The 144,179-nt window shown below is 41.4% G+C and overlaps 2 protein-coding genes and 1 pseudogene across 6 annotated transcripts in view; 1 reads left to right on the forward strand and 2 right to left on the reverse strand.

The window, feature by feature from the left end:
- The window catches only part of LOC147609945 (uncharacterized), an 11,179-nt pseudogene extending 7,624 nt beyond the window's left edge, over positions 1 to 3,555 (reverse strand).
- A 55,438-nt stretch (positions 3,556 to 58,993) lies between these two features.
- LOC147609946 (mitochondrial adenine nucleotide transporter ADNT1-like) lies at positions 58,994 to 109,967 on the forward strand. Of its 5 annotated transcripts, XR_015264195.1 has the most exons (11): positions 58,994 to 59,246; positions 59,766 to 59,810; positions 59,893 to 60,186; positions 67,074 to 67,122; positions 96,376 to 96,539; positions 107,634 to 107,671; positions 108,209 to 108,321; positions 108,415 to 108,528; positions 108,687 to 109,031; positions 109,128 to 109,334; positions 109,379 to 109,967. XR_015264195.1 is itself a non-coding variant. In XM_086787194.1 (10 exons), exons 3-10 carry the CDS (start codon positions 59,921 to 59,923, stop codon positions 109,209 to 109,211), a joined length of 1,173 nt encoding a protein of 390 aa, XP_086643320.1. In that variant the 5' UTR covers positions 58,994 to 59,246; positions 59,692 to 59,810; positions 59,893 to 59,920; the 3' UTR covers positions 109,212 to 109,967. The 5 variants fall into 5 exon arrangements, 4 of the variants coding, with proteins under 4 accessions (XP_086643320.1, XP_086643316.1, XP_086643318.1 ...); XM_086787194.1 differs by having other exon boundaries at positions 59,692 to 59,810; positions 109,128 to 109,967; XM_086787190.1 differs by having other exon boundaries at positions 109,128 to 109,967.
- Positions 109,968 to 132,683: 22,716 nt separating this feature from the next.
- The window catches only part of LOC147609947 (heat shock factor-binding protein-like), a 24,960-nt gene continuing 13,464 nt past the window's right edge, over positions 132,684 to 144,179 (reverse strand). Inside the window, exons 3-5 of the mRNA XM_086787122.1 lie at positions 133,562 to 133,585; positions 133,407 to 133,449; positions 132,684 to 133,082 (exon numbers count right to left, since the gene is read on the reverse strand). Of these exons, the coding sequence (XP_086643248.1) occupies positions 132,967 to 133,082; positions 133,407 to 133,449; positions 133,562 to 133,585 (183 nt within the window). The 3' untranslated portion in view covers positions 132,684 to 132,966. The remainder of the gene's footprint in view (positions 133,083 to 133,406; positions 133,450 to 133,561; positions 133,586 to 144,179) is intronic.

The raw sequence follows: 144,179 nt of genomic DNA on the forward strand, positions 1-144,179 counted from the left end.
TCATGTAGCCAATGCAGATTTCTCGCTATATGTGAGACACAGTGATAGAGGGGTTGTGCTTGTTGTCATCTATGTAGATGACCTGATCATTATGGGGGACCATGATGCAGAGATCTTTGATGTAAAGATCTTGCTTAGACAGAAGTTTGAGATGAAGGATCTGGGGGAGCTCAGATATTTCTTGGGCATTGAGGTGATTAGGTCACCACATGGTATTGGATTACTGCAGAGATAGTATGGCTTGGACATGTTGTCCAAGTGTGGTATGACAGGCTGTAAGCCTATCTCAGTGCCATTGGATCAGAATGGCAAGTTGAGTGCAAATTCAGGAGAGATTTTGGAGGATCCTACTATGTATAGGTGCATAGTAGGAAGCTTGATCTACATGATCACCAGGCCATATTTGAGCTATTCTGTTGGGTTGGTGAGTGAGTTTATGCAGGTTCCTCGGAAGCCGCATTTGGATGCATTGAGACGCATACTAAGGTATGTGAGGTCTACTTAGCATTGTGGACTATTTTATGAAACTGGGACAGAGATATGTGTACATGGGTACACAGATGCTGATTGGGCTAGTAGTATCTCAGATAGAAGATCTACTAGTGGCTTCATGTTTTCTTTGGGGAGTGCTCCTGTGACTTGGAGCAGCAAAAAGCAGCCTACGGTTGCTCTATCTAGTACAGAGGCCAAGTACAAAGGTGCTACTATGGCAGCATCTGAGGTAGCTTGATTGAGAAAACTACTTGTTGCAGGTTTGGGTTTATTAGTGGATAGACAAGTTGTCATTTTCTGTGACAACATTAGCAGTATACAATTGGCCTATACAATTGGCCACCAGCAACCCAGTTTTTCATGCTCGTACGAAGCATATAGAGGTCCACTACCATTTTGTCAGCAGAGAGAAGGTTTTGGCAGGAGACGTTGACCTTGTTTATGTCAGCACACAGGATCAGGTCGCTGACATCTTCACCAAAGCATTGTGTACAAAGAAGCTCCGCAGATTTAGGGCTTTGCTTAGTGTACATGAGATGGAGTTGAGCTTGAGGGGGAGTGTTGAGATATCGAGCTCATCTAGTGAGGCGGTGGACACTGATGACCTGCCTGGGGGATAGGCCCCACACTTACACCACTGGCATGGTTGGTGAGATCATGGGTGATATAGAGCCAGTGGGATGACAGGCTATGTGATAGCCATTCTAGAGATTGGCATAGTTATAGCGCCAGCTCATTTAGTTGGGTTCATAGAGAACCCTAGTATGTATTTGGTTGAGTACCTTTTCATATTGTGTGTACTCTTATCTTTGTATATGGTGTGTTGAGTGTTGTGTGAAGAAGAAGAAGATTTTCAGCTTCACCTTGTGTGTTCTCTTTTAGGGTTTTGTGAGTGTGTGTGTGCTTGCAAGAGCTCAAGCTCTCTTCTCCCCTGCATCTTTTCAGTTTTTGCATCTTCAAATAGCTCACGTGGGCAACATTTTAGTTGCTATGCTCCACACTTCGTACATTCACCTATGAGACATTTTACTGCATGGTAGGTAGACACATCTTGCCTAGGGCACAAGACAGAATCTATAACCTTTGAAATGCTCTTCACAGCGTGTTTAGATACAAAACATTGACATGGTAGTGATGAATCCATGCACATCGTGCATGTACATTTGCACAACCCACCATGCATTCCGAAGGCCTGCTGACTACGTATATGATTGATAGCATCCTTTAAAAATAAAATTTTCACATGGTAGATACAACAACATGATAACCTCTCCTTGAGTTTTCGGACAAAGTATGCATCAAAAGCATGAAGCTGGATTGTGACATTGGGAAAAGCATCCTTGAAACGTTGGAAGGGCTCAATCTATAATCCAAAACATAGAAAGCATGTAAGCCACCTATAAACATATTAATAACTATTAAGCCACCTATATAGCGCTATTAACAACTATAAGGTAGCCATTACAAAGTTATTAGACAGCTATTAAATTGCTACTAGAATCTAATCTAATAGTTAGCTATCAATAAGCTAGTAGAGAGCTATTGGGTGGCAGACAATTATCAGTAAGCTATTAGGAGGCTGTCTCTATGCTATCAATAGCTACTATTAGGTAGCTATCAATAGATACTAGGTAGCTATCAATAGCTATTAGGTAGCTATAAAATAGCTAATAAATAACTATAAGGTAGATATTATATAGTTGACAGCTATTAAATTGCTATTATAATGCTATCAATGAGCTAGCAACAGCTATTGGGTGGTTATTAAACATTAAACAACTATGAGTAAGCTATCAGGAGGCTGTGTCGACTAGATTTTAGGTACCTAATAGCTGTCTATAGCTATTAGCAATGACCAACTACTAGTAGTCAGATATAAGATAGATAGCTATTAGATATAATTCTATTAGGTAGCTATGAACAACTACTATTAGTTAGCTATCAATAGATATTAGGTAGCTATCAACAGCTATTAAAACTAGAAGATAAATAGCTATTTGATAGATATTAGGTAGCTATCAACAGCTATTAAAACTAGAAGATAAATAGCTATTCGATATCATTCTATGAGACATAGAGCTATTAGTAAGCTATTACACTACTATTACACAACTAGTAGATATATAGAGCTGTTAGCTATTAGAGGCACATCTATTAATTAGTTACACAACATATAATAAATAGCTACTAGCTATATACAGGTATTGGATAGCTATCAGGTAGTATAAGTTAAGTGCACAACTATAATTAAACTAACGTTGCTATTAGATTCATATTTACTAAATAGATACTAGTTAAAATAGCTAGTTATTTATTAGATATCTAAAAGATATAAAGCTATTAGACAACTATTACGTATATGTTAGGTGGGCATGTATTAATCAAGTCTTAGTTAGCTACACACTCTAACTGTTAAGTAGCTATTGTCTATCTATTAACTAGCATAGCTAGTTACTTAGTAGATAGGCTTCAGATATATACAACTATGGGAAAGCTATTAGGTAAATATTAGATGCACATTTATTAAACAACTATTATGCATACCTGTGATACATCTAGTAGATGAATTGGGTGCTCAATGTAGTTCTTTCAACCAATTCTTTTTTGATATATGTCCTTTTTGTTAGAGGACACACAAGTCTCAGTTATCCAAAAAGTGACACCAGCTCCTTTACCTCATCAGGTATGCGACTTCTTGGTTGTTTCCTATGACATGTGGAGAAATATAACATGGAGTTGTCATTTTCAAGTTCTAGTCAAGATTTTGCCACATAAAAGTTCCTTCTATCAATGGATAGTAGTTTAGAGACATCAGTGACTTTGAGGCTAGCTGACTCCTCTGATTCTTTTGAGTTTAAGAGCATCATTATGGCATACCTTTTGAGGAATAATTCATCCCAGACCATGGCTTCTTCAAACTTTGGAGCGTGTTGCGAATATTTGCTACTATGAGCACTGTGTTTGAACATCGTACTGGTGCCTTGGAGCTATGTCTTGCAAATCTTTTAATGACAGATGAAGGATTAGTTGATTGAAGATGTCTTTCTTAGTGGCCATGTCCATTCCATTTGTTCACTGATGAAAATACCACACAATCTCTTTGGAAATTTCTGATATTCTTTTGCCATCAACTGTCTCTACATGGTCCCAGTTTCTTGCTTTCTCTCCTTTTCTTTTGTTTCTAGCTCTTTGTTTTCTTTTGCGTTTTGTTTCATATTCCCTAATTAACTTACGTTCCCGAGATGGGAGTGCATTAACCTGTAACATATAAACTTATGTTAAATCCCCACTTTTGATTTGCAGAGAGAGAGAGAGAGAGAGAGAGAGAGAGAGAGAGAGAGAGAGAGAGAGAGAGAGAGAGAGAGAGATCAGTGTTCAGACCTGCAAAGTTTCAACCTCTTCCAAATCTTGTAGTTCCACCATGTTTCTCTTTTGTGTATTCAGCTAGACAGAGAAAGAGAGTATTCAGCCATGTGTGTGTGTGTGTGTGTGTGTGTGAGAGAGAGAGAGAGAGAGAGAGAGAGAGAGAGAGAGAGATGGAGGTAGAGGGGGAGAAAGAGAGAGAGAAATGCAAGCTTTGTTTGTGTGTGGGCACACGAGCATGAGAGAGAGAGAGAGAGGGAGAGAAAGAGAAACAAAAAGAAACTCCAGCCTGTTATGTGGGAGAAGGGAATCATGAATTGTAAAATGTAAAAGTTTGAATAAACTCCAACCCGTGAGACGTGGGAGAAGGGAATCATGAAGGTTTGAATTGTAAAACCTAAAAGTTAGAATTGTGAGGTCTTTTTCGTAGAGTAAAATGGATTTCTTGAAATCTAGCTTTACACCTTTCAAAGAGCTAGTTTACTACCCAAATAGCATTGTCCGGGACACAATTTTTTTGTACACATATTCATTCTTCCACCCATGGCTAAGCTTCCCTCTTTCGCTAAGTAAGGTTCATGAGCCTCCAAAATGTGCTGCAAAGTAAGATCTACATCGTAAGTACTTTAATACTTTAAGAAAAAAAATACACTTTTAGATATAGTTTTATATAAATTTGAAAAAACTCTTACCTTGTAGTGGTTGGGTGATACTCCTATGACCCCAAGCTTCTACCATTAATTTGTAAAAGTTTCTAACAACACACTTGAAATTTAGTGCATCATCCCTTGTAAATGGCATCTTTTGCAAAAGAATTACCAACTAGTCAAGTGCAACCCATACATTCGCCTTTGCTATCCTAGCTCCATTACTCCTGTCTCACAAGAACAACTATATGCAACCTTTTCTATGCATTGCACTTCTTTGGCCGCTTCACCAATAAGTCTCCCTTTTCATTTCATGGTGGAGAAATAAACTCTCGCCTTTACACCACCAAATCATGGCTTGCAAGAAGGTAAGTTTCTACTTGCCCTTGATATCTTTTCATCCTTTTCAATTTCCACTTAACCTCTATATATCCAAATGTCTAGCAAAACCTCTTCTACTTTCTTACACGTCTCTTGAGCATCACTCTATTTGCATCCTAAAGGAAAAACACATGTACTTTTATACCAACTTTTACCATAGCATGTAAAGTGAATCCTTATTAAGGGTATCTTTAGAATAGGATCCCACTTTGGCTCCAAGTAGATTGTTTTTCCCTCATGTATTGGTCATGAGCTGGGGCGCTCTCCTTTCTTGTCTTTGGAATCCAATTTTTATTTCCATGCTTTGACTTTTTTCTAGATTTCATGCAATACATGCATAAAATTTCTACATTAAATCCACATGACACACCAAACAGCATTTTTAGAGCTGTCAAACATTGCATTCACACCAAATTTATCTACTTTTAGAACTTCCCCCCTTGTCTGACACTCAACCATATTTGGTATACTTGTGGAATTAAAGAAAATCTTTAATATTTCATGTTCTTCTTTTGGGGCTTCAAAAGCAGTAAGCCACCCTATCTCATTTTTTGATTGAACACTGAAATAATCTTAATGCTCCTTTGTGATGTCCAAACTCAGGCTCTATTTATCAAGGTCAAGGTAACCCTCTCTAACTTATGTCCTTTGATAATATCACACTCGTAAAGTTTAAATGCAAACTTTAGCATACATTCTTGAACTGTCATGTTATAGAACTTAACCATAGCACTTTTCACCTTACATATATCTAACACAAAATTGTTGAATTTCATTAGGTTAAATATAATCTTTAACTTACAATTATATGTATGGCGTAGATGCATAGGCTCATCAATGAGCTCCATAACCTTACCATTCATTGTCATGCTTATCCTACATAATATGGTTTTGGGAGAGGTAAATTTCTTTTTTTCTTCATAACCCTCATAAATCCCTTGTCTACTTGCTTATAAATAGCAGTATATGCTCCTGAGGTGATCCAAGCTTTATCACATATTCCTTGGACATCATTGTTGTGAATGTCTTACTCACTTCAAGCATCTTATCTCTTATTATGTCTTTTGACATTGCTTTAAACTTCTTATCTCTTGGACTGTGGATCTTACCATGTCCTTTGAGAGCACTCTAGTAAGTGAGCTATCCATGTCATCATTTTTTGCTACAAGGAGGTGTTGGATATTCTTACAAGATTCGTCACTCCCATTGTCCATCTCCATCTCATCATTTTCTACCAAGAAATTGGATATTTTTACAAGCCCTGATTCATCACTTCCATTGTCCATCTCATCATTTTCTACTAAGTAATTGAATATTCTTACAAGCCTTGATTCATCACTTCCATTGTCCCCTAACCTAAATTCATATTACAAAGTTAATAGTATTTCAAAACACTAAAAAAGCTAGATTATATAAATTGCTCAAATCTTGCACATTTAAGATAGTTAAAATATGTCAATAGCATCAAAAGTTAGATTTCACCCTAGACTTAGTTAGGCTACATAATAAATTGATGAATCTATTATAATATTAGTAAGATATGGTCCCAAAGAGTGAACAAAAGAGAGAGAGTCAAAATTTTAATATTTTTTTCTCTCTCTTATCTACATGGAAGAGAGAGAAAGCTCTTAGATGGCCCTTTTTTGGTGCAAGTTTTTCCTAATGTTTTTTGTATGGTAAAATTAATAATCAGATCTTCATATTTGGTGGGTAAATAGTTCCTCTTATCCCAGATTACATAGTGGATAGGATAGTTCATTTGTAGGGATCATCCAATAAATCCAGGACTAAACCCATGGCTACTACACTTGCACTAGTGTGAATGTGAAAGATGATACACTAATTAGGAGTGATTAGCATTGATGCATGTACTGATAGATTCTTGAGGGTGGCAAAGGCTCTCTCTTGGTTAGGGTCCCTCTCATGAGGCGAGTGAGGGACCAACATATATCAAGATACATGGAGGAGGATCAACATACATGGAGGAGGTGATGAGACTGAGGGGACCAACATATATCTACATGAGAAAAAACCTACATACGTTAATAGCCAAGGCACCCTAAGACTTCATACATGACCTTAGAACTAGCAAGGGGTGTCAAGAAAAGAATTACCACAATCTTCTCATGGTCATGGCCTTGGAACTAGCAAGGGGTGGCAAGGAAACAATAACCATAGTCTTCTCATGGTTATGAGAGAGACCATAAACCAAGATGATGTGTCCCAAAAGGGCACCATGTGACCAAAAAGTGACACTTGAAGGGATTGAGTCAAAGTTAAATGGTCTTATATTTAATAAAAACCAAGATGAGATGGTGAAGGTGAACCTATAGCGCCCACTCCTTTTTAGGGAGCGGGACTCAGACATCTAGCCGTGGGGCGGCCTTCCACAAACCAAGCTTCATGACACAGCTCCACTGGCCCATCTTGCGTGCATTTTCCTTGTGGGTCTCATCGATCACTTGCCTTCATGCCCAGCTTGGCTCCCACGGCCTAGGCTCGGGACTTGCCTTCCATCCATGATCCGCTAGCCCATCGGCACAGCGCATGGCTCGCCGGTCCACCGTTTCCACCGTTTTTGGTCCCGTTTCCATTTTTCGGCCCAATCGCCGTCAAGGTGGGGAGGGCATTCCCCCGGGCACTCGGCACCTAGGAACCCCCATGGCAACCCGGGAGGCCTAACGTGCCTACCCGCCGATGCGTGAGTGCATTCTAGAGTGCCTAGCATGGGTCCATGCTATGTCGCTCCCTTGCACCTCCTCATCCCATAAAGATGCAATTTCCTTGGCGCGGGCTAGCATACCCCCAAGGCACCAAGGGACTTTGATAGTATTCCCACCTCACATAGTGCCCTTCTCCCCATTGAGTTAGAGAAATCATCCAAGAAAATGTGTAAAAACTCATGATGATACTCCTTAAAGATGTTAATTAGCTATGTACTAGAAGGAGGCTAGAGTGCCCTTTTTGCCATCAAAGTTAGAGAAATCATCCAAAAAATGTATAAGAACTAATGATGATACTTCTCAAAGATGTTTATTGTTGAGATATCGAGCTCAACTAGTGTTGTGGGGTGGACATTTATGACCTGTATGGGTGATACCTTCCACACATATGCCACTAGCATGGTGGTTGGTGAGATTATGCGATATGCCGCTAGTGGTTTACAAGATGTGTGATAGCCAATTTGGTGTTTTAGATTCATGTTATAGTTATAGTGCTAGCTCATGTAGTCAGGTTCACACTATGGAGACAAACCTTTGTATATTATACTACGAGAGTACTTTCTCTCTTAGAGTATGTTATAGTGGTAGGAGAGTACTTTCTCTTATAATATTTACTCTTATCTCTTTATGTTATTATTATAGAGAAGAGAAGAGAATAGAAGAAAATTTGGCAATCCATCTCTCTTATGTGCTTGTTTACTCGTGTGTGTGTGTGTGTGTGTGTGTGTGTGTGTGTGTATGTGTGTTAAAAACAAGGAGCTCAAGGTCATCCTCTCCCCCACATTATTCTCATGGTATTAGAGAACTAGTTCATGCAAAGAGCTTGAGAGATAAGAAAAGGAAGTGGTACATGAGTAAGGGTAATTCCATTTCTTTCCCTCTTTGATTTTGGAGTAATACCTTTGCGTAGTTATGAGAGCTTTTGAGAGCTACACACACAAACATGGAAATCATTATCTCAGATTAAGGCATCCTCTTGGGTAAAGGAGGAAGAAGAGCCTTGCGTGTGTAGTTATCTTTGTTAACTATAAATTTGTGTGTTTTGGTGCGATTTCATGCCCCAATCTGGCTTTACAAGTTTTTTGCACCACAATACTCTATGAAAGTGTCAATTTGATTGTGGATGTCCAATTTTCGATTTGGTGCAAAGTTGTTCAAAAATTTGGTCACAAAACAGTCTCTGTGTAAAGAATTTGAGATTTATAGGTTATTGGTGGATGTATATTCATGTGATTGTTCCATATATAGTTGTAGTATAACAAGTGTAAAGTACTACTCTGTTGGAGATTTTAAGTTTGGTGTAAAGTTGTCCAGAAATTTGGTTACAGAACAATCTCTTTGTAAAGAATCTAAGATTTGTAGGTTATTGGTGTGGATGATGTATATTTATGTGACTGTTCCATATACAGTTGCAATATAACACGTGTACGGTACTACTCGATTGGAGATTGTAAATTTAAGGTAAGTATAAAAGTATTCAAGTAGTCACTATTTGGTAAGTTGCTATATGTAATCATGTCTGACAGTCCATACCAAATTGTGAGCGAGAAGTATTTGTAATCACTATTTGGTAAGTCGCTATAGGTAATCATGTCTGACAGTCTATACCAGATTGTGAGCGAGAATCTCGACAAGAATAACTTCCAATAATGGAAGTTCAAGATAACAAATTCTCTTATGGAAGAAGGATATTGGGAGATTATTACACATGATAAAAAGGAGCCAGAGATTGTTAAAGAAAATCTTACCCCACTAACAATTGCAGGCATACAAAGCATGACATGAAAGATCAAAAAATGTGTTGTATTAGTTCTCAGTCAATGTGACAAACTCTATAATTATGCATATATAGGATACACAAACACTGTACAAAGGCTAAGGAGGTTGGGACACCTTAATGAAGATGTACAATACAAGCACTTAAGCTCAAAAGATGTAGCTAAAATAGGAGCCAAATAATGTGATTAGAGAGAAGTTGAGTATAAATAATTACTCAATGAAGTTAAGGGCTTGTAGATGCCAGTAGATGATGATGATATGGTATCGATGACCTTGAATGGTCTTGGTAAGAAATACAATCAGTTTCAGACCTCTATGGGAGTTGGAGAGAACTTTCTAGATTTTTTAGGAGCTAATTACTCTTCTCATCCATGAGGAGTTAAATATTGGGGGAGGTTCATTCTCCAAAAATTCACATGATCAGGCCTTTTACTTAGATACAGGTAGAGGTAGAGGTAGCTCATCATCTAAAGGCCAAGGCCAAGGTGGTTTTGGAAACATAAATCATGGGTAGAAACAACAACATAAACCTAATGTATAAATAGGAGGAAGAAGCCACTCTAGAGACAAGGAGAGCTAGAGAGGCCAGGATGGTTAGCAAAGAAATCAAAACACTAATAGCATGGAGTGCTATTACTATGGAGAACCAAGGCACATTGCAAAGGACTACTATAAAAAGTAAAATGATATCAAAAGTGAAAAGTTATAGTAAGGCAACTATGAATTATCAAGTAAGCAGGGTGATGACCAAAGTGAGCAGTTATTTGTGATGCAGCACATCCATGATAGGAGATGTGTTAGGATTGAGAGATATCTTGTATGTGGATTCTAGCTCTAATCACATGACTAGTCATGGTGAGTGGTTCATAGAGATATGCAAAAAATAAAAAAACCAGGATTTCTAAAAACATGTGATGATATTGTGCACCTTATTATGCATGTTGGTAAAGTATCATTACTTATGTAGGATGGAAAAATGTACTTAGCAGATGCATTTCATGTTCCTAATATTATAAAAAACTTGACTTTTGTTGGACAAATGGTTGAGCAAATGAAGTTCAATCCTCAAAGATGCTTTGTGAATGACTTCAAAAATCAGTGCTGCTTGGTTGTAAAGGGTAATATAAACGGTAGGATGTTTACTTTAGATGTTAACATGCATGAGGTGAAGGTAGCCATGTGTGTGCATGAGGTGAAGGTAGCCATGTGTGTGCATGGGACATGTATCACTATAGATATTGACATATGGCACAATGTCATTGGTCATGTGAATATACACAGTGAGACGACTAATGTCTATGCATGGGACATGTATCACTATAGATATTGACATATGGCACAATGTCATTGGTCATGTGAATATACACAGTGAAACAACTAATGTCTATGCAAGCCCAAAATATTATTGCAAGTTTTTACCGAAGTTTAAGGTTGATGGTATGTTGAAATAATTTGAAGCATGCCGGCTTGGTAAGTACGCCAAACATGATTTTTCACATAAAAAACACATCAGTGCAAAGCCATTGGATGTTATACATTCTGATATACGGGGACCAACCAAGACTATATAGCAATTACAGGTTGCAGAAACTATATTAAATTCATTGATGATCACACTAGGAAATTATGGGTTTACTTCATGGAGGAGAAAAGTGAGGTGTTTGCTCACTTTTAGATATTTAAAGTCTTGATGGTGAGAAGGAAAAGGTATACAAATGCAATGCCTAAGATCGAATGGTGGGGGATAATATTTCTCCATAAGTTTAGTGATTGTTGGAGTGGAGATCAATGTAGCAACACATAGATGTAAAAAGCAAGGCAAGATAGATGGAAGAACAACACTCAATGTAGATTGATGAGAATGAGTGAAGAATAAGTGAAGTGATATGATAAGATCACTCACACACTTATAAGAGTGCATACATATGCTCGGGAAAAAAAACCTCCTAAAGAGGAAAAAAGTGGCCCGGTCCATTATTAGCCTACATCCACACATCATTACCATATAAATGCTATAAATCCCCCCTATAGTGATGATATAAACATGTACAAGGATCATGTGGCTGATCAATTCCCATATGGCAATAAGCCTAAAACTTTACGAAAAGCTTGGTTGTGAGAGAGTCTTCATGGATATATCTACCACATTATCATGTGTAGAGGCATAAGCCAGGTTAATCTCTCCTGCACTAAGCCAGGTTAATCTCTCCTGCACTGAGCCTCTTCCTAACATAATGATAATGTACCTCAATGTGCTTTGTGTGAGCATGAAACATTGGGTTTCTCACAATGGGGCTAATGCACTCACGCTCTATCAATAAAGATGGAGGTCTACCTAAGCCATATACACTTCATAATTGCTGAAAAAGCTACCCTATACTCTGCTTCATAGCTCAAAGTGGCCACTATCGAGACTGCTTCTTGTTGAGCCATGTTGTACATGGATCACCAAGGTGAAAGAAAAAGCCACTATAACACTCGCGTGTCATAATAAGAAGCCCAATCAGAATCACTAAAAGCACTTAGTTAAACATCACCTTCCTTAGCATGGAATAACCCAAGGGACTGAGTGCCTTGTAAGTATCTGAATACTCGCTTAGCAGCCTTCCAATGCTTCCTTCTGAGACTATGCATAAACCTACTCAACTAGAAGGATCCCAAATTGAATGTTTCGCCTTGTATTACATAAATAGATGGGGCACCCACCAACAGCCTATTAATAAAGTGACGTATCAAATGGTTCACTTGCATTCTAGTGACTAAGCCTAGCACTTGTCTCTACTGGTGTAGCAACATGCTTACCTATCTCCACTGGTGTAGCAACATGTTTACAATCTTCAAGACCAAACCAACACCGTGTAAATAGTCTTTGTATGTACTTTGACTGCAACATCACAATACCATTATCACGTTGAATTTTGACAGCAACATCACAGTACCATTATCACGTTGAATAAATTATATGCCTAAATAATCTTGCAACGAGCCCAAATATGTCATCTCAAATGGCATATGTGTTATGGGCTACCACACCTTCAAGAAGGAACTCAATGCATTCACCTTTGGAAAAGAGAAATAGAACACAACTGTCATAGGGCACTTACCAATGCTTCGAACTTGTGTCCCTTAAGGTCTCCAAGCTCACTTAAGAAGTTCCAATTCTCCAAGCTCCACCTCCACGCTGTCACCGTAGAGACGCTCACACCACCACACAAGCCAATCACTCTCTCTCACTCCTCCACACACAAGCATACAAGCATACAAGTATAGAGAAGGCACATGTGCTAGAGTACTCTCTCGCAAGACAAAAGCAAGAACTGTCATAGCACAAAGGGGGATTGTGTCCATTCATTATGAGAAAATTCCTTATATATAATTGGCCCTTATTCACACTTGGGCACCCAAAACTTACTTAACTAAGGCCTTGGGTGGCCAATATCTCATAATGTACAAATTTTATAGTGCCTTTGCATGACAATTATTAATATCCTCAAATGAAGGAGCATATTTGTTAATCCAAAATGGGATTAAGATCCCCCCTACCTGATGTGAGTACTGTCCTCAGAACTTGTCATCGAGGTCTAAAGACCTGGTTGCCAAACTCGTACGATAGAAGTTTTGATGTGATTGAAGCTTTTTGAGGGTTCTTCTGAATGCAGCGTGTGATCTCCAGAACCCAGTGTCAACCATATCTTCAAATGTGACATGCATGTATGTGGGTAGACACCTTAGGTGATGATAATACAACATCATGCCTCTATCACTAGGTCCTTGATTCATGTTGGATTGTAGCTGATCAGCATCATATCCATCATATCTTTCTTTAGGTTGATCTATGAGAACCACGATCAATTTTAGGAATTGGACATTGGCAACAATTGTTGGGTCCGGAATGCGGTGCCATGCATATATCCAAGTCAGCAATTGCTTCCTTTGCTCTCATATATTTGTAAATGTTGTTTGCAAGAATACAGGAAAGTTATAGCAGACATGTGAATCTCTTTGCTTTGCCTCTTGGAACTCCAATGGTGTCCACCTTCTTTTTAGTGGCATATACAAAGGGTCCACTCTCTGTGTTGGTGGTGCACACATATATTGATGACTATATTTTGGAATGGTAAGGTACTCTTTCCTCCATGCCGGCTGTATACCGAAATCTTCCCAGTTTGGGGTTGGCATCATCTGTGATAAGGGCTGTATATCCCCCTCGTGTATGGACTGGATTAGCCTTTCTCCACCTGTGGAAGCAGCACTGATCATGAATGTAACAATTCTCATTTCAAGTAGATCTGCCAAGTTTGCCAGCTTTGTATGTTGTGCCACATTTGACCATAAAGTGCCCTCTCCAGCCAAGGGCAATAACTCTTCTAATTCTGGCTTTGGTGCTCGGAGAGGGTATGGTACATATGGCTGCTTTGTTGGAGTAACATCCAAATAGGCTTCTTGCAAGATCCGCCGAGTAGGTTCAAAAGGTGTTATTTGCATTAACACTTTGAACATTAACTTTGGCTTGAGTAGAGGATTCCCTGCTCTGATTAAACCCTCGTACTCTACAGTAGACAAAGACTCAAGAATAGAATTATCAGTAAATGGCTCAAGAGTATCTTGGGGTAGAGTGTGACTAACCTCTTGAGTTGGCCGTGGTGGAGATGGATCGACGAGTGCTGGCTCGGGGGTGAGAGTGTTATTAGGAAAATCTAAAGGTTGAGCAAGAAGTCTAAAAAATATACAATCGGCCTGGGATTTGTCAGTATGTGGAGCACTTGGGTATGGATTAAGTAATTTACTTGCAACATTTGAATATACAGGGTAGGTTGGATTAGGTGATGAACTTGATGCTTCTTCTTGACTCTCTCCGAAACTAGGGGGTGTGTGGTTGGGTTTGTGGAGCTTCATAAATTCTTGTAGCTCAGTGATATCCTCTGGAGATATGTTAGGATACTCAATATGTATTTTAGCAAAATTGTAAAGTACGATGGTCAACATGGCTTCTAGATGTTTGTGGATATTCTGATATAGTTTAAGAATGCCAAAAGGATGATATAGTGTAGACTCACAAAGATTTAAATGTTGGTGAGTATTATATACTTCTAACCACCCATGGCTTATGATCCATTGGTAACTACAAGCTACAACCTCATAATTGGCCGACGTTTCAGGCATATCATCTAGAACAAACAAGTTTAATTTGTCGACACTGTTGTCTAGGATGTCTGAGTTTTGTAGCACCCGACACCAACTACAAGGGTTGAGCACAATGGGGTGCAATGGATATAGAAGAAAATATCCTTAGGATCAGTCAGTATTAGGTCCCCCCGAAAAATCCCCATGATTATAGTAGGGTCTGCATCACGTTTTGAATTTTATTTAATAAGTGTTAATTCTCCTAGGCTCATATTATTAGAGAGATTAATATCATATTGTAGTAAAGAGAGTCTTAGTGTAGACAAAAAGAGAGTCAAAGTTTTAGGAGGGGCCCGAGGAGTTACTGGCAACAAACCTATCTCTGAGGCTCGCTCAAGGAGTAGTCGGCAACTCGTCAGTTGGTTCCAATCTTTGGTTGCGGCCTTGGATTGCCAACCGACGTTCCAATTCCTATATGCGAGAATCCTTGGTGATGAGAAGATCTAATATACTCGTTTCTTGCACCATTCTTGTGGCATCCAATTCTTCAAATTGCCTTGTTGCTGCCTCCTGTGCTCGTTTGGCTGCAGCTTCCATTCCTTGGGCCTCTACAATCTTTTGACGCCTTTACTAGCTTGGAGCTACTGAGCTACTGTGTAATCTACATCATTGCCTCTTTTTGTGTATCCATCATGGTCTGCATTTCCAAGTTTTTAGTGCTGATGGTCTCATTGAGTGCTCATACTTTTTCTGCATTTCCTTTATTGCTTTGTTCTCTTTCTTGTTGGAGTTGGAGCACTCTTTGTTCAGCATCCTTAAGGGCTGTGGTGGCTGGTGAATTCAGGTTGCCTTGTAGTTCTTCTTCCTTATCTTGGGAGGTATGTTGGAGCTCCTGTAGCTGTTTAGCCTGGATGGTTGCTTGTTTCTTATTATGTGCCACTTCTCTTTGAATCTGCTCCTTTGCCTATTCCAGTTGCGGTTTTAAGTCTGTATTTTCCTTGATTCTTTGTACTAAGGTTTGACTAAGAACAAGATTATTGTTTTCAAGTGTTTGGTATCTTACTTCCTGCTCCTCCCGGTAGCCTTTAAGCTTTTTAGGATTACATCTCTGTGTGTTTCTTCTACTGCTGTTAGATGCTCTTGAAGTGTTTGAACTTGATTGGTTGCATCCTAGACCTGCTTCCATAGCATTGCATTTCTATCATGAAGCATATGAGTTGTTAGAAGATGGCATCGGCACACTCTTTGCTCTCGTTCCCAAAGAGAATCACTTGATTCCGCTGCTCCCTCCAGTCCAGAGTGTGGCAATTGTAAGAGACCTTCCAAGTCTTCCACAGTCTCATGAAAGAATTTGCCGTAATCCATGTTATGGGAGGAAGGATGTCTGGAATCCCCTCTGCATCATCCATACATTGCCTCTTGCTGGGGCTTGGTGTCTCTTCAGTTATTTGTCGTTTCCCTGTATCCAGTTACTCTTCTTCGAGGAGTCCTTCTTGGAGTGATGTGGCTTCTTCGTGGCCTTGGTGCTCTGCTTCTACTGGAAACTTTTCCTATTGAGTCTCTTTATGCAGCTCAGCAGAAGCAGGTGTATCTGACATTGTTGAATTTCTAAGAGGGGAAAGGTTTTTGAAAATCAGTTGTGCCGGACTTGGAGGGGGGGTTTGATGATGTGTCTGTGCTTTCGTCCCCTCTGGAGGTGCTGATAAGCTGAGACTTACTGCTTCATGTTGCCCCAATATTTCCTAGTAAGATGCTATTTCCTAGGCTAGTTTGGCCTCTATTCTTTGTGTTTCCTCTGTAACGTTAGGCATAATTTCTCTCATCTTCCTTTCAGTTTTCTTCTTTCTCCCTTTATTGAGATCCTTCATGATTTCCTTTGTGTCCATTAATATGGCTTGTCCTTCCTGCATTTCTTCAGAGGTAAGTGGTGGTGGTGCTATTTATATTGCCAGTTGCATCTGTTCTTCTGGTTCCGGATCTGGAGAGGCTATTGAGCTACGTGATTCAGCACCTTTGTCATCAAGTATGGGTTGCATACCTTTGACTGGTGTGCCTTTACATCCATTTCTCTATGGATGTAATATGCCCAGTTATCTTCTCTTTCTTTGTGTACTTTGGCTATCCTATTAAGGGGAACCCTGTTGTACCTATCTACTGGCTTTACTTACATTATGACTGGCATTGCTATATAAGCCTTTTCTATCACCTCATCCCTGATATTGTCATACTCAGCCCCGTTGGAGTTGTAAAAACTTTTCTTCAGCATGGCATCCAGGGGTATCTTTTCGTAATTATGAGAGTGTATCTTAAGTGGTGGTGGTAATTGTAGGGCCTCCCGTATCAAATCTTCTATGATTAAAACCTACTCTGTGGTTCCATTTTCTTTAGTTACCTTTCCCCTCTTAGTGGCCTTGTCATATGACATGAGGTACTCTGCACACAACTCTGTATCAATGGTTCAGGGGAGACATTCTGCCATCTGCCCTAGGCCAACTTTCTCTAGTTTTTCCTTGACTTCTGCATCCTCCAAAATATGCAAGCACTCAAGACTGTGGTATTGTAGAGCGATCTTTCCATACGTAGTGTGGACTTCCTTGCTTATGATGGAGCCATGGAATGCCTGTGCATACTAACCCAACTAGCTCAATTTTGGGCCCCTTGTGGGTCTTTTCCTTCTACTAACTGGTGATCCAATTGCACTGGCTTGTGTCACTGTCAGAGTCTCTTCGGCTTATGGGTTAGAGGTAGCTGAGGTCGACATATGTAACAATGAGAAGAAGGTCAGTTTAATGACTGGTGAGGGCATGTGACATGCCTTGTTGTTTTCTCTTCTTCTTCTTCTTCTTCTTCTTCTTCTTGAAGTGTCTGTAAGGTTATATTTGATGAGAAGTATGTTAGTGGTGTGAGAAAATAAGGAGGTGTAAATTTTTAATTGAGAAGGTGCACATCGTGATAGTGCAGGTTAATGTACCGTGAGTTGATAGGGTACAAAACTTGTGAGGTGGGTAAACAGTGTGAAAGTGCAGGATGTAAAGCCGTGAGATGTTTTCTGTGAGATGGGCTAACACTGTGAAAGTGCCTAAAACGATGAAATGGTATTTCCATGAGTTAGACTAAAACCATGAAATGGTATTTACGTGAAATGGTATTTCTATGAAATGGTCTAAAACTGTGAAAGTGCCTAAAACTGTGAAATGGTATTTCCATGAGACGGGCTAAAACCATGAAAGTGCCTAAAACCGTGAAATGGTATTTCCATGAGATGGGTTAAAACCGTGAAATGGTCTAAACTTGTGAAATGGTACTTCCGTGAAAGTGCAGGGTTCTATCCTGTGAAACATTCTTTCATGAAAGTGCAAGGTCTTATCCTGTGAAATATTTTTTTTCGTGAAAGTGTAGAGTTAAGTCCCGTGAAACATTTTTCCGTGAAAGTGTAGGGTTCTATCCCGCGTAACATTGTTTCATGAAAGTGCAGGGTTCTATCTCGTGAAACATTTTTTGCTTATAAGAGTAAATTGGTGAGTGTAGTTTATGAAGTGGTAGGTCACGGAAATAAAAGATTCGTATGCAGCAATTAGTTTTTATGAAAATATAGTACAGTGAGAGTGCAAAGTGAGAGTGCAAGGTGTGATTTATCCACGTGATTGCGAGGTTTGTGAGACGATGAGAATTGCAATTGTTTTAACTCCGTGTGAGAGTGCTTGATCTTTCCCTCCATCCAACTAAAGAGTGCTTCTACTGAATCCTGTTGATTGGGATTTATATCTGTGTCCATTTGTTGCACCTTTTCCTTCTTCTTCTCGATAACATTGCCCAACTCCTCTATTGTGGTGGGTACAAGTAACGGGTTTGTTATCTTTAATGTTGAAATATACAAGTGAAAAGGGTGTGTGTGGGAACAAGCTCTTGGATAGAGACTGTAAAAGAGGAGATGTAATTGTGAAAGAACCTGTGAAAAGGTTAGGAGAATCTACTGGGAGAGAATAATGGGTAGCATGAGGGAATTTAGGAGTGTGGAGATATTCTGGGAGATATTCAGGGAAAAGAGAAGAGGTGGAGAGAATCAGGCAAGAGGTGGAGAAATTCAGGGAATGAATCATGGAGAAATCAAGGGGATTTGATGCTTGATGTAAACACTATAAATTGAGGCATAGCCCTAATGAGAATTTGCTGGTTTTTGAGTATCCATGCCTACATTAATCTATGTGCTAATTATTCACTAATTACGTCTTAATCATTTCTTAATCACTTTCTTAATCATGTTGATTCTAGTGTATGATCCACCATAGCTCATCATTATGCTCAAATTTCAACATGGTATCAGAGCCATGCCTAGAATCAATCATATTTATGAGCCCATTAGTTAATTAATGAGGATTAGTAGATAATTAGCAAAAAAATCAATTTTTTAGTAAGCTTTCACTTCTCCCCTTCACCCCTAGCCAGTTGAGGACTCCATTCTCCTTGCACACATAACATTAGGCTAAGCCCTCTTAGGTACTCATAGTAGACTTATAGGGCTACACACATCTCAAATCTTGTGGGCTAATTCAACGCAGAACGCCGGCGGGAGCTCGATTTGCAGGCTACGTTTTTCTGAGGTGAACTGGTGATTTCTACTTCCACAGACCAAAGGTTTCTAATTCCTCTTAGCCCAAGGGGTAATCAAGCATGCTCTACAAGCTGGTGAAGTCAGAATTGAGTTTCATCAAGTCTACAGTGAGATCAAAGCTCTTCATCAAATCTGCAGGTGACTTTGGTAAAACAGAGATTAAGCTTTCATTATTTGGTCAAATCTTGTGTTTCTTGGCTTAATCCTCTACTAGACTCATTGCTATTGATGCCTTTGAAAGCATTTGAGCTCATTTGAAGTGGAAGGCACCAGATCTGGACTCCCCGCATACTCTGTTTTCTGCACACAAAACAGAGCATTAATTTGCTAATCAGTGATTAATCAGTGCTAATCACTATATTTTGGTGCAATTGAGGGTTCAAATTAACCATTAGGTATCTGATACAGATCCCTATAACTTCAGATTGCAAATCGGAGTTGGTTTGATATCCCAACCATCCCGTACAAATTGGTTACCCTTGATTTAATGTAATTTCTGGTAAAATTGTGCTGATAAAATTGTGAAAATCATCATTTTGCATTTAACCCTTGGTTAATGCCTATAAATCTCACTCAATTACAAGATTATTCACAGCCAGAGTTGCATTTGGAATGTGCATGAGAATGAATGCTATACGCATTATGTATTGGGCACATTACATCAGTGTAAAAATGGGAACAGACACTGCCCTTGTCCAGATTAAGGCAAGAGGTAAGACCTCCCGCATAAATTTGGGTTTGCATTGCATAATGATACAAAATAAACATAAAAAGCCCAAAGGAACTGTCAGCAAAACATTGAAACATGTTGCTCACATGGAGCAAAATGACCTGACGGACGAGCTCATGGCCCCAGCCATGGAAGCAGAAGAATATCTCTTCCCAAGAAGAGGATCCACACCGAGAAGAAGATCAGAAGGAACGACATCGGCAAACTTCATGGAGGCTCCAAGAGAAGTGGAGTCGGATCATCTTTTCTGAGAGAGAGAGAGAGAGAGAGCCCACAACCCAATGTAACCTGCCCCAACAAAGTAAAACCACCTCTGAGCCACCGATGATGTAGGCCAAGTGGTAGATGTATGTATGAGCACTTTAGTCAAGGTCGCGGGCACTTATAGTAACCTTGGACACATAGAGAGAGAGAGTGTCAAGGACTATGGAGTTTAGGGACTTGAGGCACTGGTCGCGGGCTATCAAGTAAGAGGGAAACTTGATACAGGGTCCAGGTGTGTTAGGATTATTCACTTGAGGGGAGGTGTTGAAATATACAAGTGAAAAGGGTGTGTGTGGGAACAAGCTCTTGGATAGAGACTGTAAAAGAGGAGATGTAATTGTGAAAGAACCTGTGAAAAGGTTAGGAGAATCTACTGGGAGAGAATAATGGGTAGCATGAGGGAATTTAGGAGTGTGGAGATATTCTGGGAGATATTCAGGGAAAAGAGAAGAGGTGGAGATAATCAGGCAAGAGGTGGAGAAATTCAGGGAATGAATCATGGAGAAATCAAGGGGATTTGATGCTTGATGTAAACACTATAAATTGAGGCATAGCCCTAATGAGAATTTGCTGGTTTTTGAGTATCCATGCCTACATTAATCTATGTGCTAATTATTCACTAATTACGTCTTAATCATTTCTTAATCACTTTCTTAATCATGTTGATTCTAGTGTATGATCCACCATAGCTCATCATTATGCTCAAATTTCAACATTTAATTCATCCTGTTGAATTGGCTTCTTTCTCCACACCAATGTTTGTGCATTCCTAGCATTTTTTTTAAGCCGAAATTTGGCTTTGGTTGCCCTTACTGTCCTTTTCTTTGTTTCTAAAGGTATTTGCAACAATGGGCCTTGGGTGGAATTTGGGCACCCATATTGTTGTATTTCCTTGGTAATTGTAAGATTCCTCCCCCAGCCCCCCAACTTTTGAGATGTACAGGTGTAAGAGCCTCCCCTTAAGTCTCTTGTAATCATCCCCCCCTCTCAAAAATGGAAAAAGATCTTGTTTTACCATGTTTTGGCCTTGAGAGAGAAAATGTCTAGAGAGAGGTAATTCAAAATTCAGATATTTTTGGATACAAAAATTCTCCTAATGTCTAAGATGAATTTTCTTGATACAGAAGTTCAAAATGAACTTTCCAATGTGCATTAGGAATTAATTGAATATGTGTATAAGGGACCTTAGCGTAAGGGTCTACATTTTCAAAAAAAATTGGATTACGAGCCAATTAAGGTTCCAATGGGCCAATAAGATTAATCCAAGTGTTGGGATGACATAAATGCAATGAGTAAAAGAAAATAGCCCAAAAATGAGTAAATGCTCACATTAGATGAAGAGTTGACTGAATACAAGGTTTATTAGTTAAAAACTAAGGTATATTAGTTTAAAAAAATGAGATATTTAGGTGAAATGATGCATTTTTGACACCTTAGTAAGCTGGGAATCCCACTTGAGCTAGGCGCCTTCATCATCATCATTGCTTGGGTTTTTTAATTCAAAAAAATGTGATATTAATATCTCTCCTCTCTCCTGAGCAAACTTCTGAGCAAACTGGATCAAAAAGGGAGCCAAACTGATCCAAATCTTGTCCAAATCGGGTCAAACTGAAGCTGGAAGGCTCTAGAACCCAGTTAGACTTGGTTAGTGGCCTCCCTCACCTATAAATAGACCCTCAATCCTTTGTATTTTCATCTTTGAGCTATACCATGCCAGTATTATCCTCAAAATTATTATATTTCTATTATCCCTTTATTTTGCCTCTTCTCTCTGGAGCTTGGAGCTTCTCTCTTCTCCAAAGTTTCTTGAAGATTGCTCTTCTCCTCTTGGTGGCCAAAGGATTGCTTGGGGGCTTCACTTCAAAGTAAAGAATCAAGCCAATTTTAGAAGTAATACTAATTTTTATGGTTTTTTTCAATTATCTCAATGATTTTCTTCTTCTCAACCCCTCCAAAGCTTGAGAAGCTTTCAAAGTAATGCTTCTTTCATCAAATCAAGCTTTCCAAAGATTCATAATGTCTAAATAGAATTATGTTAATCTTTATGCTTAATTATAATGTTTTTTTTAAGAAAATCTCTCTCGTGGATAAGATTAATCATCTTTATGGGTAGATCCTTAGTAAAAGGATGCTTTTCAATGATAATCTCTTGTTTCAATCTAAACTCTAGGCTTGATGAGCTAGAGAATGAGAATTGATATTTTCATGATTTTAAATTAGTAAAAATGATGGTTAATTCTTTTTAGATTGATTATGAGTAGGAAAATTTACTTTAACTCATTCTAAATGGGAAGAGGATTATTCTAACAATTTTGGAAACGAGGAATGGTTAATTTAGTTTAATATAAGAAAATAATCATAATTATGGTTATAATTATGCTAAGTATACATAGTTTATTTTTAAGGTTAAAAGAAGATTTTCTATCATATTTTCGTTACAAGTTTTCATTCAATTAGAAAATTAAAAATTATCAGTAATAGCAGCGAAGCTATGGCAAAATTTTCAGAAAAAAATACAAATCTTATTTTTATGCATAATACTAAAAGAGGAATTCCTACCATATTCTAGGTTTAGATATTTTATGCAAAAAGAATGATTTTTATCATATTCATGAAAAATACTTTTTAGTATTTATGCATAATTATTTAATTGAGAGAAAAGATAAATTTTTGATAAATTTATTTTTATGCATAAGAATTTTGATGTAAAAAGAGGAATTCCCATGATATTCGAGATCCACCAATTAAATGTTAAAAGAGGAATTTTTGGCATAATTCAAAATATAAGTATTTATCAAAAGTAAAATTTTGAGTATTATCATTTTCTTAAGAAAAATGGGTAGAATTGATTTTGTAAATCCCATGAATCTTTTATTCAAAAAGAAGAATATTGAATATATCCTATTTTGAGAAATTTGAGAAAGAATGTGAAAATATCCATTGAGAATACTTGGATAATTCTTAATCAAAAAAAGGGAATCTGGAATCCCTGAGAGGATCAAGGATCCAATAAGTAAACAAAAATTTAGATTTAGTCTTCATTAATAAAGCTTAAGGAATGAAAACACAATACGTAAATGCTCTTTCTGAGTTTTTACTATAAATCTTCGTTGCTGACCAGCTGGTCCCAACGGAGAGTCCAAAGTGGTATTGTTTTTGTGAAACTGGATTGAATGGAAATTTTGAGTTATGAAATCTGTGATCATATCTGTTTTGTTAATGGATTATTTTTTTATATTAAAGTTTTAAAGAGGAGTGTGTATCTATTTTCTAAAGCTAAAGTTAAGAAAGGCATTTCAATTATGGGTGGGTGAGTAATTGTTTGGTTCTACCGATTCCAGTGGTAGGGTGGTGGCTAACCCATGGGCCGAATGGGGTTAGGCTGGAATCAGTGGAGTTTTAATAATCAAACTAAAAAATCTTAGGATTACGCTAGGATTCGAGTAGCTAGTTAATTCCTTGATAAATTTCTCAATTGAGTGGATCAACGGCTGTGCCTGATCTTGATTAGGAAAAAAGCATTGAAATTACTCAGATGATCAAATTATATTAGTGATGGTTTCCTTCTATCTGGTTTATTCAGGTGAAGGATAGTTTAGAATTGATCTCGTTAGAAAAATTCGTTAAGAAAATTCAAAAAGGTGGAATCGTCCTCGCTTTTCGGGCATGGGAAATTTTCCCGGTTTCGGTTTTCGGAGTGACCACCAGCCTAGTCTCGTGCCCGGACAATCGTGGGCGAGGCCCCGAGTGAGAAACCCTGCCTTGCGCATGAGGGGGTTGCTTCCACGGCAGTCAGCCTACCGGGAGTTCGGTGCGCGGAGGGGGCAGAGGGATCTCACACTTCTTGGAAGGATAGATCTTAGTCCTAATCTCATTTTTCTTACCCAAAACTCTAGGCCTAACAAGCTAGAGATAAAGATTAAGCTTTTTTAAGATTTTTACTCTAATAAAAATGAGGATTAATTCATTTAAGCTTGTTTTATGTTAAGAAAATTCATATTTATTCATTTTTAAGTTGAAAGAGAGCTTGTGCTAACATTCTCATAATTATTTTCATATGGAAGTCATATTGGGTATAATGTTTTTTAATAAATGAGATGCTTAAATGTAATTATGCTTATAATTATGCTTAGGTTTATGCATAAACTAATCTTTATGCTAAAAGTGTAATTTTAAGCATTTTCATTTCATAGAAAATGTGGGGAAGCTTTGGGCATTCTCATGTTATAGAAAATACAGGGAAGTTATGGCATAATTTTAATCATTTAAAAATGAATTTTATGCATAATTAATTTCTATGCTAAAAGTGGAATTTTAAGCATTCTCATTTCATAGAAAATATGGGGATGTTATGGTAAAATCTTTATCATTAGAAAATGGAATTTATGCATAAATAATTTCTATATCAAAAGTGGAATTTTGAGTATTATCATTTCTTAGAAAATGTGAGGAAGCTATGGAAAAATTAATATCATTAGAGAATGAATTTATGCATAGTAAATTTTATGTTAAAAGTGGAGTTTTGAGCATTATTCATTTGCCTAAAAAATAAAGAAGGTTATGCACAAATTTTCTAGATTCATTCAATTTATGAGAATTCTAGAAATGATTAGGAATATAATTCATTTAGATAAAAATGGATTAGTAGGTGTGCATAAACATTTTATGCTAAAAGAGGGATTTCCATGATATTTTATTTTGGGAAAATAGAGAAAAGAAGGTGAAAATATTCATAGGGGTGCATTGAGAAAGAGGCATTATAAAGAAAGAGAAAATGTTTTTTTATTAGAAAGAGAAAAAATGGGTATAATTGATTTTGTAAATCTCATGAGGTCCTATGCATGTCTTTTGTTCAAAAAGAAGAATATTGAGCATATTTTAATTTGAGAAATTTGAGAAAAGAATGTGAAAATATTCATAGGAATGCATCGTGAAAGCATGGATAATTTTTAATTAGAAAGAGGAATCACGAACATATTTAACTTTCGAAAAATGAAGTATATGTCTAGATTCTCGAAAAATAGAATCTTGGGTACATTTTGAACGGGAAAAGGATTTCTTAGAGAAAAGACCAGAAAAATGCGTAGTTGGATGAACGTAAATAATTGTGACTGACTTATCCCTAGATTCCGTGGGAAAGGAATCTCAAATCCTTGAAAGGATCGAGGATCCAAAAGTGAACAGAAATTTAGACTTATTGGTTGCCCTCTTGACTAAGTCAAGAAGTGGCCGAGACTTAGAAGTTTTGTCAGTATGAAAAGTAGAGTAACTTTACACTTAACCTGGAGTGATGTAGATTGATGTGTGGTATGTGTGGACTGATGTGGAGTGATGGAGGAGTGATGTGTGGGTGATGTGTGGTTGATGTGGGATGATGTAGAATGGATGTAGAATGATGTAAATGGATGTGAATTGATGTGAATGGATGTGAATGGATGTGGAATGATGTGAATGGATGTGAATTGGTGTGGAATGATGTGAATTGGTGTGGAATGATGTGAATGGATGTGAATGGATGTGGAATGATGTGGAATGATGTGAATGGATGTGAATTGATGTGGAATGATGTGAATGGATGTGAATGGATGTGGAGTGATGTGAATGGATGTGAATGGATGTGGAATGATGTGAATGGATGTGAATTAATGTGGAATGATGTCGATGGATGTGGAATGATGTGAATGGATGTGGAATGCTGTGAATGGATTGTAGAAGAATGTGGAATGATGAGAAATGATGTGGAATGATGTGGAAAGATGGGAATTTTGTTGAAAACTGTATTTACATATACGAAACCTATTTTTGTAAGGATTGTTTTATGTGTCAAGAAGGATGGGGAAGCATTTTTGACTATCTTGTGGAAAGAGGTCGTGGGGGGACCTAAGTGAAAATCTTACAAACAGCTGACGGAGAGTCAAGGAAGGATGTCTCGCGTGGCAAGGTCGGCCAAGGTCTTGACCAACCTCGGTTCGATTAAAATGGTGAGCTTCCGGTATGGTGGACGAGGGACCAAGGAAGCGGTCAATGAGTGAAGTGCTAGGTGACCTACGAAGGTGCCTAGAGGGTGCTGACCATATGGTGCTCGGGCTCTGGGGGGTGACCCAAGATACCCACGCATGGGACGAGAAAGAAAAATGAGTTGGAGCTGTTTTCTAAACACGGGCATGGATCTAGTTGATTGGCCTTGGTGGTCTTCATCAACGGATGAGTTCATGGCTCTTTTACATGGATCTAGCTAATCTTCAACGGAGAGTCCATATGGATTTTATGTGATTATACTCCTAGATACTATGGGCTATGGACTATTGAAAAGGCCCTTGAGTGACCAGGTGGTGAGTGTTCTGGTTGCTGATGATGCCATAGGTACGTTGAGGAATGAATGACTGAAATTGGATTTTATGGTTGGAAAGTGGAAAAGTTGAAAATTGGATCTAGAAATGGAATACTGAGGATTAGGATGGAAACACTGTGGTTTTATTGCAATAGTGTTTTGGCAAATAGTTGAGTCTAAGAAAAGGCAATTTCATATTGGGTGCGTAAGTGGTGTGTCAAATAAATTTTTGCATGAGAGTTGGCTTGGGGGCCTGGGAACTCTTTTCTCTGGTACCTGGGACAAATTATAACCAAATTTTTATAATGGATCCTATCAATACAGTGGTCGAGCGATTGGCTAACCCATGGGATTGGATGGGGTTAGGTTGGATCGATGGATTCGTATAATAAAATTCAATTCTGTTCAAGTTACGATAGTTGAAGTAAGTCACATGATAATCCTTGTTCTATGGATTAGAATCAACGGCTGTGCCTCTTTGATGGGGAAAAAAGCGTTGGTCTCTATGAACCAAGTGCCAGTTCCTCCTTTGATTCGGCCATGTGACCCATGGGTTCGATCAGAATACATTGACTAGTTAAGGCCCTTGACTATGTTAGAAGATTTTTCCTAGAGGAATCGCCTATGCTTTCTTGATGAGGGAAGTTTTTTTCGGGTTCGGTTTTGGAAGAACCGAGGGATTAGTCTCTTGTCTAGACATTCGTGGGCGAGGCCCCGAGTGGGAAGCTCTGCTTAGCGCATGAGGTTGCTACTTCTGCTGCAAGCACCCCAGAGTTCGATGCGCAGAGAGGGCAGGGATCTCACAGCCGAGTATCAGAGCAAATTAGTTGAAGATGATAAACCAAGAAGCAAGAAATGTCAAAAATTTATGAGTTATTAGTAAAAGATTGTAATTGTATGTTATAACTCGTACGAATTGATATTCAAAATGGAAATTCATAAATTGGAAATTAGGTTTTTAGATGGAAGTACCGCAATTGTGTGGAATCCCCGACTTGCTTGAGGCCTAGATATGATGGCAATCGCCTTATAACACCAAGGGCCGTGAAAACCCCTATATACTGTGGGTATAACTACACCTCTTTACTGACAATATATACGAGTGAATCTAAGACCTTGTAGTTATGAGCAAAAATGCTATCCTAGATGATGATTTCGAATGCTTGTTATGATTTTATAATTTTGGTTGAGAATTGATGAAATGATTTAGATTCTAATTGAAAGATGATGATTTGTGAATTCTGGTTGAAAGTAGATAAGTTGAATAAAGTCTTGATGTGGATGAATGGAGAGGAATTCCAATGATGATGTAAGTCACTTGGAAGACGATCAAGACTTTCAGTAGATCACTATAAGATTAGTGGATCGTGTTAACAGAATTGTTCACAGCTTGACCTTGGCCCAGTGGACCTAGTTACGGAATGATAAATTAAGAACCTGTATAATTGAAATTCCCATGGGGGAATGTTCAAATGTTAATTGGAAATTACTGGTCTAGTGGACCATTATTATGTTAAGGATATGAATGGACTATTTTTTGATAATGAGTTCTGTATGTTTCTTCTTTTATAAGGGGATCTTTATCCGAGGATTCTGAGAGGGTTGACCAACCCCAGAATCAGTTGGATCTAAAGTTTAACTCCTTTTGGATTTAAATTATAAATAAAGTGGTCTTTTTACCTGAGATTCTTTGATTGTCTTGGTTAAGTTGGAAAAAGAGACTTGACAAACCGCTTGGATAGGAACACCCAGACGTGGGATGATATAAAGCATACCTCGGAAAGAGATTCTGTCCTCTAGGCTTCTTGGAGACAAAGATGAATGAGTTCCTGGAGCTAACCCAAGGAAGCCGAACTATGGAGGAATATCACCAAGCATTTGCTCTCCTCCTCAAATACTCGCCCGCTTGATGAAGAACGTGAGCATTTTCGTTGTCGATGATGCCATAGGTACGTTAAGGAATGAATGACTGAAATTGGATTTTATGGTTGGAAAGTGGAAAAGTTGGAAATTGGATCTAGAAATGGAGTACTGAGGATTAGGATGGAAACACTGTGGTTTTATTGCAATAGTGTTTTGGAAAATAGTTGAGTCTAAGAAAAGGCAATTTCATATTAGCTGCGTAAGTGGTGTGTCTAATAAATTTTTGCATGAGAGTCGGCTTGGGGGCCTAGGAACTCTTTTCCCTAGTACCTGGGACAAATCATAACCAAATTTTTATAATGGATCCTATTAATACAGTGGTCGGCTAACCCATGGGATTGGATGGGGTTAGGTTGGATCGATGGATTCGTATAATAAAATTCAATTCTGTTCAAGTTACGATAGTTGAAGTAAGTCATAGGATAATCCTTGTTCTATGGAAAAGAATCAATGGCTGTGCCTCTTTGATGGCGAAAAAGGCATTGGTCTCTATGAACCAAGTGCAAGTTACTCCTTTGATTCGGCCATGTGACCCGTGGGTTCGGTCAGAATACAAAAGGTTAGTTAAGGCCCTTGACTACGTTAGAAGATTTTTCCTCGAGGAATCGCCTATGCTTGGGCGAGGGAAGTTTTTTCCGAGTTTGGTTTTGGAAAAACCGAGGGCTTAGTCTCTTGTCCGGACATTCGTGGGCAAGGCCCCGAGTGAGAAGCTCTGCCCAGTGCGCATGAGGTTGCTACTTCTGCTGCCAGCACCCTAGAGTTCGATAAGCAGAGAGGGCATGGATCTCATAGCTGATATCATAGCAAATTGGTTGAAGATGATAAACCAAGAAGCAAGAAATGTCAAAAATTTATGAGTTACTAGTAAAAGATTGTAATTGTGTGTTATGACTCGTGTACCAATTGATATTCAGAATGGAAATTCATAAATTGGAAATTGGGTTTTTAGATGGAAGTACCGCAATTGTGTGGAATCCCCGACCTGCTTGAGGCCTAGATATGTAGCAATTGCCTTATAACACCAAGGGCCGTGAAATCCCATATATACCATGGGTATAACTGTAGCACTTTACTGACAATATATACGAGTGAATCTAAGACCTTGTAGTTATGAGCAAAAATGCTATCCTAGATGACAATTTCGAATGCTGGTTGATATGATTTTAGAATTCTGGTTGAGAATTGATGAAATGATTTGGATTCTGATTGAAAGATGATAATTTGTAAATTCTGGTTAAAAGTAGATAAGTTGAATAAAGTCTTGATGTGGATGAATGGAGAGGAATTCCAGTGATGATGTAACTTGGAAGACGATCAAGACTTTCAGCAGATCACTATAAGATTAGTGGATCGTGCTGACAGAATTGTTCGCACCTTGACCTTGGCCTAGTGGACCCAGTTATGGAATGATAAATTGAGAACTTGTATAATTGAAATTCCCATGGGGGAATGTTCAAATGTTAATTGGAAATTACTGGTCTAGTGGACCATTATTGTGTTAAGGATATGAATGGACTATTTTCTGATAATGAGTTCTATATGGGGGAATGTTCAAATGTTAATTGGAAATTACTGGTCTAGTGGACCATTATTGTGTTAAGGATATGAATGGACTATTTTCTGATAATGAGTTCTGTATGTTTCTTCTTATAAAATGGATCTTTATTCGAGGATTCTGAGAGGGTTGACCAAACTTTAAGGAGCCCCCCAGAATCAATTGGATCTAAAGTTTTACTCCTTTTGGATTAAATTATAAATAAAGTGGTCTTTTCACGTGAGATTCTTTGAGTGTCTTAGTTAAGTTGGAAAAAGGGACTTGACAAAGAATTTTCGTATTGATAGGATCATGGATCGGGGTCGTCGTGGTAGAAATGTTAACCCCCAACTTGATGAGGAAGAGCTCGACCCAAATGTTCGCAAAGCTCTTCATAGATCTCAGCCTGGACCTTTCAAAGGTGAAGGGGAGCACTTGGGAGAAACAGTAAAGAAGTGGATCAAAGCTACTGGAGGAGTACTTTGATGTCACAGGGTACAACGAAAAGAGCAAGGTGGCTCTTGCCAAGCTAAAGATCGTAGAAACAGCTAGAGTAGCGTGGAGGAACCACTGCGAGACAAACCACCTGGATCGAAACACCTAGACCTGGGATGATCTTAAAGCATACCTCAGAAAGAGATTCTGTCCTCCAGGCTTCTTGGAGACAAAGATGAATGAGTTCCTGGAGCTAACCCAAGGAAGCCGAACTATGGAAGAATATCACCAAGCATTCGCTCTCCTCCTCAAATACTCACCCGCTTGATGAAGAAAATTTGATGGCCAGGTTCATTCGGGGAATGAACGAACCCTTGGATACCTTGGTGAAAAATGCTAAGCCAGTTTCTATGGCTGAAGCAGTGCGGATGGCGAAAGATTTCGCTAAGGCCTTTGTTGTCAAGGTCCCCCCGAAGCCAACACCATCGTCTTTCAAAAGATTCCTAACCCTGGAAGGTGATTCCAACTTTCCACGTCCTAAGAGACAACAAGGTCCTAGTCAAAACTAGGATACGAGAAGTTTCAGAATGGAAGAAAGGCCTTTTCCCTGGAACATAATCCCCTAGAACTCAACTTTAGAAGTTCCACCCTTGAACAAAGGAATTCAAGGCTTTAACTGCCAAGGATATGGTCATCGTAGCATGGAATGCCCTACTCCTTTTGGATCAAGGTTTTCAGGACAAGAAAGTCAGGGACCAAGATTCCATATTCTAGCTCCTTACTTCAAGAGTAATCAAGGTCCTTCCTGTCAAAATCAGGGAAACCCTAGAAGTAGACTCCCTAACCAACCCTCAGCTTCGATGCAAAGTAATGCAAGACCTTAGTCTAAGAATTGGGGAAATCAAAGAGAGAAGTTCCCAAACTAGCCATCTACTTCATAGGCAGTAACGCTGGAAGTTATAGAAGAAGAAAGAGATGAGTTTTGAGCATTATTCATTTGCCTAGAGAATAAAGAAGGTTATGCACAAATTTTCTAGATTCATTCAATTTATGAGAATTCTGGAAATGATTAGGAATATAATTCATTTAGATAAAAATGGATTAGTAGGTGTGCATAAATATTTTATGCTAAGAGGGATTCCCATGATATTTTATTTTGGGAAAATAGAGAAAAGAAGGTGAAAATATTCATAGGGGTGCATTGAGAAAACACAGATTAATTTTTATTTCAGAAAGAGGAAAAATGGGTATAATTGATTTTGTAAATCTCATGAGGTAGTATGCATAAATCTTTCATTCAAAAGGAAGAATGTTGAGCATATTTGTTTTTGAGAAATTGAGAAAAGAATGTGTAAATATTTATAGGAATGCATCGTGAAAGCATGGATACTTTTTAATCAGAAAGAGGAATCACGAATATATTTAACTTTCAAAAAAATGAAGTATACGTCTAGATTCTCAAAAAATAGAATGTTGGGTACCTTCTGAACAACGGGAAAAGGATTTCCTAGAGAAAAGACCAAAAAAATGCGTAGTTGGATGAACGTAAATAATTGTGACTGACTTATCCCTAGATTCCCTTGGAAAGGAATCTGAAATCCTTAAAAGGATCAAGGATCCAAAAGTGAACGGAAATTTAGACTTAATTAAATTGGTTGCCCTTGACTAAGTCAAGAAATGGCCGAGACTTAGAAGTTTTGTCAGTATGAAAAGTAGAGTAACTGTACACTTGACCTGGAGTGATGTGGATTGATGTGTGGGATGTGTGGACTGATGTGTAGTGATGTGTGGATGATGTGTGGTTGATGTGGGATGATGGGAATGGATGTAGAATGATGTGAATGGATGTGAATTGATGTGGAATGATGTGAATGGATGTGAATGGATGTGGAATGATGTGAATGGATGTGAATTGGTGTGGACTGATGTGCATGGATGTGAATGGATGTGGAATGATGTGAATGGATGTGAATGGATGTGAATTGATGTGGAATGATGTGAATGGATCAGGAATGATGTGAATGGATGTGAATGGATGTGAATTGATGTGGAATGATGTGAATGGATGTGAATGGATGTGGAATGATGTGAATTGATGGTAGAAGAATGTGGAATGATGAGAAATGACGTGGAATGATGTGAAAAGATGAAAATTTTGTTGGAAACTGTATTTACATAGAAAATCTAGTTTTTAAAGGATTGTTTTATGGCAAGATTGTTGGGGAAGCATTTTTGACTATCTTGTGGAAAGAGGTCGTGCTGGGGACCTAAGTGAAAATGTTGCAAACAGCTGACCGAGAGTCAAGGAAGGACGTCTCGCGTGGCAAGGTCAGCCAAGGTCTTGACCAACCTCGGTTCGATTAAAATGGTGAGCTTCCGGTATGGTGGGGATGAGGGACCAAGGAAGCGGTCACATCTCTTGCCTTTTAAGAGGCAACAAGCTACTAAAATTCAAATGACCAAAGTGGGCACTCAATGGGCATACCATAGCTTAGCGTCTTGCTTTTGTATTGCTTGTGGATTCGAGATATGGTTAGAGGGTTGTGACTATTTCTTTTACCATCATCATGTCTCCACATGTCTCTAACACTAGTTTGGTAACAAGACATAAAAGCATCCTAGGACATTTTTACATCATGTTAAGTGGCTATCTTCAAAAAGGTTTTTCAAGTTATTTATGATGAACTTTCACATCCTATATTTTGTATCCTATTTCTTATGTCTTGAACTCCATCATAAAAATATCATATAATTAAATTTGATTCTAGTAAGAGAATTATGCAAAACTTTGTAACCTACATTCTTGGTAACAAAAACAAGGGCCAAAAGAGGGTAGAAATAGCTTGGACAAAGGAGAGGTATAAAGGGAAACCTCCCACACCGAGGGGTACTCCAGTCAACAATAAGGTTTCCTTCCTGTTATGCCCCTTTCTACCCCTTCAAGAACTAATCTATAATTTTGAGACATGAGGTTAGGGTGGAATACATAATGAGGTAGATAACCAACGAGAGTGAATTAGACTATGACGATGTAAAATAGCTTAGCAAGGGTAGATTGGACTGTCATATGTAAAATAACATAGTAAGTGTGGAATACATAGTAAGGTAGATGACTAGCCAGTGAATTAGACAATGACTATGTAAATAGAATAATTGCATTTGGTCCAAGCAACCATGTGCATGATATGGCCATCTCACATCTACTAGAAAATAATGGTAGTTACAATAGTCCTTTGGTCTTGCCATAAAATCTCTATTATTATCCTGCTCAAGTGTCCTCCCTAAAGTCTAATCCCCAAAAGGAGGCAATTGGTACAAGTGTGGCAAAAAGACATCATTTAGTTCTATACTGTCAAAAGTGGTCCCCTCTAGTCATCTTGCCCTAGGTTGCTAGATGCATAGATGCATAGTGAAGTAGGGTCCAAAAAAAGTAACTTCTAAGCATACATAAGAAGAGACAATGCATATATTATCCCCTACATATGTGAAGCTTAGTCTGAAAACTACCAACCATGAGTGTGAGACCCCCACCCCTCCGCGGTGCCCCCTCCGAGGGCGCTGGCGACGGTGGAAGCAACGTCAGCCTCTCACGTGAGGTAGGGATCCACACTCGGGGCCTTGCCCACCACGGATGTCCGGACAAGAGACTAGTCCAGCGGTTCCTCCGAAACCGAACCCGAAAAAACTTCCGTCGTCCGGAAGGCACAGGCGATTCCTTTAGGGAAAATCTTCTAACGGGAGAATTAATCTAACGAGTCAAAGTCTTAACTAGTTAACTGATCCGACCAAACCTAAAGTCACATGCTCAGATCAAAGAAGAGACTTGCACTTGGTCATACCGCTTTTTTCCTCCTTTAATAAAAACGAGGCCCAGCCGCTGATTCCCTCCCACAGAACAAGGGTCTTCTCAGGACTTAATCTAACTAACGTAACTAATCGTATCTTAATTGTTTCACAGGAATCCCCCGATCCAACCGGCCGATGGGTTAGCCAACCACCCCCGACCACTGTATTGGTGGGATTCCTTTATAAAGATTTGGTTATGCTTTGCCCGGGTACCAAGGAAAAGAGTTCCCAGACCCCTAGCCGGCTTTCAAGCAAAATTTAAAGTAGGCATACCACGTACACACCCAATATGAAATTGCCACTTATAATAGATTCAACTGTCTTTAAAACAATCCTTCAATGCAAATCATAACATTACTGATCATCATCCTCCAAAATTCTGAGTCCATTGTATTACAAAATGTGTCCTCTGGACTCTCTGTTGAAGACCAGCAGTGGCCAACCAACGAGATCCAATATCAAATTTGATTCACAAAAGTCATTCTTTTTAGTCCATCCGAATCTTCCTCGACATGCGCATGGGTGTCCTAGTAGCAACTGCGAGCCCTTGCATCACCTGGTCAAAACCCTCTAGAATCCTACTTAGGTGTCCTAGCACTTCACTCAGGGACCGCTTCGTCGGTCCTCGCCCATCGTACCAGAAGCGCACCATTTTAACCATACCGAGGCTGGACCTCGACAGGCTGTGCCGCAAATGATGTCCCTCGACGACTCCCCGCTAGCTGCTGCTGCCAACGAACCTCCTCTTAGTAAAACACATGCCAAATGCTTCCTCCAGCATTCTGACGTAGAACAATCCTTTAAAACAGAGGTTCTATGCAAGTAAAATTCCCAATTTGAGATTGGTTCCACAAAACCCCTTTTTTCTTAATTCCCAATTTCATAATGAGAATCCTTGATCTCTCATGAGAGTAATCTACCCATCATTTGACTGATTGTCCAACTAGATTCTTGATGATTTCGGTCAAAGGAAAACTAGTTTAATTCAACAGTAATCTATTCTTTATATTTGGGAACTGGAATTAGTCTCACGAAGTTTTTGCTTGATTCAGATCGAGAGATGGACAAGTAGGTTTACTGTCCGTCCCTCTCGTAGTCTAACCAAAATCATTCGGTTTAGTTCTAACAAGGACTTTCTCAAATAAACAACTACTGAACTTCTAATCGTAAAGAAATTCCAACTTTGTGAATTTCATTCTTTCTTTTCCATAGTAGATTAAGAAATGGTTTTATTAGAGAATATTGGGTTTTAATGAAAATACTCTTCTTTCATTTAATCTATTTTTGGGCAAATACCAATTTGGTGATTTAACCACATAAAATATCTAAAGATATTCTTTTTACCATTTAATTTCTCAACCTTAATTCCCTAGGTGGAATTATGGTGAAAATTTCTCTTTTGTTATTAAAAATTAATTCAAATCTTTCTCTACTTAAATATCATAAAAAATCTTCTTTTAATTAAATATAATTATCCATTTTTTAAAATAAGCTTAAAATTCCTCTTTTTCTCATTTAATGAGTGCAATCCAAATGTCATGGGAATTTCTCTTTTATCATAAAATAAATCTATCTAAAATTCCTCTTTAAATTAAATAAAAATATTCAATATTCCAAATATACCAATAATTTCTCTTTTTCCATTTAAATGATTAAATTCCAAATATTATAGGAATTTCTCTTTCATCATTTAAATTTATTCATGCATAAAATAATTTTAACTAAATTTTTTTTTAAAAATTAAATAAAAATATCCATTAATTTAAATATGACAAGAATTCCTTTTTTTTCCATTTAAATGATTGAATTCCAAATATGATGGGAATTCCTCTTTCATCATTTAAATTTATTCATGCATAAAATTAATTTATCTAAAATTTCTCTTTAATTTTAAATAAAAATATTTATTATTTTAATATACCTATTTTTCTCTTTCTCCATTGAAAACACATGGATCTCCATTATCATGGGAATTCCTTTTTTATCATAAAAATGAAATTACTAAAAATTTCTCTTTTTCTCTAATTAGCTATTTATGCGCACAAACATTAAAAATTAATTTTCCATGGATATGATGAGGATTATTCTTTTAGCATAGGATGACTAATCCTAGAATATGGTAGGAAGTCCTCTTTTCACATTATGCATAAAAATGATTTATGTATTAATTTTTAAAAATTTTATCATAGCTCCGCTCTGCTATTACTGATAATTTTTAATAAATTTTGAAAGAATAAAACTTAGTAATACAATTATGATAGATTAACTATCAATAGATCTAAATCCAATTTATGGATCTAAATCATAAGTTTGTCATAATTTATGTAACATAAAAGCATTAAAAAGCCATTTCTTTAGCCTCTAGCGTAACTAGCATAGAGTTTGATTTTAGAATTAAGAATTGCTTCATGAGAAGCATCATTTGAATAGAGAATTGGTCATAGGAATGACCATTCTTTTTGTTGAGATATCGAGCTCATCTAGTGAGGCGGTGGACATTGATGACCCACCTGGGGGATAGGCCCCACACTTACACCACTGGCATGGTTGGTGAGATCATGGGTGATATGCGGCCAGTGGGATGACAGGCTATGTGACAGCCATTCTAGAGACTAACATAGTTATAGCGCCAGCTTATGTAGTTGGGTTCACACTACAGAGAACCCTAGTATGTATTTGTTTGAGTACCTTAGCATATTGTGTGTACTCTTATCTTTGTATATGGTGTGTTGAGTGTTGTGTATATGGTGTGTTAAGTGTACTCTTATCTTTGTATATGGTGCGTTGTGTGAAGAAGAAGAAGATTTTCAGCCTCTCACCTTGTGTATTCTCTTTTAGGGTTTTGTGACTGTGTGTGTGCTTGTATATGGTGCGTTGTGTGAAGAAGAAGAAGATTTTCAGCCTCTCACCTTGTGTATTCTCTTTTAGGGTTTTGTGACTGTGTGTATGCTTGCAAGATCTCCCCTACATCATTTCATGGTATAGCTACAAGCAGCAAGAGAAGCACAGGAAGTGGTACGAGGGTAAGAGCTTCATCTACTCTTCCCTATTTGTGTTGGTGGGCGACTACACCCTTGTCAGGAGCTCTACGGGAGGCATCGGCAAACGATCTTTGATTGAGGAGCTTTCTTCGTGGGAGTAAAGCTATAGGGTAACTACACTGTCCTATCGGATTTCGGACAAAAAATTTTCAGGCCGAAAATGCGTTTCGGGCGCATTAGGACCTCCGTTTTTCGAAAAGCAGGTGATTTTGAGCATTGCAGGTAAGTCATCGATTCTATGCAGAACTCTGTTTTAAGAACTGCAAGAAGACAGATTGGTTGTGCAGACATTGTGTGTGCTGCAAGGAGGTCAAACAGTTGCCATTGGGTGTATGTATGCACATTGAGACCACTGGTTGTGACATTTGAGTGTAGTATAGTACCGCTGCAGAAAATACAGCAGTTTGTGCAGGACAAACCAGAGTACTGTTTCTGGTAAATTTGTGTGTCTGGCAAGATGTCAAATGATGGCATAAACCAGATTGTTGCTGAGAAGCTTGACAAGAACAACTTCCATGCTTGGAGGTTCAGGTTGACAAATTTCTTGATGGGAAAGGGTTACTGGGACTACATAGAAGGTGAGCATGAAGAGGCATCGGAGATACCGGAGATCAATCCGACTGCTGCAAATGTGAAAGAGTTCAAGGATTGGAACCAAGGAGCCAGAAAAGTTATGTATTGGCTCTCTATCAGTATACAGGACACCATGATTGGGCACATACAAGATGCCAAGTCCCCCAAGGAGGCGTGGGACACCTTGGTAAATTCTATGAAACGAATACCAAGGCACAAAAGATATAGTTGAAGAATGAACTTCATACTATGGAGAAAAAGAGTATGTCTGTGAATGACTATGCATTGAAGATCAAGGGTATTGTGGAATCCCTTGCATCTATTGGCATTTCAGTAGATGATGATGATAAGGTGGAAGTCTGTCTACGTGGTCTCGGGCTACAATACAAGGTGTTCAAGATGTCTATTCAGACTCGGGAAAACATTCCCAATTTCACAGATTTGGTGTCTATGTTGATTATAGAAGAGAAGAGCTTGGGTGAAGACCAACAGTCTTCACAAAACAAAAATAGTTCAGGGCAACAGGCCTTCTACACAAGTTCAGGAAGAGGAGGCCATGGACGCGGCCAAGGAGGTGGCCGAACAGGTAATCAGAACTATGGCCAGCGCAGCAGCAACAACAACAACAACACGCAGGTGGAAGAGGCCAATTCTTCAGAGGCAGGGGGAGTCAAAGAGGTCATGGAAATTGGCAAAGGCAGTATAATGATACACATGGATGCTTTTATTGTGGTAAGCCTGGACATGTGCAGGTAGCAGATTGTTATAAGAAGCAGACTGACATACAAAATGGGAAATTGCAGCAAAACAACTATGCATCCTCGAGCAGAAACAATGAGGATAATGAAAGGTTGTTTGTTATGCAGCATGTCATTAATGCCATGTCTAAAAATGTTGAAGCAGCACATAAAGATGATGTATGGTACGTTGATTCAGGTGCTTTGAACCACATGACAAGTCATGGGGAGTGGTTCAAGGAGATGAAAAACCTTGAAAGACCAGGCTTTGTGAAAACAAGGGATGACACTGCTCATCCAATTTCCCATGTTGGAGATGTGCCATTGTCTATGCTGCAGGATGGCAAAGTGAAGTACCTTACAGATGTACTTCATGTTCCGAACATAACAAAGAATCTGGCTTCAGTTGGCCAAATGATTGAGCAGGGTTTGTAGGTTCGGTTTAATCCTGATGGTTGTTATGTTGAAGACTTTAAAGTCAAGTGCAGGTTGGTTGCAAAAGGCAATAGAGTGGGCAGAATGTTTACATTGAATGTAAACATGCCTGAAGTGAGTGCTGCGATGTTTGCAAATAGTTCAGGAATTGTTGTAGACACAGACATTTGGCATAAAAGAATTGGACATGTGAATGTGCAGAGAATGAAGTCTATGCAAACTAAAAGAATTGTGACAGGGCTGCCAAAGTTTAAAGTTGAAGGTATGCAGAAAATATGTGAAGTATGCCAATTTGGAAAGCAAACAAAGCATGTATTTCCACGTGACAGAAATGTGAGCAGAAATGCACTAGATGTTGTGCATTCAGATGTATGGGGTCCTATGAAGACCATGTCTATGGGAGGCTGTAGGTATTATGTGACATTTATTGATGACCACACAAGGAAAGTGTGGGTATACTTCATGAAGGAGAAGGGTGAGGTGTTCACTCATTTTTAGAATTTCAGAGTTATGGTTGAAAAGAAAATAGGAAAACATGTAAAGTGCCTAAGGTCAGATGGAGGGGGAGAGTACTTCTCCAATGAGTTCTCTGAATTTTTGAAGAAGAATGGTATTCAGAGACAGTTTACATGCAGATACACTCCGCAGCAAAATGGAGTTGCTGAGCAAAAAAACAGGCACATTGCTGAGATTGCACGAGCATTGATGGGAGAGAAGAATATGCCGCATAGCTATTGGGCTGAGGCTGTTTCTATAGCAGTTTACATCATGAACAGGACTCCAACTGCTGCAGCCATACATGATGTAACTCCAGAGGAGAGGTTTACTGGCAGAAAACCTGATTTGTCTCATCTGCTGAAAGTCTTTGGATGCATTGCATATGTGCATGTGCTAGATGAGCTGAGAACTAAGCTAGATCCAAAAGCTGAAAAATGTGTATTTATTGGGTATTCCCTTGAGCAAAAGGGATACAGGTGTTATAACCCTGCTACACGTGAGTTGAGGGTAAGCAAGGATGTTGTTTTTGATGAGATAAGCAGCTAGTATGCTGCTGAACAAGAAGCTGTTGGGGCTTATGTGAGTGGAAATGTGGTTGCACAGAATGCAAGTCAGCAATCACAGTCTTTGAGTGGACCAGGAGAGTCCTCATCTAGTGGTTCAGTTGATAGACCATGGAGTGGCAGGCTGCATCATAATACCAGTCCTGCAAATGTGATTAGTACATCACATAAAGGCAAAGAGAAAGTGATTAAGCCCCTTAGTATGCTTGACATTTTTGCAGGGCATTCTCATGTTGATGGAGAGTCTAATGGCTTAGAGATGAGCCTTGATGAGAGGATCTTAGGATACCACCTACTATGAGCTATGAGAACACCTGGTGTAAAGAAGGCTATGGAAGCCATGAATGCAAAACTGCAAAGATCTGGGAGAGTGAAGAATCCTGTGCAGAGGTTTACCTATGATGGTTATGTGGCACATCACTATGCATACATGGCAAAAGTTGTACAGGTTGTAGAGCCCACATGCATTGATGAGGCTGTTGGAAATATGTGTTGGGAGAAAGCTATGGATGAGGAGATGGATGCACTATATGGAAATGAGACTTGGGATTTAGTGCAATTGCCTGAAGGCAAGAAAGCCATTGGATGCAAGTGGGTGTACAAAGTAAAACATAACAGTGATGGAAGCATAAGCGGGTACAAGGCTAGATTGGTAGCCAAAGGATATGCACAGACATATGGCATTGATTATGAGGAAACTTTCAACCCAGTTGCCAAGATGGCAACAGTGAGAATTGTGATAGCAGTGGCTGCGTCAAAGAAATGGTCTTTACATCAGATGGATGTAAAGAATGCATTCTTGCATGGGGATTTGCAGCCACCTAGTTATGAGGATGTGAGTCACCTCGAGCATGTTTGTAGGTTGAAGAAAGCCTTGTATGGCTTAAAACAAGCACCAAGAGCATGTTCTGACAAGATTTCTGAATATCTTGTCACTATTGGCTTTCATGTAGCCAATGCTGATTTCTCGTTGTATGTGAGACACAGTGATAGAGGGATTGTGCTTGTTGTCATCTATGTAGATGACCTGATCATTACGGGGGACCATGATGCAAAGATCTTTGATGTAAAGATCTTGCTTAGACAGAAGTTTGAGATGAAGGATCTGGGGGAGCTCAGATATTTCTTGGGCATTGAGGTGATTAGGTCACCACATGGTATTGGATTACTGCAGAGACAGTATGGCTTGGACATGTTGTCCAAGTATGGTATGACAGGCTGTAAGCCTATCTCAGTGCCATTGGATCAGAATGGCAAGTTGAGTGCAGATTCAGGAGAGATTTTGGAGGATCCTACTATGTATAGGCGTATAGTAGGAAGCTTTATCTACATGACGATCACCAGGCCAGATTTGAGCTATGCTATTGGGTTGGTGAGTCAGTTTGTGCAGGTTCCTCGAAAGCCGCATTTGGATGCATTAAGACGCATACTGAGGTATGTGAGGTCAACTTTGCATTGTGGACTATTTTATGAAACTGGGACAGAGATATGTGTACATGGGTACACAGATGCTGATTGGGATGGTAGTATCTCAGATAGAAGATCTACTAGTGGCTTCATGTTTTCTTTGGGGAGTGCTGTTGTGACTTGGAGCAGCAAGAAGCAAACGGTTGCTCTATCCAGTATAGAGGCCGAGTACAAAGGTGCTGCTATGGCAACATGTGAGGTAGCTTGGTTAAGAAAGCTACTTGCAGATTTGGGTCTATCAGTGGATAGACAAGTTGTCATTTTCTGTGACAACATTAGCAGTATATAGTTGGCCAAGAACCCAGTTTTTCATGCTCGCACAAAGCATATAGAGGTCCACTACCATTTTGTCAGAGAGAAGGTTTTGGCAAAAGACGTTGACCTTGTTTATGTCAGCACACAGGATCAGGTCGCTGACATCTTCACCAAAGCATTGGGTACAGAGAAGCTCCGTAAATTCAGGGCTTCGCTTGGTGTACATGAGATGGAGTTGAGCTCGAGGGGGAGTGTTGAGATATCGAGCTCATCTAGTGAGACAGTGGACACTGATGACCCGCCTGGGGGATAGGCTCCACACTTACACCACTGGCATGGTTGGTGAGATCATGGGTGATATGCAGCCAGTGGAATGACAAGCTGTGTGACACACTGACAGCCATTCTAGAGACTAGCATAGTTATAGCGCCAGCTCATTTAGTTGGGTTCACACTACAGAGAACCCTAGTATGTATTTGGTTGAGTACCTTTTCATATTGTGTGTACTCTTATCTTTGTATATGGTGTGTCTGTGTGTTCTCTTTTAGGGTTTTGTGAGTGTGTGTCTGCTTTGCAAGAGCTCAAGCTCTCTTCTCCCCTGCATCTTTTCACTTTTTGGGGAGAGAGAGATACACTTAAAAAACATCCTAATTAAGCATAAATGTAAACTTTTTTGTGATTAATCATTAGAATTCATTAGAGAGCTTCATTTGCATTGAAAAACTATTCATTTGAATACTTCTCAAGCTTACGAGGGGTTGAGAAGTGAAAACATTTAGAATATTAGAGAAAAAACCATAAAATCACATCTTACCTCTTGATTTGCTTACTTCTCTATTCTTAGAAGAAGCCCCCAACCAATCAATTGGTTAGTATGTTGAGAGGAAAGCTCCAAGGAAGGTTAAAGAGAGAGAGAAGCTCCAATCTCTTCAAATTGTAGAGTATTTTTAGGAGATAATAGAAAATATGCTTATTCTAATTTAATATTGGCATGGTCTAGTTTATAGATAAGAATACAAAAGAATGAGGGTCTATTTATAGGTGAGGGAGGCCACTAATTGAGTCCAACTAAGTTCTAGAATTTTCCAGCTTCAGTTTGGCTGAAGCTGGATTGGCTGAAGCTGGACAAGATTTGGACCAGTTTAGCTCCCATTTTGATCCAGTTTGATCCAGGAGAGAGGAGAGATAAAAATATCTTAATATTTTGATCCAGTTTGATCCAGGAGAGAGGAGAGATAAAAATATCTTAATATTTTTTATTTTAAAACTCATTCACATATTGAAATAGGTGCCTCCTTGAAGTCTCCCCCCCTCCTTATTACCAAGGTGTCAAAAATGTATCATTATACCAAAATCTCTCATTTTTTTAGTAATATCTCATAGTTTTTAACTAATACACCTTGTACTCAGTCAACTCTTCATCTTATGTGAGCATTTACTCATTTTTTGGTATTTTCTTTTATTCATTGGATTTATCTCATCTCAACACTTAGATTAATCTTATTGGCCCATAGGAACCTTAATTGGACCATAATCTAAAATTTTTAGAAAATCTTGACCCTTAGGTTAAGGTCTTTTAAATCATTTTTAATTGATTCCTAATGCACCTTGGAAAATTTATTTTGAGTTCCTGTTTCAGGGAAACATATTTTTGATATTAGGATAATTTTTTATCCAAAAATATCTCAATATTGAATTATCTCTCTCTAGAAATTTTTATCTCTAGGCAAAAACAAGGAAAAACAATATTTTCTTGTATTTAGAAATAGGGAATGATTACAGGGGATTGAAGTAAAGCTTATTCATTATTCAGGCTGAGGAGGAATCTTACAGTGAGGTGTTCAAGATCATAACCTTGATCTTGCCAAGGTTAACTAAGAGGTTTGGCTACTCACAAAAGGCCTACAATGCTATCAGGAGTCTCTATAACCCTTGTGTTAAAGCAAAGATCAACACTATATCACATGCATAAAGAAAAATGGGTACCAATGATGTGGAGCCTAGCTGACCAATTCAGTCAATGAAATTAAATATATCATCTATGTAAAGACCAAAGAGTTAGAGAGAGAGAGAGAGAGAGAGAGAGAGAGATACTTTTTACTTTCACATTCTTGTAGTGCTAACCCCATGCAGATAAATGTAACTATTTTTTTATAAGATGAGTTTTATTTGGATTTTTATATGTTCATAATATGATCACCAAATTAATGTTGAACTAATACCTTTCTAAGAATTATGAGAAAGAGAGTAATACTTTTTTTCATGTTTCTATTGTTTCCTCACACTTAAATAAATACAACTATTCTTTTATAAGATGGCTTATATTTGGACTACTATATGTTTGCAAACATATAGTTACCAAATTAATTTCAAGCATCAAGTATTTATTGCAAAGCCTTTATTGTATCATTAAACTTTTAGATCTTTGAATTTTTAGCAATTTTATTCATTCATTGACCTCTTTGACTATAGAGTCATGAATGGCATGGCATCTTCTTCATTTTTGACCTCTTTAACTATGAAGTTACAAATGGCATCTATAGAGAGAGAGAGAGAGAGAGAGAGAGAGAGAGAGAGAGAGAGAGAGAGAGAGAGAGAGAAGGGGGGGGAGGGAGGGAGGGAGAGAGAGCACACATGTTTGTTTAAAAATGAAGAGTTGGCTGTTAAAGGTGTTGAATGAAAGGGACAATCCACATCTATGAATTTAAAAAGTTAGTATATGAGATAGAAGCCCTTTTTTTATTAAACTTTATAAGTATTTTACTATCAAAGGAATCCATCCCTTTCATTGTTAAAAAGAGAAGTGCAACCACGACATTTTTATTGAATAGCCCCATATTCCACTCAATTCAAAGTGCAAATTGTGCACCACTTTGAACTTACATTCTTTTATAGTAATAGACTCTCTCTCTCTCTCTCTCTCTCTCTCTCTCTCTCTCTCTCTCTCTCTCTCTCTCTCTCTCTCAAAGTGGGTTCACATGTAATATTTTTAAATAAAACACAATAATCATGCCAAAACATTCCTTTACAGGTGCTTTGGCATCACTGTGTGACAAGAGCTTGGACCACTTTACAAAGCAAGTGGTTTATTCACCCAATAAAAACATTTAAATGCCACACTCAAGGTGTGGCTTCATGCTTCATGCTTCTTCTCCTCCTCCTCCTCCTCCTCCTCCTCCTCCTCCTCCTCCTCCTCCTCCTCCTCCTCCTCCTCCTCCTCCTCCTCCTCCTCCTCCTCTCTCTCTCTCTCTCTCTCTCTCTCTCTCTCTCTCTCTCTCTCTCTCTCTCTCTCTCTCTCTCTCTCTCTCTCTCTCTCTCTCTCTCTCTCTTACTCAAAGGTCTTATGTAGTTAAGTAAATTTCCAAAGAAATAAAATGTTTACAAAAGATTGAAATCCCAATAAGGTGAAAGAATTTTGAGAAATGTTAAAGTTGCATGTAAAAGAGAGTAAAGAGGATACCTTACCCTTACTTGTTATTTTGCAAAAGGAAAGGTAAAAATGTGCAATTTGGGGAATTGGTGATCACAAGGTAATGCATCGAGAAAAAGTAAAATGAAACATTGAAAAAGTTAGCATTCATCTAAAGAAGTATCCACTAGAAAGAAAATAATTACCAAAATTAGGGCCCACCAAGAATGAAAAAAGTGAGATAAGTTAAAGCATTTGATATCATATTCATGGGAGCAAAACATATAAGAGTAAAATTTTGGACTAGATATAAATATAAAGGTGAAAGATTTAAAGGTATGACATGGAAATAAAGTTTTTTGAAAGATTTCTTGTCATCAATTTTTTACAAGATCTCTTGTCATCAAATTTAATTCAAATATGCAACAATTTTTTTAAAATCTTAATCCAATATTGATGGTGTCAGTGGGCCTCCATGGAGTACATATGTAAACTATGACTTTGTATTACAACTTCATGATGGAACAACATCAGTAATTTGCAATGGGAAGATATAGCTTAGAACCTCCATACCACCTCAAAAGACTCTCTCCACCTTCAAATATTTGAAGAGAGTGAGTTTCCTTAGAAATCATTTCATGGCCTCATATTTATCACCTTACACTATAAAAAGAGGTGTGTGGATGAGCAAGTGCAATAGGTAGATGCATGGTTGTGATACTAAACTTACCTAGGTATGACTTTTTATAGTGGTAGTAAGTAGGGAGAAATGGGTAGATCCAACAAATCACCTTAGACCTTGTCCAAGCTTTATCATAATAAAAATTTTAGGTGAAAACAACATAAGAATCTAGCATTGAGTTGTGTTAACCACTGTATAGGTTAACATGGTTTCACCCACATGCACTACTTTAGGGCGCTCTACCATCTTACCTGCTCAAACGGGCAATCATCTTTAGTAACATGGTTTCACCCCCACATGCACTATTGTAAGTCGCTTTGCCATCTTATCCTCTCAAAAGGGCAATATTGTACGTCACTTTGCCATCTTACCCTCTCAAACGGGCACTTATCTTTAGTAAGAGGGAACTGGAACATATAAAGCGGCCTTACCTTGAGCTTAATATCAAATAAGGAAGTCTAAGGACTTTGTGTATATAGTTGCTTAAGACTAGTAATAAAGGCGAACCATTTTTTAACTTTGGTCAGCCTAGTGTGAACACTAGTCACATGTATATAAGTCATTTTTGACACTAAGTAATACACAATCATTCCCTTGCAATAGAATACTTGTGAGCTCTTCTCTTGTCTACTCTTACTTGCTTGTGGTGTACTGAATCTTGCATACTTGGTGGATGCTTACTAGATAGGTTTATTTGTAGGTTTTCCTCTTACATTAGTTTCTTCTTCCTCCCCATCTTTTGTGAGAGAGAACCATTGTAAAGGCTATCTCTTTTTGCCTCCATTTAAGCATATAGAGAACCATTGTAAAGTCTATCTCTTTTTGCCTCCATTTAAGCATATAGAGAGCTCCTCATCATTCACCACATTGGCAAAGGAGTATTTGGATGTGACAATAAAGTCACGATGCGATGATTGAACGAACTAGTGTATACACATAGGGAAGTTACAATTATGGCTCTAAGGCAAGGCCTAATGATATATGATTCAATTAAGCTAAGGTAAACTCTTGACTTGAACATATTCAATACACCCACATCCAGAAGTTGTAATTGTAACTTTAAGGCAAGAGTCTAATGACACATGATTCTGCGGGGCCTTATGACACATGGTTCAACACAAGGTTAAGATAAGCTCTTTTTAGTGCACCCATATTAGGAAGTTACAATTGTAGCTATAACCACACATGATTTGGTAAAGCTAAGGCAAGCTCTTGGCTTGATTATATTAGCATAGTCAGTGGAGCCTAGACTTAGCTCTATTCATCTGTCCATTCCAAGACATAAGGATCACCCTGTATTGTGTGGTGTTGATTAGGAGGTGACACTCCTAAAAACATCTGGTTTTAAAGCCTTGGATGTTTTTTTTTTTTTGCTTTTGATTTTGATTCAAAGCTTGTTGCATTATGGCATTCTAGTTTCATATCTTGGAAGGGAGAAGAAACTTGGTTTCTTAGTGATTTGCATGATTTTGGAGCCCAAACTTGGGGAGTGCACTACTAAGAAATCCTATGTGTCACGTGCATTCAAGGGGTATTTTAAAAACCCCATTACCTGTGAATTTCTCATGAATAAAATGACCCCTTGTTCTTTATAGACTTTTTTTTTCAAAATCGATTAAAAACCCCCTTTTGTAAATGCATTTTTATAAATTTACCTTACAATTTTGAATTTAAAATCCCATTATTTGAAATCACGTGCTATACTTACATATTTTGAGGTGAACCTCTCGAGAGCCCAAAAAGCTTAGATTTCATTGTAATGAGATAGGAAATAGGTTAGCAATTAGGATTAGGAGTGCAATCCACTCTAAAAACATAAGCATTAAGCTCCATTAGGTGTGGATTAGAGTGGGATAGCTAAATTTTGTTCATGCATTTCACATTTTTTCATCATTATTTGAATTGGTATCTTAAAAGCATGTAAAATCATAAAAAAAATATTATAAACATTTAATTTCTAATATAACTATCATTAACTAAGATTAAGACCCTTAATCATCCCCATCAAGTCCAAAAGACCTTAAAAAAACTCTAAAAACCAAGCCAAACACTAGCTTCTAGGAGACATGACCCCATAGTCTTGCAAAAAAAAAGGCGCGAGTCAAACACGTGAGTTAACACATGTGAGCGTGGAGATCATGAGTCGTGTTAAGAAAAGAAAAGCTCAAGATGTTAATAAGGACAAGACAAGCCTAACGAATCAAACAACATCGAAATTGGAGCACTCTAGTGTGTTTCACGGGTACATGTACGAATAACCCTAATTTACTATATATGTGAAAGTGGGTTTTTAAAGCTTTAAGCTTTTTCCCACTTAAGTGTTTTTAGTAAAGTGATTTCTGTTGTTTTTAAAGTTTGCATACAGATGTTGGAATCCACTTAAAAAAGAACTGCACATCTCAAGGGAAATGACATTTGATGAATCAAAAAGTTGGTAAATTGGTACATCTCGAGAACATGAAAAACACTCCAAGAATTCAAAGTCTACATCGAACATGTTTAAGAATGAAACAAGGGTTCAAAGATCTCCAAGAGAGGCTAGATCACCACACATGCAAACACATAGAAATTGGATATATATCAATCATCAAATGATGGATCACAAAGTTCCAACAAAGAACTTAGTTCAACAATCCTCAAAGTTTACACACCAAGTGTAAAAGCAGGCAAAGTTAATGCCAAAAGCAATGGAAAAGTCAAGAGTCGGAGTGACTCAATCTTCGACAACACAAAGGTGGTTGATGATATAAAATTTTCAACAATGGAGCTCGTCTCATTGAAGACTTGAAAGACTTAAAGTGAACAATGGATGGAATACAAGCTATCTATTTTGAAGATCTTGATCTTAAGGGGGAGTGTTCAGAAAAGACAAGCTCAAGATGTTGGCAAGGATAAGACGAGCCCAACAGTTCAAATAACATCACAATCGGAGCACTCTAGTGTGTTCCACAGGCACGTGTATGAACAACCCTAATTTAGTATGCATGTAAAAGTGGGTTTTAAAGGCTCTAAGCTTTTTCTTACTTAAGTGTTTTTAACAAAGTGCTTTTCATTGTTTTTAGATTTTTTTCTTCTCATAACTTGTATATAAAGAGGTGAACCCTCTCATAATGAACATCGAATTCGTGTGGAGGAGCTTCCACGTGTCTTCTCTTTTAACAAGCCATGAGTTTGAACACGTGAGCCATGAGTTTAGAGACGTGAGTTATGAATCTAAACATGTGAGCCATGAGTCTGGAGATATGAGTCATGAGTGTAAACATGTGAGCCATGAGTCTAGGGACTTGAGCCGTGAGCTGCGAGTCTAAACATATGAGCCGTGAGTTTGGAGATATGAGCCAACCAAATATGATTCTAGAGATAGGTATACCTAATATTGTATAAATAAATTATTACCCCCTTAAAGACTTATAAGGAGATACATACTCATGTCCTTTAAGGATTTTCTTATCATATAATATGTACCATGTATACAATTTCAAGGAAAAGGCTTGTCCTTTGTACTTATTCAAAAGTTAAAGTATAAATATTACCAGATAATCACACCAATCATGTCAAAGGCTTGTCCTTTGTACTTATTCAAAAGTTAAAGTATAAATATTTCCAATTACACCAACCATGTCATAGGCATATGGCATAAAAGTATGTGCCATAGGTAGGCCTATTTCACAAAATAAAAATGCATAAGCTTAGTTCATATAAAAAATAAAATACATGAGCCTAGTTTATACAAAAAAGGTGTGAGCTTGTAGACATGAGCCTACATATGTAAACTTATAGATGTCAACCTATATACGTGAGCCTTGTTTTTATAAAAAAGGCATGAGCCTATATAAATAAGCCAAAAAATCTTTTGAGTCCTCATTAACATGTCCATGGAACACGGGATAGCTCACCCTTTACCACTTGTACATCATATATTTCAACACCCCCTCTCAATTCCACCATGGAACAATGCCAAACATGGAGCAAGGTGAGCATTAGACATACAAGAGAAAATGACCTCCTCTCAACTATAGAATAGATGACAAGGTAGGTAGCCTTTATAAATTAGGCTTTTACAAAAGTGATGAGTTATAGAGAAATGTGGTTCACTCCTAATTCTAGTAAGCATGCTTCACTCATCAACTAGAAGAGTTGCTCGGCATGTGAAGAAATTACAAAATTCCCCTAAACCTTAGTAACATCTTTGGTACCATCTCTTCCATACTGGCTTCATGCACCACACTTGTTGCTCCTTTGCTTTGATGAAACCATCTTCTTGCAAAAGACAATCTTCAAGTGGGATTTGGATGTACCATTCTTCATTACGTTGGCTTCATTGGTTGCATCTTCATGCTTCTCCAATCCTTTCTCGTGGTAGACACGCTTCATGCGTACATGTCTCCTTCCAATCATGCTAGCTTCCTTAGTCCAGCTGCCACATAGACCAACACATGGCTGCCACTCATGTTTTAATTGCTTATGCATGTGCTTCTCAATATGCTTCTTGCTTCCACCTTTCCATTTCATCATGATGCAAAAATACATACACCAATGTGAACATTGATTTAGGAGAGGTCTTGCCACTTGTTTATCCACACAAGGGTAATGTCTAACTCCATTACAATACGGTAGACAATTTCCATGCACATGAGTTCATAAATTTTTTTTAGAGTAGGATTCATGCTTAATGCGTTGATTTGCTTGGTTTCAGAAATTGTGCATACCTTGCACTTTCCTTCCCAAGCGAGAATGGTAAAAATAATTTCTTCATGTGCTTGCCTTGCCTCGAGCTTGAAAGAAATGAGAAAAAAACTTTTGTAAAACCTTGAGAGAAAGGTTTGAAACTTTGAAAGGTTTCTAAGAACCAAGAACCTTAGAAAAGAGAGGGGTTTTTTAACCTTGATGAAAAAAAACAAAGGTTTTAAACCTTTAGAAATGCGTTTTTTTTTTCCACTGCCGTTTTGCTTGATGTTCCGGTGCTCACCGTTGCTGATGATGCGCCTATGTTGTGGCTGTTGAGGCTGCTTGCTGCTGAAGCTTTGCCTAAACACCACACTCAAGACGACAGTTCGCTTACTGTGCTCAAGGCGGCAGCCCACTAGAGGCCGGCAACGATAAAAACGGTAGTAACGTGGACGGACGGTAACGGCAACGGAAAACAGAGATGGACGTGATGCGTTTTTGGATGATGCATTTGATGCGCTTGTTGTTGCTGATGTTGCCCCTTTGGTTAAGAAAACATACCCAACACACCTTTCACTCCTTCACATGATCACAAAGCACCTCCCATGCATGGTTCTAAATCTTTGACGAAGATAGATGGCAGACGGACTTTCTTGACGGAAAAAATCCAGAAATTTACCAAATTTGCTTGCATTTTTTTACGTTCTTTTCTTCCCGCTTTCTCGATTTGCTAAAAATCTTGAATTTGATGATAGAATCTTCTCTTCGCTAAAAATCTTGAATTTGATGATAGAATCTCCTCTTTGATGAAGCTTTTTTGTTGCCTTCCTTCTTGATGGCTTTTTTTTGTTTGCTTCTCACCTTATTCTCCATTCTGTCCTTCTTGATTAGGATGTGAATGGCTTATGATAGTGAGAGAGAAAGAAAAGGGGATTGAAGCGAAACTTGCAAGGCTCTGATACCATGTCAAAATTATGGGGAGTATGCACAATGGAAGCAAGAGTTGATGGTGGCATGATAGAGCAACATATATGAGAGAGAGCAAGAACACAAGATGTACAGAAAGCTTCTATATTACCTTCTATTTTAGCCACTCCAAAGTTGGCTTGACCTTCTCCTTATGAATGTCTTGTTGTGTTACTTGTGTTGTTATCTTGTTACAAACAGTAGGGTCTCCTTCCCTTTATATAGGGTCCACCAACAAGGGAGCTAGGGTGGCCAACCCTAGATCCATTTTCCACCCACATGCCCACTTTATTTGTGGTGTGTTTACACCTACATGACCTCTTTCTCTCACCCTTTACCACTTGTACATCATATATTTCAACATCAGTCTATCAAGCAAGCAAGCAAGCTCAATCAAGCAATCACAAAAGCAAGATGTTCACTCACCTCCATTGGCTCCATTGTCTTCTCCCTTAGCTTCTCCTTAGCAAACAAAAATGTTAAAATAATTCCTTATCTCATGCTTTATTATCTCGTGCCTTAGCTCTTCCAAGCTTCTTTTTGGTAGGTAAGATTTAAAGTTTTAATTAGTTCATTTTTTTTAAACTCTTGTTGTCCTCTTCTTTCTTCTTTGTTGTAGTTTCTTCCTTTAAGTTTTCTCAAGCCCTCTTATGTTAAGGTAAGGCTCTACACTCTCTCATTCTTCTGTAGCTCTCTTATGTTAAGGTAAGGCTCTACACTCCCCCATTCTCCTATAGCTCTTGTAATAATGGCTCTCTGTGCTAACTTGACTAGGCTCTATTTTTTTAAGGTTATGATAACTGGGCTCTATGAACTTTTATGTCATATTTTTCTTATAGGTTCGCTTGATCAGAATCCATTTAGTCTCTCGAATCTCCAACCACAAACCCGCCCACGAGGTATTCTTTCTTTATCCTTATGTCTTTCTATTTTTTTAATGCACTCTCGAATGCCATGGGTTTTATTTATATCTATTGTTTTTGGAGCATGCATACATAGAGCTATGTATGCATACATAGTTCTATATATGCATGCATAGAGATATGTGTGCACTATTTATGCATACATAGAGAGTGTATAGCTTTATGCATGCATACATAGTTCTATGTATACATACATATAGCTATATATGCTCTATTTATGCTTCCCTAATGAGCATACATAGTTCTATGTATACATACATAAAGCTATATATGTTCTATTTATGCTTGTCGAAAGAGCAGCACCACCCACCACGAACAGCACCCACAAAGGGTCGCGGCCGGGCCTCTCTCTCCCTCCTATCCTATGTGTCCACTTACACCAAAAGTTTGTTGGAGGGATGAGAGGAGCCTATGGTGTTCCTACCTTATATACTAGGGATCCAAGCCAAGTCTATGGAATAAATCCTGCTTGCCTGCCACGTATCAACCAGAGGAGGGCACAACTTTTCTTACACCCCTATGAAAACAAAGCCTGATGACCAGCCAGATGTACAGCTAAGTCCCCACCAGCACCCATGCTTAATGACCAGCCCAACCACTATGCCACGTCTCACCAGCGCCACCTGTGATGACCAACCCAACCACCTGAGCCAAGTCTATGGAATAAATCCTGCTTGCCTGCCACGTATCAACCAGAGGAGGGCACAGCTTTTCTTTCTAACACCCCTATGAAAACAAAGCCTGATGACCAGCCAGATGCACAGCTAAGTCCCCACGAGCACACCCATGCTTGACGACCAGCCCAACCACTATGCCACGTCTCACCAACGCCACCTGTGAGTGATGACCAACCCAACCACCTGAGCCACGTCCCACCAGTTCGCTTATGAAGCAGCTGCACAAAAGCTCCTCCCATGTAGCTAGATGCACAACTAAGTCCCCACCAGCACCCATGCTTGACGACCAGCCCAACCACTATGCCACATCTCACCAGCGCCACTTGTGATGACCAACCCAACCACTTGAGCCACGTCCCACCAACTCGCTAATAATGAAGCTGCACAAATGCTCCAAGCCAAGTCTATGGAATAAATCCTGCCCTACCACGTATCAACCAGAGGAGGGCACAGCTTTTCTTTCTAAGACCCCTGTGAAAACAAAGCCTAATGACCAACCAGATGCACAGCTAAGTCCCCGCCAGCACCCATGCTTGACGACCAGCCCAACCACTATGCCATGTCTCACCAACACCACCTGTGATGACCAACCCAACCACTTGAGCTACGTCCCACCAGCTCGCCAATGAAGCAGCTGCACAAATGCTCCTCCCATGCAGCCAAGCTCTGATACCATGTTAGAAGCGTAGCCCAACCACTATGCCATGTCTCACCAGTGCCACCTGTTGATGAGCCACGTCCCACCACCCAGCTCGCCAATGAAGCAGCTGCACAAATGCTCCTCCCATGCAGCCAAGCTCTGATACCATGTTAGAAGCGCAACACAATCCACGAACAACACCCACGAAGGGTCATAGCCAAACCTAAGGCCGGCTTGCCAATGAAGCAGCTGCACAAATGCTCCTCCCATGCAGCCAAGCGTTGATACCATGTTAGAAGCGTAGCCCAACCACTATGCTACATCTCACCAGCGCCACCTGTGATGACCAACCCAACCACCTGAGTCATGTCCCACCAGCTCGCCAATGAAGCAGCTGCACAAATGCTCCTCCCATGCAGCCAAGCTCTGATACCATCATGTTAGAAGCGCAGCACAATCCACAAACAGCACCCACGAAGGGTCGCGGCCAAGGCTTGCTCTCTTTCCCTCCTATCCCATGTGTTCACTCACACCAAACAGCTCGCCAATGAAGCAGCTGCACAAATGCTCCTCCCATGCAGCCAAGCTCTAATACCATCATGTTAGAAGCGCAGCACAATCCATGAACAGCACCCACGAAGGGTCGCAGCCAAGGCTTGCTCTCTTTCCCTCCTATCCCATGTTGGAGGGATGAAAGTAGCCTATGGTGTTCCTACCTTATATACTAGGTATTAGGGATCCAAGCCAAGTCTATGGGATAGATCCAGCTAGCCAGTCTACCATGTGTCAAGGGGAGGGCACAACTTTCCTTTCCAACAATGCTGCCCTAGTGAGCATACATAAAGCGATGTATGGTCTATTTATGTATACATAGAGCATACATAGCTTTATGTATGCTCTATTTATACATACATAGAGCATGAAAATTAGAGCAATGTATAGAAATATAGAGCATGTAGGTTAGAGGAATGGATAGAAAAATACCATAAACCAAGAAATGTACTATGCATAGAGTTTATGCATATTGTTCCTCTTCATGGATAGATAAATAGAGCATGCAAATTATGAGCAATGGATAGAAAAATACCCTAAACCAAGAAAATTAATATGCATAAAGTTTATGCATATTAGTGCTCTCTTATTGGATAAATGAGTAGATGGTAGAAAAGTGTCAATAAGTTTTTCTCTCTCTACATGGCCCTTATATTCACACATGGGTAGATGGCAAACCTACAATGAGATGTTACACGTGAAGGAGGAGTAAGTCTTTGTAAGTATATTATAAAAACATTATCTTAGAACAACTTAAAATTAATGTTCATCGGAATGTATGCATGTAGCTTGAAGCAATGGACCAGTTCCCTACATAGGATGAATATGAGTTTGTTGTAGGAAGCTCTCTTTGAAAGGGTGTGCAAAGAAGGATGGGTTATTATTTATGAAGGTCCTACTTGGCAAGCATATCAAGCGAGTCCTAAACCTATAATATCTTTGTTTTGTAAAACAATTTTTCACTTATGTTACTTTTGATGTGTTTTCGGATCATGTTACTACGAGCCTTGGCCATGTGCAACTAGAAAGAAATGGAACGTGTAGCCCAAAACAATAGAAATGTGAGGGTTGAGGATGAAACTGCAAGTGCGACAACAATCAAAATATGTGAGAGGCCAACGATGAATCACAATCAAGGCCCCAACCCTAGCCAATATGCAATGAGATATAGTTTTGCATATTTTGGATATTAAATTTAATATCTTTTTATGCTCTTAAATGTTATTAGATAGTAATCTTCTTAATGTGCTCTTAATGATGTGGTCAAATTTACTTTAAAAAAATTGGGTCATAATGTGGGAGATTAATCTCCCCCATCATACAGTCCCAATTTTCTAATGGCTTCTTTTGTTTCATGGTAGCCATGTTACCAACCGTGTTTATAAACATGAAACGTTATTTTTTCAATCTCTAGATCCTTTGATTTCTACGCAAAACAACCCCTATTTCTTGTAGTGAAAATGCCAAAATGATTTATGAGACATAGAACATAGCATAAAGACCATGTCGCTCTTGAGCTAAACATGGCCTTGTGCAAGAGAGAGAGAGAGAGAGAGAGAGAGAGAGAGAGAGAGAGAGAGAGAGAGATTATTACATAAAAATCCATATCTCATAGAAAAAAGGAAATCTAGAGCCTAGGCTACCATAGTAGTATTCATCCTTTAACATTATATAATCTACCTTACTCTCAACTCCAAGAACACAATTATCATTAACAACCCTTGAGCTGCAGTAGTAGAAGTAGTAGCCACGGGCAGGTGCAATCTTTTGAGTTCCAAGAGGGAGAGTAGGAGAAGAGCTAGGGAAAAGAGACCACAAAAGATTATAGTACCATGCCATTAGTAGAGCAGCTCATGGTGTCTAATGCATGCAACTCATGTGTGAGCAAAGAAGGAGAAAGACAAAATCCACAAAATTTGCTCTCTATATGCATCAAGTAACAACCCTTTGTAGCAAACCAACAACCAATAGCAACAAGCACATACGTTTGTGATAGGAGCTTATCATCAAACTAACAACTTTGCTTTTCATCCAATGGCACTTGCAACAACTCTTAGCCAAATTTTAAACTCTCACAACCATTTAAAAAAAATCCTGCAACAAGCAGTATGCATTTCCTCCAACCAAGAATGCATGATTGACCGGTCATCCCCTAATAACAATCTCTAATGTAGGATTAGTTGTGGTGGTGCAGTTAATTTGCAATCGTTCAAGGTCTAATTTTATGAGGTTTAAAAACCTTATTTTCTTCAAAGCATTTTTAAAAACCTTATTTTGTTTAAAACATTTCACACCCCATGCTTCCATTATGGATTGTTCACATGAAGATGTTAATGGGCTTCACTAATGCATTCTTGGCATGTTTGGGATGCGTTCACGTGGGCTTACACACACATAAAGAGGCACTCTACATAACACATTTATCATAGTAATGATTTACTTCCACACAATCATCCACATCATTAATTTTGGTACCAAGAATTAACTACACCAACATCTCGTCATCATTTTTGACATTTGATTCCATATCAATAAAGTTTTTTGATTTCCTTCGCACAATAAAAAAATTTGATCATCATGTACCCACCAACACTCTCATCTAATGAGAATAAGCATAACATGTTATGCTAATCATAAATATAAACATCAAGGTTTAGCTTCAATTATTCATTGCTATAAAGAGGCAAGTTTTACGGGTGCTCTACCTAAGCATTTATGGGTGCTCTACCTAAGCATTTTCTTTATGCTCAAAATTCCTTACGGATCCCTCCTACGTGCATAGCAAGACCTAGTGGTGTCTAGCAATACTAGCAATAACAATGGGGATTATTAGACTTTGGATTTAATTTTCAATGCCAATTAGTATGAGACAAATATTGGGTGTTCAAAGGTTATTAAAATTCTAAGAAAGACTCACGAATCAGCGGAAAGGCATTCACTTTCCGAAATTATGATGGCAAGAAGGATGCACAAGTTCTCATTGCTTGGATTAGCCAACTACATGACTATTTCTTTGGCGAGAAGTTCTCCGAAAAAGATAAAATTAAATGTGCTTGTAATCATTTAATTGAAAGTGCGGCTTTATGGTGGAACGTGATCCTGACTATTCAGGTTCAGGTAAGCTTTCAATTCATGCTTTATTAAAAGTTCAAGGAAAAATAAAAGAAAAATCAATTTCTATATTGCATGATGATGGTAGTTCACATGATTTCATTTCTGAGAAAGCATTGAAAGCACTTAACTTAGATGCATCATACCCTAATTACAAAGTAAAGGTTGCATTTCAAGGTACTAAGTACAACTGCACCAGGGAGGTTAGAGATTTAGAATTACAAATGGGTTCGTTACTAAAAGAAAAGAGAACATTCTTAGTGGCACCTTTACAAGGTGTGGATGTCATCTTAGGTATGCCATGGAGACATGAGCATAACCCCCATATTGACTATGACACCCATACCATGTGGTTAATAAAAGATGACCAAGAAATTTGTCTTTAATACCAAAACAAAGGTGAATTAGGTCCATTTTTGACTCATACTCAAGCAAAAAGAGATGTATGGAAAAAGAAGAACAAATTTTTTATTTTAGTCAACCAGCTTACTCGAGGATGACTCCAAATCAAATATGTCTCATGACCCTTTCATCTCTAAATTCTCTAATTGCTTTATAGACAACTTACTACCTGGCTTACCCAGACCTCGCCCAAAAGACCATAAGATTGAAATAATTGCTGGTAGTTCACCGCCATGTAAAGCTCCTTACAAAGTTAACATGCTAGAACAAAAGGAAATTCAAAGACAAGTCGAAGAATTATTAGAAAAGGAATTGATTCGACCCAGTAGTTCTCCATTTGGTGCTCCAGTTCTTCTCGTTAAAAAGAAGAATGGTACATATCGATTATTGTGCACTAAATAAAATTACTGTTAAGAAATGATATCCAATACCTCGAGTAGATGACTTGCTAGATAAACTTAAAGGAGCCCTGTTTGTACTTGAAATTTGTCCACTCCATTGTAATCAAGCCATACTTCGGGCTTTTGAGGGTCACAAATTTGTTTATGCCATTTATTTTAGCTTGATTTAAGGCTTGCAATGGCAAGCATTCTTACAAGAAGGCTAGGGATCTCTCTCTCTCTCTCTCTCTCTCTCTCTCTCTCTCTCTCTCTCTCTCTCGCATTGATATTGGAGGGCCCATCTCCATCTTTTAAGGTCTAAACCTTGAAGACCTATTTTAAAGGACCGAAAATGGCATTTCCATGACCCTAGACAACTGCATTAGTGAATGTGTTTACACATGTATTTGCATGAGCCATCTCCATCTCCTTCATCCAGCAACCTTGAGGTCTACCTTTTAAGGTCTAAACCTTGAAGACCTATAAAGGACCAAAAATGGCATTTCCATGACCCTAGACAACTGCATCAGTGAATGTGTTTGCACATGTATCTGCATGAGCCATCTCCATCTCCTTACTTTCAAGCACGAGCACACGTGCAGAGAGAGAGAGAGAGAGAGAGAGAGAGAGAGAGAGAGAGAGAGAGAGGGGTTAATGAACAAAGGGATTTAGGAAGACCTTTCCAAGTGCGCATATTCAAAAACTAAGGTCCAAAAACCTCAAGATATAATTTTTGTTATATTCTATCAGTCTAGATAATGTAGTGTTTTAGGGGCCAGCCCTAAAACACTCACGGCATCCCCCTTTTGGCAAATTACTGCTGCTCACGATTTACTATTTCGCACGATTTCTATGCCCCTTTTGTGCGTCTTTTCTTGCGTGCAGGGCGAGCTTCCAGTCCTTCTCGGCTAGCTCGCCCACCCTTGCCAAATTACTGCTTCTCACGATTTCTCTGCCCCTTTTGTGCGTCTTCTCTTGCGTGCAGGGCGAGCTGTGAGCTTTTCTCAGCTAGCTCGACCGTTCATGCACAACCCTCGCAGCGCCGCACAACCTACCTCGAGCTTCATCGCCGCCTATCTCTGTGTAAGTTTCCGCCCCCTCCTTTCACCTTTCAAAGCTAGGTTTCCTGCAATGCTCACCGCATTGCCTTCCAAGCGTGCAAGCTTCTCTGTAAACCTTTTGATCCCAGGGTTTTGAAACGGCTTCGTCTTAGCCTGTACGCTTTACTGTAAAGGTTCCGGTTCTAGAGCTGAATGCATGCCGCATTGCAAGGCTTAACTTCACGGCTATTGTTCTATGGTTTTTCCCAGTTATATGGCTTTGCTGCTTTGAATTTCATAGGTATTTTGCCAGCATTTCTGTTGATTGTCTGCGGATGAGTTTAATTGACCTAAAACCTGCTCACTTCATCGGCAGGAAGGAGTTCTTTGCCGTTTGTGCTTGTAATCCGCAATTTCTGTTGATCGTCTGCGGATGAGTTTAAGCCTCACGAGTTTAATTGCCTAAAACATGCTCACTTCATCTGCAGGAAGGAGTTCTTGGCCGTTTGTGCTTGTAATCCACAAGTTTAATTGACCTAAAACCTGCTCACGTCATCTGCAGGAAGGAGTTCTTGGCCGTTTGTGCTTTTAATCCACAATTTCGCAGGTCATCATCTCTGTTGATGGTCTGCGCATGTGAAATTAAAGTTTTAATGATCTAAAACTAATTTTCTTTATCTGCAGAAAAGGTCTTCTTGCGCTTTCTGCTCGTAATCCATGGTTTCTCAAGCCGAGACAGCAGCCTCAAGACTACAGAAAAAGAATGGAGGGGGCCAAGCCAGTGCTGAGGAAGTGAACATGCATGGCAACGTAGCTTTCTGCCAAAGATCTCCCTCGTACGTCAATGGAGAGGACTCCGCAGCTTCTACCCTGGCTACATTCGCAGAGGGGGCAAAGCTCGCCACTGTAGACGTCAAAACTCCTGGAAATGCCGTTCTCTCTGTCTGCAAATCGCTGATTGCTGGAGGTGTTGCTGGTGGAGTGTAAGTACCTAGCTTCTCGCTCTTGACAAATGTTCTGCTGCTGTATGTAACCTTTCCGTGTCTGTGTGTTAGAGAAAGAAAGAAAGTTATATTAAACGTTTTCAAAAGACCATAAGGTCTATGAGACATAAGGGATTACAAAGATTATGTGTTACAAAAAACTGGTAAACAGATGAAAAAGACAAAATAATGCTGCCTAGCTAAAGCCCCAAGGCTTTGGGCCTTGGGGCATGTGTACATCATGTACCTAGTGTGTCCTTGCCATCCACATCTTCAAAAGAAAGAAAAAGAAAGAAAGTTATATTAAGCGTCTTCAAAAGGCCCAATGGGTCTACGAGACCAAAAGTGTCCATGTAATCTCATCATGGTACAAAAGAAAATAGACTAGAGCTATGAGCTGGGAATGTCAAATCCAAGCCATATGATACAAAATAAGATCATTATGGAGCTAACCCCCTGATATGTCAAATCCAAGCCATATGATACAAAATAAGATCATTATGGAGCTAACCCCCCGCCGATATGAGGAGGGGGCCATCAAGGATATCAAGAATGGGGGTAGCATGTAGGAAGCTTTGCATATCCATTGGGTGTGGGAAGGTGGCTTTGTGCCTCTCCAAGATCTCCTTCATCTAGGGCTGATGTGTGTGTTGCTATTGAGGTCCAGGGAGTGGGACGTCAGGCTCGCTGTAGTGCCGTGGCCCGATCTAGAGTCACACCGGATTGGGGTCTGGTGGGTGGTTGGGCACTCGAGAATGTGTGGCTTGATGAGCTTGTGGGTATGGGTGTTTGGTTGGAAGAACGGAGTGATGGTGGTCGCCGAGGCCTTGGGGCTAGGGTGGATGTCTCCCACAAAAACTCAACTCTCTAATTAGTGAGTCTCTGTGGCGATGAAGCTCTAGTAGGAAGAGGCCTACGCACCACTAATCTGGATAATCCATGATCCTAGGTAAGGGTCCAAACCTCTCTCTCAAGAGACAACAGAACCTCCCTCGGATCTCATAATATGTGGTGCACCTGCATATGAAGTGCTCCTCTGACTCAACCTCCCTCTGGCATATAGTGCATATCCTCTCCTCATGAGGTATCTACATGGCTCTCCCTGTCTCTATCCTCAGGTGGTGTGATGACACCCACAACTGGTCCACTGCAATCCGCATGGCATGTGACATGTATATGTCATGATATCTGGCCCTCAGTATGAAACCATCCTCTGTAAGCCTCATGAAAGTATCCACGTAGTACTGCCATTTGTGTCAGAGTGGCTCATGTGTTGTGTGATAATCCTCCTGGGCATCTCACCCGCCCTATGACCGACTCATATTTTGCAATGATCCCCCAAATCATGTCTGATGGTACTCCAAATCTTGGAGTCTCTATAGTAGTTTGGCTTGGGGCATCGTATCAAAGGCTTTGCGTGAGCGCCACAGGGGGGGTGGGGGGGTGGGGAGGGGAGAGAGAGAGAGAGAGAGAGAGAGAGAGAGAGAGAGAGGATCATATTAACGTCCGAGGAAGACCAAAATGACCTATGAGACACTACATACCATGTCGGTGTCTTAAGCTAAATCCATGGTCTACCAAAACAGAAAAACATTCTACTAATCAACTAGTAGATCTACGATGCCAAATGTTTTGTTGTCGTGTGTAACCTTTCTGTGTGTGTCTATGTACTAGAGAGAGAGAGAGAGTTTTATTAATTGTCCACGAAAGACCCAAAGGTTCTATGAGACCAAAAAGTGTACAATGATGTCCATGGAATATCATCCTCATGGAAAAAATGTAAAACACAACAAGAAGGGGAGATGCCAAATATGCACAGTCAAGAACGGGAGAGCATCATGGCATGCATGGCATTTGGAGGAGAAGCAGAACTACAAAAAGGTTCTGCTTTCATACTGTTCTTTATACTTTTGAGCATGCTCATATTATAGCATATGCAGTCCTTTACATCTTTGCATTAGTATAAGTTTCTGAAAAGACTGGCTAAGGTATGAATGGCCAGGCTCTTGTGATGGACTAGTGATCCAACACCTTTTCATGTTGCTTGTGTCTCTTCGTGAATCTCAAGATCTTGCTCAATCTATACCGGACAAGGCCGGCCGCTCTGGTCTAGTGTGGTGTCAAACTCTTGTTACTTCCGTTGTGTGTCTCTGTTATTTTTGAAGTGTTTTGTCAATATCCGGATTCGGATTTGTTACAGGGTTTTTGTGATATCTACCTGCCTACATAGTGTGTGGCCCCATTGTGAGCCCGAGTCTGGGACATGTTGGGCACGAGCTACATACATCAGTATCCCAGCCTTAGGTGTCAGGATCAGTCCCTTAACCCACTTGGAGAACAAGCATGTAGAGTCATCTGAGGTTAGGGCATGTCAAAGTCAGTCCATTAGTTGCATAACACAAGCATATAGAAGCATGTAGGAGTTGCATGTGCATGGGCCAGCCATAGGGCAGGGCAGTCACAAGGCATACTACATGCCTAACTTTTGATGCTAAGCATCATGGACACCTCATAATCCTAGTCGGCAGTAAAATTCCAGCATATATAACAGTCGGTCAGCATTTAATGCTAGTGCCTAACATTTAATGCTTATTTTTTCACAAGTCGTGGGCTGTTGACCTGGCCGACAGCAGCATTCTAGCATCAACCAGCAACAAAATCACCTGTATAAGCAGCCCCTAGTCCCTTGCATAAATCACATCATTCCTCAAAGTATTCAGCCAAGCAGTTAGAGAACATGTGTGCTTAAGTTCCCTTAGGGTTCTTAGAGCATACAAATTGCCTCAAGGACTCCGTCACCCGTGCTTCAGTCCAAGGCAGCATAGAAGATCCTCTGATCTTCACAGCCAGCATATGTGCATATCCTCAACAGTTTTGGATTCACATAAGTGGCTTAATAGAGTCTTCTACAGTGCTATTGGTTCAGCCTGCGTTTGGTCTTCTTCGTCCTCGTGTTTGGCAATCCACAATCATCATTCACATCATTGTACAAAGTTCTCCAAAATAACACAAGCAAATACTTTAATACTCCTACTTGTAGGGGGGGGTGCCTTCAATGGGTAATTGGGACCCAATCTGGTGTCGTGTAACGCGCGGAAGCTCTGGGGGTCTTCTTTCAGCCCTAAACACTCCTGAAAATCATCTGATGCAAAACGCAAATATAGAGAGAGAATAGAGAGAGAGAGATGTGCTGGAAAATTCAGTATATTTTATATAGTACAAAAAGGGTACTTTGCTACAGCCCTAGGCTGCCTTCATAAAAAGGTGGTAAACACCCTACATCTGGTCCCTACTTGGACCCCTAAGACCCAATCCCTAGAGGATTGAATGGTTCTATCTAGGAGCTTTCTGGCCTATTTATAGCTTTTCTACTTCCTTGGAGAACTAGCCGACTGCTGGTCGGCCAGCAGTCTTACCCCCTTAAATCCATAAAATCCAACGCTGCCCTTTGGTTGGTCTAGCCGCCTCTGGTTGGCCAGCCGCCTCTTGTTTTGGTCCAGCCGCCCACCTTCTCTAAGCAGCCGACAGCCCTTCCTGGTTCAGTTTCAGCCGACAACGCAACATTCCATCTCCTGGCTCCAAGTCCAATCTATTACCTTATCTACACTCCTTGCTCCAACTTCTGGTTCTTATCTGGTTCATAGTCTTTATCTGGCTGCCTCTTCTGGATCAGCACCTAAGGAAGGGATTCAAACCTGTTCTTGGATGACTGTCATCATCCCATTCTTTTTCCTGAAGTCCCTCTGTCATCCGTCCATCCCTGGCAATCCTTTTTCTCTGAAATCCCGGCCCGGTCTCCAATACCAATGTAAGCTTTGCTGAGCCTGATGCTCTAATACCAATGTAACGCGCGGAAGCTCTGGGGGTCTTCTTTCAGCCCTAAACACTCCTGAAAATCATCTGATGCAAAATGCAAATATAGAGAGAGAGTGTGCTGGAAAATTCAGTATATTTCATATAGTACAAAAAGGGTACTTTGCTACAGCCCTAGGCTGCCTTCATAAAAAGGTGGTAAACACCCTAGATTTGGTCCCTACTTGGACCCCTAAGACCCAATCCCTAGAGGATTGAATGGTTCTATCTAGGAGCTTTCTGGCCTATTTATAGCTTTTCTACTTCCTTGGAGAACTGGCCGACTGCTGGTTGGCCAGCAGTCTTACCCCCTTAAATCCATAAAATCCAGCGCTACCCTCTGGTTGGCCAGCCACCTCTTGTTTTGGTCCAGCCGCTCACCTTCTGTAAGCAGCCGACAGCCCTTCCTGGTTCAGTTTCAGCCGGCAGCGCAACATTCCATCTCCTGGCTCCAAGTCCAATCTATTACCTTATCTACACTCCTTGCTCTAGTTTCTGGTTCTTATCTAGTTCATAGTCTTTATCTGGCGGCCTCTTCTGGATCAGCACCTAAGGATTGTACATGGCATTGATCATGCACATGACATGTCGACTATCATCTTCTCTTTCAACTCTTCTCTCATCATAGTCTTTATCTGGCGGCCTCTTCTGGATCAGCACCTAAGGATTGTACATGGCATTGATCATGCACATGACATGTCGACTCTCATCTTCTCTCTTTAAGGAAAGTGGATTGCATAAACTCACAGGTTTAAAGAAGTCTTTGTTGCGCATTACAACAGCCAACCTATTGCATGCTACACTTTCTCAGTGGGTTATTGGGACATAATTGGATGTCCTATATGACCTCTCTCTCTCTCTCTCTCTCTCTCTCTCTCTCTCTCTCTCTCGTCTGCCCTTCAATATTCAAATTAATGCACCGCAAAAGTTAATTGCAAGCCTTAATCACGTAATCTTCCTCACCAATGTAACAGTTTATAAAGTGAGTCACTGTGAGTGTGTTGTGGAATTACTCATGGATGACTGTTTTCACATGTCTTGAATGTTTGAAGCCTCAAAGATTTGTCTCCTTGCATATGGCATAGTGTAACATGCGGAAGCTTTGGGAGTCTTCTTTCAGCCCTAAACACCATCTGGGAACATGCTGATGCAAAACACGTGCAGAAGAGAGAGAGAGAGAGAGAGAGAGAGAGAGAGCTGAGTATTCAGTATATTCATAATGTACAAAAGGTACAATTGGTCTTGCAGCCATAGGCTGCCTCCTTGAAAAGGTATAAACCCTAGTCTAAAAGCCTAAGCTATGATCCAGCCCAAGCAAGGACTGAATGACCAAAATGATGAGCAATGATTGCCTTTTATAGGCTTGAAATAAGTGAACTGGCCGACCAGGAGTCGGCCAACCAGCACCGCAGCAACCCATGTTCCAGAAACTCTAGTTCTAATCTGTTTTTATCTTGTTGCCTCTTCAAGATTAGCCAGTGCATGTCTTGCACATGACATCCCCCTCTGCTAAACTTGATGACGAGATTCCAATCTATATTCTTGGATGACTGTCATCATCCCATTCTCTATTCCTGGAGTCCCCCTGCCATCCTTCCCTCTCTGGCAACCTTTTCACTGAGCACCCGGCCCGGTCTCCAAATCCGCTCTAACTCTGAGATGAAGATCTATGTATTTGTTCCATCTAGTCCCCATTCCATTCCTACCCTGTCCTTGAACACTATCTCTTGTCTTCTTTCTTGAGAAATGAGTCTGGCACTCTCACTCCACCCCTTGGAGGATCATCCTCCCGTGGAACCGTTGCCTAAAAGCCTTTCCTAGTGTGCCCCAAGGGGCACCCGACTCACAGGACTACCATTCCCTTGGGCTTTGTGGAACACCACCAACCAACCTCTTGGGAATTCTTCCATGTCTTGTGTTCCTTGTGCCTTGGGCCTTGTAATTGTGCACTTTCCTGTGCCTTGGACCTATGCACCTTCATCTGGGACTGAATCAGTGTTTAGTCTTGCTGAAACAATGTTGCTTGGCTCCCACACCACCACAAGATCAAGACACAGGCGATGGTTTCATCCATTCGCGATGCAGTGAGGGTGGGTGGGTCATATGCAGCAACAATATCTCAGAACCGGCTGGGTGGGTCATGGGCAGCAACAAAATCTCTGAACCAGCCTGAAGCTCTGATACCAATGTAACATGTGGAAGCTCTGGGAGTCTTCTTTCAGCCCTAAACACCATCTGTGAACATGCTGATGCAAAACGCATGCAAAAGAGAGAGAGGAGAGAGAGAGAGAGAGCTGAGAACCAACCTGAAGCTCTGATACCAATGTAACATGTGGAAGCTCTAGGAGTCTTCTTTCAGCCCTAAACACCATCTGGGAACATGCTGATGCAAAACACATGCAGAAGAGAGAGAGGAGAGATAGAGATAGCTGAGTATTCAGTATATTCATAATGTTCAAAAAGGTACAACTGTTCTTGCAGCCATAGGCTGCCCCCTTGAAAAGGTATAAACCCTAGTCTAAAAGCCCAAGCTATGATCCAGCCCAAGCAAGGACTGAATGACCAAAACGATGAGCAATGATTGCCTTTTATAGGCTTGAAATGACAAAGTGAACTGGCCGACTGCTGGTCGGCCAGCTCGTGGACAAATTCCTCCAGATAATACTGGTCTTTTTCCATCATTCTTTTGCTGGCCGACAGCAGCCTTGTTCACCACCAGTCAACTCCTTGCCACAGCAGCAACCCATGCTCCAGAAACTCTAGTTCTAATCTGTCTTTATCTTGTTGCCTCTTCAAGATTAGCCTGGGATTAGCTAGTGCATGTCTTGCACATGACGAATAGAGTTTGAAACTTTGATATCTATAATTTATACTGCATTCGATGAATTACTTAATTCTTGACATTCCTGCTGGCAAGTATGCTTGCAAGTCTCTGACTTTATGCTGATATGTGAGGTTGTCATGCCTTCATTGTTCTGGAGTATTTTACCAGGTTTGAATGAAGCACTTATTTTGAAATTTTTTGCTTCTTTCAGCTCTCGCAGTGCAGTGGCTCCGCTTGAGCGTCTCAAGATTCTTCTGCAGGTAATGGTTGGCTTGAAAATCATTTGGCACTGAATATGTTTTGCAACTTCAAAGCAGCAGTAGACTACTTGATTATTGTGAGTACTGTGAACTTTTTAAGGTCATATTATCATAGTAGGTACAAGCACTGATATGGGAAACAGTTCATTCCTCTCTCGACACAAAAGCTGGCTGCTGGAGTGCTTTGCTTGTTCTAGTGGTCAATATAGTCAAGAACAGAGAACTCAAACTTACCAGGAGTTTCTCTCTTTACATTATCTGGAAAAGTTGAGCACTTGTTAGTCAGCTACCACTCCTCAGTATCAGTGATTTTAGTGATGCTTATTACATGCTGTATTGAAAATGGCTCTTCTATTAAGCATGCATACAGGAAAGTAAAACACCACTGAAAATAACACATCAGATCTGAAGATGTGTAAGCCAATTTGGAGCCAAACCCTTCAAAAACTGTTTCTCAAGTGTTCTATTTAGTGTTTCCACTTATACTATGAGCGTTGTCTTAACGTTGTAAGAAACGGGCTTTGTTTATGAAAATGGAATCTCCATGCAACTATTGTGACATGAGGATGTTTATGGATTTTGAAGTGATTGTTCCTCCTAATAGACTCACCCGTCCTGCACATGAAGTAGTGCCAGTCCGTACTATGAGTCTCCCTCTGGAATGATGTTGGATGACCTAACCAGGCATCTGTAGAAGCATGTAGGAATTGCATGTAGAAAGGGCTCCAGCCCATTGGGCTACCCTAGACGAGAGTATCATACTCTAGATTGGGCTTTGGGTAGGCTTAGGCCACCCAAGAGGGGCCAGGAGGGCCCCGGGCCTTGCCCACCAACCTAGCTGGGCAGGCTTTTGGCCAGCCCAAGGGGTCTGACCAGGCAGCCGACATGCTCTAGGGGCCTTGCCCAGCCAGGCGGCCAAGCCTAGAGGCTGCCCATGTAGTCTGGACTCTGCGCAGGGCTTCCCAGCAGCCAGGAGAATGCGCAATGTGGCCAGCCAGGACAACAGTGTGAAAACACTGAATAAAATAGCATTTACAGCAGCAAAAAGACCTGGTCGTGGGGTTTACTGAACTGGCCGACCCTTGGAAGAGCCAGCCGACCAGCAGCACTTTGAGGTATAAATACCCATAGCAGTAATCAGTCAATCTATCTCATAATTCACAAAGGGCAGGTGTGTTCCAAGGGCTAGGACAGCCAAGGGGAGTGATCCAGCCAAGGTAAAAAGTGCAGGTCATGAACCAATCTTTATTTTCAGATTTACGTCATTCTAATAAAGCAAATACACCATTCGTTGGGGTGGGGGCCCTACAAAGGGTATTCGGGACCCAATACTGTGTCCTCTCTCTCTCTCTCTCTCTCTCTCTCACACACACACACACGCATGGGCATTTCGAGGCCTACACACACGGGGGCTTGGAGAGTGGGCAAAGACAAGAATGGAGGAGAGAGCTCGAAGGAGAGCTCTCATTTTACGCTTTCCCACCTTGGAGGCCAAGAAGGATTTCTTGGCCAAGCGCTCCGCAATTAAGAAAACGGGCATCTTTTTAGGAGATGACCTCACCTTGGCACAGCTAGCACATATGAGGGAGTGCATGCCGGAGATTAGGGCAGCCAGAGAAAAAGGGAAGCTAGCATTTTATAGAGGAGGCAGAGTGGTGATACTAGAGAGACGCACCACCTGACAGTGCGAGACCTATGGGACCAGTCTGAGACTTGCAGTATGGAACTGCAACGGAGCATTGAGACTGGATGTGGGGGCCTTTGAGGACAGCTTCAGAGATAGGGACATCATCTTCTACTCGGAGACACATCAGGCCCCTGGCAGCACATTACCGAGAGTGGCGGGATACAGATGGGATACGACTTGTAGACAGGAGGCCCGTTCGAAGCATGGTGGTCGCGGATCTGGAGGAGTTGCGGTCTTTTTAGAGAGGAGCTTCAGCCACTCATCCATGTTATGCGCCGTGATGAGACGCGAGGTACATGTGGGTCAGAGTGAGGGCAGATGAGGGTAGACCCCTATACATTGCTATATGTTACTTTCCACCCAGCACATCTCATTATGCAGCGCCCAAGGGGCAATCTCCATATATGATTCTAGATAAGGACAAATGGGAGTTCTCCAGGGAGGGAGATGTTATCATACTTGGGGACTTCAATGCTCGAACGGCTCAGTACCAGACCTCCTTCTTTGACACTTCGGAGGAGATGTTGAGAGAGATAGATGTGGAGGAGATGTGTTTGACCCGGAGATCACAGGATGAGATGGAGTGTACTGAGTATGGGAGATACCTCTTGGAGAGGGGGACTGCACATGGGCTGGCCATTTTAAATGGCCTAGAGAGGTATCCACTTGCCAGTGGCTTTACTTGCTTTCCACACAGACATGGGGCCAGCGCAGTGGATTATGTTCGAGCCTCGCCAACCTTCATCCCGAGTATCTAGGATTTTGCGATTGGCCCCAGGCCCATCGGAGTGTCATGTGCACAATGTGTATCTACCGTGTGCTACACACATGCAAGACTAGTTTCGAGGCTTGGGGAAGCTTGGAACTAGGCAGGCTGATTGACGAGAAATGCTAACGGGCGGGCACCCAAGTATGGACGGGCGGGCGCCCAAGTGTGGACGCCCGATGACCGTCCAAGAGCCTATAAAAGGGTGGCCAAGGTTAGTTATTGGGATATAGAGAGTCTCGCGAGTTTGTGAGAGCTCTATGGTCTTGGAGCCTGGATCTAGTGCAGACGTGCACTTGCTTTACGCAGCCGAGGCCGGCAGCAGTCTCGACGCCCGCGAGGGCAGCTTCGTGGCGGTATGGGACGTCGCGAGGAGGAGATTGGTCGGTACATCATCCTAGTTAGCTCAGCTCGTGGCTCGGTGGGGACAGCCAAGACTGTGGGCTTGCCCACGGCTGTCATGGTTGGGGGGTGAGTCAGGCCTGGACCCCCTTGTTGTTTGTTTGTTCGTTTGTTTGCAGGTTTCGAGTTTCGAACCAAGATCGATCACGAGGAGATCCGTGGGGATTTGACAGTGGTATCAGAGCATACCTCGTGAACAAGCAAGTCGGTAGGTAGAGAAGAAGAGGTCGAAGAAAGGTATGTGTTAAAAAGCTTGCTGTTTTTTCTATGCATACTGCAGATTTCGGAATAGTATGTGTTTTTCTTCATCAAAGAAACCCATGTTGATGGGAGATGGTAGGTTTAGAAGGGTCGTTTGCTTTTCATGAAGAAGAGGCCTGAATCGTTTGTGGAGTCGCATGTACTGTAGTGAGAGAAAAAAGGAAAAAGCAGGTTTGCTTTTTTGGTTCGAACGAGAGAGAGAGAGCGAGAGACGTTGATGGAATAAAAACAGATAAAAAACTTGAACAAGTATAACTAGCCATTGGCACCTCACTCCTCACAATCTTTCACCAAACATCATTCTTTCATTTAATTCTAAAAAAATCAGCCCAGAAAGAAGAAGAACACATGGAACCATCAAGATAAATAGTTAACTTCCACATACACTCAAGGACATTACTCTTCAAGATTATAGCAAAACCCTTGCGCTTGATTGCGAACAACAGAACACCCTTGTGGAGAAAAAAAACGATGGCGTGAGCGTCCCCTTTCGGAGATGCTCGACGGAACTTCCTTCCAGTCTCCTCTCTTCTTTCACATTAACGGCTTCCTTTGCCACAAGCCAGCATCACGAGCTCCTTCATGACAGTGAATCGAGAAGCGAACAGTCTTTTTCCTCTCCAGCTCCACTCTATTACGATGTGAGTACCAGCAATTTTTTTAGACACGAGCAGGCTTCTTCAAAGTTAGCAGGCTTCATGCATGCCTACCACGAAGAAGATCGTAATTTTCCTGGAATAGCATGTATTCAGTTGTGGTTGCCACCTCTCACCCACGTCGATCAGCATTGAGCCCACGTCTTTTGCTTTCCTTTTCTGATTTCTGCTTCGTAGCCATTTGAAGGAAGATTGCCAGCCACCTCATTAAAAAAAATCACCCCAAGACATAATTAAATCCACACCTTTTGACCCCCTAGACTCACATTCTCCCCATAGCCATACACCATGCATGCAACCCCATTGGTTTTCAAGAAAAAACCCCATGATGAGCCTAAAAAAACATATTCTCCTCATATGTACATAACACCCTCTCACTAGCTATCCTTTCATAATTCCACACCTTATTTACAAGCATAAACCCAAAGAAAACTATACATTTTTTGTCCTATCATTTTGCCCATCTCCCAAGCTGCAGACATTAATGTCTAGCAGTCAACAATCAAACATAGTCGTCATTTCGGTGGAGATATCCTCATCCATGAGGTCTTTCATCTGCTTGGTCTTCATGATAGCAGGTCCACAGGAACTCACCTCCATAATTCTTACAACATACTTTTTTAATCTCAAACCATTCACTCTATTCTTATGAAGACTTCCATCAAAATCCGCCAGCTGGTATGATCCATTGGCAAACTTTTGGACCACAAGGTATGGCCCTTCCCATTTAGTCACGATGTCACCAGCCTGGACATTTCCTAGTCTAAAAGGGGTCTGGTGGACTCCAGGATGTTTAAATATTTGGAAAGTACAAGCTTTGGGAATGGGGGATTATCCTAGAATACAAAGGACCACACTCCTAAAATTTAGAAGAGTTGCTATTTTTGGCTCGACTCCGATGGAAATTCTGTTCGCGTCATTACATCTGGAATTAAGCAGATACCAAGAGTTGGCAAAGTGCCTATGACAGAATGTCTACCAGTTGGGATATTTTTAGAGAGAAAGTATATGGAAGGACCCATCTCTTAGATTGGGACATGTGGCAAGAAAGTGGACCAAAGTGAGACAAGTGGCTTGACACTTGTTAGAAAGTGGATCAAAGTGAGACAAGTGGCCTCACACTTGTCACTTCAGCTATTGTGTGGCTCTCCACTTGTCATTGTAACGTTCTCTTGCCATTTTAGCTCATGGGAGGCCCAAATCTATAAATTGGAGCCCTCTCTCTTCATTAATGAAGGCTCTCTTGCTGCACACTAGCCTCTACCACCGTTGAAGGCTGCCCTAATGATGGCTACTCTCTTTCTCTCTCTCTTGAAGGCTGCCCATGAAGAATACCGGCTGTTGGGGACTGTTTTGGAGGCTTCCATCGCGAAGAAATAGTGAAGGCAAGGGTATTTAATCATTTATTATGATTTCTAGCCATTGTACTTGTTGCACCAGCATTTGTACTTGCTGTACCTACTGTACCAGCCACCGTATCGGCTGTACCAGCCTCTGTACCTGCTGTACCAGCCATCGTACCGGCTGTACCAGCCACTGTACCTGCGGTACTAGTCATTGTACTTACTGTACCAGCATTTGTACTTGCTGTACCTACTGTACCAGCCACCATACCGGCTGTACCAGCCACTGTACCTGCTGTACCAGCCATTGTACCTGCTGTACCGCCTGAATGGAGAGTTGTACTTGCTGTACCAGCTCTATTGCATGAAGACCCGTGGTTTTTGGGGAAGAATCAGTACCCACACAAAGGTATATGGATTATATTGATGGCTCGGCATTTCTACAGCCTATGTTCCGGCTTGGTTAGCCTTGTGTTGGGCTGTGTTATGGCATTTGTATAGGGATAATCCGGCATCTCCCGTGGGGAGAGTAAGGCCCTCAAAGCTTGTACATGATATTATTCTCCTTGGGTAATAAAATACTCCAAGGGGGGGGTCGGCCCATTCCAGCCTCTATGCGGTGTCACACATGCAAGCTCCATTTTCAGTATTTGTGGATGTTTTGTCCAGTTTTATGTTTTATGCAAAGTGATGATGGATATGTGTTAAGGTTGTGGCCATGTTTAAATGTTTTAATATGCATTGATGGTATCAACAAGTGTGTCAAAGGCCCTAGTCCCCTGGGCACCCGCCGCGAGTTTCATTGGTATCAGAGCATAGGCTTTCTTGGAAGCGGAGCCTCCTTCTATCAATAAGGAAGAGAAAAGATCTCAAGTGGGGACCACACTTACCATCATTGCTGTTAAGCATGGCCAGCCGCTTCATAGCTTATGAAGCAAGAGCATGAGCAGTAGACAGCTTGTTTATGAATTCACAGAATTTTATCGTGGAAGTGTGAAGTTGGCTTTATGTGCACACGTTTAGCACTCTTTCCATATGGATATTGTGGATTATATTATCAAGCTTACAAGCAAGCTATATGGAGATATATCTCAGGATATCTTAAGGATATGGAGATGAGATAATTCTTTTGGCTTCATGACCAACCTGGCAAAGAAAAGCTAAGTATACTTTGAGTTTGCAAAGTTAGTGCTTTTGCTATGAAGTGTTTTTGATGTTCACTAACCCTTGTATAACTATGCAAGGAGAAAGGTGTTATTGTTTGCCTTGAGATGGTTTCAGGGAAACATTGTTTATGGCTCCCTTTATTGGGATGGATTATATCCATGGAGATTTCTTTCTTGGACGAGATTTATATAGATATTGGGCTTCACAAGCAATTTCTATGGACGAATTTGTCCGAGTTTATAGAGAAGAAATCTTTGGATATCTCATGGATATGATGCTTTTATGGATAAAGTCCACCTCTACTCCAAGGTGTGTGGTTAGCACAGAGTATGTGGTAAGAGTTATGGTATACAAGGATTATGGTATACAGGTCTATGGATTCTTGGACTTCTTTTCTAGGGATTTGGATCCATCCTCAGGTTTATGGATTATGTTTATGGCTCCCTTTTACTGGGATGGATTATTCTTTTTGGCTCCCTTTATTTGGGATGCATTGGACTTATGAACCTAATTGTTCACATACCCTGTGTAGTGTTCTCTTTTCCTACGTGCTCTCTTGAAGATTGTTTCTACCATGTGTGGGTGGAACAATAGAGAGCAGATGGAAGGGAACATGGGCACTTCAAAGGGTAGTGACAAGCACAACATACCCTGTGTAGTGTTCTCTTGTCCTACGTGCTCTCTTGAAGATTGTTTCTACCATGTGAGGGTGGAACAATAGAGAGCAGATGGAAGGGAACATGGGCACTTCAAAGGGTAGTGACAAGCACAACATACCCTGTGTAGTGTTCTCTTGTCCTACGTGCTCTCTTGAAGATTGTTTCTACCATGTGTGGGTGGAACAATAGAGAGCTGATGGAAGGGAACATGGGCACTTGAGAGGGTAGTGTGAGTTGGTGGCCGAAATGCCTACAAACTATTGGTGGCCGAAATGCCTATAAACTATGTGTAGCAGAAATGCTTATGGAACACCAGGTTATCTATGCCTGCGAGTGATTGTTTTATCTTGTTACTTGAGCCCACCTCTCATCCAAGGTGTGTGGTCAAAGTACCAACATGGAGTGCAAGTGGTAAAGTGGACATGACGGGACTTATGTCTATGCCAAGGGTCATGTGGACCGATGTCTTGTTGGCAGGAGACTTATTTTGTCTCGCCCATTTACTTGGGACTTATGGGACTGTTTTGTCTCGCCCATTTACTTGGGACATGGATTATGATATCTGGACTTATGGGACTGTTTTGTCTCGCCCATTTACTTGGGACATGGATTATGATATCTGGACTTATGGGACTGATTTGTCTCGCCCATTTACTTGGGACATGGATTATGATATCTGGACTTATGGGACTGATTTGTCTCGCCCATTTATCTTGGGACATGGATTATGATATCTGGACTTATGGAATTGATTTGTCTCGCCCATTTACTTGGGACATCATTATGATATCTGGACTTATGAGACTATTTTTTATCTCGCCCATTTACTTGGGACATGATTTTGATATTGGTATTATGGAGACTTATTTAGTCTCGCCCAGTTCTTTGGGACATGGATTCTTCAGTTATATTGGATTTTTGAGACTGTCTTGTCTCGCCCACTTGATGGGACATGATTATATCTTGAATATATGGCTTGAAGCTTAAAGTTGCGGACAACTTTTAAGAAGCTGGGGAGAATGTCACCAGCCTGGACATTTCCTAGTCTGAAAGGGGTCTGGTGGACTCCAGGATGTTTAAATATTTGGAAAGTACAAGCTTTGGGAATGGGGGATTATCCTAGAATACAAAGGACCACACTCCTAAAATTTAGGAGAGTTGCTATTTTTGGCTCGACTCCGATGGAAATTCTGTTCGCGTCATTACATCTAGAATTGAGCAGATACCAAGAGTTGGCAAAGTGCCTATGACAGAATGTCTACCAGTTGGGATATTTTTAGAGATAAAGTATATGGAAGGACCCATCTCTTAGATTGGGACATGTGGCAAGAAAGTGGACCAAAGTGAGACAAGTGGCTTGACACTTGTTAGAAAGTGGATCAAAGTGAGACAAGTGGCCTCACACTTGTCACTTCAGCTATTGTGTGGCTCTCCACTTGTCATTGTAACCTTCTCTTGCCATTTTAGCTCATGGGAGGCCCAAATCTATAAATTGGAGCCCTCTCTCTTCATTAATGAAGGCTCTCTTGCTGCACACTAGCCTCTACCACCGTTGAAGGCTGCCCTAATGATGGCTACTCTCTTTCTCTCTCTCTTGAAGGCTGCCCATGAAGAATACCGGCTGTTGGGGACTGTTTTGGAGGCTTCCATCGCGAAGAAATAGTGAAGGCAAGGGTATTTAATCATTTATTATGATTTCTAGCCATTGTACTTGTTGCACCAGCATTTGTACTTGCTGTACCTACTGTACCAGCCACCGTACCGGCTGTACCAGCCTCTGTACCTGCTGTACCAGCCATCATACCGGCTGTACTAACCACTGTACCTGCTATACTAGTCATTGTACTTGCTGTACTAGCATTTGTACTTGTTGTACCTACTGTACCAGCCACCGTACCGACTGTACCAACCACCGTACCTGCTGTACCAGCCATTGTACCTGTTGTACAGGCTGAATGGAGAGTTGTACTTGCTGTACCAGCTCTATTGCATGAAGACCCGTGGTTTTTGGGGAAGAATCAGTACCCACACGGAGGTATATGGATTATATTGATGGCTCGGCATTTCTACAGCCTATGTTCCGGCTTGGTAGCCTTGTGTTGGGCTGTGTTATGGCATTTGTATAGGGATAATCCGGCATCTCCCGTGGGGAGAGTAAGGCCCTCAAAGCTTGTACATGATATTATTCTCCTTGGGTAATAAAATACTCCAAGGGGGGGGTCGGCCCATTCCGGCCTCTATGCGGTGTCACACGTGCAAGCTCCATTTTCAGTATTTGTGGATGTTTTGTCCAGTTTTATGTTTTATGCAAAGTGATGATGGATATGTGTTAAGGTTGTGGCCATGTTTAAATGTTTTAATATGCATTGATGGTATCAACAAGTGTGTCAAAGGCCCTAGTCCCCTGGGCACCCGCCGCGAGTTTCACACGAACTGAGTTTTAAATGTGAAATCCATCCTACTGTCATATCTCATCACCAAGTCTCCCTTATTGATCTCTTTGTCTTTGAATTTCTGATTAGCTTTCCATTGATTCTTTTCTTGAACCTGTGTGTAGTGCTCCACTGCTTTCATTCTGTCTAGTTGTGCTTCTTGCATATCCAATATCCAGTTTTATGTTTTATGCAAAGTGATGATGGATATGTGTTAAGGTTGTGGCCATGTTTAAATGTTTTAATATGCATTGATGGTATCAACAAGTGTGTCAAAGGCCCTAGTCCCCCGGGCACCCGCCGCGAGTTTCACACGAACCGAGTTTTAAATGTGAAATCCAGCCTACTGTCATATCTCATCACCAAGTCTCCCTTATTGATCTCTTTGTCTTTGAATTTCTGATTAGCTTTCCATTGATTCTTTTCTTGAACCTGTGTGTAGTGCTCCACTGCTTTCATTCTGTCTAGTTGTGCTTCTTGCATATCCAATAACCTATTGGTATAGGTTAAGTATGGGTTCTTATCTAATTTCATCAACATTTGCAAGGCAGGTATTTCTACATCCAACGATAGAAGTGCTTCCTTTCCATAGACTAAGTGATAAGGAGAGAATTTAATGCCTTCTTTCTCTGCTATTCTGTATGCCCATAATGCCCAAGGTACAACTAGATCCCAACTCTTTTCATGAGTTCTGATCATCTTTCCCATCATACTAGTTAACTTCCCATTGAAGTATTCATTCATACCATTACATTGGGGATAATGTGGAGAAGAGTATCTATGCTTGATTTTCAATTTTTCACAAAGCAGATCCATTAGCTCACTTCGAAAACCAGGCCCACGATCAGAGACAAGTTCCAAAGGAACCCCAAAACAGCAGCAAATATCTTCATATACAAACTTACACACTGTTTTGGCATTGACTGTTTTCACCGGTCTTGCTTCAGCCCAACGAGATAGATAATCAACAGCAGTCAAATAACAACTTTTCCTTGCAGTCATTGGCATAGGACCAATTGCATCAATTCCCCATTTCTCAAAAATGTTATAAGCAACCATCACATTTCTGAAATTGTGCAAAGATTAAGTGCTGAAATGTGCATGAGGATCACACGTGAGAGAGAAGGAAGAGAGCAGTTGAGAAATGAAAACCGTAGGGATGTGAAATCCCACGATTCCCTTCATGCATATATTATTATTATCAATAAAAAGTCATAACCACTTACAAAGGTTTTGTACCACTTATTCATGTCCATACATTTATTAATGTCCATTGTGCATTGTGCACATTAGATTGACCTCATTAATTCTAACACTCCCCCTTAATGATCAATCTATTTTCTTTTACACCCAACATATTTCTAAACTTTTCAAACTTATCCTTTGAGAGAGCTTTTGTGAGTATATCCGCTGCTTGGTCTTCAGTAGAGCAATAAATCAGCTCTATCTCCTTTGATTGCACCTTTTCCCGTACAAAATGATATTGTATTTCAATATGCTTTGTACGTGCATGAAACACTGGATTCTTTGCTATTTGTATGCAACTTTGATTGTCACAATATATTATTGTTGGATCAGCCTGCTTCACTTTGATTTCTTCCATGATTCTTCTCAGCCATATAGCTTCACATGTTGCACTCTTTGCTGAAATATACTCAGCTTCAGTAGATGATAAAGCAACGGTGGGTTGCTTCTTACTTTTCCATGATATTGCTCCACTTCCAAGAGAAAAACAATAACCTGAAGTAGATCTTCTATCTTCAACACTGCTGGCCCAATCTGAGTCACAGTAGCCAGCCAAAGTGAGAGTACATGCTGAATTATATTCAATACCATAGTTGAATGTACCTTTAAGATATCTCAACACCCGCTTTGCTGATTTTAAATGAGGTTCTCTTGGATCAGCCATGTATTGGCTGAGCATACTAACTGCATATGATAAATCTGGCCGAGTTATTGTTGCATATATAAGGCTGCCCACAAGCTGCCTATAAGCGGTAGGATCCACCTTTCTTTGATCTCCACTTGATGTGAGCTTTTCATTGACTTCCATTGGAGTAGAAAGAGCTTTTGAATCAGCCATATCAAACTTCTCAAGCACATCTTTGATATACTTTGATTGTGTGAGAAACATGCTATTCTCTTGACGCCATACTTCAATACCAAGACAATAATGAAGTTGGCCCAAATCTTTCATATCATATTCCATGGATAAGCTCCTCTTTATCTTGTCAATAAGAGAGCTATTACTTCCTGTGATAACTAGATCATCAACATACACTATTAGAAGCAAAAGATCTTCATTATGCTGAAATATATATAAGTTTGGATCACTTTTACTTCTCATGAAGCCATTGGACAGCAAATACTCATCAATCCTTGAGTACCATGCACGTGGAGCTTGCTTTAATCCATACAATGCTTTCTTGAGCTTGCATACCAGCTTTTCTTTGCCTTTGACTTCAAATCCTTTTGGCTGCGACACATATACCTCCTCTTCAAGAATGCCGTTGAGGAAGGCACTCTTGACATCCATTTGAGCAATCTCCCAATCATGATGAGTTGCTACAGCCAAAACAACTCTTATAGTATTCATCTTTGCCACGGGAGCAAAGGTTTCTTCATAATCTATACCTTCTTGTTGCACATAGCCTTTTGCAACCAGCCTTGCTTTGTATTTTTCAAGAGTACCATCAGCTTTGTATTTGATCTTATATACCCATTTTGTTCCTATGGCTTTCTTCCCATGTGGAAGATCAACAAGACTCCACGTATCATTCTTCATAATGGAATTATATTCTTCTTCCATGGCTGTCCTCCACTCTTTGCTCTTGTTGGCTTCTTCAAAAGAATCTGGCTCTTCTTCACTTAACACTCTTGCCATGAGTGCTAAATTGACATTGGCTGAATGTTTGCTCTTCAATCTTTGGCTTCGTCTTTCACCTTCAATACTAGATTCTGGCTGCTCCTTCATTTGACCATCTTCTATGGTCTTTATGTACCATTTTGGAAGCTTTTTAACATGGGTAGGTGCTGTCTCACCTCCCCCATCATGTGAGATTCTCCTTGGACTGTTTGAGACAGCCCCTTGAGGACTTTGAGGATGTCCCATATCATCATTAGTGGCTGGTCCCTTATGCTTTTGCTGATTTTCATCAAGAACACGAGCACCTGTGTCTTCATCAATCTCATAAAAGATTAGTTGATCATCAACTTCATGAATTTCATCATTATGGACAGCAAAGGTACCTTCATTGAAGATCACATCCCGGCTGATTATGATCTTCCTTGCAACCGGATCATACAACTTATATGCTTTGGAGTGTGTAGAGTATCCTATGAAGATACACTTTCTTGACTTATCATCAAGCTTTTGCCTCCTTTCTTTGGGAACATGTGCATATGCAACACAACCAAAAACCCTCAAGTGAGAAACATTGGGTTTATATCCGGAATATACCTCTTCGGGTGTCTTTCCATCCAACACTTTAGTTGGTGATCTATTTTGGAGGTACACGGCTGTTTGGACAGCTTCGGCCCAAAAATTTGATCCAATATTTGCATCCTTCAACATGCATCTTGCCGCTTCCACAAGAGTGCGGTTCTTTCTCTCAGCCACTCCATTTTGTTGTGCACTATATGCTGCGGTTAATTGCCTAAAGATGCCATGCTCCATACAATGAGAATCAAAAGCCTCCGAGTTAAACTCACCTCCCCGATCAGTCCGGAGTATCTTTATCCTTTGTCTTGCTTCATTTTCAGCTTGAGCTTTCCATTCTTTGAAGACTTCAAGTACATCTGACTTATGTTTGAGAAAAAACAGCCAACACTTCCTTGAGTAATCATCAATAAGGGAGAGGAAATACCGTGAACCACCCAATGAAGGTCTTTGGGCTGGTCCCCATAAGTCACTATGAACCAATACAAGTGGCCTCCTTGCTCTAAATGAGCTTGCTTTTGGAAATGGAGCCCTTGCATGCTTGCCAAGAACACAAGGCTCACATACTCCCGGTATTCCTTCAATCTTGGGTAAGCCCGTCACCAAGCCTTTGTCATGAAGATACTTCAATGCTTCAATATGCAAGTGACCATACCTCCTATGCCATAAATGAGATAATTCAGCTTTTTGAGTCATCAGAACTTGCTGTCCACCCATTGTAATCAGCTTATACAGCTTGTCATTGCTTCGTATGCCACGGGCCACCTCTTCACCATGCTTCTCAAGGTCTTTTATGATAAAATGGTCCTTAAAGAACTCCACGGACATGTGCTGGTCTGTAATACAGCCAACGGAAAGCAAATTTCGTGCAAGATTAGGAATCCAAAGCACATCTTTAAGCATACCTGTGTCACCATTTCTGAGCTTGATTGGTATATCACCATGTCCTTCAATGCTTTGAGTGCTATCATCACCCAAAACCACTTTGTTTTTGTTGCCTTCATCAACATAAGAAGAAAACCAATCACCATTGCCCGTCATATGGGCTGTAGCTCCCGAATCAACATACCATTCTCCTTTGTAATGAGAGTGAGTTGATTCAGCCATCAAAAGGAACTCATCTTTGCTTTGTCTTCCATCATGTGGGCTATCTTCTTCCACATAATTGCTGTTTTGCTTTCTTGAGTAGTTGGAGAAGCCTCTCCCCCTACCTCTCATGCTTTGTGCATGTTGTTTGATTCTACATTCACTTTCAATATGGCCATCTTTACCACAATAAAAACAGGGACCTTTACCTCTTGGATTGTTGTTGAAGCCTCCTCTTGAGCCTCCTCTAAAGTTTCCTCTTGAATTGCCTCTATAATTACCTCTTCCACGAGAGGTGTAGCCTCTTCTATCATCATGGGAAGAGCTTGAATCTCCCCCTTCTTCATTGCTGGTCTGATTTTGCCTTTCATTGTTTCTCCAAGTTCCTCCTCTACCACGGCCACGCCATGGTTTGCCTTTGACATTGAAAGCTTCATCCTTTGCTTTGACACTTTTTGTGCTATTCCCTTGTCTTCTTAGCTCTTCTTGGAGAAGAAAAGCACTCAGCTCTTCAAATGATGGTGTAGATTCTCTCACCATGAGAGAAGTAACTAGTTGTTGCCATGGGGAGTTAGGCTCATTCATTGTGAGCCCATTCATTGCAATGCTCACCATATCTACATCACTCACCATCTCATCCACCGACACAAGCTGATCAGTAATATCCTTTAAACGAGTCAAATAAGATGTGATTGACTCACTAGATTCCTTCTTAAATGTGTGTAACTTTTGCTTTAAAAACAGCAACCTTGTTGTGTTTACCGATTCATAAAGGCCTTGAAGTATGCCCCATGCTTCATTTGAGGTTGAAGCACTACTTATTTGTGGAATAATGCTGTCCTTCACATTCATGTTGATGTAGACAAGAGCCATTTGTGCTCTCCTATCATACTTCTCCCTTTGAAGGAGTTCTCTTTCATATCTTTCCTCTTCAAGCTGTCTTTGATTCTCTTCAAGAACCTCGGTGATCATGGGTCTTCTCACGGTTGGTCTTTCTTCCTTGCCATTCGTGATGTCCCACAAGTCCTTCACCTTGAGAATATTCTTTAACTTGAACTTCCAAATGGGATAATTTTTCCCATCCAACTTCCCACTCTCCGGTAGGATCAGCATATCAAGCTTTGCCTCTGCCATGTAGGCTTTTGGACAGCACACACTTAGTGAGGAAATCTTCTCCACACAATGGAGATTAATGTGGTTCAATAACCACACAATGGACAGCACCACTCTTCCACAAATGACCTTTAATTTGTCATAATTTAAATGCTACATACATTACCAACATGTTGCAGCTTTCCATCAGCTTCATGGTTGATCTTTGACCTTGCTCTTTGCTGGTCATACATGCCATTAGCCCTCTTCCCGGGCAATCCTTTGAATGCAAAATTCTTCAAGTCTTCAAGGGCCTTGACATGCCCAAACACATGGGTTGTGGACAGCAGCACTTTACTTCCATTTTTGACATAAAATCAGGTCCTAACTTCAAGTTTGACACTTCAAACATGAAATGCTCCACTTTGGCTTGAAAAATCAGCAAGTATGTGGTCCCTTGAACATCACATGCATGGCTGGAGCAGTAATTTCTTCTTGGACAGCAACTTGGGCAACATTTGCCTCAACTTTCTCCATGATTTGGAAACCCATTGATAGGGCCATCAATTAATCATTCATTTGCCCCAATTTGGGCAAGTTTTCCATCAAATTTTGGAAGAAAAACAGGGCTGAAACCCTAATTTCAGATTTTCATACCTTCCATTGATCAAATTGGCTTCGTTTTGGGACTGATTTGCTCACCTTTGAGGGCTGAATCATCTCCAATTCTTCATGCAAGAAATCGCCTCTGATTTGGGGCCCAATTCTCCATCGATTTGCATCAAAACAGGTCGCTTTGCTTCTATGGTGCTTGCTCCTTCAAATCGCCTCTTTCCTGGGATTGCATGGGACTTGAATTAGGGATTTGAACCCTCTAAATCAATGCTGGTCACCCCTGGACAGAAATCGTTTTTCTCCATGCTCTCTCTTTCCTGCGTTTTTGCTATCCCTGGAACCCCCTTCTTCTCCTCTACACGTTTTGCTCTGATACCATGAAATTGTGCAAAGATTAAGTGCTGAAATGTGCATGAGGATCACACGTGAGAGAGAAGGAAGAGAGCAGTTGAGAAATGAAAACCGTAGGGATGTGAAATCCCACGATTCCCTTCATGCATATATTATTATTATCAATAAAAAGTCATAACCACTTACAAAGGTTTTGTACCACTTATTCATGTCCATACATTTATTAATGTCCATTGTGCATTGTGCACATTAGATTGACCTCATTAATTCTAACAATTTCTGAGTTCCGGATGAAGAATCCTCGTACCCATTTGTTGACATTGTAGGCATGACCTACACCAATGCCGGATGTCTCTTTGAAGTGAAGGCCAAATATAACCTTCAGTTAAAATCTTCCTCATCATAATCTTGAAAGCAAAATGGCCACCACATATGCCTTCATGGTTAGCCTCCAAAATATGCATGTTTTCCTCTTGCCAGGGTATCCTTGTGAGAATCAGATCTGTTCCCTTCATGTATAAGACATCATCTATCATAAAATAAGGTGCACAGGATTTCACAAATCTATATCTCTTCGGTTTGGGAATATCATCAGAAACTTTCCCAGTCAACAAAAAGTTCTCAACCTTAGCCAAAAATTCTCTACCTCTAAACAGTGGTTCTTGTATCTTTACCACATTCAGACATACCTCAGTTTCACTCTGAGCTGCTTCATGAGCTGCAACATTTTGCCTCCTCTCCACATGTTGTAATGTCCATGCATCAAACTGCCTCAACATTTTCTTAATAGCCAACAACCAATGCTTGAGATGAGCCTTCCAAACACCAAGTATCTGCTTAACAATCAACAAAGCATCACCTTTAATAGCTAATCTTCTTATACCTTTCTCAAGACATACCTTTAAGCCTTCATGTAAAGCTGAATATTCAGCTTCATTGTTGCTACTAACATTGAGCAGAAAACCTTTCTTCTGAACTAGCTTCCCCCCAAGATCATATAATACCATGCCACCTTTTGCTAAGCTTAGACTTTTCCTGTAAGAACCATCAAAATGAAGAACAAAAGCATTGTCCAGCATCTTTTCTTCCAATGGAACTGTATGATCATCAACCTCTTTCACTAATATGGGACCTTCTTTGTATGTAAGTAAATCTGCTAGTGAAGCTCTAGTTGATTTTTCAACAAGGAAAGTAAAAGAATACTCTTGAAGTTCAGTTATCCACTTAATCATACACTTTGAAAGAGCAGTGTTATTCAGCAACTGAGGTAGCAGGGTGCAGCTAGTCAAGACAACAAATGATTGAGGAAGTAAATAAGATCTAAATCTTCTACAAGCAAAAGTAAACTGGCCATTATTAATTCAGCTGCTGTGTACCTTCTTTCAGCTTCTGCTAGCATAATACACAGGTCGCATATACCGAGAATTTTCTCCCTGCTGTAATAATACAGCCCCTATTGCATCCACTCCAACTGAAGGATTCACATAAAATGGCTTGGAAAAGTCAGGAGCCTTCACACTAGAAATCTGTCCTAACATTTCTTTTACTGCCTCAAACACTTCTTCACTTTCATCAGTCCATTTTAAGGGATCATGTTTTACTACTTGCTGAAGAGGATATAATGCATGTGACAACATGTGAATGAACCGTGACAAATATTTTACTTTCTGTAAGAAAGTATGCAATTGCTTTGTGGTCGAAGGAGAGGGCAACATCATCAATGCCTTAATCTTGTCCGGATCTGGCTCTATTCCATTCTCAGACACAATGTGTCCAAGAACCTTAATTCTTCCTTGTGCTAGATGACACTTTCTTGGGTTCAGCTGTCCACCACTTTCATCCAATTTTTGAAAGACTTCATCAAGCTTCTGACTATGTACAGCACGATCACTATAGACACATATATCGTCAATGAAAACTTTACAGAACTTATCCAAGAATGGGGCCAATACCTAGTCGGAGTTTTCCTGATAATGAGACGGTGCATTTTTGAGCCCAAAGGGCATTCTTTTGTAGCCAAAGCAACCCCATGGTGTAAGGAAGGTAGTCTTCACCCGATCTTCTGGAGCTATGTCAATCTGGAAGTAACCAGAATAACCATCACACAGACTATACATCTGATGGCCTGCTACCCGATCCAAGATATCATCAATATGTGGAAGAGGATAATGATTGGCCCTTGTTGCTGCATTTAAAGGTTTATAATCCACACAAATTCTCCATTTGCCATCTTTCTTTGGCACAATAACCACTGGGCTGGCCCAATCAGAAAGACCAACAGGAAAGATGATATCAGCCTTAAGTAACTTTATTACTTCCTCTTTCAAAACTGAAATCTGTTCGGGATTCAACCTCCTCATCCTTTGAAATACTGGCTTTGCATGCTCTTTTAACTCAATTCTAAGTGGCTTCCCTTTGAATCCTCTTATTTCCTCACAAGAAGTGATGAATAAGTTGGGATATTTCCTCAGCACTCTGCAATATTCCTCTTTTTCTTCAGGAGATAGGCCAGGAGATAATGACTCTTCCATTAGAGCTAAAGATGACTTTGCATAGTTTTTTGGTTGCAAGAACCTTTCCATCTCTTCAAATCTATCCTCTTCCTCACTATCATTGATGGTTGTACTACCCAAATGCAAATCTTCAACCCCACCTACAAATGCTACATCAGCTATATCACTCTCAGAAGTTGTACTACTGTCTTCCTCACTACTGGTAGATGACTCATCTTCTACCTCTCTCTTTTCAACTTCAGAGATTTCAGTCCGACTCACCATATCAAAACTCATTTTTTTCCCTGAAGAAGCATGTACAGTAATCACTCCATCTTTCCAATTCTGAATAGCCCCAACCTTCCTTAACCAGGGTCTCCCCAAAATCAAAGGATAGGCCCCTAATCCCGCAGGCATGACATGACAATCCACTTTACATAGAGTATTGAATACTTCAACATTCAAATCAGCCACCATTCCCAAGCATTTTACCTTTGCATGATTAGCCATCCGTATTCGGAAAGTTGAAGGGGAAGTTACCTTCAGATTTAGTTTCTCCATACAAGATTGAGTGATAACACAGATCTGAGCACCACCATCAATATAAGCTTCACCAAGGTCCAAACCATACGAAGAAAGGTATGTGTTAAAAAGCTTGCTGTTTTTTCTGTGCATACTGCAGATTTCGGAATAGTATGTGTTTTTCTTCATCAAAGAAACCCATGTTGATGGGAGATGGTAGGTTTAGAAGGGTCGTTTGCTTTTCATGAAGAAGAGGCCTGAATCGTTTGTGCAGTTGCATGTACTGTAGTGAGAGAAAAAAGGAAAAAGCAGGTTTGCTTTTTTGGTTCGAACGAGAGAGAGAGAGAGCGAGAGACGTTGATGGAATAAAAACAGATAAAAAACTTGAACAAGTATAACTAGCCATTGGCACCTCACTCCTCACCATCTTTCACCAAACATCATTCTTTCATTTAATTCTAAAAAAACCAGCCCAGAAAGAAGAACACATGGAACCATCAAGATAAACAGTTAACTTCCACATACACTCAAGGACATTACTCTTCAAGATTATAGCAAAACCCTTGCGCTTGATTGCGAACAACAGAACACCCTTGTGGAGAAAAAAAACGATGGTGTGAGCGTCCCCTTTCGCAAATGCTCGACGGAACTTCCTCCTAGTCTCCTCTTCTTTCACATTAACGGCTTCCTTTGCCACAGGCCAGCATCACGAGCTCCTTCATGGCAGTGAATCGAGAAGCGAACAGTCTTTCTCCTCTCCAGCTCCACTCTATTACGAATTTACGATGTGAGTACCAGCAATTTTTTTAGACACGAGCAGGCTTCTTCAAAGTTAGCAGGCTTCATGCATGCCTACCACGAAGAAGATCGTAATTTTCCTGGAATAGCATGTATTCAGTTGTGGTTGCCACCTCTTACCCACGTCGATCAACATTGAGCCGTCTTTTGCTTTCCTTTTCTGATTTCTGCTTCGTAGCCATTTGAAGGAAGATTGCCAGCCACCTCATTAAAAAAAATCACCCCAAGACATAATTAAATCCACACCTTTTGACCCCCTAGACTCACATTCTCCCCATAGCCATACACCATGCATGCAACCCCATTGGTTTTCAAGAAAAAACCCCATGATGAGCCTAAAAAAACATATTCTCTTCATATGTACATAACACCCTCTCACTAGCTATCCTTTCATAATTCCACACACCTTATTTACAAGCATAATCCCAAAGAAAACTATACATTTTTTGTCCTATCAACGTGCTGGATCACCTATTCGCTGGCAGGTTGTACGCTAGCGGGTGATCTTTGTTGTCGTGTTGTAGGCGACACTGCTGGAGGCGGCCAAGCCTGCCAAGCCAGGCGGCTTGCGCAGCCAGCCTAGGCAGTGTAGGAGCGCCTACGCCAGGTGGCCAGGCCTGCCAGGCATGCGGCCAGGCCTGCCAGGCATGCGGCCAGGCCTGCGCAGCCAGCCCAGGCAGCGCTCAGGCAAGGCCGGCACGCTGAGGCCCACGCAGGCTGGCGAGGCACACGTTGGCGAGATGGCATAGGTAGCGCAGGTGACAGCCGCATGTATGACACACGTAGGTGCCGGCATCTCCAACCGGCAGCTAATCCAGGAGCCGACAGTTAATCCTGGAGGAAAAAAAAAAGGTAAAAGCACACGTTTTTTTTTTATGGGCTCTCTTTTTTGAGTTAATTTTTTTTTTTTAAGTTTTAAACGAACCCTCCAAGGTTTCCAAGGTGTGTTATTTTTTTTAAGACAATAGAATATATATATCTATATGTGTATATATATATATATATATATATATATATATATATATATATATATATATATATATATATATATATATATTCAAGAAAAAAAAACACACAAAAGCAAAGAAAACGCTAAGCTTAGCTTTTGGAGATTTTTTGGCTTTTGGGAAACCTTTATAAATCCCCTCAAGTGGTCTTCTTGCCACACATCGCTCAAGTTTTCAAGCTCTCAAGCTCTCAAGTTCTCTCGCACTTTTGTTGTGCAAAGATCGAATTTTCTCTCCGCGTACCCTCTTCACGATGTCGACCCAAGAATCAGAGTTGGAGCCCCTTGTGGAACGCGAAGGCTTGCCGGCTACGGAAGGTACCGATGCCGATCTTTTTGACGATTGTGTCAAAATCAGATTTCCAAGAGTTCAAAGTAGCTCTCGAAGCTTCTTCGATAGAACGTCAGGCACAAATCGCAGCCCAGATGCAAGCTTTGCAGAACTCCATCGCTCTATTGACCACTACCCTCTCTACTTTCTCGGGTATGGATACCTTGGCTTCAGCTTTAGGCCCCAATATTACTCCGGAACTGTTCGGGGGCGAGCAAAAGCAACGCACCAAGGAGATCGTGGACACGTGGCTACATAAGTGGCAAGTTCACTTTCAGTTTCATCCATATGATGATGGAAAGAAGATCCAATTAGCAGCAGATTTCCTGTCCAGCAAAGCTTTGCTTTGGTGGAAGGAACTCAACCCTAAGCCAACGACTTGGGCACAATTTGAAGACGTTTTCAAGAAAGAATTCCTCAAGAAAGAGGATGATTATGATGTTGTTGCCCGGTTTTCACTTATAAGGTCTACCTCCAGAAGTTTCGTGACTTGCAGATGAAAGCTACAAAGATGGATCCCACTACTCTTTTGGAGTTTTTCGTAGCTGGTTTACCCGACTCGTACCGATTACAGGTTAAAAATAACAAATGTAAAACATTGGACGAGGCCATTCATTCAGCTCGTATCTATGATGATACGATGGTCTCTTCCAAGTCGAAACCCGTTACCGAGCAGGGGAACAAGCATAAAAGAAAGTTCTCCACACCTATGGCTAACACGACTGAAGGCAAGTCTTTGGACCAACCTTCGAAGAATTCAAGTTCGACACCAGCGAAGAAGAAACGACTTCTTAAGGCTTTAAAGCTCAAGAAGGAAGGACGTTGTTTTATCTGCGAAGAAAAAGGACACATGCGTAACGAGTGCCCGAAGCAAAAGGGTACCAAGACAAACGCAGGACCCAAGCCAAAGGCAGCTAACCAGTTGTCTTTGACAGGTACGTCAATTACTGTACTTTCTCGCCCTAGTGCTTGTTCTGATTGTCTGTTCAATTCTAAGGTATTTGGCTTGCATTATCTTCTCCGAGTTTATGGAGAAGTGAATGGCCATAAGATTCACATTCTTTTAGACCCTGGCAATTCGCATAACTTTGTTAACTACAAACTTGTGCAGAAATTGAGTCTTGATACGACACTCAACGACCATACCTATGAGGTACGTCTACCTGCGGGGAAGGCAAGTTTGGGATCGCAAGGTGGAGATGCTTCCAATCCAGATTCAGGACTACAAAGATACTCTGGAATGCTATGTTATGCATCTGGAAAATGTAGACTTGTTATATTAGGGATTGAGTGGTTTAAGACTCTTGACGTCCAGATAGATTGGTCTAGTCATATTTTTTCTTTTCAGCATAGGGACACCAAGTATAGTATTGTAGGTGATTGTATCCATCTCTTTCAGGGACCTCTTGTAAATACAATTAATTTTGGAAATATAATGGATTCTTCTTTGTATACCGCTTTCCATTGTGTATTGATTCCACTTTCTTCTTTTCTCATCCCTTTCATGGATGTAAATGAATTGAGTGTGTTTGAAAGCAAAGAATTACAGAAGATACTTGATTTGTTTCAAGATGTATTTCCTAAGGAACTGCCATCGGGTTTACCACCTGAACGGGCAGTAGATCATCGTATTGACTTGATCCCTGGTGCTCATCCTGTCAGTATTCCACCTTATAGGATGAGCCAAGCTGAGGAAGATGAGTTGGCTAAACAACTCGCAGATTATTTGAGGATGGGCCAGATCCGTCCAAGTAAATCACTTTGGGGTGCACCTGTGTTGCTTTAGGAGAAAGAAGGACAATACTTGGAGAATGTGTATAGATTACAAGAGATTGAACAAGCTGACCATTAAGAACCGTTATCCTCTCCCTAGATCAGATGACCTGATTGACCGGTTAGCAGGAGCGAAATATTTCACGAAGATAGATTTACGTACTGGCTACCACCAGATACGTATTCATGAAAGGCATGTCGAAAGAACCGCCTTTCAGACTAGGTATGGCCATTACGAGTTTCTCGTATTACCTTTTGGGTTAACCAATGCTCCAGCCACTTTCCAGCAAATGATGAACGATCTTTTTCGTGAACATTTGGGGAAATTTGTGGTGGTGTTCCTCGATGATATTTTGATTTATAGTCGTACTCTTGAGGATCATGTCAGACACCTCACGATTGTCTTATCTATTTTAAGACAGAATCGACTATATGCTAAGTTGAGTAAATGTGAGTTCTTTATGACCGACATCATTTACTTGGGACACAAGATCACTAGAGATGGATTGAGCATTGACTATGACCGAGTTCAGAAGGTTCTGGACTGGCCTATACCACGAACAGTGAAACAACTTCGTTCTTTTCTCGGTTTTGTTGTTTTTCTTCGGAAATCTGTACGGGAGTACTCTCAGCTCACACTACCAATGACCGACTTATTGAAAGGTCGTGGACATAAGTCAAATCAGCCTATCACTTGGAATAACGATTTGGATATGGCCTTGAGACTTTTGAAAGATAAAGTCAAGGAAGCATCTATCTTAGCATTGCCTGATCCTAGTCGGCCTTATGTTCTTGAAACTAATGCCAGTGACTATGCTATCGGGGCTGCTTTATTTCAAGATGGTAGACCGGTTGCTTTTGAAAGTAAAAAGCTAGACGACACTCAAGCTCGTTGGCCAACCCTTGAGAAGGAGCTTTATGCTGTGATTCATGCTTTCAAGGTTTGGAGACATTATTTATATGGGTCCAAGTTTGTGGTATTGACTGATCATCAGTCAATCAAGTATGTGTGTGATGCGGATGATTTGAGAGGAGGGAAGCTCGTTGGGCAGAGTTAATGCAAGATTTTGATTTTGAGATCCGTTATTGGAAAGGGTCCATGAATAGTATTACAGATGCGCTTAGTCGGATTAGAGAGGTGAATACTTTGTCGTTCACCGAGATTTCTACTGACTTATTTCAGTCATTGAGGGGGCTTTGCAGGACTGATAGTTATTTTGGTCCATTTTGGCAGAAGATCCAGGACGGGAGCTCATTGATTGTCGGTGACTGAGCAGTCTACTATTCAGGCTGCAGGAGGCCAGTGGATGATTCAGAATGGTTTGCTATTCTGTAATGACAAAATTTGTGTACCACAGATCCCGGACATTAAGTCCAAGATTCTTAAGGAGTGTCACGACGCCCCTTCTGCTAGACACCCTGGAGTACACAGGACACTATCGTTAGTGAAACACACTTTTTATTGGCCGAAGATGAAAGGGTATGTAGAAGATTATGTTCTCAAGTGTCAAATTTGTCAAGCAAATAAAGCTGAACGCTTTAGACAGGCTGGGTTGTTGCATCCTTTTCAAATCCCAGGTAATAAATGGGAAAGTATTTCCATGGATTTTATTACTGGATTGCCAAGAACACATCAAGGCCACGATTCTATTTGGGTTGTGGTAAATCGCTTGACAAAAATGGCTAGATTTTTACGACCCGGAAGACTATTACAGCTACGCAATTAGCACGGCAGTTTATCGAGCAATTGTTTAGATTGTACGGGTTACCGCAGGACATAGTCAGTGATAGGGACTCTAAGTTTACGAGTGATTTTTGGAAACTTGTTTTTGAGAAGTTGGAAACAACTTTGAATTTGAGTTCCTCTGATCATCCTCTGATCATCCTCAATCTGATGGCCAGATTGAGGATGATCAACTTTGAATTTGAGTTCCTCTGATCATCCTCAATCTGATGGCCAGATTGAAAGAGTGAATCAGATTTTGGAGGATATGCTTCGAGCATATGTATCCAAAAGACAGAGTTCATGGGAGGATTATCTTCCTATGTTAGAATTTGCATATAACAGAGGTGAGTCAGGCCTGCACCCCCTTGTTGTTTGTTTGTTCGTTTGTTTGCAGGTTTCGAGTTTTGAACCAAGATCGATCACGAGGAGATCCGTGGGGATTTGACACGGAGTTACGGTGGATCATGCACTTCTCTCCTTTACGGTGGATTTCCACTACAGTACCCGCCAGGTTGGGCAGTCCTATCACCCGAGATATACCTTATGTAGAGAGACTAATGGAGTATACACCGCAGAGATCTACAGCTTGTTGTGTGCAGAGGATCTATAGCTCACACAGATCCTGACAGAGGCTTTACATACAGCTGCAGCAACGGCCTTCCCACACACGCAACCCACAATATGACCACGTCCTGGGAGCATGCCCCATAATAGTTGGTATGATGATGACTGTAGGGAGCTCAGAGCCCAGCTACAGAGAGAGGTGGCCACAGGTGTCACTACATATAGACAGTCACGCATCATCTTCCGATCCCTATTTCAGGAGGAGATTCTCTACTTTGGATCATATCTTTACCCTCAGGGCTATCATTGAGGAGGGCAGAGCACATGGGAGGAGGATCTACTATGGCTTTGTGGATTTCCGCAAGGCCTTTGACACAGTGCCCAGAGCTAGACTAATGCGCAGGCTACAAGACTTGGGGGTTCCATGTGAGCTCATTTGGGGTATTATGGCACTTTATGAGATAGTAGTTGGGCAGGTGCGGACTTCAGAGGGTCTCTCCCAGCCAGTACACTCCACTATAGGGGTGAAACAGGGCTGCCCACTCTCTCCGACTCTATTTGGACTATACATTGATGAGATCTCTGATTATATTGGGACACAAGGGGTCAGAGGAGCCCAGTTGGCTGGCACTTGGATACCTCTGCTCTTATATGCTGATGATATTGTGCTTATAGCAGACTCACCAGAGGGTATGCAGAGGCACTTGGATACTTTACATGCTTATGCACAGGACAGTGGGCTCTCAATTAACCTTGGTAAGACCAAGGTTATGGTGTTTAACACTACAGCTTAGTGGGTTTGGAGATTAGCGCCTATTTTCACATATGGGCAGGAGACAGTGGAGTATGTTGACTCATACACATATCTTGGAGTGGTGTTCACTGGGCCCACATTTTCCATGAGAGGGGCAGCAGAGGCCAGATTGACTAGAGGATATGCAGCACTAGGAGGTCTAGAGAGGATGTGCCTCACAGGTACAGTTTTAGGAGCCACGCACTAAGCTGTGGCTTTTTGACACGCTGGTCACATCGGCTATGCTATATGGAGTACAGATCTGGGGGCCTAGCCTAGATCATCACAGTCGACCAGGATGCACATACGATGGATGGAGATCGATGGGTGGAGAGACCACTTGTGTCCATGATCTCCAGGATGATTCGGGCTAAGGCCTCGGTACCCCATGAGATTATTGGAGATGGGAGCACCACCGATCGTAGTCGAGGCTCTTGCCAGATCAGTGTCCTTCATTCATAGCACCTGGGAGCTTTCCCAACACCGGTATGCACAACTTGCTTTAGAGTCCTCTCATCAGCGAGCCATGGAGGGAGACACTTCATGTTGGTATGCGCAGATAGCATCCTGGTTTGAGCTCGACGGGTTCAGTTTAGACAGACTTCCACCCTTCCAGTACTCTCTGGAGGCACCCTCTCTCACCTTGACACATTCTGAGATTAGTAGAGTTATCAGACAGGACCTCATTCAGTTGGACACTAGGAGGACATGGCTAGAGCCCTCACAGGAGTTGGGGATGAAGATGGCTTTCTATAGAGACCATCTTCTCCGCACCACTGAGGATGGCTTCCACCCTTCTAGTACTCTCTGGAGGCACCTTCTCTCACCTTGACACATTCTGAGATTAGTAGAGTCATCAGACAGGACCTCATTCAGTTGGACACTAGGAGGACATGGCTAGAGCCCTCACAGGAGTTGGGGATGAAGATGGCTTTCTATAGAGACCATCTTCTCCAGTACTCTCTGGAGGCACCCTCTCTCACCTTGACACATTCTGAGATTAGTAGAGTCATCAGACAGGACCTCATTCAATTGGACACTAGGAGGACATGGCTAGAGCCCTCACAGGAGTTGGGGATGAAGATGGCTTTCTATAGAGACCATCTTCTCCGCACCACTGAGGATGGCTTTATACTTAGACCGAGCTACATGGATACCCATCTGTCTCATGGATTGAGGTGCGCCATTGGGCAGATCCGCACCTCTTCACATCAGTTAGAGATAGAGACAGGCAGATTTAGAGGCATACCTCCAGGGGACAGGATTTGTTAGATTTGTTGGATAGAGCCAGAGACGGAGGAGCACTACATCTGTCGCTGCACAGCATATTATGAGATTCGAGGGCGCTACCATTGCCTTTTCAGAGAGGGATTTGGACCACTGGCTAGAGTCATGGACTATTGTGATCAACGATGCTTGGGTTTTTATCTCCTGGAGATCCGCAAGCTCAGAGAGTCCATTATTAAGAGCAGACGCCCGACTGGCAGGGAGTCCACACAGAGACAGATTACTGACTTCTTTAGAGGGACTACTCGGGAGGACACACAGCCGACAGCCCAGCAGCGGGCACCCCGTGGGACTCTAGTTGAGAGAGCTATCCAGTTGGGCAGATCTAGACACCCGAGGGTTCGCGGATCCTCACATCGGAGACGGTTCCTACACTGGAGGATTCAGAGCATCATTGCGAGGCATCGGGCTCGTCCGACTAGGCATCTCACTATGGCAGATATCCAGGCCATCCGGCAGAGACCCATGCTAGGGCTCCTAGGATGATTACGACTCCACCCATATACTGTTGTACTCACTGTCACTTTTGTACTCCCCCATATTCATGTATTCATGTATCCATGTACTCATGTACCCCATTTTGACTAGTAGCATTAGCTTCCCACTCTCCCTAGTTGCTGCTTCCGGATGCCCCCTACTGATGTATTGTGGGGCTACTTACCTTCAGTTCTTTCTTTTCTTTTCTAGACAGTGTATCAGATGTCACATGGTTGTAACTTTGGTCTCATAGGTCACTTTGGCCTTTTGAAGACGTTAATATAACATTTCATTTCTCTCTCTCTCGACAGAGCCACTGAATTATGCAGAGCTCGATGCCTCAAACCCCACGGCCCTCACCCACGGCCACGCCACCACAGGAGGATCCGGGCCATCATCTCCCATCATCACAGGACCTTCTCGCGTCGGTTCAGTTTTATCACCTTGAGCACCATGTCACAGCGGCCCATGAGGGATGTATTAGGGTGATATGATAGCTCTCTGCTCATGTACCTAGATCAGATTTTGTAGTTCTAGATTTTTGTTATCTTTCTTTATTACTATTTTGTACCCAGGATGATGTACCTCATGGATATGATGTAACCTTTTGGTCTCATAGGTCATTTTGGCCTTTTGAAGACGTTAATACAACTCTCTCTCTCTCTCTCTCTCTCTCTCTCTCTCTCTCTCTCTCTCTCTCTCTCTCTCTCTATTTTCGGCACATCTTCTTCTATGTTGTGCGTTATCTTCGTCATGAACGATTGCTGAATTATGAGCAGTGAAGTTACCGATTCTTCCACCGAGCTTCCGCATGTTACAGCTTGTGCTTGTACATGCTATTTTGAATGGCGTTTACTCTTCGACTGGTGGTCGTACTCCATATGAAGCAAACATTTTTTTCTTTTCTTAGCAGGCTCTTAGAAAATGTGCTGGAATCCTGACTTTTTGTTCTCGAGCCCTGATATTGCAGAAGTCAGCTGTTGGTTTGGTTCTAAATCATTGTTCTTTCAGCCCCTTTTCGATATTGCTGGTTTGCAGCAGCATCCAGATTCCAGCCCCTTCTAGAGGGCCATTTCACAGGTTTCTTCATTCCCAACATTACTTCTATGTTAATCCATAAATCAGCCCTCTTTTACAGAAATAAAATGTATTTTAGGTAGTACACGTGTTGTGCATTTGTGGTTCAGGCTCAGTCCAGCATGCAAAAGTTTGCTATCCAGTTTTTGGGTTGAAAGGTAATGTAAAACAATGTAGGCAGATCACGTGTCAATTTTTACGTCACCGTTTGCAGCTCCGGCCTTGCCAAAGGGTGTCTCCCTTAAAATCTTTGTATATTTGAACACCCGTTGATCACCCCCAATCAACTCGCTCAACCTTTTTCTTTTTGATTGTTTGTCAGATCGAAAATTTGCTACATAAGATTGCTTCCTTTTGCTTGGTTATGCATAGTACAGAAATACCTTTTCAACATGCATACGTTTATTTTTCTTCTGCTGTGACTAAAGGTTTTTGAAAAGGATGGTTTCAGGTTCAAAATCCTCTGAATCCCAAATATAGTGGTATGGTTCAAGGTTTAAAGTATATCTGGGCAAACGAAGGCATCACTGGATTTTTCAAAGGCAATGGGACAAATTGTGCTCGAATCATTCCTAATTCTGCGGTCAAGTTCTATAGCTATGAACAGGCTTCAAGGTTTTTCCTGAGTTTTATTTGTGGGTTCTTTACTTTCTATTTCAATTTCTTTACTGCTAACTTTCTCAGGCGACGTGGCTACCTATCTACAATGGCCAATTCACATTCTACATTTTTCTTCGTACAGATGTCTCTGTCCCCTACCATGGAATACCTTGTGGTTCTCTTTTTTGAGAGAGGGGGGGAGGGGGTTTCTTTGATAGTTTGTTCTACTTTCACGTATTTGTAGAAAACAAATATCTCATTAGTAAGCTCTGTTGACCTTTCAGCTGCTTAGAAATTCGCTTTTAAACAGGTGGGGTGGGTTCATTTAATTAAGGGTTGAGAATACAAGTAGGAATTGCCTGCGGCCGCTCAGTTATTATTCTTTGTATAAAAGGCATGATTACTAAGGCATTTTTGGTAATTGTACTCAGATCTAGGTGTGGAAAAGGGAGTTGATACTGAAAATACAACTCACAGCTTAGGAATCGGTTCTGAAAGTACAATTCACATCTCAGAGAACTTTACACCATTCTACTAACAATTCGCTTTGCTGAAGAACTTAAAAATGGAGAAGTCTGCTGTGCAAGGCACAACCCTAATGGCATATTACCAAAGGGTACAGATGGTGAGAGGAAGTGAGTGTGGGACAGAAAGGAGGGACTTGGGAGGGAGGGAGGATGGTTGCTGTATGTATGAAGTGCATTGTAGGGTTTCTTGTTTTAAACAAGTGAGTCTAATTACAAGGACAATTCTCACCTGGCGGCAGTGGCAGGCTAGCTTTTTCCTAGCCTCATTTTGGGGGTCTAGGGCTTATGTATATCTCACATGGGGAAGCTCTGGGAGTCTTCTTTCAGCCCTAAACACCATTGTGGAACATGCTGATGCAAAACACAAGCAGAAGATAGAGAAGAGAGAGAAGATAGAGAAGAGAGAGAGAGAGATAGCTGAGTATTCAGTATATTATAATGTACAAAAAGGGAGTACAAGTCCTACAGCCCGTGGCTGCCTTGACAAGGTAGAAAGTACCTAATCCTACATCCTATTCTATGACCCAGTCCATGGCTGGACTGAATGAATCAAAACAATGAGCATCTTTGCCTTATATAGGCCTTGGGAAATATTAGTGGACTGGCCGACTGCCAGTCGGCCAGGTCCTGAACAAAACCATGTGCTCTTGCTTCAGCCGACAGGTCTTCTTCTCCTGCATGCGCTGGCCAACAGTCTCTTTTGTCCACCACCAGTCCTTCCCTTGCCAATAACAGCAACCAATGCTCCCGACCTGATTCTAACCTTATTCTTTATCTTGTTGCCCTTTAGGATTAGTCTTGGGATCAGCTTGCACATGACATCCCCCTCTGCTAAACTTGATGACAGGATTCCAACTTCTGTTCTTGGATGACTATCATCGTTCCATTGTCTATTCCTAGAGTCCCCTTGTCATCCTTCCCTTCCTCACAACCTTTTCTTGAAAACCCTACCCGGTCTCCAAATTCACTCCAACTCTGATGAAGATCTATGCGTCCCTGAACACTTTCTCTGGTCTTCTTTCCCTGGGTATTGAGTTTGGCACTCTCACTCCTCCCCTTGGAGGATCATCCTCCCTTGGAATCATTGCCTGAAAGCCTTTCCTGGTGTGCCCCAGGTGGCACTCGACTCACAGGACTGCCATTCCCCTTGGGTCTTGTGGAACACCACCAACCAACCTCCTAGGAATTTCTTCCATGTCTTGTGTTCCTTTCCTTGGGCCTCGTACATGTGCACTTTCCTGTACCTTGGACTTGTGCACCTTCATCTGGGACTAAATCAGTGTTTAGCCTTGCTAAGCCTTATGCTAAGACAATGTTGCGTGGTTTCCCACCACCAAAAGATCAAGACACGTGCGATGGTTTCATCCATGCGCGATGCAGTAAGGGTGGGCTCCAAAGAGCCTGGAGTGATGAGATCTGAAGAACCTATAGAGATAGGCCCGGGGTCTGACCTGGCTAGCTGTTCTGAAATGGTGCTATCCCACTGGAAAATCGTACATTTGGTAATGTTTCAATGGAAATCCAACCAGATAGTGGCACATGGGCAGCAACAACAGACAGCAGGAGGTTCTTTAGGCTAGGAAGGAGATATCTTTAGAGGATATGGCCATCACTTTGCTGTCTCATCTGACCTCGTAGTATTCAGCTTTCTATTCCTCTTTGATCACCAGTGGAAGGGGCTCAATACCATCACCCGAAAGGAGCTTGTGCCTATGGTCTTGGACCAGGAAGAGCGGTTTACGAACCCTCCACAGGGCGGAGGTTGTGAGGCCCTGACTGGCCAGCGGTCGAAAGGCCGCAGCAACAACAAGGGCAAAGGGAAGTCTCCATCGGAGAAGTCTTCTAAGAAGAAGCCCGACTCAGAGTGTGATGCTTTGAAGGCCGAGCAAACCTGTAACCATTGTGGCCAGAAGGGTCACTATTGGAGGAAGTGTCCCGAGTGGAGTACCGAGAAGAGTGCTGATTCTTCAGGTGCAGCTGCAAAGACTCCAGCTTTTGTGCACTTGGAGATTATGGACACAGATGCTTCATCTTCTTTGAGCAGGGAGGCAGTTGGTCTCACCGCCAGGGATACTCGGGAGTGGATTCTCGATAGTGGTGCTTCCAGGCACATGACTACTTCTCGAGAGTTATTACAGGATCTTCAAAGACACAGAGGTCACATCCTTATTGGTGACAAGTCCACTATCCCTATTCACAATGAGGGCAGGTTAGAGATCGTTTCCGATGGCAGAAGAGGGAAGCATTCCTCCCAAGTTCTTTTTGTCCCATCCCTTGGTTTCATCTCTTGTCAGTGCATGAGGTTAGCAAGACTGGCATATGGGTGGAGTTTGATGAGCATTTTGTTGCTCTCTGGGACAAAGCAACAGGCCAAGTTGTTTGGGAAGGATGAGTGGAGAATGGGATTTACAGACTCTCAACACTCTCTCTTACATGTTCTCAGTTAGGTGATTTGTGGCAGTTTCGTCATGGCCACTTGAATGTGGATACGATGCGGCAGGCTTTCTGGGACCGGATGGTGGATGGCTTGCCAGATGTTGGTAGTAGGCAAGGACATTCTAGTTCTTGCATTCGTCAGTCAGAGGAGCTGTTTTTTACAGGTGAACTATGCTTTGATGTCTCGTATCATTCGGGACAAAGAGCCCACTTCCATTAAGGAAGCTCTTTTCCAAGAGACTTGGAGGAAAGCCATGCAAGTGGAACTTAAAGCCATTGAGAAGAATAACACTTGGGAGTTGGTTCCAAGGCCATCAAAACGATCAATCATCGGTGTCAAGTGAGTCTATAAGACCAAGTATACGTCTGATGGGTCAGTGGACAAGCACAAGGCCAGACTTGTGGCTAAGGGCTATGCTCAACGGCCTAGCATCGACTATGAGAATACCTTTTGCACCGACAGCGAGGATGGGATAGTTCTTGCCCTTGCCTCTTCTCAGCAGTGGCCGGTGTATCAAATGGATGTAAAATCTATGTTTCTTAATGGTGACTTGTAGGAGGAGGTGTATGTTGAGCAACCTCCAGGCTTTGAGGTTCCGGGATCAAAGAAGATGGTTTATAGGTTACGAAAGGCTTTGTATGGTCTTAAGCAGGTTCCCAGGGCTTGGAATCAGAAGATTGATTCCTTCTTTCCACGGAAAGGTTTTCAAAGATCAGCGATCCTAACTTGTGTCTCTTTCAAGGACGCAATATGGTCACTTTGATTATCCTTTATGTGGATGATCTTATTCTCACTAGCGGTCATGTGGAGCACATAGCTATGACGAAGGCTGCCTTGTCAAAGGAGTTTGAGATGACCGACTTAGGCTTACCCCATTTCTTTTTGGGATTGGAGATTTGGCAGACCCAGAGGGGGTTTTTTGTTTCCCAGCAGCGGTATGTTCATGAGTTGCTGGAGACCTTTGGGATGGAGAACTGTAAGCCTATTTCTTCACCGATGGACCCAAATACCAAACTTACAGTTAATGATCCTTGTGAGCAGGTTGATGCCCCCGTGTATCGGAAGCTTGTTGGTTCGTTGATTTGGTTGCTGAACACTAGATTGGACTTGAGCTTTCCAGTGGGACTGTTGAGCTCATTCATGCAAACACCTTTGAAGACTCATTGGGACGCAGGATTTCGGATCTTGCGGTATTTACAGGGTACAAAGGATGTTGGACTCTTCTATGACACTAGAGGGGGAACGAAGGAACAACTCCAAGGTTGGAGTGACTCAGATTGGGAGGAGATCTAGACGTGAGGAGACCTACATCAAGCTACGGATTTACCCTTGGCTCAGGAGCCATTTCTTGGAGCAGCAAGAGGCAGCCAACTATTGCCTTGTCTTCTATTTATTGAGGCAGAGTACCGAGCTACTTGTGGTGGTGCTTGCGAGGTTGTATAGCTGTGGAGGTTACTTGGCGAGATTGGGTTTCCACAAAAGGAGCCCACGGTCATCTAGTGCGATAACCAAAGCTGTATAGCTATTGCTCGGAACCTGGTCTTCCATGCCCGGACCATTTGATTGACTTTTATCACAAACTCTTCGTGATCTTCGAGGTCCATCCTCTATGGTCCACTCGGAGGGATACTCCGTAACACTGGACTCCCGAATGGTGTCCAACAACCACTTTGGTACGCGAACAGAACGCGGAGCATCCTACTGATGCTGTGGCTCATCTCCAAGCTCGACTACAACCTCATTCCGCTCTAGGTCATATAGCCTGTAGCCTTTGGAAAGAGAGTTATATCCCACAAAAACAAGCTTTTGGGACTTTGAGTCAAGCTTCCCCCTCTGCTTCTTGGGTATGTGAATATAGGCGTCACTCCCAAAAACACGGAAATGGGAGACATCTGGTTTCCTGTCAAAATAAGCCTCAAATGGAGTCATCTTAGGTACTGAAGTCCTTGGAGATTGGTTGAGGGTATGGACAACTGTAGCCCCCATGACATTGGTTTGTTCTTGCATTCTTTCTATGGTGCAAGGGCCTTCCATAAGTGGCCTAGTGACTAGATGGAAGAACTAAGCTAAGCCTTAGGCTAGTCCGTGTTTTGGTGGTGCCAAATATGTTCAAGTCAAGAGCTTAGATGCTTCGGCAGCACTCCAACTCACTGGGGTTGGTTCCACATCCAGGAGTTAAGAGGGGGTGTTAGCAGTCATCTCCTGTCCGTACCATATTACTCAGTAGGGAGTGAGGGCCTCTACTGTGGATGTGCCCGCCCGAGTTAGGAGTAGTCTCCATTTTCCTCATCTTCCGTGTTGTTTTCCCAAATTTTTCACCCGAGTTAGGAGTAGTCTCCATTTTTCCTCATCTTCCGTGTTGTTTTCCCAAATTTTTCTAGTTGTGGGGGACTGTTGTAGGGTTTATACCACCCTTGCCCCCCCCCCCCCCCCCCCCCCCCCCCCCCCACACACACACACACTTGTCATTGTACCAGTTCTTGTGTATATAGCAAAGTTTATACAGCTTCTCTCTGTCTACACTTCAGTGTTTTCTTTCTCACAGCAATTGTCTCATTTTCTACTATATGCATTTCGACATGGACATATGTGTACAGTAGGTGCAAGACCTGGAGTAGAAATTGGTCCCATGTAAGCCTCACTCTGGGACGAGTCAACCGGGGTTCCACTCTAAACGTCCAAGGTCAGGTGTGCAAGTCCTATACATGGTATTGGTTAGGTGTGCATTGTTGTGCACATGAAGCAGTGCCAGTCCGTACTGTGAGTCACCCTCTAGAATGATGTTAGGTGTTCCGGGTGTTGGGCTTTTGCTTGATACTAGGCTCCTGGGTCTTAGGAAGCATGTAGTTGCATGTAGGAGAAGGGGGCAGCCCTTTGGGCTACCCCAGGAAGGGGTTGTATCCTATGCATAAACTAAATGCTTATTGTCCTCCTGTGTGTGCGCGTGTGTTAGTGGCAAATGCTGATGTGGAGGTGTACTTGGTTGATCCAAATGTCGTGGCTACATGCCCTTGGTCTTTGCTCCGCAAGCGCCTTTTTATAGGGATCTTGATACCAAGTCGTATTCAGGTCGGTTTTGCCTTTTTGACCTACATAATAATGTCCAAATGTCATATTCAGCCTCCAAACTATAACCAAAATGTGTCCCACCTATTGGTCCATGTCCTTGGCACCTCCAGGCACCATTTAGGCTCCCAAAACTGCTCCAAATCACCCATATATGGCCCTAACTTTGCCCTTGAGGCGGTTGCAAGGTGTGCACGTGACAGGCCAATCATGATATGCATAGCATGTGACGTGCGTATTTGTATGTATCCCAGGATCTCAATGAATCCATCCTCGAAGAGTCTCAAGAAGTGATCTTTGTAGAACTCACACTTCTTACCAATCTTTGACAGCAACACCCATGTCCGAAGTTTGAGTAGATCTAGCTGGATGATTGGTTGATCTCATGTCATGAGAGGTTGAGGTAGGGGGAACCTTGGCTATGCTGAAATGGGGGGAGACAATCCATGTGTATGCCATGTGCATGAAACCACTCAACTACCTCCGAATACCATGTATGCGTTGGTAATGGTGGTGGCCGTGTCAATGAGAAGGGCAATCAAGCTCGTCTCACCCACTCCTCCTCCCTCTCGCAATATAACTGCATAGAGGACTAGTGCTAGCCGTGGAAGGTGAACTTTGTCAAGAGTGTAAGAGGGAATCTGTAACCAATGGGGCCACCGCAAACTCTGCACGTATAATTTCGTGTGGTACAGATGGCTTACTGCTGCTGATCATGCTTGACCACATCATCACCTGTAGCCTCTCTATGCTCGTCCACTGATCCTTCCCTAGGCCTAGCCCCCACAAGGCTGCGCCATAGCTGCCAGTCGTACTAAAGTGTCAAAGATAAATAATAGTATGGGGCTCCTAGATATGTGCCTGGAAACACTCTCTCTCCAGACAGGCTAGAGAGGCATGCCCCCTCGCTAGTCGGTCAGTGGAGCAGCCATGGTCATGCAAAATAGGGGGCTTGTAAAAGTGACTCCAAGGTATGCATAGTTCTTCACAATCTGCACATGTGCATCTCTGTATAAGAAAGATAATCATGAAACCACATAAGATGTGTTGAAGACCATAACCTTGGTTTTTCCAAAATTGACCGTAAGGTCTCTCCCTCTACAAAATCCATCCAAAGCATCCAAGTGTTTCTACAAACCCTTGGCTGAATCTGAGATCAAGGCAATGCCGTTAGCATATAGCAATATGGGCACTCCAATCTAGGCCAGTGGTGACCCTCTACCTCCGAAAGTGTCCACAAATATTGCAATCTCATGAATGTATAGAGCTGATTGTGTTGGCACTGTCAATCTGTGTTCACATGTCTGATGCATACTGTTCGTCTTCTATGCTCTGTACTTCATCTTCTCGGTTACTCTGCAAGCCGTAGATTATGGGCCCACTCACTCATCCCACTGCATAGTGTTAGACATCATCTTCTTGTTGCTGGTTTCCTATTTGGTGTCCTATTTTAGCCTCTAGGGCTGACCATGTTAGTCAAAGGGGCTGGTCACCCCTCACATATATTTCACCCATATTTATTCCCCATTTTATGGTCATGGGTATTTTCCCAGTCGTGGAGGCACTTTATCTCCAGTCGGCTGCCTTCATGTAGGCATATATATAGCCGGCATGCCTCCCTCATATCTCACTGCTTGTCTAGCTGCAGTCCCTCACATACAAGGTTCAACCCTCTTGCTCGGGACATGTATTCCTTTGGATGATGATATTGAGAGTAGGTTCTCACCTGGGTTTCCTCTCCATCTCTCTCTCTCTCACTCTCTCTCCTGTGTTTCCACTTTCCCTTCTTCCGCTGCACATTCTATCATGGTATCAGAGCGCCAGTGATCGTCAGCGTTGGATGCTCCCTCCTCTACCTCTTCAGATCTGCATTTTTCTGCCTGTGCGCAGATCTGCGTTTTTTCACCAGATGAAGCTTCCGTTTCAGTTCTTCAAGGGCTGACTCATCCCCAATTCAGTGGGCTGCAGTCCCTCTTCATCAGGGCATCAGTTGGCAGCCTTTAGGCGGCCTGACAGGGGTGTCTTTTTTAGGGAAGCATACCTGCCCTTCTAGCAACACCTTCCAGGGTTCTCAGGTGACTATTTTTCCAGGTCTGGGCAGCAACATTGCTGTCCCAACAGGCTCCGTTTCTGGCCTGTTTGGGCTTGCTTTCCCACGCCTTGTTCTTGGAGCTCTCTGGGCTCCCTTTTTGGCCTCTTCAAAGGGCCTTCTACTAGGCCCTAGGCCAAGGCCTGTCCCTTCTGGTTATCTTGTGCCATCCCTCCCCCCCTGATTGTACTTGTTCTCTGCAGCAGTTCTTGATCTGAGGCTTCAGCGTTTTCATATTCAGCCTGTTCTACAACCCCTTTTACCTCTGCGTTTTCAGATTTACAGCCATGGTTGCTGCGTTTTTCTGAACCGATCTTGCTGGTAGCTCTACCTTCACCTTGGCTTCATCTATTGGACCTGAAGGTACCATCTCTTTAGCATTTTTTCCTCATAGGAGGTGTGGACACTGGTTGACCTGAATTTTCAGGTTTGTAGCCCTTGTTTGGTTGCATTTTCTTCTCCAATGGACACAGATCACTTGCAGAGGGGGTTTCTTGTTTGGATTGTGGCTTTGGAGGCAGTTTGGTACTTGAGGAGGATTTTGAATTTCAGATTTCAGTCAGCGTTCTGCTGATTTTGGAGCATCTATACCTGTGTTTTGTTCCTGGCCATCACAGTTTCCTGGTTTCTCCATGTTCCTTGCCTTCTGTTGGCGGTGGAGTGTTATTTTTTGCTGGATAGGAGTGTTTTGGCTGCGTTTTGCTTCCCACAAGAGTTTTCTACACTCAAAGGGGGCCTATCTCTAGCTACTTCACTTGAGGATCAGTTTCGGGAGCTGTTTTGTATCTGTGTAGACTTTCTTATGTGACAGGAGTTTACAAATTTTGGAGGAGAGCAGTGATCTTTTCAGAGATCGTGAGCAGAGTTTATTTTGTCCGAGCTTGTGTTCTTTGCAATGTTTGCAAAACAAGGAGGGTGTTTTGCCCTTGAGGTGTGATCCTTTCACATGGATCATTTATTTGTTGCTGATTCTTGGGATCTGATCCCTTCCTCTTTGTGAGGAGTCTATCTCTGCATCTCTTTGTGATGCCTCTGAGGATGCCCCTCCCCCTGCCAGTTCTATAGGCTTGTTGTTTTGGAGGATGGTTTTTTGGACCCAGTGGGATGCTTTGGATCTGTGGTTGCTAACCGTGCCTGGGACACAGTGGTACTTCCAGAGGTTTTTGGATTTGGATCAGAATCAGGTTGGGCTTGTACCAGTCCGACAACATCAGTTTTCAGAGGGGAATGCGGAGTCCTTTCATCTTGTGATGCCCACCTCAGTGGCGTGTACTTACATACAGCATTGGGCAACTCATTGTACGGAGTTTGAGCAAATAGACCCCATCTTTTCTACAGAGTCTTTACATCTTGCGATGCCAACCTTTTCAGAGGATGCTTTTGTACAGCATTTGGCTACTCTTGGTACAAAGTTGGAGCAGATTGACTCTATTTCTTTTGAGGTTTCCAATGAGGAGCAGTTTGCTTCTCCCAGGATTGTTTCTCTACAGGATCTGTTCTTATGAGGTTTTTCATACCTTCTCCAAGCTGGATACACGACATTCGACTTCGGGGCTTGGGTTTGGCACCATTATTTGGAGCAGCACGTCAGCCTACATGGTTGTTTTCTTCCAGAGGAGCGGTGTACCTGGCAGCTTGTTTTGTTGCTTTTGTAGCTGAGTTGCTGAGGAGATTGCTTGTGGAGCTTTCATGGTACTTGTTTCTGCTATCTTTCGTCTTTGATCGAGGATGGCGTCTCTGGCTTTCTTGGAGTTCACTCAGCATCCGGTGCTGAGAGGGGGTGTTAGACATCATCCCCTTCTTGCTGGTTTCCTATTTGGTGTCCTATTTCAGCCTCTAGGGCTGACCATGTTAGTCAGAGGGACTGGTCACCCCTCACATATATTCTACCCATATTTATTCCCCATTTTATGGTCATGGGTATTTTCCCAGTCGTGGAGGCACTTTATCTCCATTCGGCTGCCTTCATGTAGGCATATATATAGCCGGCATGCCTCCCTCATATCTCACTGCTTGTCTAGCTGCAGTCCCTCACATACGAGGTTCTCCCCTCTTGCTCGGGACATGTATTCCTTTGGATGATGATATTGAGAGCAAGTTCTCACTTGTGTTTCCTCTCCATCTCTCTCTCTCACTCTCTCTCCTATGTTTCCACTTTCCCTTCTTCCGCTGCACATTCTATCAATAGTAGGTGTTAAGTCTTTCCCAAACTCTACCCTAAACACAGCTGAAAACACGGTTACATGAAACAGTTTTTGGAATCTTGAATGTGTATCTGTGATCTCAGACTCTGATTGACATAGGCACTACTCCGGAACGCTTTTAAAGGCATGATTGGAAAGTGCCTAGAAAGACTGACAGGTGCAAAATAGCTATTCTAGTGAAATGAGTAGAGCACCAAAGGAGACAATCTGCAGCAGAAAATGTGCAGCCAGGTGGTCAAGTGGGCCTCCTATAGTGCAAGCATAAGGCAGGATTGCTGGGCACAGCGAAGGGGCTCAAGTTGCACCGCAATGCGGGAGACACAAGGTACGCGGATGGATTGAGCACCATTTGGTAGCAGTGGATGACCAAAATTGGCTGGTGATCAAGAGGGCTGTCCCCACGTTGTTAAAAGGGCCTCTGTCTTTGCTTTTATCTATTTCTGTAGAATTGACATCTTCAAAGTTCACTGTCTGTTCATCTGCAGATTGCAGTGAGGTTAACACCTGGCTGTTGTAAGAGTTTTTCAAGCACTTCCTTTTAAGAGAAATATACAGCTAGACTTGTCATTTGCAAAATGGTTTATTTTGTTGTAAGTCTTTTCTTTGGTTGTCTTGCACTTAAACCCTATTCTGTGTTACATAGAGAAGTCATTAGATTTTGAAGTTTTTGGTGTGGTCTGTGTTGAACTTTCAGTGTGAAGATATGATGAAAAAATTGACAAGCTTGAAAGCTAATAATGCAGGCATACCGAATTTCATTGAATTTTTTTTCTGTTTGGGTTGCAGAGCTATTTTATGGCTTTACAGAAGGCAGTCTGGACACGGTATGCTGAACTTGCTCTTCCCATTCCCATTCAAAACTTATGTTTGGTCTTACCATTCTTGATTAATGGAAAATTTGTAGGTTCTCAAATATTGTGATTATTTTAAGACTTAGAAGCTCCTCAAGGTATATCACATCCAGGCAGGTTGTCGTTTGTTTAGCTTTTGCTAGGAAAGTGAAAGTAATGAAGGTTTAACAGGTTCTTTGATATAGCGGTGGCGGAATGAAGAGGCACGCTTTAGCAAAGTGGGGGTTGTAGGTCAATGTAGAGGCCAAAAAAGCACTTGATTAGTCAATTTTAAATAGAATTAGGATGACCTAGAGCTTAATCTGGTAAAAGATATTGCATTTCAACTTTGTAGTAAAAACATGGAGGCTGAACATCAAGTTAACTTTAGGGTGTGTGACTGCACCAGGCTTGAATGTGAAGCTTCTTTGCAAGTCTACTTGGTCTCTTACGCATGCCTAGTCCAGAGTTCATCACAATCACTGCACAGAGTAATGATGGTTAACGTATGTGCTTATTGTTGTATCTCAGGGGATGCTGAATTAACACCTGTACTCCGTCTTGGAGCTGGTGCATGTGCTGGTATTATTGCCATGTCTGCTACATACCCATTGGACATGGTGCGAGGAAGGCTTACCGTCCAGGTGAGGATCATGTTAGGGTCTGCTTGCAATGCCATTAGCCCTGGTTTGAAAAGAAACATTAAAAACTGTCTCTTTGCTCAATTGGATTAACAGACAGATGACTCACCTATGCGCTATCGAGGTATGTTACATGCGGCATCCACTATTGTCAAAGAAGAGGGACCAAGGGCTTTGTATAAAGGCTGGCTGCCATCAGTCATTGGAGTGGTTAGTGCAAATTTTGTGATTGTCTGCCTGCCTTAATGCTTTTGCAGCTCTGATTGCTCTGGTGAGCAGTACCAGGGTGCTTGTTTTCATCTATATATCTAGTGAAACTGAGGTAGTCAGGTCATCTTATCGTGGGTTTATGCTTGTTGAACTTGCAGGTTCCTTATGTGGGTTTAAACTTTGCTGTGTACGAGTCACTCAAAGACTGGATTGCAAAAAAAAACACAGAAGGGCCAGGAGAGGTTTCAGAGTTGGGTGTGCTTACAAAACTGGGCTGTGGAGCTGTAGCAGGTATGGTTGGCCAGACTGTGGCCTACCCTCTTGATGTGGTACGCAGAAGGATGCAAATGGTTGGATGGAAGGATGCTTCGGCTATCATTACAGCTGATGGACAGGTAAAAGCTCCAGTACAGTATACTGGTATGACAGATGCCTTTAGGCAGACAGTTAAGAAAGAAGGCTTTGGTGCATTATACAAAGGCTTGCTCCCCAACTCTGTGAAGGTGAGGCTGTACCTATTCAATTTGAGTTAAGACACTATAATAAGCTCTTATGATACTCCTTTTGCCTGAGTAACGTATTTTTTCTATCTTGCTCAGGTGGTTCCTTCCATTGCAATGGCATTTGTGACTTACGAGATAGTGAAGGATCTTCTTGGGGTAGAGTTTCGCATCCCAGAATAAGTGTGTTCAGTTGTAAAGGAAGACTTATTTCAGCAGAGAAGCTAGAGTAGTTTTCTAGTCCACATAGCAGAGGAAGATACGAATGAAAATCCAAGGGCTTTCGTAGGAATTTTCTCTTGGACTCTCGACTAAATTTCTGTGCATTTAATCTCGCACCTCGTGGGTGAAGTGATCATTGAAATGGTATGATGGGCAAGGTGTGGTATCAACTGATGTCCGCTCTTGATGATTAGTGAAGTGAAAAATTTACCCACCTTATATCAATGAGTTCTGTGCTTAATCATTGACAGACGGTTTCTGGAGGCATGGGCAATTATTGCCATGTGTCTCAGCAGATATTACTTGTGCTTGCCTAATTGGGAAAATTCATACCAGGATTTTTCCTTGGGCCCTGCGAGTTTAAAAATATGCAATGATTGTTTGTAACATGGTCATAAGAGAAACTATTGCTGGCAATTAAGGCTAATTTGTAATGGGACAGCACACTTTGGCAACAGTTCTTTTGCCAGATTTTACAAAAAGAGTGTCATCATGTTCATCTCTCTTGTGGCTGGGCTTTAACCTTTGTAACACTTTCCTTTAGGATAGGATAGGATAGCAAAGCACTATTATGTACCTTGACAATCTCATCGGGCCCCTTTGGGAGAAATGGCACACCACACTTTTTCAAAAAGGCTGCACGAAGGCAGGATGCTTAATTGCTTTAGGTGTTCTTGTTCTTCTGTTGGAATGTGCAATTGCTTATGATGTTCTTGATACTCTGTTGGATTGTTCCCTCTACACCTTACGTAAAATCCTACGTCACAAATATACCAAGATTACGACAGAATCATAGCTCTTTAAGGTTCTCATTACGTTCCCTTAAGGAATGGCTTAACCAAAAACAAGAGTCATGCTTCACTTAAAGTACTGGAATGCGCAGCATCTCTTCATTATATCATGAATGGTACTGGGGGGAAGAAAGCACAAGGGCATATGCTGTGGATGTATAACTAAGACGCACACAGAAAGCAGTGTCAACATGTAGGAAATGACTCTAAGAAATGTGGATGCTTGGATAGCCATTTTGGTTTCAAGGATGGCATTTGGATATGAATTGATTTCAAGTCAAGACAATGCTATCAGCTATTTCAAGAATGTGACACATGTTTCTAGTTGTTTCTAAAGGATTGTGTATGGTGTGTAACCATCCAGTTACTTTGTGGGTTGCTACATTGTTGTCTTGTAAAAATTGGGGCTTGGAACTTGGAAGGACTCCTTTCAGTGGGGTTTTGTCTTGGCAGGGGACAAATTATGATTGCTTTACATGGATTGGAGATGAGAGCACCATATACCTCGTGGTGGCGTGATGAGGATATCATTACCAGCAAATGGGCAATTGCAGAGGCGGTGATGCCAATTAGTTCTCCTTGAAGACGGCTGTGCCTCAGAAGATATTGCAATTTAAGTTGAGCTTAGACCCACCCTTAGCGGCTCAAGTTGTCTGACATTAAGGCGCCTGTTGGAAATGTACTTTATAAATCTTTCTTTATGAAAGTACATTATCGTTACGGAGGTACAATACTTGGATTCAAAGCCTTCCATGTTCCGAGGTTGGCTGTACTTTTGGTTCCTCTTCCACACACCCTCATCTCTTTCTTACATTGGAAGGCTTGTGCAGATCGATGCCGCTGTCCATACTAACATATCGCTTCCTCCTATTTCCCAATGACACTCTTGCCCCGGAGAGGAGCCTATTGGGACCCTTAACACTACACTGCTTTACAAGATACACCTATACTTTATGATTCTAATGATGTTTTGCAAGCTGGTAGAATATGAAGAAATGATCCGCATGTGAAATCCACACCTACAAGGATACACCCACAAGTATATGCCGCCAACCCCAGGAGACAACAGTACGCACACTCCGATCGGCAATGCAAGAGTGGGTGCCAATGGTAGGGGGTGGGGACCTTGTGGGAGAATCTAGCACGGAGCATAATGTTGGCCAACCCCCAACTGCAAGATCAATTGGAGACAAGGGAGGTCACATGTATGATCGCCAACATTGAATCTAGACACGAGGGGGTATTACGAAGTAGAGACAAATGATGATAACCCAAGGTTGGAAGATTTTGGACTACAACCAGATTGACGGAAAGGATTCTTAATCAATACTAGAATACAACCAAGTGTACAATACGCACAGGTATGCACCCCCACATATACGATCGACCCGAACTTCTCTCTACCCCTCCGTTTGCGCATAGTACAGGCCGCCTTTCAACTCGCCATCCCCTGCCTTGGCCCTCTTCCAAGGGTAGTGGGCTCAAAGCAGCAACACCATCATATACAACTTGACATTTCTCAACTTATTGGAAGATCTTATTATCTTCTATATGGACTTTAAAAGTGACCCCCAAACCCGATTTGCCACAGACACAAGCAGGTGTTTACATATGCATGCATGCACTCATACATACACACATATTGTTACACATGCACCATTCACAGGGTGTTTACATATGCATGCATGCACTCATACATACACACATATTGTCACACATACACCATTCACACATCCACAATCACACATTCTTACACATGCCTGCACGTACACACACACACACAGCCCACATACACACAATATTCTCCACGTACACACATATATACTCTTTCAAATGCATCATCTACCCACTCTCTCTCTCACACACACACACACTACATGCATCATCTGCCCACTCTCTTATCTCACACACACACATACACTCTTAACACATGCATCATCCACATACACACATACATTCACACACTTGACACACACTCTTACACACGCATCATATGTGCACTCTCTCTCTCTCTCTCTCTTAACACATGCATCATCCACTCTCTCTCTCTCTCTCTCTCTCTCTCTCTAACATGTGCATCATCCACACACAGACATGCACATTCAGACACTCTTCACACACACACACACATGGTTGTCTGTATAGAAACACATGCACATGCTCTTACACATGCATAATGCACACTCTTATACATGACTATCAACCCACCCACCAAAGATGGCTGTAACACACACACATACACACTCGTACACCTACATGTTCTACACACACACACACACACACACACATTTATACAAGCCTGCTGACCCATCCAAACGCGGCTTCCCACTTCCAACATACACACATACATGACACCATGCACACACATACACATGGTTGCCCATAAATGTGTGCACCACCACAAATACACTCTTACACATGCCAATACACACGTACACGCACGTATGCGCACACATGTACACACTTATGCATGTATCATCCACATTGAACCGCCACAAATAAACTCTTACACATCCCCCCCCCCCCCCCCCCCCGTCCCCCCCACACATACACATTGGGTATTCATCTCAGGCGATTAGTCATATCAAGGGTTGTCACAAGCCTATGCCCGAGCCGGTGCCCGACCTAGAACATCATAAGCCATATCAAGGGTTGTCTCACGCTTGCACACTCGGCGTAGCATAACCATAATGAGGGCAATAGGTCACCATAGCCATATCATGCATACAAGCAAAGTGTCGCCCGTATGGAGAAAGCATAGATGATTCGATTCTTGGCTAGACGATCCGACTCTGGGCAATTCTTCTTTTTATGTTGTGAGCAATTCGATGACAAGTTAGATGATTCGATCCAAGGAGAGACGATTCAACTCTTAGCTAGACAATCTGACTCTCAGCTAGCCGATCCGACTCTATGCAATCTATCTCACGCAATCGATCTCAGATGATTCTTCTTTTTATGCACTCGACGATCTGATCACAAGTTAGACGATTCGATCCAAGGATAGACAATTCAACGATTCGAATCTTGGCTTGATGATCCGACTCTTAGATAGACCATCCGACTCTGGGTGATTAATTTGTCATGTTAAGGGTTGTCTCAAGCTTGCGCCTGATGTAGGTCTCCATATCATAAGCCATATCAAGGGTTTTCTCAAGCCTATGCGCGACATAGGTCTCTTAGGCATAACCACAACGAGGCCAAGAGGTCCACATAGAGCCATATCCATATTAAGAGTTGTGCCAGTGTAGGTCTCTCTGGCATAACCACAAAACGAGGGCAATAGGTCTCCATAGAGCCATAGCCATATCACACATACAGGCAAGGAGTCACCATATAGAGAAAGCATGGACGATTCAACTCTTGGCTAGACGATCTGACTCTAGGCGATGAGTCCGAGGCGATTCTTCTTTTTGTGTTGTGAGAGCAATCCGATCACAAGATAGATGATTCGATTCAAGGATATATGATTTGACCCAAGGATAAACAATTTGACTTTTAGCCAGATGATCCGACATTGGCTAGACGACCTGACTCTGGGGGATTTGTAGACGATCTAATTCTGGGTGATTCGCCTCAGGCGATTCATTTTTCGACTATCTGATCATAAGTTAGACAATTCAATCCAAGGATAGACGATTCGTCGACTCTTAGCTAGACAATCCGCTCTGGGCGATTCATCTAAGGCAATTGGTCATATCAAGGGTTGTCTCAAGCTTGCACCCCAAGCATTGGTCTCACCATGAGCCATATCAAGGATTGTCTCAAGCATGTGCCTAACGTAGGTCTCTTAGGCATAAACACAACGAGGGCAAGAGGTCGCCATAGAGCCATAGCCATATCAAGGGTTGCACCAAGTGTAGGTCTCTTTGGCATAACCGTAAACAAGGCCAATAGGTCACCATAAAGCCATAGCCATATCACACATATAGGCAAGTAGTCACCATGGAGAAAGCAGAGACGATTCTACTCTTGGCTAGATGATCCGCGATCCAACTCTAAATGATCCAACTCTAGGCGATTTGTCTCACTCGATTCTTATTTTTGTGCTGAGCAGTCCGATCACAAGTTAGATCATTCAAGCCGATTATATCCTATAGGATCCCCCTTACTAGCCACCATAATGCCTAAAATGATGCAAAGCATGCAAGCGTTGTTGATGACAAGAGTGCAGTAGTGGGTTGTTTCTTACTAATCTAAGAAGTGCATCCTGAACCAAGTAAAAAATAATACGCCGTCACTAAGCACCCGATGTCAAAATCACCTGCCCAATCTGAGTCACAAAATCCACTTGGGGTCTTGCACATAGCATAGGTGATGTCATACTCTTGATGAGTACCTTGAATGTATTGCAACACCCGCATATCTAATTCTCTGAAGGCTTATTGGAGAACTTGTTCAAAACACCAAGAGTAAAACTAACAAGAAGATATGACTACTACCAACCAACTTCCTGTATCCACAAGGAGGTTGAGGTGTCTTTAATGGACAACTTTAGATCAATCTCCAGTTGAGGTACCAACTACCTTGCATTTGGTCATGCCAAATGCCTTGAGTATCTCGCATGCATATTTCTACTAAGAGATTTAGATCAACCTCCATTTGGGGTACCAATTTCCATGTATTTGGTCGTGCCAAATGCCTTGAGTATCTCACTTGCATATTTCTGCTAAGAGATGAAAATGTTATCTAGCTTTTTCTAGACTTTCATCCCCAAACAAAAATGCTTGAGCCTAAGATATGGCATCTCAAACTCTACACTAAGCTACTACTACTGTGTTTGTGTGATGTTTTTCTTGTGATCCCATGTCAAGATGAGGTCATTTACATAGAGAACAATGACCATATACTTTCCCTACTCACAAAAGACATAAATTTGCATCTGAAGGTCTATTTAAAAGACCAATACCCACAAACTAAGTATCAGAAAGACTTTTTGTACAACCTTCTTTAGGCATAAGTGAAATAGTACCTAAACCTTTTATTGGGCACTTCGCATCATTTCCCACTGCCACCATGATGTCATCCCTCATAGGCTTTAGGGAGGAATACCAATCCTTGTAACTGAACATTCTTTGTATCCTCATCTCCTTATCTCAAAGTAATGAGATGAATTCCTCAAATGTGAGAGGAGTAGACCCTGACTCCAACATTCAAAGATGCAACAAAACTATCATACTAGGTGGAAATGTCCATAGACATCAATCAGTGAGATCTGGGGAGAGCACACTCATGTTGGTTGTAACCATTTGGTCAAGGTGATCTTTGATTCTAGTGAGAAACACCTCCACTATTTCACCTTCATTAGTTTCTCTTGTTGAAGCTAATGTTCAAGCTTCTAAATTCTTGAGGGATTTATGGCCTCGTACTAGCTTTACAACAAAGTCCGTGTTGTGGACATGATGGACAGAAACCAATGAAGGATCAGATTTCAGATTTCAGATGAACCATGGTCAACACAATATCTTCCACACTTGTGATGATGTTGTAGAGAGCATATGAATCACTTTGTCTCCAAGCTTGGACAAGGCCAACAAGTGGTACACACGGTTGTCGTCTACATCCCTTGTTGGTGGGGTGATTGAACATCAACACCAATGACGATGTCCCAAAGTACATAGGAGGAAAGAATAACCTTAAGCTTGAAGCTTAAACTTTTAGAGAGGATAATTGGTACTGTTAAGCTTTCCATATCGCACTACATGTTGGTGGGTGGGGTCTTGCTACTACAAAAAATGTCATTTCTCAAGGGATTGCTATACGGTGATTAGCAAAGAAATTTTGTATCAAGCTGGAGCTCTGATATCATGTAAGAGGATACAACATGATGTGTATACAAGAGAACACTCACAAGAAGTAGGATCTTTTACATCACAAAACTTTAAAACTCAAATTACATGATAAGAGATATAGAGAAGAATATTGTATTACTAAAGTAATAAAATAGATGGCAAAGCCCCACTCGTGTGAGTCTTATGAAAAGGGAGCTTTAATGTGGCTAATACAAAACTACTAAGATAGAGGTTGTATGCTAGTAGAAGCTAGGAAGTAAACAATATTGACAGATAACATGGATGAAGAAGGGGATAGCCTTAGGCCTGTATACACAGGGCAACCATGACATGATCATGTAGGTCCATGGTCATAGTCGTCGCCTATAACGATAATGGATGGTCATTGGGGCTCATCTTGAGCCCTAGAATGTTACGATAAGGTTCCCAAGAGAAAAGTCTACCTACCCCATGTGTAGACTATTATGAGATAGCGGTCTAGTGTAGCATATAGCCTATTTGGTAGTGTGCCAAATCTAATCCACACTGTCTCTAAACCATCTCACTTTATAAACCACCTTCCCATGTAAATATGGGGATGTTGAGTGCCTAAGCTGCTCAATGATGTCTACTCCTCATAATGGGGGATATACAAATATGAGCTAGTTGGTGCCTAGATACTACAATAAACAATACAATATGAGGCTAGAGCATTGATATCCAAGTGTTTACTCATTATTTCCCAATATTATTTATCATCACAATCTTTCCAATCACATGAAAATTCCTTGTATTAGATATCATTAGAATCTTTCCAATCACATGAAAATTCCCTTTCAAGTTCCTAAAGACAAATTTCTTGATTGGTTGGCCATTAACCATTAGGTTTGGCAAGATCTATCTAAATAAATTACCCTTTTCTTTTAGGGTTTTTGATCGGTCAATGTTTTCTATGAGGGCAAGGATCTATTCCTTAAGCTTGTGTTTATAGAGCATAAACAAGTATTTTTTTTAATCTTTTCTACTGAGGGTAAGGATCTATTCCTTAACCTTGTGTTTATGGAGGATAAACAAGAATTTATGTTAATTTTCTTATTTTTCCGAAGGCTTCTTGAGTACAGTTTGGTTAAACCATAATCTAAAATTTAGTCATTGTCGCTTAATTGTAGATCCAATCTTCTTACTTATGGATTCTCACAAAAGATCCCATCAGCACAGTATTAAAGCCAAACTTTTAAGTTTTTTCATACTCTTAGGGAGAAACACAAGCATTAACAAGCCTTTTGCTTGTCAAGGAAAGCTTGGATTTAATTATGTAAGATTACCTAGGAGTGTTAGTTGATACTTAAGGTTCACTCTTAAGAAGAACAAACCTATGTAAACAAGCATTTTTTATAATTCTTACATATCTAGTAAAACAATTTCTATCACGAGGAAAAATTTGGACTTAAAAAGGTCCCTCTTAGAAAAGCCATGTCATCACTTTTCTAGAAAGAAGTGAGACGTGATGAACCTTATATATCTTACGTCAAAACCCCCACGTGTGACATACCGTTAGATACTATTTAAAAAGCCTTGAAAAGTAGATTCTAAATCTACCTATTGATGTGCTCAAGTTATGCCTTCTCCACTAAAAGGTATGTTCCAATGATTGTGACATCCATGTTACATGGTTATCACAATCGTTGGAATCTTCCTTTTAGTACATGGATGTCACAATGATTGGAATCTACCATTAGTGGAGTTGATGTGCTCAAGTTATGCCTTCCCCACTAAAAGGTAGATTCTGATATCCATGCACTAAAAGGTAGATTCCAACGATTCTAATATCCATGTACTAAAAGGTAGATTCCAATGATTTTGACATTCATGTAATGTACTAAAAGATAACATGGATGTCACAATGATTGTGACATCCATATACTAGAAGGTAGATTACAAACGATTATGACATCCATGTAGCATGGATGTCACAATTGTTATAATCTATCTTTTAGTCCATGGCCCCCTTCTGTCTAGAAAATTAATGACTTTGCTCTTCTTAGAGGGCCCTTTTTTAGTCCAAATTTTTCTTAATGACTTTATGAAAGAGTCCCAAACACTTGAGAACTCCCATCCCTTGATGGGGAAGGACAATAGGTCATTTATCATACCCAAGTACCTATATGACCTTTAAATAATACTTATTGAGCATCAAGACTCCTATGTAAGTAAAACAATCATCACTTTACTTATTTAGCATCAAGACTCCTATATGTAAGTAAAGCAATCATCACTTTACTTGGAAAAATAGAATCAATCCCCTTATTTGATTGATTTCTATCCTTCTTATGAGTTAACATTAGGTTTAATTGATAAGCATAGGTACTAGTATATACTATGGGCAACATGATCCAAATTTTTATTTAAACACTACATGATAATTTCCTCTAATTAATCTAAGGTCACTTAACTCAATAACCCTATTCAACCCTCAAGAAATACAAACTTCTATGAATGAGGGAAGCAACCAACCATAAACCACTTAGGTCACAGGAGTCAACCTCTAATCTTGCATTCACATAAGGCTAGAGACATTGGCAAACATTGATACAACCTTAAGAAATGAGTAGTCAATTTTTAATATGTATACTTCCAAAGATATAGCCTAATGTACAATCTCCCCTTAAAAATATAAAGAGATTTAATCATGCTAACTTCTTAAGCATGGTCAATGGATAACATTCACTCTATCAACACATTAATAATCAATAGGAAAACCGTGTCAACACACCAGTGTAGCTCTTAAACAACCCCATCTTAATCATGGTCAATGTATAACATTCACTCTATAACACACCGATGTAGCTCTTGAACAACCCCACCTTCATCAGTCTCATCTTTGTTGAAGTTTCTTTTCATAAAAGGGAAAACTCTAACCATGTAAAATGGGCAAGAACATAAGATACCTTGTATGCTTCTCATGAAAAGAAAAGGGTCCTAATCATGCTACTTTCTTAAACATGGTCAATCTAAGACACTCTAGCTATATCAAGAATGTTAATTATCAATCCCATTAATGAACTCTTGAGCAACCCAACTCCACAAAACATGCCAATCCAATGAACCCTTGAGAAACTCACACTCCACAAAATAAAACCGAGTTTATTGAATATCTCACAAAAGGGTGAGATTTCATTAGTCTAAATAGGTATATACACAAGATCTCTCACCAACTCATTTATCCAAGCTTAATCAGTGACCTAAAGAAGAGCTAACATCAATGTATTGCACAAGGGAAGGAGTGGGTAAGCCTTTCATCAAGAATGAAAACAAGCTTTTCTTAAGCTTCTAGCTCACTCATAAAAGATCCATAACCACATTAATTAAGCTTAATCGCAAGCCTAAACCAAAGCTAACACTTCACAAAAAATCCCATCAACCAAAGATGCTCAAGACAAGTACCATACATGCTCACAAAAGGAGGGCTGAATTCTGTGCTAAATTTAGCAAGGTTTAAATAAAGTATCAACAAGCCTGGTAAGAGGCCTACAACAATTAGGGATGAGTACTCATTAGAGAAAATCATAGCAATTTACCTTGGTGGGTTTGGTTGAGAAATTAACTTGCACTAAGCTTGCCAAATGCAGTCGACTGTGGTGGATTTGGTGGAGAAATCCATACCACCTTACCTAGGTGGATTTGGTGGACTTGCACTAAGCTTGCCAAATGCAATCAGTTGTGAGAGCCAAAATATGCATGGGCTTTAGGAAATTGTTAATTTAAGTGATAAGGATCAACCTTACTTAATATTTCACATGGGCTCCTTCACATGGGCTCCCTACACCCTTCACATGGTGGTATTCACTCCTTGAAAACGTTTTTCAAGCATGTGGCCCTCTTCTAGAAGCCTCCTACTCATGGTTCAATCGTAATAGGTTCTCAAATAGTCCCTTCAAGTTACCAAGGTTAAATACTCAATTTTTTTAATACCAAGGCCTCTAACTCTTCCAAACCTTCTAGATTCATGGTGCTTCTTCCTAACCTTCTAGATTCATGGTGCTTCTTCCTAACCTTGGTGTTGGAATTAGGGTTGCAAGAATGCACACACAACTTCAAGAAGATGAGGAAGCTTGAGCACAACACAGTAGTGTATTATGAGTGCCAAAAATGAAAGATAACAAGCCCTAGAAGATAATGGGCGTATATACAATGCACAGGGGAAAAAACCTCCTAGTGAGGGAAAAAGTGCCCCGGCGGTCCTAAGTGTGTTCACACACATCACTACTATAATATGGTAACAAATCCCCCCTGGAGTGATGCGGTGAACAAGAGCTAGCACTCATGTATAGGGAAGTGTCTAGCTATGTGGACGAATCCACAAAAGGGAGTAAGCCCAAAGCTTTGCGAAAAGCTTCGAACTTCTCACGAGGCAGAGCCTTTGTGAAAAGGTCTGCAAGGTTATCCTGTGTTGGCACATAAGCCAAACTGATCTCTCTTGCAGAGAGTCTCTCCCTGACATAATGGTAGTGCACCTCAATGTGCTTCGTACGAGCATGGAACACTGGGTTCCGCGCAACTGCCAATGCGCTCTGACTGTCAGTGAAGATGGTGGTGGCAGATGGCTGCCCAACACCCAAATCAGCCATAAGGCGTCTGAGCCACACACACTCAACCGTAGCTGTGAAAGCTGCCCTGTACTCAGCTTCACAACTAGAAGTGGCCACAGTAGGCTGCTTCTTGCTCAACCATGATATGCATGAGCTTCCAAGCATGAAGCAAAAACCACTCGTGGACACGCGTGTGTCATAACAACCAGCCCAGTCAGAATCTGAAAAAACATGTAAATCTGGCGGCAATGATCCCCCCTTGGGGTAAAACAACCCAAGATGCCGAGTACCACTCAAATAGCGAAAGATACGCTTTACTGCCTGCCAATGCTTAATGCCTGGGCTATGCATAAATCTGCTCACCTGTGAGACTGCAAACTGAATGTCTGGCCTCGTAATGCATACATAAATGAGGCAACCAACAGCTGTCTGATAGAGTGTGACATCAAAGTGATCTCCAGCATCATGAAGACTCAACTTCAAACCTGTCTCCATTGGAGTAGCAATAGGCTTGCAGTCTTCAAGGCCAAATCTCCGCAACAATGTTTTAATATACTTTGTCTGACACAAAGCAATACCTCCATCACACTGCTTAAATTGTATCCCCAAATAATGATGCAAATGCCCCAAATCTGACATCTCAAAAGAGGCATTCAAATCAGCCTTAAAATCAGCAATATGACTCTCATTTGGTCCTGTGAGCAGCATGTCATCGACATAGAGAGCAATGATTAGATGTACACCATCCACACGTTTAACATACAAAGTGCTTTCTGTTGGACTATTCTGAAACCCATGTGCAGTCAAATATGCATGTATTTTTTCATACCAAGCTCGTGGAGCTTGCTTTAAACCATATAAAGCCTTTTTTAACCTGCACACTTTGTTTTCCTGCCCTCTTTGAACAAAACCACGAGGCTGCGATACATACACCTCCTCATGCAAATCTCCATTTAAGAACGCAGTCTTTATGTCCAGCTGATGTACATTCCAACCATTATGAGCTGCTAATGCACAGATGCTACGAACAGTGGTCATACGACATGTGGGAGCAAAAGTCTCATCAAAATCAATGCCCTTCTCTTGAGCATAACCTTTTGCAACAAGCCTAGCCTTATGGCGATCCACTGTGCCATCAGGCTTACGCTTCAATTTGTATACCCACTTAGTGCCAATGGCCTTCTTGCCAGGGGGCAAGTCACATAAAGACCATGTACCATTCTTCATAATAGCATCGTATTCTGCTTGCATAGCAGCCATCCAATTTTCTGAACTTTGTGCCTCATCAAATGAAACAGGCTCACTTTCATCGCACATACTAGAAACAGCCAATGCATAACAATCTGACGCATAAGAGGCACCATGAGAGCCAGAACGAGTGCGACTAGACAAAGGGGCATCCAACTTGCTGTCACGCAAAGTCTGCACCAGCCATCTAGGCATATTCCTAGAGCCCTCAATCTCTTGTCTCTCATCCTCAAGTGCATCATGCACATCTGCATCAGATATAGGCTGATCTGTGCCATCATTTAAAACCTGCATAGGCTGAAAAACTGCCTCATGCGGTATTGCACTTGACTGTGCACCACTGAAAAGAGGCAACAATGTATCATAGACATCACGTGAGCTGATATCTGTCTCCTTAGTACATGAAACCAAGGGCTGAACTGCATCTTCCACAAATACAACATCACGGCTAACCAAAATGCGCTTTGTCTGTGGATGATACAAACGATAGCCTTTGCTCTCAGCACTATATCCAACAAAAATACATTTGACAGCTTTGTCATCCAATTTTCTGCGATGTTGCACAGGCACTAATGCATATGCCAGGCAACCAAAAACACGTAAATGGCCAACAGATGGCTTGCGGCTATGCCAAGCCTCATATGGAGTGACAACCTGTAATGCTTTGGTGGGACACCTGTTTAGTACATAAGTGGCACACATGACAGCCTCAAGCCAAAAACCATGTGGTAGACTTTGACTCTTAACCATACATCTTGCCATTTCCATGAGAGACCTGTTTTTTCTCTCAGCCACACCATTTTGCTGTGGTGTATACGGCACTGTACATTGGTGTTTTATCCCACGCTCAGCCAGAAATGCATTAAATTCTGAAGACATATACTCCCCCCCTCGATCTGAACGGAGGGTGCCCATCTTACTTTCTGACACATTTTCAGCCATAACCAAAAACTGTTTGAAGCACAAAAACACTTCGGACTTTGCCTTCAAAGGATATACCCATGCATGCCTGGTAAAATCATCAATGAAAGTCACGAAGTAAAGGTAGTTTCCAAATGATGGAGTTTGCATGGGACCACAAACATCACTGTGAACAAGCTGCAATCTGCGTTCAGCTCTCACTGATCCATCTTTGGGAAAGGAAGCACGCTGCATTTTACCCAATATGCAGCCCTCACAAACATGCTTGACAGGTGCCTCAAGCTTAGGCAAAGAAGACACCATTTCAGATTTCTGCAGGCGCAGCAAACTTGCAAAATTCAGATGACCAAAACGTGCATGCCACAGTTTTGCATTTGAAATAGCCTGCGTATCCATAATAGCACATGCTGAATCCTCTACACATTTGCCATCCATATTGAGCTTATACAGCCCTCGACATAGTGAACCAGATGCTACAATGATGTCACCACAAGAGAGATCATGAACAGTATATCTGTCATCCACAAATTTTACAACCAAACCTGTTTTGGCAAATGCGGAGACTGACAGCAGATTCTTTTTGATCCCTGGCACATACAATGCATCAAAAAGTGTAAAGGTGTTGCAATTTGCAACATTCAGCACAATCTGTCCAACTCCTTTAACGGGATAAGAGGAGTTATTGGCACAAGTGACAGTATTCCCTGTGGGAGCAGACTCAAGGAAAGTGAATAAACTGCGCTGCGAGGTGATATGCTTAGTGGCACCACTGTCAAAGTACCATACATCTGAATCTACTGCAGACATACATGTGTCATGCAAAGATGGGTCATAACTGCACTGCGCATTGAATGCCCATTCTGTATCTTGAACAACATTAGCAGATTCATTGTTAGAAGGAGAGGCATCTGCAACAGCCATACCAGCCTCTTTCTTCTTAGCCTCTTTCGCAGCCAGCTTAGGACACGCTTTGATGACATGATCATTTCCCTTACAGTACTTGCAAAATGTCTTCTGTTTGTCACCCTTCTTCTCATCTTTGTCTTCCTTCTTTGGTTGCGCAGCATTTGCAGATTTCTGCTTACTAGAAGAAAAGCCAGCTTTACCTTTCCCGCTTTTCTGACTAGCAACGAAAGCTTGATCTGCGACACGCATAATATTCCTGTTTTGCCTTGACTGGTCTTCTTGCAGCAAAACAGAAACTAACTCCTCAAATGATAAGGCATTGGGATTGCCTTTCATCATCAAGCGAAGAGTGGAAGCAAAACCCTGATAAGAATCTGGTAGACCATTCAAAACAGTCTGCACAAGTGAACTGTCTGACAGGATTTCATCTGCAGAAATGAGCTGCTCTTTGAAATCCTTGATCTTTGTCAAAAAGCTATCCATAGAATCACCTTCGTTCATATGCTCACTCTCCAACTGTTTTCGGAGGTAAGCAACACGAGCCTCATTTCTTGCCTGATACAATGTGGCAAGTACATCCCAAGCATCCTTAGAAGTCCTGCAGGAGCGAATATGTGGGATAATGGTACGTTTGACAGACAGCGCAATCAAGGCATGAGCCTGCGCATCTCTACCATCCCAACGAATCTGCTCTGCTGAAAGTGGTGGTTCTCGAACAACTGCTACAGCACTTGTGCCTGCACCATCATCAACAGTACCTGTTTCTGATGTGTTTGCAGCATTCCCAGCCACAATAGGACGTGCATCAATACCCTGCACAATGTTCCATAACCCCTTTGCTACCAATACATGTCGCATCATATATGCCCACAATGGATAGTTGGTGCCATCCAACTTATCCTCAGCAGCCAACATGCGGAATACATCATTGTTGTCAGCCATGGCCAATGACTGTACTACTAGATGTAAATGCTGTCTGTAAGAGGTAAACCTGTATAAAATCGACCTGTGCTATGTAGCACAACCCAAAACAGACGAATGGGCACCTGTCCTGCAGATTTTAATCTTGACAGAAAATCTGCACAGTAGGACGATTTTGCCTGCGCAGTACTTGGAATGCAAAAACGGAGGGCGAAATGACTTCAGATCAAAATTCTGAAACGACCATGCCCTACGGGCTTTACCCACGGCATATACTAACCTGCAGACGCTCGTGAAACCTCGTTGCAATCGGAGGAGATGAAGCGGCAGGTGCCGGTGATGCTGCCCGGGAGGAGGAAGCCTGCTCTGATACCAATTGTTGGAATTAGGGTTGCAGGAATGCACACACAACTTCAAGAAGATGAGGAAGCTTGAGCACAACACAGTAGTGTATTATGAGTGCCAAAAATGAAAGATAACAAGCCCTAGAAGATAATGGGCGTATATACAATGCACAGGGGAAAAAACCTCCTAGTGAGGGAAAAAGTGCCCCGGCGGTCCTAAGTGTGTTCACACACATCACTACTATAATATGGTAACACTTGGCTCATACTACTTTTAATAATTCCCCAAGGTCTAATATACGTGGGTATGGTATATGAGATACAACTTAAAATCCCTATTTAATGCAAGCGAAATTTTTAAGGTTAAAAAGTGACGGTGTTCTCAAGCATCTGTTCTCCCCAAAGCGTATGTACACACTCTTATAAGTGTGCGTAAGTAACCTTATCACGTTGACCTCATAGGAAATATGCTCCAAGACACATGTTTGGTCATGTGGCCCTACGATGTTGAAGTTCCTTGTTGTCTTAAAATGGGGGTAAGGGTCTAGTGTTATAATCCTTTGGAAACTGACCCAATAATTTGGTTTCCACAAGGTCTGAATCTTTACAGGACCTTCAGAGAGCTACTTTTATCACAAAGCTCTAATATGACCCGTGTTTCACTTGGGCCATTTAGGGGGTTTCCTTCATTTTGGTCCTATAAAAGTTCTTAAAATATTCAAATGATAAAATTTGGGATGTTAAATGACTATATTTAGATTCTGAATGAGCATTTTTGAAATTTCCACCGACTACCCTAACTTTATGTTTTCTGTCTCAACTTGTACCTTAGAAATACATCTTGTTTGAGGTTAAAAAAGAGTTCTATCTTCACACGGATTCCTAAGATAAAATAAAAATTTATATTTAGATAACTGTTAAAGGTGAAACTTTCTCTCTCTAGGCTGATTTTCTCTCTTTATTTTCTTACCGTGCAAATGAAGTGTTCTTCTCGTTTGATTCTTTTAAAATTTGTAGAATAATTAGACATCATATCTTAATAGATTACATGACCTCAAAAGGATCCAAGATAGATAATTTAGATACTTGCACCTACTAGGCAAAGCTGAAACTCTAAAAATTTAATTCATTCGTCTTTGTAGTTTTCTTACCTCCCCTTTGAGTCCTTCGGATCAAAAGAAAACTTTTCATTCAATCAATTTTTCAAAAGCCAATTCTCGCTCTAGGTTAATTTTCTCTCTCTAGATTTTTACTTGATAACTGCAAGAGTTTTGACTTACCTATAGGAAAACTTATAAGGAGGGATTTTACATCCTCCCCCACTTGAAAATTTTAGATGTCTAATAAGCCATTTTGGAGTTAACAAGATTTGTCCCTATAATTCTACATCAGATAGCAAAGACGAAGACACCAAAAGCATATATAATCAATCTCTATGAAGCAACGGTATCCAAATCCTAACTTCCTAGACTCTTCTCCTTTAAAATCTCAAAGTAGTGACCCAATACTTAGAATGTGCACTCGAAAATGGTCTGACGGAATACTTATGGCAATCCTGCTCCAAGAGCATGTGACAAAATATAAAATGGATTCTCTATGAATGTACTTCATGTATATAATACAAGATTAAGCAAAGTAAAAACAATAGGCCACTTATGAGCCTTTAGTGCTTTGTTGGTCATAGTTTAAGTGTATGTGAACACATAGCCTTGTATATAAGTCACTTTCTCTCATATAATAATATGCTCTCCCATTAGGTAATAGAGTCTTGCTCTTGTGCTAACCCTCTCTCTAATCTTCTTCTCTAATGCATGCTAGTGAGTCTGTGTGAGTGGTATGTGTGAGAGGAGGGACAAGGATCCGTAGGCCAATGCGATGGTGTGACAACGCTCACGTACACGGTGATGAAAATCACTATCTATGGAGGTGTGGAGCTTGAAGACATTGAGGGTTATGAGCTCAGCCATTAAAAAGATCGCCACGACGGTTATAGCTTACTAAGGTATCTCATATGAATATGTTTCTAAGAGATGTTAAAATCATGGATCAAGCTCTCCTAAAGACATATCCTAAAGACATAACATCTACCTAATGATAAACTAGTCCTACACTAATCACAACACTAATCTACTCTAATGACATTGCTAATCTAAGGTGGATAAAAATGAAAGAGACTCATTGTGATGAGTGTGTGCTATAATTAAGTTTAGACTCAAGTTCAGTTAGGTTACAAGATACAAACTTGTACTCATAAAAAGACTTGAGATGTTGTGCTTGTATTCCATTGCTTGAAATGTCCTCCTCCTATATATGAGGAGAGTATAACTTTAGCATTTCTCTTGCATGTGGGATAATTCTCACTTAGTGATGTGGCTTCTCACACTCACTCCATATTTTCCTTGTGCTCTTTGGCACCACATTTCTCAACACCCCCCCTTGGTGCCAAATCTTTGGGCTACTCAAGGTGGTTGGATGTCAGTTTTACAAAGTCTTGTTTTGACTTTTTACTTTCTACATTCCCATATGTGTTGTGAGCAACTTTGGCCCATGTGCTACTTTAGCCCTAGGTGAGAGAGAAATTTCCAGCTTGGGTACGTCATCGGTCCCAGAGGCTAGTTACAAGCACTTTTTGTAGGAAGCAAAATTTGCAATTTTTTGGTAGTGAGGTGGGTATGTCCTTTGTCTTCATGTTCGAGCTCTCGTGCTTTGCGAAGATTATTTTGATTGTTGCTCTTTGGTGGCTGTCAGGTTTTTTTTTTAATACATATGCATTAGAGTGCTCATTTGGCCGCTTACAATATATTTAAGATTTTTCTTTGACAATGAGATAGCCAACATTCGTGACTTACATTGATTATGTAAAGTCCATGTTGATGATGATCCAACCATTAAATATGGCATTGATGCCTATTGGTGTGAATTTGAAATCACATGTCAATGTAGAACACATGCTTATAAAGATTTTGATGCTAGTGATTATAGTGTGGAGGCCAATGTGAACAACCTCTTAAAAGAGGCTAAGGTTATATGAAACCTTTTTGAATTTTTTTTATTTATTCTTTTTTTTTAAGAAAATAAGGACCTTATCTTGGTGCGAGCGATGGTGGACTTTTCTCTCTGTCGACGGTGACAACGTTTTGTTCTCTCTCTGCCCTCGTCGGTTCTGCTGTGCTACGCATTTCTCAGCAGGAGCATGCGTTCACGAACATTCACTCCTTTTCCTTATCGATGGCCGCCTGCTCTGCTGATTGCAGAGATTCACTACCTTCCACTGTTGTTGCTGGCCACCTTTCTCTGCTAACTGCTTTCTATGCTTTGCTTAGTTGTGCCTTCTTCCCTTGTTGGTGCTACTGAACTATAAGCTTCTCCTTCTGTCTGTTGCTGCAAATGGTGGAGCGTCGTTTCTTATTGCTACCTCTACACCTCACAATGTTTCTCACAGTGCGTTGCTTGCCGGCTTCTTCTACTTTCCTCCCAAATTGCTGCACAACAACAAGACCTCTGATGTTTGTTGTGTCTGTGAGCTTATGATTGCTTACACTTCTTTTTTTTTTTTGGCTACTGCAGTAGGCGTTGAAATTTTACTTGCCCACCTTGATACTAGCACCACGACCTTGTCTTTGTGCTTTATGCCTTTTCTTGATGGGTAGATTGAGCTTTTGCTGGCCAACTAGGGTTCTTAGCCCTTTGAAGTTGTGTGCTTGTCTTTGTGGCTACTTCAAGACTCTAGTAGTTGTTCCATTTGTGGGGATTGTTAGGATTCTCGTGGTCTCAGCAATACAACTTTCACATGCTCGTGCTCTCACAAGAAAGAGACTAAAATGGAAGAATTGTTGAGGATAAGTGATTTGGAATGCAAGAATGTGGAGAAGTTTTTGAGAGCCCAAGTTAATTAATATACATCCCTAATGATAATGAACAAAGGACTTTTAATGATCAAGTACTAAATACCTATTAATCATTGCTAATACTAAACAACTAAGCTAAGAGAGCTAGACCTAAGCTCTGATACCATGTTAAAATCATGGATCAAGCTCTCCTAAAGACATAACATCTACCTTATGATAAACTAATCCTATACTAATCACAACACTAATCTACTCTAATGACTTTGTTAATCTAAGGTGGATAAAAATAAAAGAGACTCATTGTGATGAGTGTGTGCTAATTAAGTTCAGACTCAAGTTCAGTTAGGTTACAAGATAGAAACTTGTACTCATAAAGAGTCTTGAAATGTTATGCTTGTATTCCATTGCATGAGATGTCCTCCTTTTATATGAGGAGAGTACAACTTTAGCATTTCTGGATAATTCTCACTTGGTGATGTGGCTCCTCACACTCACTCCATATTTTCCTTGTGCTCTTTGGCACCACATTTCTCAACAAGAGAGGCCAAAGCAAGCTATACTATTTTTGGCGCCACTCTACCGCTAGGGAGCAATCTTTTACATTTTCCCATTGTTTACTCTATAAATTTATAGATAGCCCATTGCCCATACTCTCTAGTAGTGTATTCCCACAAAAAAAGAGTTGTTATGATGGAGATTTGTGATGATTTTAGTTGCCTTTTACTCTCTTTTTTGTTTTGAAACGAGTGTGTTTTAGGTTAATTTGTTGTTTTTTGTTGTGTTTAGATTGATTAAAAATGGTTCATTTGGCATCTACATAGGTCAATCTAGGCTTAGAATGCATCATTGATGTTATATTAAGCATTAGAAAGAGCAGAATTATCGGGTAATTTTGTACCTTTGATGACATTCCCTTGTCCAAATGCTGCTAAATTGATCCCAATGCTATTCTAAATGGAAAATGCTATACAAAGAATGGAAGAAGAAAAAACAAAAAGAAGGATTGATTGTGATTTTTATGGTTTATTTCTAGAACATACAAAACACACAAAAAATGCCAAAAAAAAAATGTCAAGCAACAATCTTTCCTTATGGCATTGATCATTGCAATTGCTAAGCCTTGCATGGTATCCTCTCCTTTATGTGGATTATAACACCAAAAACACAAAAATAAAAACATAAAAATAAACACACAAATTCACCAAAACTTATTAAAATAACATCAAAGCATCAACCTTGACTTTTACAGCTTCAGGCAATTGATGCTCCAATAAATCAAAGATACAATGCAAGAATGCAAAAGCACAAGGATAATCCCCAATAGTGCCACCAAAAATGTTTAGCCTCATTGATGCAAGGGCCGTTTTAAGAGACTTATCATAGTGTTAATCTAGTGGTGGAAGTTACACATGCTTGCACTCCAATCCCTTTTGTCACACCATAGTGGTCTTCATTTCGTCATGCTAGGATAGAGAGGTATCTAGACATCTTTGTTAGTACAATATGCTAGCCTCAAAACACTCAATGATGATAGAGAAGAGATAGAAAGCAATCTCTATTGCAATGGCATACAAACAATTCCTCTCTCATATGCACACAACCACACTTAGTACACACACAAGAGACTCACTGGATAAGAGAGCATGTGAGAGGGGGATTGCTTGCAATGGCATACAAGCAATACCTCTCTCACATGCACACAACCACAGTTTAGTACATACAAAGAGATTCACAAGACAAGAGAACAAGAGAGTTCACTACTCTAGTTTCAATAATGGGATTGTAGTTAGGATAGTGGGATTGTGTGCTTCTCATTAGAAAAAAGTATCTTATATACATGACCATCTTTTTACATGTGACAGCCCAAGACTATGTATCAAGGCGCCCGGGGTCAAAATCTACTATATACAATGCTTTTTTGGTTTGTGGATTTATGCATTTTAGCTTGGACCTCCATTCTCTCCTAACATTAAGCACTTAGAGTGGACAATTACAAAGTAATGTGCTACCACACTTACAAAAATTTGGCCTTATGCCAAAGTATTGCTCATGCTAACCATAGCGGTTAACATTTACAAGCAAGCTTTAAAGCTTCAAGAAACACATAACAATATGAAAATAGGATTAGAAATCAAAAAAGGAGAGAAGCCTATGTAAATTCAGGGTAAAAAATCAGAAAACCAGAGAAGCCCGTGTAATGTTAGTGCAAGGCTTTCTTCTCTTTGCAACCCTAACATTACACGGGCTTCTCTGATTTTTGACCCTCAATTTACATGACTAGAGTATTGGTGATGGCAAAATCTTTGAAGTTCTCAGGATTAAACCTTTTTGAAAACCTATAAAGACCTTAGCTTACTAAGGTTAAACGATACAAAATCTTATGCACCCATAGCTATGTGAATCGCCCACAACTAGCAAGTGCTTCACTTGACTGGATTGAAGCACCGGATTTAGGACAATTGTAAAGCATCAACTGGTCCAATTCTACATATGCCTTGTCTCTTTTCCAATTCTTTTGATTGTAGAATAATAACATTTTGAATTTTGATAATTATCTATTATTTATCTCTCCCATGTCTCTCTCTCTCTCTCTCTCTCTAGGCACCTCTAGGCATTTGAGATTATAAGACGGAACTACAAGCAAAATAAACGGCATTGAAAACATCTAGTTTGAGCCTATCATGATGTAAGTACAACATTCCATGTTATGTAACAATGTAAAAACGAATCTATTGTGATTTTGAAAAATTGGAAGGGCAAGTTTTCCTCTATGTTTAAGCAAAGAATTGTGTTGGAAACAACCATATCATTGTCACTATGATGGTGACAGGTTGCATATTTTTATAATGTCCCCTATAAGATATGAGGAGTAACCATTATGTTGCACTTACCATGTGCTCCACAGTTCCCAATAATTTAGACACTATATGTTAGCCATATGTGGTGGGATGATTAGGAGATGGCCTATGTAGACTTGGCAACATGCCAAGCAAGATGCATCTAGAATTGGAACCATGGTAACAAGCAAGATGCATGTAGATTTGGCACCCTGGCAAGCAAGACACATATGATTGCAGGTTAATTGACAAGTTTTCCTCTATGTTTAAGCAAAGAATTGTGTTCAAATCCAAAGCTCCATCCTTATCATTGTCACTATGCGGGTGATAGCTGTGCATATTGTTCCTCATGTTTAAGGACACATAATTGCGGGTTAATTGAAGGACAAGTTCTCCTCTATGTTTAAGCAAAGAAGTGTGTTTGAAACCAATGCTCTATCCTTATCACTATCACTATGAGGTTGATAGGTGCGCATTTTTCCTTATGTTCAAGCAAAGATTTGTGTTTGAAACCGATGCTCCATCCTTATCATTGTCACTATGATGGTGACAGGTTGCGTATTTTTGTAAGGCCCCCTATATGATATGAGCAGTAATCATTATGTTGCACTCACCATGCACTCCATAGTTCCCAATAATTTAGACATTGTATGTTAGCCATATGTGGCCGGTGGATGATTAGGAGACAGACATGTCGTCTTGTGCTTATTCTATTATTAACCTTATCAAGTGACGTGGTCGGCTCGATCAATCTGGACCAGTTGAACAGTGGGTTAACCTACAAAATGACCACCCCTGGGTACTATTTATATAAACACATTCAGTAGCCTCTCTGTCATATCATGATCACAATAGATCTTACTTCACTGCATTGTGCATCCTTGCTACTCTTCATCTAGAGTCTACCTAGATCTCTATTAAAGCTCTTTGCTAGTGCATGATAATCCTTTCCTCAATATCATATATACCAGGTTTACCAATCACGACAAGTGTTTGTACGAGACTCACAATGATGAGGCTCTATCAATGAAATGTTCAAATTTCACAAACATTCAGCATCTTTCCAGGCATAACCCGGGCCATGATAAGGAGATCTCAGCTGCCCAGCCATCCTGGTCAGGGGGGATCTTCCATGTCCATGGACGGGGATATGTCTGAAAGGCACTTACTTCCAGAAACATATGTCGAAACACAAAAAAATCCCTGCACTTCCTTTATAGGTGAATGAACAAAAAACAGCTCTCGACTCCTAAGAACTTTCATCTCAATAGACCCTTTATTTTTGTAACATTATAGCTGTTATTCAGCCTATATTAGATGTGGCCTTTGAAAGGAGCCTAGACAAAGGTCAGTTGAGTTTACAAACAGTCCAACAGAACAACATGTAAAAAGGTTTACTGCAAGTGCCTCAGCAGCACATGCATAATGAGTACATATTAGAAGATTTTAGAAGCACAATACCGATGAAGAAGAGAGAACTGAACATTGCTACCCCCACATTTATATTACGATGGAGAAAGATTCAACCTCCTCAGCTAGATCATTCTTGATTTTGATCCCCGCCAGACTTCGATTGCGGAACTTCAATACCCATCTCCTTTGTGAGGTCGCCAATGCTCTTCTCCAGGTCATCAATGCGGGATCCCATTTCATCGAGTGAGACTGTTAAGGTGACTACCTCAATGCTTATAGCTCAACCTGTTAACGTGAAGCAGGCTATTTATGCAAAAGCACAAACAACTACCCCTTGAATTGACTGGCCAAGATCTAAGACTGGATACACATATAAATTGATGGTGTAGGACAGGGGCTTGGACTGGCAAGGTTGCCCATCCAAGCTTCATGGCTGGCAGTAACACTGAGCAACCCCCCAACATGTGGAGATGCAATGCAGACAAAACAAAAAGGCACAGTATTTATGTTTCTTGGGCATTAATAAGCCCCTACTACCAAAGCTCCACACAATGATATCAAGGATATTTTTTGTTATGATGGATTCGGACATTGTTTGAAACCTTGCTTGCTGCAACATCGACAACATAAATCTCAGTATTAGTCTTTACATGCCCACAACTTTCTCAAGATTGATTTGTTGGCATTATATGTAGTTCAACCAATATGGAGAATACTATTACCATTTGTTGCAGCAGATTTTGGACCTGCAGCAAACAAAAGAACACAAAAAATCATGATCCTCTCATCTCGATACATGAATAATCACATTCAATGAATGACTCTCGCACTAAATGTATTTCCCATAATTGGTGCACATAGTTTATTACCCACAGACCACACTAACAATACATCATGATAATGGCATTTAGCAGATGGAGGGCATGACGACTTACGCTTGGTCTTGGGTGCTGCAAAGTGCACATCAAGTTCCATAATAATAGAGGCTTGGGGTGATTAACCTAATGTTATGCTCATGGATATCCCCTCCAGTAAATGAATGTTTTGCCACTTAAAAAAGCAAAGAACAGCTTGAGCAATGCTTCCAATTGTTGACAGCCATTAGATAAAGCAACCTTAAAAGATAAATTGGTGTTCTGTTTGCAATCAAGGCCAGACTAATGATAGAGCGTGCACAAAGCCGAAGCAAAGGGAGCAATAGAATGTGCTGAACTGAGAGAGAGAGAAATGAAATGAAATGATATATTAACGTCCTCAAAAGGCCAAAATGACCTATGAGACCAAAAAGGTTACAACAATTGGTGGATCTGATACAATGTCTGTGTGAGAAAAGCTAAAACAACTAAACAACTAACTAAAACTGAAACAACAACTATGAGGAAAAGTAAGGTACTAGGAGCTCCTAATGGATAGCATCTGGGAAGGAAAACTCCAGCAACAAAGGTAAGCATCATATACATCACTATCCAAAGATGTCTCTCATCGGTCGATGGCGGATATCCTCAATGTCCTCCATGGTGAGTACTCTGACTGGACGTCTCCCATGCCGTGCTAGTATGGTCCTGATCCTCTGGTTGTAGTCTCCGCCGGTGTCGAGATGGGCCTCTCATCTTGGGGCGCCTGGACCACCCCAGCTCTATAGCCCGATCAATCAGTGTACCTCTAGTGCGGCTATACTCTGGGGCTAGCTGCAATGCCTGCTGGCCTGACTACTCAATCTCTTGTCGAAAGAAGTCTGTAATCTGCCTCTGTAGGTGTCTCTCCCTCTCTGATCCCCTCCCTCTCAAGAGACCCTCTCTATGTCTATGTAGCTCCAGCAAGTATAATCCGATGCATCTCTGATCCTGGTATCTCATGACTTTGGAAAGTGGTCCGAAGCCCTCTCTGAACAGGCAGTGAAAACGGCCTCGTATCTCATAATATACTGGACAGTGACATGTGTAATGCAACTCTGTCTCTAACTCCATCTGGCACAACTGACAAATCCTGGCCTCAACTGGTACTCCTCTGAATCTGCCAGTCTCAATCTCTAGCTGGTGTGAGGATGTGCACATCTGACCAATAGCACACCGTACCCCATGAGAAAGATGAGTATCCATGTAGCTGGGTCTAATCACAAACCCATCCTCCGTGAGCTGGAGAAGATGATCTCTATAGAAAGCCATCTTCGTACCAAGCTTGTGTGTTGGCTGTATCCATGTCCTCCTAGTGTCCAGCTGAGTCAAGTCATGCCTAATAAGTCTGGTAATCTCTGCGCGTGTGAGAGAGAGGGAGGGTGCATCTAGCGAGTATTGAAATGGAGGTAGCCTGTCCATACTAAAGCCATGCAGTTGGAACAAAGCTGTCATCTGTGCATACCAACATGATCCGTCTCCCTGTGATGCCAACTGTCGTGAAGACTCCAGGGCTAAGCAAGCATATCTGTCTCTAGGGAGAGCCCAAGTGCTATGTATAAAGGAGACTCATCGAGTGAGTGCCTCTACTACCAATGGGGGGGCAACCATCTCTGCACGGATAATATCATGTGGTACGGAGGCCTTGGCCCTAATCATCCGGGAAATCATAGAAACCAAGGGCCTCTCCATACACCTCCATCCATCAGTGCTACCAGCTCGGTTGTGGTGATCCACTGAGGGTCCCAATATCTCCACTCCATACAGCATGGCTGAAGTGACCAAAGTGTCAAAGAGCCAGAGCTTTGTTCGAGGTTCCTGAAACTGAACCTGCGAACACATCCTCTCTAGTCTCCCCAATGCTGCATAAGCTCTGGTCAATCTGGTCTCCGCTGCTCTCCTCAAGGAAAATAGTGGGCCACTAAAAACCACACCAAGATAAGTATATGCATCTGTATACTCCACTGTCTCCTGACCATATGTAAAGGTGGGTGCTGACCTCCTACCCATTGTATTGTGTTGTCCTGTGCAAACGTGTGCAATGCATCCAAATGACGCTGCATCCCCTCTGGAGAATCTGAGATCAACACAATATCATCAGCATACAATAACAGCGGAATCCATGTCCCTGCTAGCTGTGCTCCTCTATCACCCTCCCGCTCTACATAGTCCGAAACCTCATCCACATACATCCCAAATAAGGTGGGAGAAAGGGGGCAGCCCTGTTTCACCCCAATAGTGGAGTGAACCATCTCAGATATACCCTGAGTAGTACGTACCTGCCCCACAACTGTCCTGTATAAAGCCATGATTCCCCAAATCAGCTCTGTGGGCACTCCCATCTCCTGTAGTCTGCGCATCAGTCTGGCTCTCGGTACTGTGTCAAAAGCTTTGCGGAAATCCACAAAGCAACAATAAATCCTCTTGCCATATGATCTGCCCTCCTCAATAATAGCTCTGAGTGTCAAGATATGGTCAAGAGTGGAGAAACCTCTCCTGAACCCTGCCTGCCCTGATGCATGTATGCCCTCTCTCTCTGCCCATCTACTCAACTCCTGCTCAAGAATAGATGCATATAATCTAGCCAATGTGTGACCAATCATGATGGTACGATAATTCCCAGGAAGCATGGGATCCCCTGACTTGAAGATAGGCACAATCGTGGACATATTCCAAGCCTCAGGAAAACCCTCACACATGGCTCGGTTAAACATCATAGCAATAAGCTCTGCAAGCATATCTCTGGCATGAATAAAGTGCTCTGCTACCAAACCATCATGATCATATGCTCTCCCAGTCCTCATCCTGTCAATAGCTTTCCTTACCATCTCAGCAGTAAAGAAAGCACATGTCTCTGGGCATGGCTCCGATGGGTCTGGCAAGGGCGGCTGTCCTGGTGCCGTGTACAGGGATGCTGCATACTCACCCCAAATCTCTGTGGAGGTAATGGCTGGTGATGGTGAATGCTCATGGACTAGTCTCCATGCTTTGCCTGAGTCCTGACTCATAAATAACTGATACAAATCCCTCTCTCACTGAGCAAGATAAGCCCTCTTCTTCCGTCGCACTAGGCGCCGGAAGGTAATCCGTGACTGTCTGTGAGTGATAACACCCATGAGCACCTCTCTCTATAATCTGATCCTCATCTCTCTGCACTCCTCATCATACCAGCTGTTCTGGGGCATGTTCCCAGATCGTCTCCGTGTAGGCTGACTATGGGGATATGCCTCTGATGCTGCACCATGAAGCGTCTCTATCAATATCAGAGTGAGCTCATCTAATGGCCGTCCCGGCTCCTCGGCAAATAAGCGTCTGTATATCTCATCCGTGTACACAGTGTCAGTCTCCCTCGTAAAGGTATAACGAGTGTGTGTGGAGACCTGTCCCAATGGAGCTGTGCTGAACTGAAATGTGAGAGTGAAGGACAAGATAGCATGATCCACTGCTACTCCAACCGGCCTAGTGCCTACCATAAAATCCTGAAAAGAGGGAATGAGATTGGGCTAAGCCATAACATAGTCCACTGTACTAGCACCATGCCGATGTGGAAAGCTAGTGAAACCGCCCGCTGTCGGGAATCTCTGTAGGCCATTCACGATGGCCAATCCATGTGCAGTCCCCATGTCTATCAAATACCGCCCATACTCAGTGTATTCCTCATCCTGTGAGAGTCTAGATAGGCCCATATCCCTAACATCAAGCTCCCTCAACATCTCCTCTGAGGTATCATAAAATACTGTCTGGTTATGGGCGGTCCTGGCATTGAAGTCCCCCAGGAGAATGATGTCACCATCCCTAGAGAACTCCCAAATGTCATCATCCAAAATAGAAAAGGGAGACTGCCCGCTAGGTGATGCATACATTGATGTACTAGGAGCAAAATAGCATATAGCAATGTAGAGATATCTGCCTGTCTCTGCCCTCAGTCTAACCCACATGTACCTAGCCTGCTCATCTCTACGGACTATATGTATCAATGGCTACAGCTCCTCTCTAAACAATACTGCCACTCCTCCTAAGCCGCGTCCTCTATGCTTTGAACGAGTCTCCTGTCTACAAACTGTCTCCCATCAGTATCCACTAACATGTGGCATGGACTGTCCAGGAGCCTAATGCGTCTCACAGTAGAAGATGATGTCCCTCCCAGTGAAACTATCCTCAAAAGCCCCTACATCAAGGCGTAGAGATCCATTACAATTCCAAGTAGCAACTTTGAGTGTAGTCCCATAGGTCTCGCGCCGTCATGAAGAGCGCCTCTCCATAATCACCACTCTATCATCTCTATAGAAGGCCACTTTCCCTTTCTCTCGGGCTGCCCTTATCTTGGGCATAACTTCTTTCATGTGGGCAAGTTGCGAGAGTGTGAGGTCATCTCCAAGAAATATTCCCGTCTTCTTGAGTGTAGGACGTCTCTTCAAGAAGTCCTTCTTCGCTTCCATGGAGGGGAAACGAATGATAAGTGCTCTCTCCTTAGAAGATTCGCCACTACCTTCTCTCTTCTTTCCCACTCTCCATGCCTTTGTGTGCGTGGCTTCAATGCCCATCATAGAGAAGAGCTCCTTGGTTTCCCCTTCCGCATCATCACTGTCTTTTAGACCGGACACTCGTACATGTAAGGCCCGGGTCTTCCTCCTTTGCTCCTCTTCAAGGGTCATGTTGATGATGGTGGGAGTGGGGATGGATGGCGATTCTTTACCTTTCCCTTTCTTGGCGACCTCGATCCATTTCTCTGCCTCGTCCATCTTCTTTTGTGTCTCTGTGATCACCTCCACCCATGAAGATGTCTTCACTTTATGTTGCTCCTCCTCCTCTCGAATGATCCTCATTTGTTCCTTGACTTTTAGCATGCAATTTGGCCTTCACTAGTTCCTCCTTTAAGGCTGAAATCTCAGCCTCTTGCCTCGATGTTCTCTCTTCGAGCTCTTGGATTTTGTCAAATCACTTCTCGAGTTTGGAGAGGCGGTTTATGATTGTGGTAACGGAAGAGTCGACCATCTTCTTGTTTTCTTTGATAATTGTGCTGAGCTTGTCCTCCACCTTCACAAGCTCCTCTTTAACTCCGGTCTTGGCCATGACTTTTTGCAGTACTTCCCACAGCCAATGGATTGGAAATTAATCCATGACACTTGCGCCCAGCGCGAAACAGCAACAGCGGGGGGGGGGGGAGGGGGGTCCGGGGGGGGGGGGGGGGGGGGGGAGTCAAGCCATGTAGAGAAAAGAGAGAGAGAGAGTGTGTGTGTTATGTTGCTGCCTTGGGGGCCTGAGAAAGGGTGGGTGGGTGGGAAAAGGAGGACGAGGGGCTATCAGACAGCCAGACGGCCCAGGGAGCAGGCGGCGGCGACAATACCGAACAGAGGCGCGAGAGAGAGAGAGAGAGAGAGAGAGGAGTAGCCAACAGAGAACAGCAGGGAGAAGGCGGCGGCGAGCAGGGGCGGCCCAGGGAGAAGGCAGCGGCGACAGTAGCGAACATTAGCAAACAGAGGCGCGAGAGAGAGAGAGAGAGAGAGAGAGAGAGAGAGAGAGAGAGAGAGAGAGAGGAGCAGCGAACAGCGACAGTGGCAAACAGAGAACAGCGGGGAGAAGGCGGCGGCGAGCAGAAGCGGCGCAGGGAGAAGTGGCGGCGACAGTAGCGAACAAAGGCGAGAGAGAGCTATCAGACAGCCAGACGGCCCAGGGAGCAGGCAGCGGCGATAGTCAAAAGGCTGAATATACTGCAATGAATACAATCCCGAGTAAGAGACCTTGTAGGCTCATAAGTGAAGGATACAAAAGGGGGGCAGGTCACACAACAATGAATGAACATAAGAATGGGAGAGGCCAACCCACCTATATATAGGTATGGGGCTGGCCGACTGAAGCTGGCTAACAGGTCATCAGGGACCAGAGCTAGAATAATGCTAGAAAAATGGGAAAAATTAGTGGAAAATAGGGTGGCCAGCCCACAATCAGGGGGGATAAAAAGGGAACAAATATGGGCAGCATACAAGGATGAAATGCTAACACACCCTCTCAGCAGCACTAGATGCTGAACAAACTCCAAGAAGCCAAAGATGAGGAGCCAAGGAAGCCTGAGACACCGGCTTGGTGAACAAATCTGATGCATTCTCTGCTCTGCAGAACAATACTCCAAATGCAAATCTCCCGCAAGAACCTATTCACGAAATAGTGATACTGGATCTCAATGTGTTTCGTACGAGCATGAAACACAGGGTTCTTGGCGATGGCGATGCAACTCTGATTGTCACACCAAAGAAGAGTAGATCCGGTAAGAGGAAAGCCGAGTTCTCTCAATAATCTATACAACCAAATCGCCTCACATGCAGCATAGCAAGCTCCTCGATACTCTGCCTCTGTAGAGGAAAACACCACAGTAGACTTCTTTTTACTGCTCCATGAAATGGCTCCCAACCCAAGTGAAAAAACACAACCAGTGGTCAAACGTCAAGTATCTAGATCTCCAACCCAATCTGAATCAGTCCATCCAAGAAGAGTACAACCCTGGCCATAAAAGATGCCAAAATCCAAAGTACCACTCAAGTACCGAAGCACCCTGAATCCTGATAGCACACTGCCAATGCTGCTGACGAGGCTTGGATGTGAAAGAACTCAATAAGCTTACTATGAAACAAATGTCCAATCGGGAGAAGGTCAACCATACCAAACATCCGAAGAGAACCCAATACTGTCCCAAATCAATACCTGGAGAAGCATCAAGAAGAGAAAGCTTCTCACTAGTATCCATAGGAGAAGATATTGGTCTACACCCAGTCATCTGAAACCTGTCAAGAATCTCCCGTGTGTACTTCTACTGAGAAAAGAAAATTTCTTGAGGGGTCTACCAAATCTCAAAGCCAAGAAAGTAATGCAAAAGACCAAGATCTGTCATCTCAAACTCTTGCTCCAAAGCATCCATGACTGATCGGATCCTCACAGAATAAGAACCTGTAAAAATGAGATATTGGCTACCTCATTTTGATAATTCATACGATGATGGTTTTCTTTTCTTCCAAAAGAAAATATGCATTACTAGACCACAATGATAACAACTAACCCCCTCTCAAAGAGGATATATATATATATATATATACCTAGATGAATCCAAGAACATGCCCAATTCACCTTTTAGAAAAGTGCATGTTATATACTCATGGTAGTCAACCCACAAGACTATATAACTATCAACCCCATTATGCATAGTATGGACTAGATACTACGACATCCCCACTAACGTTATCAGTGTCCAATAGTGGGTGTAGAACTCTGTATCAAGATATGCTCTCACACGCACTCCACACACACACACACACACACACACGAGCATATATTCACACAAATCCCTTCATACTGAGTTTCTGCATGAGAGTGGTTTGAATCTGCACCAGAGTGGTGTAGGCCAAGCTTCGGAAAGAACCCATCAATCCACTGGTACCAAGCCCGCGGAGCCTGCTAAGTCACACTGAGACTTCAAGTCCAACTTAGAGTGATGCTCCTTGGACACATGTACATATGCCGAACAACCAAATACCCAGAAATGAACAACAAAGGACTTTTCACCATGGAAAGCCTCATATGGAGCTTTATCTAGAAGAGCAACAGTAGGAGACCTGTTCTGAATATAGACAGCAGTAGAAGCCGCCTCAATCCAAAAACGTAGAGGTGAAGAGGAGTACTCAAGCATAGCACGGGACATCTCCATGATAGTCCAATTCTTCCTCTCTACAACTCCATTCTGTGATGGAGAGTATGTTGTGGTTAGCTGTCTCTGAATGCCCTGATCCTTGCAATACTATTGAAACTTCTGGGATATAAACTCACCCCCTCCATCAGTCTTGAGAGCCTTGTCCAAAGAACTGGTCGCTTTCTCCACCTCAGTCTTCCAATCACGAAAGTACTGAAAGACCTCTTCAGAAAAAAACCAAAGTAGATACTAATTGATGACTTTAGTAGGAAGATGTGGATGTATTTTCTTTTGGATAACGCTGAAGCTTTTGAAAAGTTCAAAATATGGCATAACTTGGTAGAGAATGAGACAAGAAAGAGGGTAAAGAAGTTTCAAACAGATCAAGGAGAATTCACATGAAGTGAATTCAATGCCTACTACAAGGAGCACAGGATCAAGAGAGATTTGACAATTGCTCATACTCCACAACAGAACGGTGTTGAAGAGCGCAAGAATCGAAGAGTGGTGGAGATGGCGTGGTGTATGCTCAAAGGCAAAAGATTACATAATTCTTTTTGGGCCGAGGCAGTAAACACTGCAATGCATATCCTTAGTAGAAGTTACACAAAGGCAGTGAAGGGCATGACACCTCAACAAGCTTATTCAAGTAAGAAACCCTCAGTTGCATATTTCAAGCATAGTTGTCACGGTACGAAAATACGATACCGTACAGGAATTTTTGGTACGACATGAAATTTTCGGATATCGTACGATAAAATACGGTTTTTTTTTTTTTCACTTAACAACCTATGGAGCTTCAAGCTTGAATGTGAGGGAAGGTTGGGAGGGGAGGAGTATATAGTGCTTGAGGAACCAGAACATGGATATGTGTCTCCCCCAGTCGGATCTCCCGATTGTCTCCAAAAAAGAACCTAGATGGGTAATGCAATACCAAAGGTCTCCCAGTGTAGCGTTTATGACAAAGGGACCGTCCTTGCACAAATACAAGCAGTGCATCTAGGGTGATAGGTTTAGGGACTCCTCTCTAGATCAAAATGGCCATGTCCAAATCTTCTCCCTTGTACATAACTTGAGAATCTAATTGTCTAGCCTACCTATACCAGGGATCTCCAAGTGATGTAACAAGATTCTCTCATCCTACCAATCAAGTGTACACTACCAGTCTACCTTGGCAAATTTTTTAGGTCTCTCAACAACCCCATATGAAATACTGAGTGGACACAAAAGTTGCGAAGTATTGCAGGCATTTGGGATTTTTGTTAAGCAGGGTTTCTATATTTTTTTTAAGTATTTGGGAAAAAAAATCAAAGTTTTTTTTTTGGGAGGAGGATTTTTTATTTTTTTTTAACGTTCCATACGAACCCGTTACGGTATCATACCGTACGAACTGTACAGTACGAATGGGTTCATACCGGTAGTACGAGAAACAACTATGATTTCAAGACATGTGGATGTGATTGTTTTGTGCATGTTCCAGAGTCATCCAAAACCAAGTGGGATTCCAAGAGTGGAAGTGTATCTTCTTAGGGTACAGTATGGAATCAAAGGGTTATCGATAATACGAACCGGAGGCAAAGAAGATAACTGTTAGCCATGATGTGGTGTTTGAGGCATAGTCTCATCAAGTGGAGGAGAGGACTCTCTCCATACTATCCCTCAACGAAGAAGTAACCCAGCACAACCACCAGTGACAATACCAACTCCACAAGAGGCGGATTCATCAGATGATGAAGAGAAGCTTGCAACGCCTCAGAAAGGACCATATCCTAAATGGGTGAAGCAGCTCTTGGATGGAAAAGCTTCGCTAGCAATCACAAAAGAGCCAGCAACTATTCGCATATCCAAGAGAAGAGAAGAGAAAAAGAGGACCTCTGCTCACATTGTCAATATGGCCTTGATGGCTAAGATAATGAAAGTATAGGAGCCAACAAACTTGGAGGAAGCATTAGCAGATCCAAACTGGAAGGGGACCATGGAGTTGAAGTTCGACTCAATTTTGAGAAACCCCACTTGGGGTGGATCGTCTTGCAAAACAAAAGGTTATTTGCACCAAGTGGGTTTGAAAAGCCAAGGACAAGTCTAATGGCACATTGGTTAAGTACAAGGCTAGGCTTGTGGCGAAGGATTTCTTCCAGGAGACATTTGTCCCCACAGCTAGATTGACCACACTATTCGTACGGTACTTGCCTTGCCCGCTCATGGGAAGTGGCCGATATTGCAGATGGATGTAAAGTCAGCTTTTCTGAATGGCCATCTCAAGGAGGATGTTTATGTGGCACAACCACCTAGGTTTAAAATACCCGGTTCAGAAAACAAAGTATGCAAACTCCGGAAGGCATTGTATGGGCTAAAACAAGCCCCTCGAGCATGGTACCAACGGATAGATGCTTTCTTTGTAAGTATTGGTCTTTCTAAATGCCCATCACATGCAAATTTGTATATTTTCTCTGAGCAAGGCAAGTACATGATCACTGCCCTATATGTGGACAACCTCATTATGACAGGGAACCATAAAGAGAAGATCTAGCAAACACAGGAGATATTGAGTTCAAAGTTTGATATGACAAACCTTGGACTTATGCATTTTTGTTTGGGAATAGAGATTTGACAACAATCAGATGGAATCTTCATTTCTTAGTAAAACTATGCACGTGAAATTCTAAAGGGATTTGGCACATGTGAGTGCAAGTCAATGGTTACACCCATGGAGGTTGATGCAAAGCTTTCTGTTGTGGATATAAAGGAGTACAGGAAATTGGTGGAGAG

The sequence above is a fragment of the Cibotium barometz genome, chromosome 50 (genome assembly GCF_041138505.1).
Source record: "Cibotium barometz isolate CiBa-2024 chromosome 50, ASM4113850v1, whole genome shotgun sequence".
In the NCBI taxonomy this organism is placed as follows: Eukaryota; Viridiplantae; Streptophyta; class Polypodiopsida; order Cyatheales; family Cibotiaceae; genus Cibotium; species Cibotium barometz.

Excerpts from the sequence above, each read along its gene's own strand:
- LOC147609946 (XM_086787194.1), top strand. The coding sequence starts at position 59,921 with ATGGTTTCTCAAGCCGAGACAGCAGCCTCAAGACTACAGAAAAAGAAT. Across the intron at positions 108,322-108,414 it reads GAGGAAGGCTTACCGTCCAG|ACAGATGACTCACCTATGCG; the intron begins GTGAGGATCATG and ends TTGGATTAACAG. Across the intron at positions 109,032-109,127 it reads TGCTCCCCAACTCTGTGAAG|GTGGTTCCTTCCATTGCAAT; the intron begins GTGAGGCTGTAC and ends TATCTTGCTCAG.